The sequence below is a fragment of the Lepisosteus platostomus genome, chromosome 12 (genome assembly GCF_059453375.1).
Source record: "Lepisosteus platostomus isolate fLepPlt1 chromosome 12, fLepPlt1.hap1, whole genome shotgun sequence".
Taxonomy (NCBI): Eukaryota; Metazoa; Chordata; class Actinopteri; order Semionotiformes; family Lepisosteidae; genus Lepisosteus; species Lepisosteus platostomus.
The window spans coordinates 14,169,606-14,288,541 of record NC_142622.1 but is presented as its reverse complement, the minus strand read 5'-3'; the positions used below and the strand labels follow the sequence as shown (position 1 = coordinate 14,288,541).

The 118,936-nt window shown below is 34.0% G+C and overlaps 3 protein-coding genes across 7 annotated transcripts; 2 read left to right on the top strand and 1 right to left on the bottom strand.

Annotated features, from left to right (window-relative positions):
- The first annotated feature begins 11,868 nt into the window (after nt 1-11,868).
- On the top strand, nt 11,869-42,430 carry slc6a3 (solute carrier family 6 member 3). Of its 2 annotated transcripts, XM_088601035.1 has the most exons (15): nt 11,873-12,206; nt 13,280-13,645; nt 15,678-15,809; nt 19,230-19,452; nt 20,540-20,678; nt 21,124-21,258; nt 22,633-22,736; nt 24,868-24,992; nt 25,599-25,711; nt 26,024-26,152; nt 28,014-28,113; nt 33,830-33,930; nt 36,467-36,634; nt 38,695-38,766; nt 39,322-42,430. In XM_088601035.1, exons 2-15 carry the CDS (start codon nt 13,360-13,362, stop codon nt 39,343-39,345), a joined length of 1,851 nt encoding a protein of 616 aa, XP_088457161.1. In that variant the 5' UTR covers nt 11,873-12,206; nt 13,280-13,359; the 3' UTR covers nt 39,346-42,430. The 2 variants fall into 2 exon arrangements, with proteins under 2 accessions (XP_088457162.1, XP_088457161.1); XM_088601036.1 differs by lacking the exons at nt 36,467-36,634; nt 38,695-38,766; nt 39,322-42,430 and adding an exon at nt 35,154-35,335 and having other exon boundaries at nt 11,869-12,206.
- Nucleotides 42,431-46,425: 3,995 nt separating this feature from the next.
- Nucleotides 46,426-67,836, bottom strand: LOC148651128 (uncharacterized). Of its 3 annotated transcripts, none has more exons than XM_088601032.1 (8): nt 66,176-67,025; nt 64,359-64,414; nt 62,012-62,082; nt 60,562-60,671; nt 52,632-52,656; nt 52,261-52,368; nt 51,094-51,201; nt 46,426-47,230 (listed from the first exon to the last, which is right to left on the bottom strand). In XM_088601032.1, exons 1-8 carry the CDS (start codon nt 66,343-66,345, stop codon nt 47,180-47,182), a joined length of 699 nt encoding a protein of 232 aa, XP_088457158.1. In that variant the 5' UTR covers nt 66,346-67,025; the 3' UTR covers nt 46,426-47,179. The 3 variants fall into 3 exon arrangements, with proteins under 3 accessions (XP_088457158.1, XP_088457159.1, XP_088457160.1); XM_088601033.1 differs by having other exon boundaries at nt 64,365-64,414; XM_088601034.1 differs by lacking the exons at nt 64,359-64,414; nt 66,176-67,025 and adding an exon at nt 67,755-67,836.
- Nucleotides 67,837-71,919: 4,083 nt separating this feature from the next.
- Nucleotides 71,920-114,815, top strand: dcdc2 (doublecortin domain containing 2). 2 transcript variants are annotated; one of them, XM_088601030.1, is made up of 10 exons: nt 71,920-72,721; nt 74,242-74,296; nt 81,702-81,778; nt 81,885-82,019; nt 82,417-82,566; nt 82,977-83,031; nt 84,033-84,198; nt 101,383-101,471; nt 105,440-105,568; nt 111,512-114,815. In XM_088601030.1, the coding sequence occupies exons 1-10, from the start codon at nt 72,435-72,437 to the stop codon at nt 112,073-112,075; spliced, it is 1,707 nt and encodes a 568-aa protein (XP_088457156.1). In that variant the 5' UTR covers nt 71,920-72,434; the 3' UTR covers nt 112,076-114,815. The 2 variants fall into 2 exon arrangements, with proteins under 2 accessions (XP_088457156.1, XP_088457155.1); XM_088601029.1 differs by lacking the exon at nt 105,440-105,568 and having other exon boundaries at nt 111,512-114,812.
- Nucleotides 114,816-118,936: the final 4,121 nt, after the last annotated feature.

The following is a 118,936-nucleotide window of genomic DNA, read 5'->3' as shown; positions in this document are numbered from 1 at the left end:
TTTCAGGTTTTTAGCCTTTTAAGTTTGTGTACTGTCACATTAATGTCAGTTGGACATGATGCAACATTAAAATATGATAGAGATATAGTGGTTCTGAATTAGAAGGGGTGATTAGAAAATAGATGGATGACAGTGACACATCATTAACATCAGTGTTTATAAATGAACTACATATGTACATGTTTAAGAAAAAAAGACATTTCAAAAAACATTTAATAGAATTAAATTTGATTTCCATACAAAGGCTGGAATTTTAGTAAACTCTTGCAAAATATAAATGTAAAACCCCCTAAAAGGCACAGTAAGTCTTATTTTTTACTATTTACTGTTTTTATTATCTAGAGTATTGGAAATAATGGAAAAAGGGAAAAAAATATTTATTTATAGATCAGTAAAATACAAAGTGGGGACTTCTGCTTTGGAAAGGGTTGCTTGTTTTCAGGTTCCTGATTTTATTTGTGGAGGTGCAGTAAAGATGTTTCAAATACCCTGTAACATTACAATTTATCCGTGCTCCTTAGTTGTCATTTGCAATATTGATGTACTGTATCAACATTTGGCCTCCAATGTTTATATCAGGACTGTGTGCAAACCAGGGTATCTTTGTGTTCCATCAGCCACTTCACATTCTAATTTTTCACTGCATTGGCTGTACACTTGGGTCACCGTCATGATGACAGATCTGTCCCTGCCCTCTTTTTTCTGGGAAAGGCACGGTAGATCCGCAATCGTCGGACTCTCAATATATAAATTCTTGATGCACATGATTGAGGTGCATCGTCATGCTTCATTATTCACTGTGGTTGTTGTACTTGTCCCCTTAGACCATTTTGTGGTAAGATGTGCCCTGTACTTGCAGCAAGGTCTGTCACAAGGACTTGACATCATCTTTGGAGAGATAGTTTGTTGTTAAATCAAGAGTATGAGCATCATTATACTGGAACAAGTAATAGGTTTATTGCTCCAACATGCTCCAACGATCAGCTTGAGTTCTTCCTGCACCATTTTACCAACTTCCACCCGTCCCTCAAATATACGGTTAACATATCTTCCACTACTCTTCCGTTTCTAGACATCAACTTCTCTATCAACTACCCACAACTGTCCACTTCAGTTTATTACAAACCCACGGATTCACACAGCTACCTCCTGTACAGCTTATTTCACCCCAACAACACTAAAAACTCTCTTCCTTTTTCACAGTTCCTTAGGTTACGACGATTATGCAGCGACGACATCGACTTCGAGAACCAAGCCCTTGAAATGTACTCATTTTTCATCAACAGAGGATACCCCAGCAGTGTGATTGACAGGGCCCTTGCCCGAGCCAAAAACACCCCCCGGACCATCAACCCGATCAGGAACTCCCGCCGTAACAACCCCATTCCTTTGGTACTTCCTTACCACCCTAACACACTTCCTATCCCCAGAACCATTAACCACAACTTTTCCATCCTACAGGATGATCCCTCCATTGGGGCCCTCTTTTCTGATCGCCCTATGATCTCATATCGCCGACCACCTAATCTGCGTAACCTCCTTGTTCACAGTTCCCTTGACCATCCACACCAGGCACTTTCCCTTGCAACAGAGCTCGCTGTATCACCTGCAAGTACACAGCCACCACCAGACTCATTCAAGGCCCCTCAGGACAATTCCGGATCACCCAGACAGCATCTTGTACCTCCAGCAACCTTATTTACTGTATCTCTTGCAGTAAATGCCCAGCCATCTACATTGGAGAAACAGGAAGGAGACTCGGAGACCGCTTCAGAGAACACGTCAGGGCTGTGAAGATTAAAGATCTCTCCAAGCCCATTGTTTCTCATTTCACCTCTGACGGCCACGACCACTCTAATCTCTCCGTCTGTGTTCTCAAAGACGGTTTTCCGAACTCATAAATCAGAAAGACCACCGAAACTAAAATTATTCTGCAGCTAGGATCACACATTCTCCCTTCCCTTAACGACAGACTACTGTTCTTTTAAATTTTCTCCATTCATTGGAAGTTTCATTTCACACCTCTCTGTACCCATTCTGACTTCACACCTCTTGATTTGGTCTCTCTTTCTGTCCCCTGCTCCCGCCTCTCACTCCTCCTCCCTCCCAACCTTTGTTCTCCCGCTACTTTACCTTTGCCTACTGCCCTGTCTCTCTCACACCTGAAGAAGGCTCCACGGCCGAAACGTTGTGTTGTCTTTCTTCTTTTTTTTCAGCATGGAATAAACCTATTACTTGTTCCTTTGGAGCCTACGCATGCTGACGCAGCTACCCACCTATCATTATACTGTACACCACTGGGTGAAATGTGAAGTTGTGAATGTGAAGTTAATCTGTTATCTGTTGGTAGGAGTGGCCTTCGTCTGCTAAAACATTTATTGCTATTCACTTTTGATGTACAATTTCCTTGCTAGGAAACATTGTATTCATCAATCTACAATAGGTTGCTGCCTATACTTTAGTTTAGAATTCTTTATCAGTCTAGGTAAGGTGAGATGGTATATGTAAAAATGATAGGAGATGGATATGGATAGGTAAGGTGAAAAGAACATGATACACAAGTTTACCTTAGTATATCTAGGTACGTTGTAGGTTAATGTAATGGGTTGTCAGGAGCAGTACAGAAACACATAGTATCAGATGACATGAAGAGGAAGAGAAACAAACATCAGGCAAGCAGAGAAGAGAGAAGAGTCCGGAGGAGTTGGGACCTGAAGCTTGAACTAGGCAAGAGCCCCTACTTCATCATCCAAACCAAACCTGAGTGGAGCTAAGTATTTGAACCTTGATAAGAGAGAGCATGGTATTCTGTTTTAGGGACCTTGGGTTTCCTGGGTAAAAGATACCTCAGTTAGAAATGTCTTTCCTGCTTAAGGTGCATTTTTATGGATAGGGATATAGGCCCCAATTTATTTTGTGATTGCCAGGGTGCAGAGAGAGAGAGATTTAAATGCAGCTCATCTCTTATGTGGCCTCTGTAGGCATTATGAGTTTAATGCTTAGTAGCAGTCTGGGGTTTTCTGGGTGACCAGAATGTTAGGCCTCTGAAATGCCTTGTCTGTAAATACTGTACATAGTGTAACTTATGTGTTGTAGGTTTTGTTGTCTGTAGTGTTGTTTGTTTCCTGTGTAATTGTAATAAATATTTGTTTAACCAAGTATGCCTGGATTACTACTCCTCTCACCAAAGCTGTGCCAGAGAACAAAGAATCCATATTTCTCTAATTATACAGCACCAGCCGCAGAGGTATATTTCTAGAAATCACTTAAAAGTTGGGGGTTATGAATAATTATTTCACTTATTGACTAAACCACTCGGTCAAATCCTGATTTTCAGTTTTGTAACCCCTATTTGTAACACTATTATTAATTATACTATGTTTACAGCATTTCTAGTACTTGTATTATGATTGAGTGTTTTGAAACAGAACAGATTTTGACAAGGCAGAGATTGTGTGAAGTGAAGTAATTTCTTTGAGGAAGCACTGGCTGCTATAATATAGTAAATTATGTGTATTTTTTCCCACAAGAATTGCAAATTAAATCCTAAAATAATTTATATATATATATAATAAATATATTTTCTTTCTGTCAACTTAAGCAATACCTTACTTTTAACGTGGCAGCAAATGTTCGTTCGTAAAATGGCATGTGTGAAGAAACTTCAAACTGGTTAAGGAGAAAACAGGGTCCACTGTTTTTCCAGAACTGTACTGTATGCTAACCTTTCATACCGATCTCAAGACTGAACAGCATTGTTTGTTCTCCTTTCTACTTTGCACTTCATATGTTGTTTAAACCATTAATGCATTTCCTATCTCTTCAAAAAGAAAACAGTTTACTGTTTCTTTAGCGTTCTATTTTTAGAATTTTTTAGACCAATTTAAAAATTGTAGTGTCACTGCTTCATTGTAGCAAAAAATGAATTTGGAAATTATTAGGAATGGCTCTTTTCTGTTCCATTTTTTCTGCTTAGAAAAATACTGTTGTTTTTTTAACTTTAGTCACTATTATAGCATTCTGGTAACCACCATATGCACAGTGATGAATGAGTGGCCAATGTGAAAACAAAAGCAAAGCAGCCTACAATATGTTCTTTCACAAGCTTAAGTGGTTTTAACACTGGACCTAAATGCAGTTGCTTTGGATGTTGCCACAGACGGATGTTACCCTGTATATAGACTGACATGAACATTGTACAGGAGTAATTTGAAACTTTATTTTTTATGAAATTGAGAATTTCCAATAAATATTCACTTTGGTACAGATTCAACTGGTAGAAGGGTTAACAACCTGAACAAGTCTTGTGCATTCAGTGGTATGAGCTGTGAGACTGGAACAAATTGAGAATACTTGCTACGTGCAGTTTACCAGGTCTGTTGCTGAAGGGGCAATCTATCAACAGCTCTCTGAAATAATTCAGTTAGATCTGAGAATCATGCAACATTAGTTTCATTTCTGTTAGGTGTAGCATATCACATTATAATAGTCCTTATTATTAATGCTAACATAAGTTGTACAGTATATTGTATTGGGCATTGCAAAATGTAAAAGGTTTAATAATACTTAATAATAATACTTTAATACTTTCATAATAATATTGGTCCAGTTCCAAAAGTATATCAGGTGGGTAGCTGTGTCAGGATGCGTAGGCTGCAAAGAAACAAGTAATAGGTTTATTCAGGTGTGAGCTCACCTCAACAGGAAGGTTCTATGTTCAGATTTCAGGTCTTGATGTTGTAAAATAAAATGATGTTATCAGATACCTCAATCAAGATATTTTAGACATTCCTGGATAAAGAACAAATGTTTTATCCAAGTGGATTTGGATAACAGTCCAAGCCAAATACAGTAATAATAAGCAAAAATAGTAATGAACTGCAGAACCTGAATCCTTGTGTTAAAGGTACTGCATATTATTTATAGATCTGTTTTTTGAGTAATTGTCTTTCTGACTGGATGTTTGTCTCAGAAAACAAGATATTCTTTACATTATTTTTCTTTTGTAGTGTAAGAGACAAACATATTCTAGTTCCATCTTCTATTCCAGCCATCTACATTGGGGAAACAGGAAGGAGACTCGGAGACCGCTTCAGAGAACACGTCAGGGCTGTGAAGATTAAAGATCTCTCCAAGCCCATTGTTTCTCATTTCACCTCTGACGGCCACGACCACTCTAATCTCTCCGTCTGTGTTCTCAAAGACGGTTTTCCGAACTCATACATCAGAAAGACCACCGAAACTAAAATTATTTTGCAGCTAGGATCACACATTCTCCCTCCCCTTAACGACAGATTACTGTTCTTTTAAATTTTCTCCATTCATTGGAAGTTTCATTTCACACCTCTCTGCACCCATTCTGACTTCACACCTCTTGATTGGCCTCTCTTTCTGTCCCCTGCTCCCGCCTCTCACTCCTCCTCCCTCTCAACCTTTGTTCTCCCGCTACTTTACCTTTGCCTACTGCCCTGTCTCTCTCACACCTGAAGAAGGCTCCACGGCCGAAACGTTGTGTTCTCTTTCTTCTTTTTTTCAGCATGGAATAAACCTATTACTTGTTCCTTTGCAGCCTACGCATGCTGACGCAGCTACCCACCTGATATTCTAGTTATATTTGTGGTAATTTAGCTGAATACCTGGAAATGAAGTGATAATAATGGAAGACCATTACCTTCTGAATATATCATATGCATGCTTAGTATTCTTTCCTTACATTTGTAATGGTGAAGCCAGATGATTCTGTTTGTAAAATTAGAACCTCTTATTTAAAATATTGGACAATATTAACGTTATGAAGCAATAGATTAAGAAAACCTTAACAATGGTCTTTCAGTGTACTTTACATATCCCAGATCACTTATTTTTTCTTTGTAAATACTGAGCTTTGGTACTTTGGGATCTTGCCAAATGTAGAAGCTTTTGTATTGCTATTGACCTGACTCTTGTGTACTATATTTTTCGCTTGCTTAATGGCTCCACCTGCTGGGCTGTATGCTGTAAAGGATTTATTGAACTGTTTGGACCAGATATACAGTTGCTGGTAGTAATTAATGTCCAAAAGTATTTTGTGGCACAACGTGTGTGTAAGCTGAAATCATTTTAATAATAAGTTTAGTAATACCTTTCAATAGACTAAAGGAAATCTGTATTGAAAGCACGCAAATGTTCTTGAACGTCACAATGAAATTGACAGTCAATCTACACAACTTCCACTTTAAATAAACTTCCTATCCTTGTTTATAATTTAAATGATCCGTCATCAAGCCAACATTTAGGACTTTTTTACCTTTTCTTGTTTGTGACTCTTGACAATGCTATTGAAATTATGAAGAATATAATTATTGAAATACCACTAGGCATTATGAGTTAGATTAATATGATTTAAAAACCTGTTCTATTCTTGTCTTAGGAACGTACTGTATATTGTGTGAAAAATCAAAATATGTATGCTGTTTTTCTACCTAGAAAAAAAATCAAAAACACTTTGCATGGTTCATCCAGACATTTAATTTGTATCACAAACCTACTTCTTGAATTTCAAACAATAATGTTTAAGATAGATTTGCACTCTACCTCCTTCAATCGAACTGAACAAATACTGAACTTTGACTCTAAGTTCTTTAACTCTTTTGTTAAATTTATGTATTTGCCATATCCATAGTTTTAGGTTAAAAAAAAAACGAAATCTGAATTACAGTGCTCATTTTACTAAAAGAAATAATGAGGATTCAAATACTAAAATTCATTATCAGTCTAGGTAAGGTGAGATGGTATAGATAAAAAGGATAGGAGATGGATATGGATAGGTAAGGTGAAAAGAACATGATACACAAGTATCCACAATATCTGGTATTACCTAGTTTCACAAAAAAAGTTTCTCATGATCTCCCTTCTTTGCACCACCTAACCCTCCTGACATAGCCCTTCTATCACTGTATGCTAGGAACTCCTGATCTCAACTAGTGGAACATATGAATTTGAACTGGAAACCAACATTACAGGTTTTGTACTTGATGTCACAGATGTGGTTTCTTTTTTGTGTGTTTCATAAGTAACAATTGCTGTTCAGAAAATCATGAAAATGTACTCTAGATTTTGTTTTAAACAAAGTCAATCTCATCAGTTAAATAATTGAGTTTGAAACTCCTGATTTTGATTAAGTTACAGTACAGTACATCTATCTACAGTACAGTATTTCACCAGGAACTGTGTGTCTATTCAAAAGCATAAGCAGCTCATTCACTTTGCCAGCTATTATACATCTTTTAGCAGGTGTTTTTTTAGAATGCCAGGGCAATAAGAAACGTTGAGATACTGTAGGTTTCACAGAGCTGCTTTCATTAAGAACTTCATAAGAAGTCACACTTACAGTTTTCAACCAAACTACAGATGGCGCCCTACTCTTCTCAGATATCATTTTTAGTAGCACCATGAGAGAAATAACCTACCTGTATTAAGAGGAACCCACACTTATTGTATTAAAATATCCAAGAACAATTACTCTCGGAGTTCTGTTCTGCTAAAGGCGATATTTTCAAAACAAAATCCTGTACCCAGATTTAAACATCTGAATTTTTAAGAAATTACTGTGAAGAACTAGTTCTGATCCATATTCACTGTAGAGAGAATATAAATGTCATTACCTATTTTTTCTAAATGCCGAAATTACATATAAGATATTACTGTTTTAGAGCCACACTGAATTCAGTACACAGAAAAAAAAAATGTTTACTGAGCTGTTTTCATTGTCCAACAGAAGAGATAACCCATCTATTTGTGTGAAGTCAATTTTAGAATCTTGATTGTTGACCTTACAATGCTTGTAAAATTTCATATTTTCTAACTTGTCAAGAAATTTGAATTTCATATCATAGCAAACGTCTGGTCCAACAAATAATGGATAGTTGTAATTGGGTTTTTATTTTAATATGAAAACTGAAAGTCAGACTTCACTTTTACTTTGGCTTTTTATTGTTGGTAAGATATCCCAAGCCAGAGCCAAAACTAAACGGACAATGAAACAAAGCAGAGCAAATAGTGAAATAGCGATGTTTTATGAAACTTTTTTATGAAAAGGACAATGATTCAAGTTTATACTGTAGGTATAAAAATATGCAGCTTTCGTTCCAAGCTCTACTGGCATTGACATGGGGAAATACATCATAAAGTAATGAGCAATACCTCCAGACTAGTCGCTGCTTTATGTTTGCTGCCAGTCATTCTAAAAATACGTAATCATTTACCAGTTATGGATATTAAAGTACTTTTTTATCTCTTCCAGAATTAAAACATGAATACCTAATAACCTTCCAAAACAAGGGTTGTCTAATTGTGACTCACTTGAACTTTTCAAATTACTGTAAATACAGAATTACTTGCTCCGTTGTGTAAAAGTTTACGATCTTACCTACAAAGTTGTATATTAACTACCATGAGAAAAGTAATCTAGAAAACTGAATTCTTCACTCGTTTGAATCAAGTACTTCTGCAGTAAGTATAACTTTACCATCTTTATTTTTGCGGAAAAAAGTAAGGAATTAATTTTTCCTCAAAGTAACAACACCATACGGTGAACATGTCTCCACCACATGGTTGAGCAGACAGACAAAGGTTAAGTGTTTCTTGATTTTAAAGTCATTTACACAGAGCAGAACACATTGACACACTGCAGAGATATGCAGTACTTAAGAGGGTTTAAACCAGCGGTCTGGTCCTTGTTTTGGAAGAGAGTATTTGGAGAGGAGGGCACAGGTCAGTGAGAGGGTGACTTTTTAACCCACTAAGATGAAGAATGTGTTACTATATATCAAAGACTTATCAATCATCCCATTTGGTTATTTAGAATGTCTCATGAATATTTAAAGTTGAGCCCATTATTTCAAATAATTTAACAATACAGTTATTTTATATATATGTAGAACACCGAAATAGGCATTCTGCAGTATATCTGTCGCTATTACATTATTTAAAACTTCAATGTAGAACAACAAATGTTGTAAAACCATAATTTCATATCCTTGGTATTCATTAAGAACATTGCCATTTCATTCATGCGTTGCACACACATAAAGATGACTTGAGCATATTATGTGATATCAAGAATAAATCCTAGTAATTGGACACCTCTTTGTAGATGAAAAAGCTTTTTTAATAATAAGTTCAAAGCCTTTTTGTATGCTGTCTTTGTTTTTGATTAAACATTTCTTAATTCAGTGCTTCTGTCTTTTCTTGTACTTCTTCTAATTTTCATGCATGTGATGACTTGCTGCAGCCACTGGACTAGGTTTTCTTGTTTTACTCATGGATATTTGAAAAAAAACAAAACAATATAAAACAGTCTGCCATGTTCAAAAATGTAATTGGCTGTCAGGGTCCAGATATTCAATCACACCTATGTCGTTAGCTGAAGAGGTTCAAGTGGGGTGCCATGTCAGCATGCCAACTACAAAGGAAAAGGATTATCTGAATTCCATGGTGAAAAGTAGAAAAGCCTTCTTCAGAGGTGTGAACTGCTTTAAAGACCATGACCCTGAGCCTCTGGCAAAGTTGAATGTGGAGAAGGATTCCAGAGCTGAACTGCACTAAGGAAGATGGAAGCTTTATCAACTGATGCAAGAGTGGACAGATGTGGAGAGGATCTGTGTCCAGTTGCTCAACATTCATATTTCACCAGTCATATTTCCCCTTAATTTTTCACTTAAATGCAACACCTGGAAATATAACTCGGACAGAAAACTACCGAAAACTCTTCCAGCTGACAGCATGGAGTGTCTTACTATATGTGAAAGTTATCCTATTGTAATGGAGCACATCAGCTTTGGAAGTGAAAGTTTTATACTTTAAATAATTTAAAATCCCAGTTATATAAATTAAACACTATAACACATTTAAATAAAAAGTAGAATAATATAGTACACTGAGAGAGAGGCATTGAAAACACCAAATCTATTTTTCCAATATTAATTTGTTCTGTATTTGTTGCTACTGTGTTTTTGCATAATTATAAGAGGAGGCTGAGGCTTTCAATGTTCGATGCACAGCCTGTTTTGCATGTCATGGGAATGTTGTTGTTATTTTTCTAGTTCTTCATCTTTCATAAAGTTTAGTTTCCCAGCTTTTGTTTTTCTCTAAATGGAAAAAGTACAAGGAGAAGCAATCTCCCACCGATGGTGACTAGTTCTATAAATAATAAAATAAATCCAGATGTTCATAACAATGACTCAGCTGTAGTATCCGTAAAAGAAGATGATGATCCTTGTACTACAGAACTTCATAGTTTAAGGTTTCAGACAAGTAATGAATTAAAAATAAAAATTACTACTTGGGGTGCTGCATCACCCCTTGAATCTGGAGGAAGCCCTACTTGCTATAAGGGGAAAGTTCCTAATTCAGTGCTATTTCAAGGGTTTTCTAGTAACAACTGGCAAATGCAGTCTGTAGATGAACAAATAAATCGGAGGCTATAGAGCTTGTTGTGCATTACAGGTGAAGTGCTTTATTCAAGGAGCTCTCTGACCCTTCTGTCATTCATTATTTATTTAACTGAAATGCAAAGAAGCTGAACATTTTGAGTGAGGCACTTTGACTTCATTTTTCATATTTTATTGTTGCTGACAGAAAATAAAATGGTTTGGATTGCTGTTGAATGTGACATTTTGACATAATGGAAGCAGTGTATATTTCCTGTGCAGGTTTATGTGGTAACCACCTGTTAATAACCTTGCTGTGATCTTGTGTTTTATTTTTCATAAATCTCAATAGCAGTAATTGTGTAATTGCTGTCAGAAAATGGTAGAGATTTGAAACCACACCAATGTAATTTATTAGATTATGAGATCTGACCATTAAATGTAATGTGATTTCTCAAAAGGGCAGGTGAGAGTGAATATTTGCAAGACAAGGGCAGAGAATGTCACTGAAATGTTAGTAGCTATTGATGCAAAATGGGTTTTTATGCACTGAAATATATACGTGTGTGTTATTAAACTTCTGGTGCTTGTAGTACTGGAAAATAAACCCCATACAAATTTGGTATAGAAACTACACAACCTTATACAGTAGCAAATGACTATTTCAAAGTTATTTTTTACAGTACACATTCAGTTATTATTTACTGTAGGTTCAGCATGCTATGTTTCTTTTTTTCAACCAAAAGAGAACATGAGAATATAAACACTATTTTCACATACAAAATCACATTTTTGTTATGCTTCTTAACATACAAGAAACATAGGTGCACATATTATTTGATTTGCTGCTCTTCAATTCAACATTAGTGTATAACCTGAGTTTTGCAAAGATGGATTTTAACTAAATCTTTGTTTCAGCTTCAGTTGCAGCAATTTCCACTAAAAGCTAAAACAATAACCTTCTGTTTGATCTCTAATTGCCCGTGTTTTCCTCTTATGAAAATTCTGTTGACAATCATATTTGTATTCACCTATTTTGAGCTTTTCCAAGGACTGGAACATTTCTAAAAGCCACAATTCAATGCCATTCATTGCTGTTATGCTCAGTTTAGCTTGAATTATAAGTGCTTTGCTCACCTCACTAAAGCACATTTATTTTATAACCTTGTACACCTCTAGTCTTCTATTGCTCATAGGAAAATGGAGGCCAGACAAATGAAACAAATAGCGTAACTCTTTACTTTTGTTAACATGATCAGTTTCACAAAACCCTGAAGGTGGTCGGGATTGTTTCTAATGTTATTTTTTGCCATGGTTGTGAGAATATGTCATCCAATGTGTGTGTGAATATCTAACAGTTTGCAGATCCTAAGGGAGGGGGTAAAGGCAGAACTGGTGATTTGTGTGTGAGAGAGAGAGTGAGCGGAAGAGAGGGAGTGTTTATGTTTCTCTCATATTTCTAGTGTGGCACCTCAGATTTCTTCCACAGACCCACAGAGTTCAGTGGCCCCAACAGAACAGCCGCTAACTCAAGAGGGCTATTTTTTTTTTCAAATGAACTTTGCAATATCTCTTTGAAATTAAACTGATAATTAACAGTTTCTATGATACTCAGGTCCTGAAAGGCAACTTTGTTACACTCATAGAACCAAGGTTCGTCTAGATCTACCAAATATGGTTTCAGCTTTAGTTTAAAGGTTCAGTGCTACAATACAGTGGGACATCTGGGGAGAAGAAAAGACTGGAAAACCTGGAAATAAAACTTTCTCTGAATTAAAAAAAAATCCGAAAAAAAAGGTGAGACATTTAACTTATTTTTCAACATAACGCATTCCAATCATTAATTCATACATTTCAGTTCTTAATGAGGAGGCTTCCATGCTTTTTATTTTGATTCAACAAGCAGAATGTATTTTTCACTGTGTTGTTACAGTAATTAATCTTACATTAGTTTTAAGTTATATGTAAACAATTCTAACCTAAATCTTTATAATTTAATAACCTGCAGTTACTTAACGGCAAGACAATACCACAGTAGTTGGTATATTTTATATGTATTTAATAAATTAGACTGAATAAAATTCTATGAATAAACCTCATCACAGTCACTTCAGAATTAGTTTTGATGGAGGTGAAAATATTACTTAATTTAACGAAAGTAAAAGAAAGTAAGATTAATCCATAATAAAAGCAACAAGATTAGAAGTATATTTTAATAAAAATTAGAAAAATAATGTACAGTATAATTCAAAGAAAAAAGAAGGGAAACTTGTATTTTGTATTTTTCTTTAGTGTATTCCACTGTTATAATGTTCATGTTTTATGTTTCTTTAAAGGTAAATATTATGTATCTACTAGAACATGTTGATAGAACTACCCAATAATATGATGTTAATAACAACTCTACTATATTAAAACTACAAAAAAAGTTTATAAGCTTTTCTTACAAAATATTTTTTGCTTTTCTGTTTTCACATACCAACTGCATATTTACATACAATTAAGATTTATTTTTCTTTATTTAATTATTTATGACCAATTATATTAAAATAATTCACACATCAAATATTTGGAGCTAAGATGACTGTTAAAAAAATGCATCCATTAAAGGCAAGAACCAATGTCACTCACAGATATGTCGAAAATATGTATTCATGTTACAAAACTGATCTTCACGGTCAGTGAAAAATGGTAAAAAAAATACTGGAAACGGTTATGGTTGTAAGGCTATAAAATGGAATTCTCATTTTTTTCTTAATGGCTGGGTATCTAAAAATGTTAACTGTAAAACAGCAGTCAAGTCATTTGGACCTAGTACTGGAAAACAGAGAGTTGGGTTTTTGACCTTCCTGTTCTCTTTTTTTTTTCAGTTTGAGGTCCTACGTAGTTTGAAACTGTAGCTGTGGGTATTTGGCTTGGAAAATTCATCTTAGGGTGCTTGGACCTCCCCATGATCAAAGGCAGACTACCAGTCGCACAAATGTCTTCAGTTGTTGCTCCAGCCAAACAGTCAAATACCATGGGTCCCAAAGAAGTAGAGCTAATATTGGTGAAGGAGCAGAATGGAGTGCAATTCACAAATTCCACCTTGATCAACCCCACCCCGACCAGTCCTGGTAATGAAGAAAGGGAAACCTGGGGGAAGAAAATTGACTTTCTGCTCTCAGTCATTGGATTTGCAGTAGACCTGGCCAATGTCTGGAGGTTTCCTTATCTGTGCTACAAAAATGGAGGAGGTAAGGTGTTGAATCAAGCTTTATCTTTTCGAGCAGGTGTCAAGGCAAAGGCAGCAAAATGGATGGTGCTTGACAGAAATTAGATTGCATGTAGCCTTGGGTTTTGCAGCTTTGGCTATATTCCATCTCCACCGATTGACAGGGGCATGCGGCATCAATCACATTTTCAGCCTATATCTGCGAAGTATTTAACCTCCAATTACATCTTCTAACAATTCAACAGGAATTAATTGGGCAACACTGTTTGCAAGCAGACCTAGAGCTAGAGTGATCCACAGACATGGTTCTCTATTTGCTAATTTTATCATCATGTTATCATCAGGATAACTTTTTTGGTTGAAATCGACAATAGTATACAGTACATTTGGATAGTTTTCTATCCATGCATTTTCTAGTAGAAAACGTGCAGTTTCAATTTTAATAAGCAGTAGAAAACAACTCATCACAGATGATTTTATTACAGGCATACCGTAAAATTAGCTTAATCATCAGAATAGTGGCAGCACCACCACCAGCAACAATAATAATAGTAATTATAGTAATAACAACAACCTGTTCTATGATTATTATTTTTGATTGTATTATCAGAAAAAGAACAGTTAATATAACCCAATCAATGCAGGGAGCAACTGATTTTTTCTAGTCTAAGTCTTTGTAATTAGTCCACTTTAAAACATCCCCCCTATTCTATACACACACAAACAATCTCATAGATATTTCTTTTAGACTTAGCTACAGACAATGAAGAGATGATAACAATCATCCTTCATCACACTGAAGAACAGTGTTAAGTTTAGCAGTTTTTATTCTACAAATACTTAAATTGCAGGTGTATCTGTCAAATAAAGAAATTGATCAGATTTTGTTTTATGATAGTGTAGTGTATATTTAGTATACACTATATATAGTGTATAGTGACAAAACTTTTTATCTACTCCTACAGTACGTGTAATTAATTCAATTAATTCAACTTTATTAAGCCCCCAGCGTATTTTCCTTCTTCAATCTCTAGGGATAGAAATAAGTTTAGTGCATGGTACTTTTGAAGCCAAAATATCACTGTGGGTTGTGATCCTTTATGCTCTTGGCCCAGATTCTGTGAAGACTTAAAAGAGTTGACCTTTACTGTGTGCACATTATAAAGAGAAGATTCTAAGAGAATGCTAAGAATAGATTACTAACCATATGGTAATGTCATACTGTCATTTGGTTTCCCTTTTACACCGGATACTGAGGCACAGGGATTTGATGCTAGAAAACGCTCAGTGATTTTATCTTTTGATGTAGATCATCCGCTTGTCTCTACACACAGCACAAATCTCTAAAATTCCACATCTCCACAAGTTTATAATTATGATTGAATTCTCTGAGATGGGAGTTCCATTCCTCACTTACAATAAATATATATTTTTGATATGTGTTTTTGTTGGATTTTTACTCAACAGTGCCAGAAATCACTTTTTTAAAACCTGTTGTCATTGATAACACACATTTCTCCACTAACGGAATTTAAATATTAATATGACATGACAGATTTTGCACATCTCATTTGTTTTATGGTAACAGGTATTCAAACAATTACAGTGGAACACTGTATCACGGAAGACCTCTGACTTTCATCTCCCCCCCCTTTAATTGTTAATTAGTATACAGTATAGAACCTACAGTAGTACACTTTCTGTGAAAACAGCAAAATACCTTTAATTTGGTTCTATATATAATTAGTTTAAATAAAACGTCCTCGTATTACACTCAATTTGCATGACATGACAATACTGAGTTGGCTTGTCTTTCCATGGAAACATGGTGGAGTGCAATGAATTTGTAAAGCATTATTTGGTCTGATGTGTAGCACAACGTACATTAAAAAAACAAAACTAAACCATCTGAGGAAAGTATCTACTATGTACAGCATATAATGCAGCTATAATGAAATGTTGTACTTTTTAAAATGTCTGATTGCAACATTTACTGGTTCTGATTCAATCTGAATAATTTTTAATAAATTCTGTTGTTATTCTTTCTATCTCAGGAGCATTTCTTGTCCCTTATCTCTTCTTCATGGTTATTGCTGGAATGCCCCTTTTCTATATGGAACTGGCTTTGGGGCAGTACAACCGAGAAGGAGCAGCAGGTGTCTGGAAAATCTGCCCAATTTTCAAAGGTATTTACTTTGATTGTATAGAAAAATTAAATTGAATGTGAGTTTTCCATTGTACAATTTTATGAGCTTATTACAGAATTTAATATTTAATGTTTTGTGCATAACACTATGCATTGTTAATCCATGACTTTTCATAAGCATCAATTTCTAAATTAGTCTTTAGTTTTAGTTAGACTTTAGTTTTGGTGTATTTTCATAAAACATCCTTGAACTAATTATCACAAATTTCCTTAATTGAAAACAAATCATGAAATGAATGCGATTATCTATAGTCTAAATTTTCTACTTTCTTTTCAAATCAACAGAAACATTACAAGCATTTCGAAAGTGACCTTCCTTATTCAAAACAGAACATTTCCACAGGCTTTTAGGTTCAATATTTCTCTTTCTGATTGCTTCTGTTGTTCATATTTTCCACCTTCTTCATTTAGATTTATTTTTCAGGGTCCATAAAAACACATCAATGTGCTATAAATTTACTTCTCTTGAGGTGTTGTAAAAGTGCACTGAAATATTGTAACCTTTCCTGTCATTTCAAAACCATTATTTTACAAATTTCCAGATAAAGCACTATACTTTCAGAGCTATAATTTATGTGTTTATTTATAATTAAAGAGCAATAAAGAAAATACAATTAAAGCTGAAAATAAAATTACTATTATTTTTTATTATTAGGCATAGGACTGTTAGAGCCTTCACATCCCTTTATGTTTTAGCATAATATAAACTTTTCTGATTATATATTATACTTAAAATAACACTCACTGTTTTTGCTCTCTTGGCAAACTCTGGACTTAATAAAATGAAGTACATAAATGTATTTCTATGTAATGCATATTGTTTATACAGTATGCATGTGAGAGTAAAAGCTAAAGAATAGTGGATACCAACGAGCTTAAATATACAGTATATTTAGCTTAAATACTGTATAGAGAAATAATCATTTTTTGTAATTTTTTATAACTTTTATATTATATCCTCCAATTAAAATTTGTCTTGTTTTGGATTTGAATTAATTATTGTACAAGGGCTACAGGCCTGCTTACTTAGTTTAGAATGTAGCCTAACTTTGGTAAGGTAATGATTCGTGCCTGTTTTATGAAAGCTGAGCTCTGTAACTCACTCCTACTACACATACCATGACATTGTAGGTTTTAGCTTGTGCATTAGTTTTATATTACAAATCCTTTTGGTCTTTTGGTTATGATTTTTTTTTCTTTCAACCATCAGACTGATCACAGATAAATAAGCCATAAAACCATCGAAGTGATCACATAGAAAAAAAGAAACTTGTTTGGTACAACTTGACAATTGGGGAAGATTTATTATTTTTCTTTCAGAATTTCATAATTTGCTTTCACATGAGCTGGTGTCAGGACTAGTATTTGTCAATAATTTAACTTCTGTGCTACAAACACTCTCCGCTTTCCCCACATCACGATATCTTGCATAATATTTATATTCATCCTTACAAGTGTTACCAGCATGTATTACTACGTTGATCTCACCAGTCCTCAAATGTTAAACAAGTGGGGCCTTTTCAATACAGGGGTGGGCAACCTCTAAAAAAACCTAATAATTTGCTGCTGTAAGTGTTGGAGAATTAGCAGGTAGCATTCTTATCTACACCAGAATTTCAAAACCATGCTCCAGGGGTGGAACCAGGACACTGTCATGTATGAAGATTTCAGATGAGACATTGAAGTTCCTGACTACTTCATAATTGAAAGTCATAGGACTTTTTGTAAAAGTAAGAGTGCTTTCTAATCGCAGTATTGTATTTCAATTCCACCTCTTGGGCTTGTTGAAGTGATTTCTCACTTTTTGGAACGGATCTGATGCATAATGGTGTTACTGGCACATAATGGCTGCCACATGTCAATCAGGGGGGAACTGCATTTCAGTGGAGGATGGAGTGGGCCTCATCCTTTGTAAATGCAAGTAAATATTAATTAGAATTATTAATTATATTATAAATATGTGTTTGTATCAAACTCCCTAGGCACCTTATCGTGATGGAAAATGGCTAAATGTGTAAATTATGTTAGATAATTTTATAAACTATAATATTTATGTTAAAAACGCATTTGATGAGAAATACAGCACTTTCATCATATTTGGTGACAGCCACAGAAATGTTGTGGCTAATTAGCTATAACCACAACAGCTCATAATGTTACATACCGTAGTCAGTATTTCACAGACAACTGTTCAAAAAGATGTCCAGGTCATTAAAATGAATGCATCTGCAATGCTATTTCTTTTTTATGTTATATTTTTTGTAAATGTGTTTCATATTTGCTACCAACAAAGATGGCTCTGTGGCCAAACTTTTTAAGCCGATGAATAGTTAAAGAAAGAATGAACCAAATCACTGACATGACAATTATTGAGAAAGCCCATTGAGACATTAAAGATTTTGACATTTTAATCACAAGCCCAGCTTTTAGATTGGATGTCATTCAACAGGAAAATTACAGTAATTACACTGATAAACATGTTTTTTTCTTTGAGATCAATGCGTTGGATGGCTAAGAGAAAACACGTGTGGAGCCTTTTGGCAAAAATCATTAGCACAAGCACAATGAATTCACATTTCAAAGCTTAATATAATTTTTCTTTATGTGGGAATCACAGACTCACAACACCTGGACAGTAAAACAAATTCAATTATGTAGAAAAGTGATGCAGCATGTTGAGAACAGAAAGGCAAACTAGCTTATATATATTTTTCAATTATTTCAGTGTCTGAAATTGCGCATTGTTGTTACAGTAGTTACAAACTACTGCCGAAAAAGATTGTTGTATCATAGATTTTATGTGTAGTATTCTTTATATAAATTATAAGGACAGTTTTGAATGGCTAAAAAAACCCAACATTTATACTTTAAATAACAATGGGTGAACACACAAGAAATAGTAAAAATAAGACAGGATGGGTTAAAGAAATTACAGGGAAAAAACAAAGAATTTGGAGCACACCATGGCCGTCATTAGGTTAAGCACTCAGGTGCTGTAGTAGCTCACCTGTCACAATTCATGTAAGTTTACAGACATTTAGCAATAAAATTGAGCATATATTGAATTATGGGATATGATACAATAATGTAAAGGTCATGCTGAACACAGAAGTATGAAACTATTCCTTAGCTCTCTTTTGTTTAGTTGTTACATAGAGCCTAATTAAGTATAACATATCTTACAACTGCTAAGACAACAATTCAGTAAGTACATAACATTTAACAAAACTATTACATAAGCTTATCAGCTTTATATTTGTTTAAATTATATTTTACGTAAAATTGATTGACATTTTGTATTTACATTTTTATTTTATTTTTGAATCAGTTGAATCAGTTTTGAATCCAAATATGATGATTTTGACCATTTCAACAGAATGATTCTTTTCTTTTCTTGTAGGTGTTGGTTTTACTGTAATCATCATCTCCCTCTATGTGGGTTTCTACTACAATGTAATCATCGCTTGGGCTCTGTTCTACCTCTTCTCCTCCTTTACTGGCAAACTGCCCTGGGTGGACTGCAACAATACCTGGAACAGCGTGAACTGTTCTGATCTCTGGTCCTTTAACAGCTCAACTCTAAATGATACACACAAATCAACCCCAGCAGCAGAGTATTTTGAGTAAGTTAATTTTATGTCACCTAAACTGAACTTTAGGCAACTGAGGCACAAATCATAATTTTTCACATGTCAAAGAGATTTTTATTGATTATTTCTGTCACAATGAATATGTATTAAAAAAAAAAAACATCCTCATCACAAGGATTAATGCCGTATAACTGTATTTCACTGTCTGAAGTAGTCCTTTTTGTTTGGAAATGTCAATGGTCCTGAATGCCAAAATAATTTTGGGGAGTTTTATTTATATTAATTATTGAAGCATCAATAGAAACATGCATTCACTCTTCATGCCGAGGCTGCTGCACCTGCTACCTGATTTAAGGCAAATGATGGTTTGAGAGTTATTATGGATTGGAGTGTGGGTGCAGGTGGTAAAATGTAATGAATTTCAGATGTTTATGTACATACTTAATGTACTACATAAAAATAAAGATACAAATTTTATGGAAGCAAGAGATTACAAGCTTATGGTACATGTATAAAAATATAAAAAAGTAATAAAGACCAAATGATAATATATATCTGTGTTATGGATTATGTAGAAGAATAGCCAGTGTTAAGTGTTTAATGTGTATAGAAACCTAAAGCTTTAGAATTTCTTTCCTGTAGATGATTCTAAAGCCTTTGCAATTGGCCTTAAAAGTATTTCAAGGCGCTTTAGTGTTTAATGTAAGGAACATCATTTAAATAAGAATAGTTTGCTTCAGAAAGTGATGCTGTACAGTACATTGTAATCCATACTACGTGCTTCTTATTATAATATAGTCTGGCAGTTTTTTTCCACACTGCAAGCATATCACATAGACAGCAAAGAATATGCAGACTGCTAATGCAAAAGTAAAAAACTTTAATTCTTTAACAAAAGTAAAAGATAAATGCCCATTACAACAATTTCCATTAACATTAAAATATGGTTAAGAATTCACAATCTTTTTTCTAAATTCATATTGTATTCTAAAAATTGACTGGAAATAAAAAGATAAAATTATGTTTTTAGTTATTTGTCTGTGATATGTACTAGTTTGAAACAACATGCAGAATTAAAGCTTGTGTGGACATAATTGCCCATTGCTTTCTGTTCTTGTAGGCGAGGCGTGCTGCACGTTCATGAGAGTGAAGGAATAAATGACTTGGGGTTGCCCAGATGGCAGCTGACATCGTGCCTGGTTGTAGTTATTGTGATTCTCTACTTCAGCTTATGGAAAGGAGTCAAAACCTCAGGAAAGGTGCGGGGTGAAGCTGAAGATGATTATTAAATTAGAAAAATGTAAAGACTAAAAACTGTTATTTTATCAGTTACAAATCTATAGTTTTTTGTTTTATAAATATTTTTTAAACTACAATACTTTTTTACAAACTATTTTTGTTTCCGGGAGTATTTGAATAGAAATCATTGAGTTTGAACACATATGCAACTCTTAGCCAGCTCTGATTCTATATTATAGCTATCACTATTTTCTCCTATAGACATACCATACAATCGGATCATTTTATGTACAGGTAGGTATGATTGTCCCAAAACAAGCCCTTTCACCATTCATTCTGAATTTAATCTAACTTTGAATTAGAAAACAAATTAAACCCATTCTAAAATGTTAAATTTAACCATTCACTGCTTAAATGATGTGATCTTTAAGAGGTACAAATCTTGATGTGACTTCTGTATTTCAGGTTGTGTGGATCACTGCTACCATGCCATATGTTGTCTTGACTGTGTTACTGCTCCGTGGAGTTACCCTCCCTGGAGCCATTGATGGCATTAAAGCTTACTTGAGTGTCGATTTCCTCCGCCTTTGTGAAGCCTCCGTGAGTCTGTTCTGCTTTCACAGTTTCTCTTTTCAAAAAACCCAAGCCACTACGGAGGTAACATAATTACAGGAATTACAAAAGGCAAATCCCACTTAGTAAATTTTACAGGCCCACTTAAGTGGTGAGGCATAGTCCTGTGCCGCTTTCGTATCCAAAGAGGCTGGGATTGAACACTCTTAGCCAACTGAGGCACCTTTTGTAGCTGAACAAAATGAAAACATTGTGGTAGAAAGTACAGATTTCCTTAATTGCTCTCCATAAAGTATATGTACTTAGTTTGTCCCCTTATCCTGTTTACCCAGCTGCACAGTGTATAAGTGGCTTGGTACTGTAGTATGCTTTTTTATTCTTGAAATTGTCCATTCATCCTTCAGAGCTTTGTTTTTTGGTAATCCTTGAGGTCTGTATATTTAAATAAAATATGAGGTATAAATTAACTAATGTACAAATTATTTTTTATTTCCAGTTTCATTCTCTTTGTACTGTAAATGTTAATCCAAAACCAAACTTTTCACTATGTAACACCAACTACAGATACAAAACACATTATACTAAACTTTGAAGATCCAAATAATAGCAAAATCTGCTTTTTATGTTCCACCAATGAAACCAATTTAATTTCCTTTCAACGGTTATAAGAATTTGCCATTCAAATGAAAGAGGATATATCCCCTGGGTTTGAACTTCTCTTCTAGAAATAACACAGGATTCAACAATATAATATAACATGAAACTGGGCCACTTTTTAAAGTGAAACTATCCCAGATAAGGTGCTCACCCACTGTAACAACACAGTTATCTTATAAAGTAAAGGTGTAAAATGCTCAAGTAAAATGTGTCAAGTAAAACACTGTAATGTGGTATACATGTTCTGCTATAGCTCTATTCTACACTGACTAAAAAAATATGTTTTCACAAAGTTAAAAATAAACAATTATTGCCTTATACAGTAAATTTCTACTACCCTCAAATCCATGCAATGGTCTTCATTGTTTTTCTTCTACAAAATGGAGGCAACCAGGTTCAATGGTACACTTACTATAGCTATTATGCAGTGTAAAATATTTTCAAGTGGAGCTGGTTTTATTTCCATTAAATCCTTTTTCCCAACTGATGAAGTTGTACAAATATTGTATTTGCCATAAGTAAGGTTGAGATTCAATGCAATTTCCCTGAGCGCTCACTACTGATGACTCAAAGCAGCAATTCGGGAATTAGATTAGGCACATGCATGCAGCAGCAATTTGCAAAATTACCCTGTATTCAGAAGTGTCTTTCATCTTTGTGCTGAATGAGTTTCCTGCAATTATCTCTAATAACAGCTTTTTTTTCTCCTTCTTTTGTGTTGCCCCCTGGGCATTTGTTTTGCAGGTCTGGATAGATGCTGCCACTCAGATCTGCTTCTCTTTAGGAGTTGGGTTTGGTGTGCTAATAGCGTTTTCAAGCTATAACAAATTCAGTAACAACTGTTATAGGTAAGAAATAATCCCATTCTGGGATTTTAATTGGGTGGCCATCTCACAACCCGTTTAATTATAATATCTTTGAAGCCCTGCAGACACCTTGCTTGACACAACCTAGAATGCAAAAAATATGTTATGTATCTTGCCGTAAGTAACTTCGTAAAAGGATTGTGTAAATTATTGTTAGATGTAAAACATTTTCATTAATATTTTGTCTTTCATGTTTTAGATGAGTGTAGAAATAGTGTACGTAAGACAAAGTAGTAAGTACAGTTGGCCTCAGAGTGTCTGATTTTTTAAAGGGTATTATTATTAATTTTCCTAGTTCCACTGTCCACTTGTCTTGATATTTACAAGCATTAAATAAAATTTAAATTTAAATTCAATTCCATCTCAGATTGAAAGTAAGAAATTACTGTAGAAAAGACATTTGGGAGAAACTCCAGCTACAATATCAAAATGAAGATTGTTTTTTAATTTAAATAAAAAAAACATAAAATGTTACATAAAAGCAGTTTCTTTAACAGAATACGTTCCAATTATGATAGAACAATTCTATATTTGTAGATGTCACTATAAGAAATTCTTATGGGCATTTCAAAACTGCTTATTTAAAAAAAAATCTCAAAATTAGTGAAATGCTGACTGGTGGCATTTCGCCAAAGGTAATTAAAGGAGATCAGTTGCACACTCTTTGCTGTTTTTGCTTTGGATTAAATAAACAAACATTCCAAAAACTTTTATCATCTAGTGACATAATTATTCAATTATACTGTACATAAAGTATACACCACATATGACAAGGGCTCTCAGTCACTCTGTTGTGTCATTCTCAATATAAAGGATGTAGTTGGGACTGTTTTTTTATTTTATCTGATGAAGACAGTTCACTTTTGTAGTGAGTGAAAATGCATGTGAAAATGAGGACAGGATGCACTTCTTTACAACAAACTGTTGTGGGTGAGTGGAACAAGCTGTCACGGACGTCCAAAGGGACTAACCGTGGGGAGCAGGAGAGCGGAAAAAGACCCATATGCGTAGCGGCGAGACGGGAAAAAGGCCCGGGCTCATAGTGCAAAGAGTTCAGGAATGCCGTATAGAAACCTATGCCCTCAGGGAGCGGACGTGGGGCGCCCTGGTGCTAGGCGGGTCTCAGGACATCCGAACGTCAATGCTGAGCGAGGACAGAGTGCAAGACCCGGAAATATATAGCCCAAGGGAAAGAGGAAGGACAGCAGACCAGAAACTAGGGACAGGACAGAGAAGGAGCGCCCCCTGGCTGCAGAGGGCGTGACACAAGCTATGCAGCCATGTTGTTGAAGCCGATACTCTAGCTTCTTTCAGGGAACAGCCTGCTGTAATTCTTGGATTAGTTAAACATTATCTTTCAAACAGACTAGATGAGCAAAATGGCCTCCTCTCATATGTACCTTTTTATGTTCTTACAGTCTAATGAATCATCAATTACACAAGAATATTAAAGAGAGACGGTTAATATTTACTTTGTCAATGTAAAGCGAACAGAATACTGTATTATGAACTTTATCTTATATTAAAAATGTTTGTGAATGCCATAGAACTATATTGAAATTAACATATATTGTATATTTGTCAGTATGCCAGAATGTATCATGGTGTGGTTTTCATGCCCTGACACAGGCACCCTTTGTGCTGAAATGCTGGATTAATAAACCTCAAGCAAATAGAGCAAAGCCTTTAATTATCATCTGCAGTATACTGTGTGTATAAACAACAGATTTCAGCTATAATGTAAATTTACACATGTGTGTATAAATGCAGTGAATCAAGCTCTGGGCTGAAAATCATGTTGGAAAATAAGTTTCAGATGATGCTCACTGTATCATCATTAAATAGCAGTTTAGTCATTTTTATTGTATGTCAAACGTACATGGATACTTCTATTCATGGATATTTCCCATACTTTTTTGAGTTAATATTGAGACAATTCCAAAATGTTACCAACAAATATGATTTACATTAACACAGGGACAGAAATAAACCCCAAATCAATCAATAAAGGGACATAAACAAAATTGACAATGCTGTATTGCAACATTGTGTGTAAATATACAAAGGTAAGGAAACTAATCACACACATTTAATGCAAGTTATCTTTTCCCAGAGATGCCATCATTACCAGCTCCATCAACTCTCTGACAAGTTTTTTCTCTGGATTTGTCATCTTCTCTTTCCTGGGATACATGTCACAAAAACACAAAGTTGCTCTGGATGAGGTGGCAACAGATGGTAAGCTCTCAAAGTCAAGGATTTTCCAGGGAGACATTTTCTAGGGTGTCTGTGTCTCTGTGTGAGGGGCTCAGTGAACAATTACCTGACCACGTACTGTATAATTCCTAAAAAAGCACTTCTAAATGAAAAGGAAATTAAAAACGAACTAGTAAAGTACCTTGGGAATGCTCTGTATTAAAAGGAGCCACTTAAGAATGAAATTGATTGATCGATCTACAATATTCTTGTGCCTTATTTTCATGTTTGTACGAAAAATAATACTTCAATTGTAAAGTTATTATATTTTCTTAGAAATAAGAATAACTGAAATTAATTTGACTAAAAGCACTTTAATACTAAAGTAAATTGATCATTTTGAAAGCATATTCTTATAAAGGGTATTTTTTTATTTTTATGTTAGTCAATAACTTAATCTTTTAATCATTTGTAATTTCTGTTGTTTTGATAAAACAGTAGTTCACCCATGTACCAATTGTGTGCTCTAATTATTGTGCTCTGATTAATGAATTACTAAAAACTGACTGTTAAAATATCTATTTTATTAATAAAATATTTGATTTTATATTGTAACTTTTATACAGAAATCTTTGTTTTTTTTTATAGGACCGGGACTAGTGTTCATTATATATCCTGAAGCCATAGCTACATTACCAGGGTCATCAGTCTGGGCAGTAATCTTCTTCATAATGTTGTTGACCTTAGGTATTGACAGTGCTGTAAGTAAACATTTTACCAACTGCATGTATTTTAAAAAAATCTTAGTATATGGGTCTACATTAGTTTTTTTTAATTGAAAAATATATATATATATTTTTTTTGCTAATGAAGCAGTTACCTGTTTAATGTTTTTAATCCTTGCAATCAAAGTTTTTGGTTGAATACTAAATTAAATATTCCTAAATTGAATACAGAATAAAGAGAAGAGGATCCATTCTAAATTAAAAGATCTTTGGCTTCCCTTTGGATTAAATTTAGAATGATTTTAGGACTAAATCCAATTCTAAGTTCTTGTCTCCATTTTTTTTTAGATGGGTGGTATGGAGTCTGTTATCACAGGACTGATAGATGAGTTCAAGTTTCTGCATAAGCACCGAGAACTCTTCACGCTCTTCATAGTAGTCACCACCTTCCTAATCTCCCTGTTTTGTGTCACAAATGTAAGTTATGGATATACTCTATTTAACCTTGAAATCTTTGCTTCTACAGTATAAACAGAAAATTGTCTCCTCTTTAATGACATTGTGCAGATGTTATTGAGAAAGATGTCAACAGAAGTGTGATCGCAGCCCAGTGTGTTGTCCTGTGCAGCTACATATTTTTCCTACATCAAATTATTTTTTAATTATTTAAACACGATGTGTTTACTCTATATTGTGGCAATTCGGCCCCAGGACCCAATTCAGTAGTGGAAAAGCAACACAGATGAGACAGGCGGCAGGTACTGTATGCAGCTTCAAAAGGCATGGGGTTTCTTTGGTGTGCTGTTCACTTGAGGAGATAAGGACTGAGAGAACTAGGGATAGAGACATAAAGGGGGAGCAACGTCTCCAATAGCTTGTCATATTGTTGAAAGAGAAAGAATTATAGGGGTGTGCCCCTTCTATAGGATAGGGTAGGAGGATGAGAGGTTACCTGGGTGAAAGGGCAGAGAGTAACAGAACAGTCTAACACTGGGAGGTAGGGAGCAGAATACTACAATACTATCTACTGTACTTGACCTACAAATAACAGTTATGATTAAATTACTGAGGTAGAATGTTAAAGACTTGTGAAAGAAAATCATTGTAACACAGGGTGATTCATCAATTACAGAATAGGGTTTATTAGTGCAGTGTATCTAAGTCTCGATAGTTCTTGTTGCTGATTTGTCATCCATTTCAAAGGGAGTCAAAAGGTAACAGTGAATTCACTAAACAAGACTACACATTCGTATGATCCAACCTTAAAATTGTCCCAGGTGCTTCTATTACTGCATTATTAGGAAACAAAACAGCCAATTATATAGGCAGTTTACTGTTTGTGTACACATTGGTTAAAGATCTTTTTGAGGAACAAAGGCAATTTTCAAAATTACTCCCTATACATGTGAATATTCTAATAATAATAATATGACAATGTTGTGACACTGCATAACATTTTACTTTTTCTGAAGGTGGCATTACAATTTCATATCTATCTTGATCAAAGTGCGATTTCCACAGGCTATTTTCTATTTTGCATTAAAAGTAATCTAGTTGTAACTCTGAGAAAGTTGTATCTTGTCACGTTTAATTTTCAAAATTATAGGTTATGTAATCAAGAAAGCGTTAGATTTTCACTTTTACATTTCAATTTCGAATATCGAAATGAGCTTTAATCACACTGTATAAATGTGATTGGACTGATATTTATCATCAATATGTGTACACAAGTCTAATCTGTCTAAGAAATGAACATTATAGATGGATTATAGGGCTAGCTCAGTCAATTCACATTCTGTTTTAGGTTGATAATGTCAGGTGGTTAACTTCAATGAAGCAAACTTTGAACAGTTTTGCTACTCTGCAATGCTGGAAAGCTCAGTCATTATTATGGGCAAAGAGAATATTAATTAACATTAGCATACTTCTTATATGTCATTGCTTACTTTCAGAAAAAAAATGTTTCTAGCATTTTGAGCCACACTATTTGAGAAAAGCATTAATTAATAATTTGCACATTTCTTATTGATTAAAACTGTGCTCCAGAAGGTAAGAAAGAATGAAAAAGGATCTTGGAACAAATAGCAGGTTTGGATGTGAATACCAATATATTCATTTTTGCATAGTTGTCATAAAACCCTTCACAGGCCTGTTTCACTTGATAAATTGTCTAGTTTCCAAAGAAAAAGAAAAGAGTATAAAAAAAACATCAGTAATAAACTGAAATCAGATGTGACACTCCACTTCTATGGATTGCTGCTATGTTGGTAGAATAGCAGATGACTCATTGACCCTGCTGTATCATCAGCTCTATGTCAAATGCTCATTTCTTTTTCAGGGTGGTATTTATGTGTTTACTCTCCTGGACCATTTTGCGGCAGGAACATCAATTCTCTTTGGAGTGCTCATTGAGGCTATTGGTATTGCCTGGTTCTATGGTAAGGCAGTATTTCTTTTTCATGTACTGCAATGCTGATTTATTATTAATTTCAATATATCATATTGGCAGTATACGGTATAAGGTTTTCTATAGTTTTCCAAACAGTGGATGAGTTCCATTCAATATAAAGTAAAATAGCATTTGTGTGCAGCACTTAGCTTTTTCAGCCATGGAGCTCTTTTTTTACCTGGAACGAAATACTCAGAATTATGAAACAAGTAAATGTTAATTTTTTTACTAATGATAAAAGCAAGTACCTATTATGTTTTGAATTGTGGTTTTAGATATTTTACAGTAGGCATTTCATAACAAAACAACAACTATTTTTGAATAGTGTTCTATTTTTTTTTATTTTTTTTTGGTAAAGTACTGCTCAAAATATAGGATTCTATTGAGAGACTTATTATATCCCTCCATATAAAATTTTACTGTCTTGGAAATGAAATGATTCGCTCTATTCTTACAAATATAAGAATTTTTGCTACAAAAAGAGGTATCACTGCAGAGAGAGGTATCTCCTTTTTAGATTCATTGCGATTGATAAGCAAATATTTTTTGTACATGACTTTGTAGACAACTACTGTATGTCACCTATCAATTATAAAGGATGGTAGGATCCTTTTTCTCCTGCCAGGTTCTGCTTATCTCGTAGAATCACCAGTCCATTCACAGACCAACAGCAGACACTAGTTTTGTTTCAGTGCCCTTCTTATTTTCTAAAGATCTCAACATTGATCACTAGTCAGAAACACAACATATGTGATGCCAAAAGTAACTTGATTCCATAGAACGAGCAGTCCATTTGGGTAATGGGGAAAGAGCAGTAGAAAATCCTAATTTCCTTATTTCACTATGCAATGCAACATGATCATATCTATATATACAAAAAGAAAATATTCGTCTGCAGCAGTCTCTGTTGTGTTTTTGTGCATTGGAAGTCCTCCTGCAGGCTGCACTCTGTTCCATTCTGTCTGTTCAGTATCAGCTCTCCTGGCCTGTGTCTTTGTTCCTTGCCCCCAGAACAAAGAAGAGATCAAAGTCCCAACACTGTTAGTTAGTACTACTGCCAATGTCTCTCTTGGTCTGTGTTTCCTGGACCAATTGTTGCTCTCTCCTGTGGTCTTGCAGAAAATAGATTTCCTTGCCCTGTCCTCCTTGTGTCAAAGGGCTTGTGGGAGGAAGACTGATCATCCATCTGTTCAGGCTTAGATCTTTCTGTCCTTTTCATTAGCCAGTCCCCCTCAGAGGGGGGTTGTCACCCTCTCAGTAAGGGGCAGGTGTATGCAGTTGCTTACAGGAAAACACAAAACTCTATTCATTCCTTTTTTTATCAGGGGAAATTTATCTTTGGCTAGCTAATCACAAGATTTGCCATGGTATCTTAAACTGAATTTCAGTTTCCAGACAATGCTGGATGCTGTCACATGGTTATTCTTTGGCCAGGTATGGCATTAATAACAGAGACAGTAAGCAAAGTTTATGGCCTTACAATGTTTTTTTTTGGTTGGTTACAATACCTTTTAAAGTCCAGCACACATGTCTGGTGATTTGTTATGCCATCAGCAGGTGTAATGCCTTTCTCCACCTTGCAGGTTCTTATTGATTGGTCATCTTTTCAATAAATTATTGTGACCTGAAGCTAAGTAATCCTCCAAATGTGATGTGCTTTAAAGGTATCAAAATGAACTCCATTTTTTGAGGTCCTGGTTTGTGTTCTGTCACGGATGTCTGAAAACAGGACGAACAGTGGAGAGGCAGGAGAGCAAAAATGACCCTATGCGTAGCGGCGGAACGGGAAAAAGGCCCGGGCTCGTTAGTGCAAAGAGTTCAGGAGTGCCGTATAGAAACCTTTGCCCTCAGGTAGCGGACGTGGGGCGACCTGGTGCTAGGCGGTCTCAGGACATCCGAACATCAATGCTGAGCCTGGGCAGAGTGCAAGACCTGGAAATATATAGCCCCAGAGTGCGAGAAACACCAGAAGGACAGCAAATAACCAGAAATGAGAGACAGGACAGAGAAGGAGCACCCTCTGGCTACAGAGCGCGTGACAGTACAGAGAAGGAGCACCCTCTGGCTACAGAGGGCGTCACATGTTCTCTCTTGCCACATAGGCCAATGAGTACTTATACTTTTCATTTAGCTTTTAATACAAAGTTTATCTACACTTAAAAAAAAGAAATTAATGTCATAGTTACATCACATATTGTACATCTCTGAGCAAGTAACACTGCTTTTGTGCCTCTATACTCAATATTGATTAGGTGCACTACCACATTTTATCGACTGATCCAGCTTATGTATTAATAATGTGGCATTTTCAACATCATCCTTCAGTTTACTAAACAAATTGATTTGCTGTTATGGAAAATAAAGCCAATATATTATTTTTAGTGATTAGAGTGAGGCAATGTGGCAGCATGTGAGCTGTCTTAACTAAACAAGCAAAGCTCAAAATTCAAAGCTGAGAAGTAGGGAGAAGAAAAATACCTTAACAGTATTCCACTGTGGAGATATTGGTTTTTCTTTTTTTTCTTTTCAGCTCAAAATAACCTCTACTTTTGATATTACCTCAATATTTTGTTGTAATTGATACAAGGACAAATACAACAGATACAAGGACACTATACAGTATACTGCAGATGATAATTAAATGTTTTACAGGATATAGGGTCAGTGATTAAATGTAAAATTAAATGTGACTTCGTTAGTTGTATATGTATTAGTATGTATTAATTGTTTAATATGTATTTTTAAAAATATTATTATATCTTTAACCAAAAAAATAAAATTGGTATAACCTGTTTAAGACCTTAGGCTGAAAAGATCAGCACAAAAAATTAAATTAAAATTAAATTTTAAAAAATCAGTACTTCATTTAACTCAAAATTTGAAATCAATTGATGGAAATCCTATTGAGCCCTCTTGGCTTTCAGGTCAGTCTGTCACTTTGCTGCAGTCTTTCAGTAGAGTAAACAAAGCTGTGTGGTGTATACAGCATTACTGCAGGGCTTCACTGGCCTTTTGAAGACCTCAATCATAACTAAAAGAAACCTTAAGCACTTGCCCTTGAGTGACTTATTTGCTTATCTTAGTTAACAGTAATGGTATTCATAATCCATTCTTCTGAAATGTTTATTCTGGGGAAGAAGAAGATTTGGAAATATGCAACCAGGTGATCTTAATAAAGGAATACAATATGTAAACTAGGTTAAAACTGCATAGTCCCTCTGGTACTATATACAGAATACATTTCTGATTTGTAGCAGGATAAACATTTCATTAATAAAACACTTGATTCTTGATTTCTTAATACAATGTCCCAAAACCAAATAATTGTACACTTTTATACTGGGATTTTCCAAATACTGGCAACAATGTTCTATTAATTACACAATAGAGATGAACACATTTAATTAGATACACTAGAGAATCATCTCTTCAGGAGTAATTGATACAAACATGCATTTGACAAATAATACGATTTAATAAATGTAAAAATAATCAGCTAAAACCATATGCTTACAAGTGTATAGTACTGTATCATGGGATTTAAATGGTTCAGTAAGATTAAAAGCATCAAAGGTAGTTGGGCAGTCCAGTTGTGTCTATGGTGATGTGATTAAAGCTTCATCACACTTGTTCACCACCCACCACAAAACAATCACTTTTCCTTCATGTTGTACATGAAATTGATAATTGTTAACAAACAAAATGTGTAATTGTTTTTATTTAGGAGTTAAAAACTCTGGTTAGAAGGAAACTTCCCTCTGTATTTACATACATTCTTTATGGGAGATGGTTTTTATTTTAGTTTGAATTAGGTAACATTTTTCAGGAACATTAATTGAAAACAACCTGTATTTGGATTATAAATTGGTTAATAGACAGGAAACAGAGGATTCAGATAAGGGTGTAAATGCTAAAAATTAAGGTGAAGCAATTGGTGTGGTACCACATGAGTCTGTATCAGGACCACTGGTATTTCTGATTTATATCACAAATCTAGATTTTGGCATAGAAAGAAATCTAGTCTATTTTGCAGATAATACCAAACTAGTAGAATTAGAAAAGACTGCAAAGCTGCAAAATAAATCCAAAAGGCTTTAGATCAGCAACGGGCAGACAATGATAGTATTTCATATGTATCAAATGCAGAGAATTAAATGAAGATGACAGAAATATTGGCTACAAACATAAAATGGGAAACACTAAGCTTTAAAAAGCTACATACTGTATATAAAAGATTTAGGTTTTCATGCTGGTGTATAATTTTTAACTTTTAAGTAATGTAGGGAAGCAACAGAAAACAGCAAACAATTCTAGCATGTGTAAAATATGTATAGAAAGTGCTGAATTTAAATAAAGAAATGTTACGCTAAAAGTGTATAAAGAAAAAAGATTTGATAGCTCAGAGAAGAGCAACCAGATAAATTTGTGGGCATTCAACAGGAATGACCTGCACTGACAAGCTAAAATTACTGAACTTCACACATAGTCAGTCTAGAAATGAGAAATAGAATGAGGAGGTTGGATTCAAGTATTCAAAAATTTCAAAGGCATTGACAAAGTCAACCCAATGTACTTCTTCAGAATAAAAAATGAATACAAGTGAAAACTATGTGGAAGTTCACAAAAAAAGGAGGCACTTCTATACAAAAGGATTGTGGAATGCTGATGAAGCTTTCCTTCAACAAATAGCTGGATCCTTGGATCAGTTGACTGCTGAAAAAAACATTTAACCAAGAAGACCATCTCTTGTTTGTAAACATTTATGTGTTCTTATATCATAAACACAGTCATTTTTACTAACTTGTCTTTGCTGCTTTGCAATGGACTGAAGTGCCGTAATCACATTCTTCACATTTCTCTTACTTACTGGGAAAATACTTGTTATCCTGGCTAAACTAGGTATTATGAAGTGGATATTTTATTGTTCTTTTGTTGTATTTGAGGTTTTTAATTTTAATTTTGATATATATATATGAAAAATGTATTAAAACTTTGGAAACCACATACATACTGTATTTAAAACATGGAGGCAGCATAAAATAAGTAAAATAATAATAAAAATAAACTCTGATACCTGAATGTCAAAGATATACCCCAAAACGATGAATAATTTTGAGGCACATTCTAGTAGCTCTTTTTCTCTGGTACAGCACTGGTGGAAGTAATGATTTCAGTCAAAATTTGATCAGACAAATAGTTATTAACAGTGAATAGTAACACAGCAAAACAACACAAACATTGAACATACAACATTAAACTTTAACACCTGTAAAAAGTACACTGCATCTCAGAGGCCAGAGGATTCAAGGCCTCAGGACAGCAAGCTCTGTATCACATGGTTCATATTACTTAGTCAGAATCTTGGTCTACTTTTCAGAACAAGATCTCCCATTGCACAAGTTAAGAGGAAGAGAAGCATGAGGGTGTTTCTTCTTTTTTTATCTGTCTCCTTTCTATTATATCCTTTTTAGTCCTACCATTTATGCTGTGATTCTCTGTGTTGTAACTTCTAATCAAGAGAAAACTAGAGGAAACCCCTTGATTCTCTTTGATCATCTGTCTCTCAGCACACTGACAGCTACTGTATGTAAACATCTTGAATTCTACCCAGTGTTCCCAGGCTCTCTGTTTAGGCTTAGATACCAGACTTTGAAAACAGTAGTTTGTAACAGTATTTAATACACAAGTCTTTGTTTTTATTTAAGGAGTTGATCGGTTTAGTGATGATATAAAGGAAATGATAGGTCATCGACCTGGCTTGTACTGGAGACTGTGCTGGAAGTTTGTAAGTCCTTGCTTCCTATTGGTAAGTCAATATTTTGATTTGTTTTCATTTAATTGAACTACGAAAGCTTAAAGTCCAAACACATAGAAGGTGATAAATATATTCTTTGTAATGTGATATAAAACATTTAATGCAGTATCCTTTAATTTGGTAGAATATACAGTACTGTATTTTAGGATCAGATCACTCAGGAGGATAATTCATACAGTATATCACAGCACTGATGTCACAATATATGTCAAAATAAATGCCAAAAATATCAAAAATGTAATTGCTGCTTCAACATACTGCACTATTGTAAAAACTAATTCTTAAATAAAAATTCTCAATAATCGAAAGTTTACAGTGCATGTCTACAGTGAGCAGCCACAAGAAACATTCCACATCTATTAAAAATAAATAACCTTTTCCTGTGACTTACACTATGGAACACTGAAGCACATACATGCCCGTTCACCTAATCTAATGACATAGACAAAATCATCACACCACTGATTATTGTTGAGAAACTTGCACTTATTTACAGCTTCAGTTACAAATAAAGATAATTAATTTGCCACAAGACTGCATTTCCACAAGAATGTATTAAGAATTAGTACTCTAATACAGCATTACCATTCAATTCAATATTATACTTATGCAAAACATTACATATTTTGCCCATACAAAAAATAAATTATAAAAGATCTAGCCTAAAACAGTTCATATAGCTATAGAACAAAAATTGTTTCTGAACTTAATAGTAATTATGTTATTAGATAGCATTTACAGGATGGAAGAAGAAAAAAAAAGGTATGGTGGGAGATATTTATCTGCAGCAATAGATGTGACACAGTCTGGCAAGAGATGGTGGATACAGTTTATGATCTAAGATTCTTATGTCTAGTTAACACTTACATTAAAATGTCTTAACTTTCCAAGCTAAAAAATGTTGTGTTGGCTTGACTCACATTTACCACTTTTGAGATTTTCTTACAATATTTATTTTGTTGTCTTGAGATTGCTGGAGATCATTTAACCAGGATTCTAGTAAGAATCAGCAATTTTAAATACTGCCCCCTGGTGCTAAGAGATTTTTATTGGTCAAGCATACATTTCTCCAAAGGCATGCTTGGATTTTTATTTTATAGAACTGTGTCAATATTTCAAAGACATAGTTAATTAGACAGAAAACATTTTTTTTCTATTTTCTGCTTCTATAAGTAGCACATTCTGACTGGTTTTAATTTTTTTTGGAATTTTAGTTCTGGTCACAATCACAAACCTCTGGACTTTCATGAGACCTCTGAGTGAATAACTGGTAACAGAAACTTGCCACTTTCTTTGAGCTAGAATCATCATTTTATCTTTTATCTTTTATCTTTTTATTTTTGACAATCTAAATCAGCTCTGTTTCTGTACTTAGTAGAAGAAAGAGGGATTTGCACCAAATATTATTATACTCTGTCAATTTTAAGACATATTTATTGATCCTTATAATACCAAGTTTCATCAGTTTCATTTTTCTCAAGATGATGAGAAAATCAAGCAAGAGAAAATCATTCACATCATCAAGCAAGATTATGTGAATTATCACATAAATTGACGATTATGCATCTAATCATTTTTTAGATTAAGTTGAATATATAAAGGTTTTAGAGATACTCTGTTATTAAATAGAATGTCCTATATTTTATTATGGCAGCCTACTGGATTGCATGGGAAAATATCTACAGATCAGTGAGACTTCCCTTTGTTCATTTGACCCTTTTTGTCTGCCAGAAGCCAACTGGTAAATGTCTTTTTTGCATCTGTTGTTGGTAGAACCTTCTCATGTGAGGCAACAATTTGATGGAACTGATTCCCCAAATGTACTGGAGACTCTGAGACTAGTTTCACTAAATCAATTTGCTATTTATTTTTATTTCATTTTCTATTTGCTTCTGTTGTATATTATTTGTGCTACTGTACAGCATTTTGAGTTTTTTGAAAATGCTCATAATCAAATTGTATCATTATTATTATTAATCATCACTGTGCAAACACTGAGGTTCACGGGAATAAATAATAAATATGTTATAAAAGCACCCACAGATATTCAGTAGGCAGCTGCAGTTCTGAGGGGGCACATTCTGAGGAAAGAAGAACTTGAGAACATCATCATTACTGGAAGAACAGCAGGGAAAAAGAGCAGGCGGAGACCAACAGAAATCTGCTTGAAAAGCATAAACAAGAACATGAGCATCATGCCAAATGAAGTCCAGTGGAAGACCATGATCGCCAACTTCCTGGAAGGAGATGGTACCTGAATGATGAGATATTGAGTAGTGGTGATCTTAGGGTTAGTTTAAGGGTTAGGGTTAAGATTGCAGTTAGGGTTAGCACGAACACTACTGTATATCTATAGGTGCTATGAATTAATGTCTATTACACCTTTATCTATACAACTTAATCTAAAACATTCCAAAAGTCACAATATACATTTTGAATTACGCTTTCTGATTTGCAACATTTATTTTTCTTTTGTTCTTTAAATTGTAGTCATCTTTGAATGATGTTCTTTTGTTTTATCTTTTAGTTTATGGTGGTTGTCAGCTTTGCAACATTTAACCCTCCATATTATGGAACATATGTGTTTCCAGTTTGGGCAAACATGATTGGCTGGTGTGTAGCCATATCCTCTATGACAATGGTACCCATATATGCCATCTACAAATTCTGTGTCCTACCAGGAACATTTCGAGACGTAAGTATAAACATTTTCCAGGAAACATTCATAAAGAACAGATTTTCTTAACAAAGGTAGACTTTCATAAATTTAAGGATATCTTTAGAAACAATTATTTATTTGTGGTACCTACTGTACTTATGGTATTAAAACTGATTATACAGTATTTACAATAGAGCAGGCCATATACTGGCCATGTACAGGCCATGTACTGTAAATAAAACCCTTACCTCCATGCTAAATTAACATGCTTTTTTCACTTAAAATAAAATAAGACTAAATAAATTGGAAAGTGAAATTAATATTTTTAGTATTCTAATTTAACAGTTGCTTAACATAATTGAAGTAGTTCAGGTGGGTAGCTGCGTCAGCATGTGTAGGCTGCAAAGGAACAAGTAATAGGTGTATTCCATGCTGAAAAAAGAAGTAAGAAAACACAACGTTTCAGCCGTGGAGCCTTCTTCAGGTGTGAACCTGAAGAAGGCTCCACGGCCAAACTTTGTGTTTTCTTTCTTGTTTTTTCAGCATGGAATAAACATAATTAAATGTTTTTCCTTTTGTTGAGTAATATTAGGAGTTTGTATTTTCTTTTCCAAAAAATGGGTAGGAAAAGTTATGTATATGTACAGTATATATATTTATGCGTATGGCATAATTAAATATACAGTAACTATGACCTGTTACAACTTATAACGTATTGAACACCTCTCTTCTTCTGCAAAATGTGTCACACCTAAAATACATGCCATGTCTGTGCAAAGCCATTCTGGGTAAATCCCCATCATACAGTATATCTAGTCTTTTTTAAACTATTATGCAGCTTATAAGACTTAAAGTTCATACACAGTTTAGGAAAAAAGTTCTTCCTGTGAATCACGATCTGTGAATAAACTCTGAAAATCATTAAATTAAGTAAATTTACTTATTCCAGTTATTCAAGGTTTGTATTTATTTATTTGTATTCTCATTTTATTTAATATTTTTAACATGCCTGAGAATAACAATATTAACTGTATTTACTGCTTAATTATGTGTGTGTGATTTTTAATCTCAAGTAACAGCCTGGTAAAATTATCATTATATTAAACAAGATGAAAAAAAAATACTATCTAAATTCTACAAGATTATTGTTTCTTAAAATATATATTAGAAAAAAAAGTTTGTTTATATTATATAAAGCTTTTTGTGATTTCAAGGGCATGGATATTCCTAACCACATCAAACTAATGTCCATGAAGTTTTACTGAGATGATTCAGATCAGATCTATTTATCTTACATATAACTTGCAAATCCTCAAGATTTTAGGATGTGCTGTTATGTATCAAAACCCTTATTTGCAAAAGACTGGTCAGTGAGTTTAAGATTTAAAATTTCAACTCCACCTGGAAGTAGTATGTAAGTACAGTAGTATGTCCTACGTAAAGCATTGTTGTATGGATTTGTTGTATTAATTTCTGTATTTGTAAAGACAAATACGCTAAATTTCTGCCTTTATAAACTAATTTTGGAACACAAGAGTTTAAAAGATTCTAGGTACTAGTTTTCTCAATGACAGAGGTGGCAAACATAAATTCTACACGTGTTTCCTACCACCAATGAGCCAGAAAAGTGATTAACAGTAGAAGGCACCAGAACATTCTTTTTGCTATAGGTCTTGGTTAATTTCTGTACTTAAAAGTTTGGCTTATGTTCTCAATAAACATAACATAAACATATCATAAACAGTACTTATGAGCACTAAGCTAACTAAGCTTAAAGAAAGCAATTATGACAGTAGTACACAGTAAAGTGCCTTTCCAGCTTCAGTCATACTCAGGCAGTCCTAATGGCATGCAAACATAGTGTAAAACCAAGCTATCATGCAAAGATACTCTGACTCAGGTTAACTAATTTTTTGGCTTTACCAAGAATGTTTGGTATACACTGATCTGTGAAGTACCAGAATGCACTATGATGATGTACAGAAATTACCACCAAAAAAAGCACATACTTCTTATGCTATACATCTTTTATTTATATGTATTGCAGAAACTTTGTTATGCAATAAATTAATGAAACATCTGGCTTTTTGTTTCAGAAATTAGCATATGCAATTACCCCAGAGAAAGAGCATCACTTAGTGGAAAATGGCGAAGTTCGACAGTTCACAGTATGTTTTGTCAGTTACTTTACCTAAGCCTTTAGTTTTTCATTCTATAAAAATGTAAAATAATTGTGATTGACAAATCTTTGTTATGTTTTATCAATTATCCTTTACCATGTAAATTCACCTCAAATGCATTTACATATATTGAAGAAAAACAGGATCTGTATACTAAGGACTTACTGTAGCTGCCATTTTAAGACTTTGTCCAAAAACTATGGCTTAAGTATTACAGAGTCAAGTACTGCAAGAATATGTGGATTTTACATGACTGTCAATGCTTTTTTAATTCATTTATATTTCTGATAGTGTTGTCAGAACTTGCTTTAGAGTGTTGCAGTCAATTTATGTTAGCATGTAACACAAAATTGTAACACTTCCAGTATAGGTTTAAGATGGTTTAATTACTGTTTAACATGTTTGCGTCTTAATTTTATTTTCCTAAGACAGTCAAAGATGAAGCCAAAATGTTTTATGCATCTGGTCCTACAGTAGATCCTTTGAATTGTCAATCAAATGTGATGTACTTTTGTTTTCTGTATTTCTTAAATATTTCCACAGCTTCATCACTGGCTGATGGTCTGAGTTTCACAAGGAAGAAAGGAAGTCTCATTATTTAATTATGTACTGTACAGGAGGTGAATAAGGAATTCTCTGTGACTGAAGACGGTGACTTCCTGGATGTGTCAATGAAACAGTAAAAATAGTTTATGTTTTATCTGTAATTGGAAATGTAGCTGTAAAGTGACTTTGATCACAATGTTTTTGACGTATGTCAATATCAATCTTAATTCTATATACAATGACTGTTACAGTGGGTTATGTCACAACCCAGTATTTTATTGTGATCCGAGTTTAAACTGAGCCTATAGATGCATACTGATCTTGATAAAAATGCATAAAGGAAATTTCATGAGGAAACATTGGTAAAGTTAACATTTGTTTGTATTTTGTTTTTATATACTTTGAACCATATAATGGCATATCAAAGAAAAAAGTTAGGACATTTAAGGAAAAATTTATTTGTACCTTCTTAATATTCAATATAAACATTAGCTAATTATTAAAGATCATGTTTTATTTTATAATCATATTTTATAATCTAGACATAATATTTCTTTACATACTTAGTGTCTTAAAGATTTTATTAGACTACCAATAGTGGTTAAATACAGTACATCTATTTAGGTTTTGCTGTTTAGTTTTATTTCTGCATTATTATGCATAGTACAGTGGCTAATATATAAGGTCAACATTAGATCTAAAAAATATTTTTCACTCTGCAATTAACACTAAACATGAAGAACAGGGAATAATCATGGAAATGGACCAAATAAAGAAGCCTCCATATGCTGTATGGGAATATCTAACAATTTTAAGTCTGCCGTTTTGAGTAACTGCCAGGTAAGATATCAATACTGTTTTTTCTTTTGCTGCTGTTCTTACAGTATGTAAATGAGGATCTTATTTAAATATGCTGCTGCTGCCAAACAGCAGAATGGAAGAGCTTAGCTGAAGTTCGGGAGCAATGAAAATAACCAAGGCTTTTGCCCTGTTCTAATTCATAATCATTTCCAAGCTCATTTCTCAAAACTATATACAGAATATATATATATACTGTACACATAATAAGCAGCTAATGCCCTTCTTTTCACATTTTGCTGCAAGCATCCCTCTTCCACCACATCTTTGCAGCTGCCCCTTGGTTAACTCCTCGCTCTGCATGGGGGTCCTTGCCTTGGACTAGTCGACTGGCCCTAAATCAAATGGAATAAGTCTAATTTCACAATACCTTAATTCTTAATAAACATCCTCAATCACATTATTCATTGGGGTGTTGTTCTTCATGAAATTAGTTCAGGAAATCACTCAAGGTTATGTGCTACTTCTTCATGTTTGATTATTGCAATTGGTTCTGTTTTTTCTAAATCTATCACTATTTTATTTTTCCAGCTTTCTAGTTTTGTATAAAGCATACAGTATACTTTACGATTTTCCGTATTTGCCAAGATAATGATAATTGTATACTACTTGTACTTGGACAAAATAATCAAATACTTGTTCACAGCACTGTCTAAGTCTGTTTGTCTATATATATATTTAGATGATTTTTGAATAGTTTGTACAAACACAGATAATGTCCATAAAACTACAGACACAAATGAAAGACAATCTGACAGCACCATTCTAAATGAAGGCGTATTGGCAGAGCAGTTTCATGTGACATGTGACTATTACTGACTTTAACTCTATAACCTATAAAAAAGCCTTCAGAAACGACCTTTTTTCTCAATACACAGCTGTACTTTATGTAAAAAGAAAACATTTTTCTTTCTTTTCAACAGTAACAAATGCTTTGTGATTATAAAGCTGACAAACTGCTAATTAGTGTATGGTCTGGACTTTTGCTCTAAAGGGGGGCATAGGGTTAATTAAACACCCTGTTGATTCTTATGTCCAAAACTAATACTAAATCAGCACTCTATCCGATTATTTTTGTTTTGCATAAACTTAACCAACATTGTAACTAACTCACTTTAGTTACATACAGATCTCCTCTATTTGTCAAAGCTAATGGGATTTAAATTATTGCTCCATTCAGGAGAATAGTAGCTTGATCACCTTTGATTTTGAGTCTAACCAAAAGAAAAAATATCCTTAAACTTAAGCAGGAAGGAAGATAAAATCATTTGTAGCTCAATTTTGTTTATCAAGTGTGGATGTACTGCTACGTCTGTTCATAATAAGTGGATATTTTTTGCCTGTTATCAGCACCAAAGGTTAGGGCAACATACTTTGTTTTGGAGACTATATTAAACAAAAGTGCTCATTTATCACTTCCCAGAAAGTCTTATTAAGTAGCCAAGGATATATAGAATGTTTGTATGATTTGGAACAAAGGGGAACATTTATTTTTGTAATATTCTGCATACAGCACCACCTATTGTATTGTATTGTATTTTATTCTGTAAAAAATGTTTATATGGTATTTTTTCTTTGATATTGTGCTCTAAACAATCATGTGAGTGATTATTTTTTTACTAAAATATCCCCGTATTGACTCAGTACACTATCTCATCAAAATTAGTCTATAAAAAAAGCCATGAAACACAAACTGAAAGTTTATCCTCAATCTTATAGTAGCATACAGTACATATTTTCACAACAGATTCATCAAAATTATATAAAAAGAAATATAATAAACTTTAATTTTAAAAATCTCCACTTTTAAAAGCCACTTAAATTAAATACTAAAAATATTATGCTTAAGGGTAAAATGAAAATGTTTTAATTGAAGGAATGCTGCTGTTTTAGAATGATGTTTCAGAACTAATGTATTGATTTCTCAGTATGATAGTCACTCCCTTGATTAATGTTTAACTACAATGTAATAGTAAATCCACATTACTTGTTGTGTGTACACAACTAAGTGCAATTTTCTAGGTAATTGTAACATTTCAATATTTTCATCTCTGTTGTGAGCTGTGATAGTCAGATGACATATACTGTAAATGTCTTCATTGTTTGTATGTACTGAGTAAATGTCAAGTTGTTTTAAAGTAGCTGACTGTGTGTTAAACTGATTTTTAACTAAATGTTTTGTATGATGTATAACAACTTGTTAACACACAAATGATGGCTAAATAAATAAAAATAAAAATACAATTTATGTAACTGATTCTTTATCATGCTTCTACAGTATCTCAACTATACCTACTGTACAGTACATCCTTCAGTAATAATATATTCATTAAAACCTATTAAAATGAAACTAAAGGGAACTGAAGCAACTTCTTCTGGGTGGAGCGCTGGATCTGCGGCTGTGGCTGGAAAGTTGCTAGTTCAAATCCCGCAGCCGGCAGAGGAATCCTATTCCGTTGGGCCCCTGAGCAAGGCCTTTAACCCCAACTGCTCCAGGGACACTGTACAATGGCTGACCCTGCGCTCTGATCCCAAGCTTCTCTCTCCCCATCTGTGTGTCTGATGGAGAGCAAGCTGGGGTATGGGAAAAGACAAATTCCTATTGCGAGAGATTTTATATGGCTAATAAAGTGATCTTATCTTATCTTATTTATAGGCTGCTATACTGAAATGATATACAGAATATTATATTAATGACCATACAAAATAAATACCTAATGCCTATGAAAAATAGAAAATCAATACAGATATATGCATTGTATGTTATGTTCCAGCAAAATTAATAATTGTGCTTCTCCAGAACTGCACATTGATCTTTTGTTTGTATGGCATTAAATTAGTTCACTTATTAAAGTTCACTTATTAATAATACATTTGTATTTTTAAATAAATACCTTTTAAAATACTGGAAGGTAATATTTGCAAACTACACATGCCAAGATAATCAGACACGATATATATATACAATATATATAAATATCATGAGAGAGAGAACAAAGGCTTAATATTAAAAAAATTCTGAGTAGTAGAAAACTTGAAGTTAGAATAGCAGGCATACTAGAAGTACTTAGTGTGCATCAACTATTTTATAACCTACATGATTACAGAACAAAAGAAGCCATTTCATCCAACTAATGTGTTTACTTGCTGGTTGTTTAATGATATAAAAATAACATCATACTGCTTCTTAATGGAGTCAGAGAACCACATACTGTTGTCATTTCTATCCTGTAAGTTCCTAAATGCAAAGTTTAATATTCCTTAGCTAATTCTTCAGCTTTTAAATTCAGCTCTGAGTGCTAATAAAGATCCTTCAGAATTTACTCTGATTAAACACGTTTTTGGAGTACTTAGAGTGTACAGCCCACATCATGTTATGAATTCTGTTATTAGTTCCAGCATTTGTTTTATAGCAACAGCACAAAGCTCCTTAGGCGGTCATGAGAAAATGTCAGAGTGAAGACTCTAATAGACCTACAGTATGTCAGCATTTTGGTTGTTTAACCTATTAAATCGAGCAGACAAAAAACAGACACAATAACATAGATACTACTGTAGATGCCAATTCTTCACTGAGCAAATGTTTGGCCCAAGGCATTAAATTCTGGTTTGTGAAATCTCTATCTATTTATGTTGGATACTGAAAATCTCAGCACATAATAAAAGTTGAGAGACGTAATAAAAAATAAAATTATAAAAAGTAAGGCAAAGTCACTTACAGTATGTGGCATTAACAAAAATGTTTATAGAATGAAAACAGTATGAAACAAAAATCAAATATAGACTACAGTTCAAAGGATATTGAATCATTTTATAATAACTATATTCCAAAGCATTTTTATAATGCCACATTACACAGTACCTATCGTAAAAAAAATTCTTCTCAGAGCAGTCTCCAGAGGCTAAAGATGCCTCTGCTGTGGAACATACTATACAGAGATGGGGTAAAACTTACATCATTCCATTAGGTAGCAATATTTTGAATTCACAGCTAAGATTCATCTGTCCCTAATTCATTAAATACTGTATAGTTTACATTTACCTAGAGAGGTGCATATACTTTAAATACAGTATGGGAATCATAATGAAAAAATACTTACAAATGACTAAAACAAAATGTCAGTGTGATTACTGATACAGATATGCTGGATGAAACCTTTGAATAGATTAAACGTATATTTAAGTACAGTAACTGTCTAATATGTCTTTACAAAATGGCGCATGCTCATTCAGGATTAGGAAGATTATTTGCTTTTGCTTTAGGCACTATATCATCTTTTCTTCCAGCAATATACAGTTTAAAGTTTAAGTTAAATGTATGGCTTAAGATTTAGTCATTTCAGCCTGATGCTTCCCATGTTCTTGCCAGCATTATTAACATTATTTATTTTTAAGTGAAATACAGTATAAACAAGAACTGAGTCTCAGCCCCACATACTGAATATTTAAATATTTTATCTGGAGTTTGAGAGGCCTGATGTTTATCAAGGGTTGCCAACCAATCATGCATGCTTAAACATTTCAGTATACAAAGGTTTCATTCAACATAGGGAAATTAGGATATTCTGTATTACATCTTTTTTATTGTGAAAACACAAATACTGTAATGTATGTTTCATAGAAACTATTCATCTTTAAAATGCTAAGCACAGTTTCTAAACAATCTACTTTTCATTTGTGTGGATGTGGTAAATCCATCCATCCCTATTCTAACAGTTGTATTCAATATAGTGTTGTGAGTGAGCTAGAGCTCATCCTGGCAAGCTATGGGTGCAAAGCAGGGTACAACCTGCATGGGACTCCAGACCATCACAGGGCACACACAGATACAAACGGTCACACCTGTATGTCTTTAGACTGTGAAAAGAAACCACAGCACCTGGAGGAAACCAATGTGGACACAGGGAGAACATAATGAAAAAAATTGTTGTAAGCACTGTTTGCATTCTAATGTGGGACAAGATCACCTTTTGTGGTACTTCTGAGCCATGAACAGTACTGTATAGTGTGCCGCCTAAATTAAGCTTTTGCGTTGGTACACTGCCCAAAGCTGATGTTTCCACACAGACCTTTCAGCATATTAATTGATCTTGCATTGAGCTTGTGCAGAACTAATCAGTACAAGGCATCTTGGTAAAGAAGACATCTTCCATAACATAGAAGGTTGTTCTGAGAAATACTGACTGACATTAGGAATTGACAGTGCAGCATTACAGACACATTTTGGATCATAAAATTATTATACTGTAGAATGACCTGATATATTATGACATGCAGTTTCTTATAGTGTTGAATGATTTGTTTCACACTGCAGGTACCCTTGTAAGTAGTGCTTTTCATACAATGTTTAATGTTCTGTCTACTGTATATTAAAAACCTGTCAATTGGTGTTTTTGGTACAAGAGTTACAAAAAAAAACAGGTGGTTTATTGCAATCTTTGCATAAATTTGATGCATATAATTTGCATAAACATAAGGAAAAACAGAAGTGTGGAATTCATATATTATGCAAATACAAACTAAAATATATTTAATATAGAAACAAGTAATAGGTTTATTCCATGCTGAAAAGAGAAGAAAGAAAACACAACATTTGCTGAAAAGAAAGAGCCTTCTTCAGGTGTGAGTCTCCACGGCCGAAACTTTGTGTTTTCTTTCTTATCTTTTCAGCATGGAATAAACCTATTACTTGTTCCTTTGCAGCCTATGCATGCTGACACAGCTACCCACCTGAACTATATGTAATATATACTGTATAAGTGATTGTGTCAGCACCAATGGCCATCAAACTAAACTACTGGAGGCTTTACTGCAGAGTCCCTTCAATTTTTATAACAAAAAAAACCTAAATCCTCTTCAGGTTTTCAGTCTGGTTCTTCCCCACCCTTTTTAAATTCTACACACCACTAAATAAATAAGCAATTTAATCAATAATTTAATTAACTGACAAACTGAAATACAGTGAGCCAATTTATAGGAGTTACAGGCATTTTGTCATCTTCAAGTGGCAGCTCAGCTGGAAATGCAGGCAATTTTTGTGTTGCCTGCTACAATAATGATTATAAAATCATTCCAAACAATACCCGAGCAAGTTACAGTGGAAGCTTTCCTTAAGATAAATATTTAATATACTAAAACTATGGCACAGTACTAAAACTTAAAGTATAGATAATAGTGCAACATAGTTATGAATAATTAAATCCAAAGGTATTACAATTTTTGTATTGTTATTAAAACAATATATTTTTATTATTGTGTTTAAAAAAATGTTCACAAATACAAATATTAATGTTGTAACAACTGAAATTATAATTTGTCAGTGCTTTTAAAAATATATAAAAACACACGTTTTTAAAAATATACACATTCTTTATGGAATTAAATTATAACTCAGTTATGTTTGTATGCCATTCTGTTTTAAAATGTGCAGGGATTATGTGGACTTATACAGTATACAATCTTATCTGAAAGCTTATGTCTGAAGATGTGCTTTTTTCTAAAGAAGATATAGTTCCTTCAGAATAATAAATTTATTGTTTAACACAAGTATGGTATCTGAAAAATAAAAAACTATTAAACCTTTAAAAACTTAAACATTTTAATTACAAAAAAGGGATGTCCCAAAGATGTCAGAGACATTCAGAAATCATATGGTTTCACATTTATAATTACAAACTTCAGTTTTGTATGCCCAGAAATTCAATTATCAATAAGACAATTAGACTCTTTTTTTTCTTATAAGTATCAGTTGTCAGGTGTACTAAGCATCCTATGCAAAAATATTACTTTTCTGTAATGCTCGTCATCTTCTGATTCATACAGTATATTTCCTTTGCATTTTCTTTCAGCTCAAAATATTTGTCAGCTTTGAGGTTGGCCTTATTTTTTTTGTTCACACTTTCTTCCACTTGGAAATCTATGTTTGTCTTCTTTACCTTCAGAGAAGTGCTTTTTCTCTTTTCTCTTGTATGCAAAACAGTGTTTGAAGACTTGTCATTCATTTGCATTGAAAAGTCTTTCTGCCGCTTTCCATGTATTTCATGTAAAGCTAAAAAATAAAGAACAATGTTAAATATGCATTTATAAAATAATTGTTTTTTTACAACGATAAAATATTGTCCATATTTAATGTTTTATGGATTCATAAATAGTTTGTGATTGTTTAGATGTAATATCATTGTGTTCAATATTCTAGTTAAACTGCTTAATGCACGCAAACACATGTTCCATAGAAAAATGAACTGCCTACTTCTAATTACAGTAGCTAGACCCTGTGATAAGTTTTTGGAAATATGGTAATTAGTTTCAATAAAGAATTAAAATATTACAAAATACAGTAACATAAGATCTGTTTTCTCCTAATTACCCTGTTTTCTCCTAATCTATTAATGTTTTCTGCTTTAAATCCAGTACCATAGGAAATGCTCTTTTATCTAGTGTGTTGTTACTATACTTTTCTTGAATTATTACTGTTTGCTGTACTTAACAGCAAAAACACTGTACTTTGTCAAAGAATGAAAAGCATCTTTTACCAGTGAGGAATATTTACAGTGTTCAAGTACAGTATTTAGTTTACCAGGTGCCAAGAATCCTGAACCAAAACTTTGAAACCTGAATCTATATATTTTTAATTCTATCCACCATCACCTTAGGGCTTATAATACCATTGAACACAGTGTTTTTCTACCTTCTTTCCAAAAGCAAACATTTCTCAGTCCAGTGTTGTAAACAATGAATACAAAAGAATGGAAGACATACAAATCTAATGTTCATTGTGCAAACAGTCTGGTAATCTCAAGAGGTATTCATCATTTTAAGACATGTTGCTTGCTACACTAAAAAACAATTTTATCTTTTTAACAATTGAACATCTATTTATTTGATCACATTCAACAAATATGTATAGATTGACCCTGAGAAATAATTTGAATTCTTGGGAACCTGTGGCTGTGCAAACAATGTATTGATAAATGTAACAAAGCAAGATAATAAAGTGCAAAAGGGCAACATTAGAAAACCTGTTGCTTTTCCCATTATGTGGGTTAAGAAAGCAAGCTTTTTAATCCTAAATTGATTTTTGCTGCAAAAGACCAGGGAATATAAATGTCTCATGACATAAATATAAACAAGCGTCCTTAGATTTTAAAACAAATCCCTACATAATTAATCTGAACTGATGTTGAATTTTCAGGATAACATCATACAGGCAAATGTTTGATTATAAGCTCATGATCTCCATAATAGTAAACTGTGAATATTAATTATATTGTTGTCTCTCTCATATATAATACACATGCAGTACACAGTTTATATAAAGTACTATAGTTAACCTGTTTTTTCAGGTTACCCCTGGGGCCTAACCCTTTTATAAATAATTAAAGGAAATAAAGTTACCTTCTGTTCCCAACAAATTGGTTTACTACGTATTATATCACTGCAGACAGCTTCATCCTACAGTACTTTACTCAATTTTAAAAGAGAATTGTACAGTATACAATATCTTTACCCTTCTATAGTAATTTAAAATAAATATTTACACCTTGTGTCTAAAAGTAGTCTGTGTCTAAAACTTTACCAGAATTGTACCACTTGCTTTAATGGATAAGTGCTCAAAAGACTTAGACGTTAAAAGGATTCATTGCAATATCTTCCTTAAGAGGATGTCACAGCAGTTGTACAGTACAGTATGTCTCACAACAAATGTTGAAAGGAAATGCATTATTATTTTGGTTTACAGTAGTTTTTTTATTTAATCTTGTTTTCAAATCACCACTGTTTAGGAGAGATTTTTTTTACAGTAATATAAGTAAAGAACACAAAGAGTGATACTAATTATGTAGCTTTTTGACAATTCTACACAGTGGTAAATGGAGAAAGCATAGCACATCATCTAATAAAATGCTTTGCATCAATGATCACACCAGGCATAACTAACAAACACGCAGTGTACTTTTACCTATGGAGTTTCTTTTATTTTTACTTGGAGGCATATAGTGGAGGGTTATGTAATTTAAGAAGGGATTTAGGCAGATTGGAATTTTTAATCTAAATTAAATTAAATCATGGTACCAGAATCATAACCTTTTTCTAAAAACAAGTGCCAAAGAGCCTTTAATTTCCACAGAAATGACAGGAATAGTTTAACATAGTTAACACACAGAGGTCAACTACAGTACCTTTGTTGTCCTATTGGAGCACTGAATTAGGTTTCTGATCCAAATTTTATAATTTGTTCAGCAGTTATACCAACAACAATTCCAGCTAAATTCATATTTCTAACTCCAGTTAACCTTACAAATGAAATAGTATGTAAGAGGTGGCTTACACAAGGTTTAAAAGACTACATAAAACCCTCAATGTGCAACAGACATTAGGAGAGCTTGCAAAAATAGCTAAAATAACAATAGTGAAAGGAGTACTATACTGAGTAATCCAAGAAGACAAAAACAAGATAGACACATACTGGGTGTTAAGCCCAAAGCCCTGAATCAATTATAAGTAAACAAAACAAAATTGAGATTTTCAGTATTCCTGTGTCCTGAGAATTGTTTTCACCAGAGTGTTAAATATAAGGATTAATTACAGTAATAAGGCATTAAGGAATGAACCAGAAGTTAAAAGTTGCTACAATGAACCAGAAGTTAAAAGTTGCTACATCTGTTGTGCAAAAACACATCTCATATCAGTGGAATCAAATACTGTAGGTCAGAATACAGGAAAAATTGTATTTTATTTACTTGTTTAAGAATGTATATAAGTAAACAAAAACAGGCCTAACAAAAAAATATACTGTATATTCCTGGTATCTAAACTAGAAGTTGCAATCTTGTAACTCAGTATTATATTCAGGGCTACTTAATGCCATTTTCTGTCTGTGGCCAGGAATTTTCAAACAGTTGAGTCCAGATCTGAAAGGACTTATAAGTTAAAAAGCTTTTTCTCAGCCTGCCACTCAACTCTAATATACACAGCTTACCTGATTCCTGTGAGTTCATAGTGCTATTATTAAGAGTGGCTGTCAGTCTACAGTCTGATGATCAGCTTTGTTGCATGCATTGTGGCCTTGCATTTTGATAAACAAGCAGCTGATTACATCACAATTGTGGAGGCTGTCTGTGTTTATCGTACAGTATGTCTGATTCAAAGTGTTTATAGTGAAATGAGCTCATTCACATTGATTATTCCTAGGATATTGAAGGATGCCGTAAACTAAGTTGGGAATTTTCTACACCTTTAACTTAGTCAAACAGGTTGTACATGTTTTCTAAATATAAAAATGTACAGTACATACTGTACAGTACCAATAGGTTGGTATAATTTTTTTCATAAAAAGCTGAAATATATTGGAAATACAATTATCTGTTCTAAGAATGAAATACCCTTTTAACATATCCTGAAACCTGTCAAGAAAATGTTTTGCTGTTTTTTTCATTAAATGCAACTGTTTCTAATTATGAACAATTTAAAACAAATAAAATATCAAAGCTATTTCATCCTAATCCTTTCAGCCTTTCAGAAGCCTGAACCATCATACAGAGACATCACCGCACGTTTAGATAGCTCTCGGTAAATGCATATTTAAATAAAAAATATCGGTTTTCTGCAGAAACAACAACAATCTTCCAGTAATGACATATAATGATGATAAGTACTGGTTTCTGCAGCAGGAGTTAAAATGCTCCAATTGAGCACTGTTTGTGATTTTAACCTTTCATTTATTCTCTAGGAAATGACTGAAGTTTTTTATTAATTTTCTTGAAATAGGTGTTATAGAATTCTTTTTTAACTCTCTGTTCACTACTAATAGAAACCAACTACCACATGACTGTGACACTTCCAATCCTTACCCCAATCTCTATTTGACAGAAGTGCAGTTGTAAAGTCATAGATATCAGAATAAAAGACAGTTACCTGAGCTTTTAGATTTAACAACTGGATGATTCTGTTTTCTCTGCAAATAAACTGCATGGTTAAATCATTTATTTTGGGTGCCATGACATCTGTCTTGTATGTGCTCCTCTGAAAAATATATTTATGAAAACAAAAGATTGAATCCTTTGACAAACAAAACAGCATGAATTTTCTTTCCCTAGTTTAGTAGCCTTACCTTGTACCCGTGGCTTCTTTATGTAAAGCTATATTTACTGTAAGCTTCAAGGAAATATGAATTACAGAAACAACATTTTTTCTAACATTGCAATTGATATTGGTTTATTCATCATGTATTGCTTCTATATTCAGGCACTTCCAATACCTATGCCTTTTGGTACACATAATGCTACTACATTTGTGCTGTAGCTCATCTCCTAAATTCCTTTCTAGCTCAATAACATGAGATGGATAAAATATGACATGTACAGTAGTAGAAATAGATACATTATTCTGAGTATGGAAATTGATAGATGCCTGACTTTGAACAGAGCACCACATGTTTGCATACACAGTACCTGTAACCTAATACCCAGAAAACACTTTAGCGTTCAATCTACAGTACTATACTGATGTTTCATTTTGTATTTCTATAGGCTGAGGGCTTAAGGAAGTATCTTTTCTTCACTTATTATAAATATTTGACACCATTTATTATGATCAAATTATAAGTATGTGTAGTATTGAAGTCTTTGACTAAATACTTTTAGCCTAAGAAAGTGGCATACAGTATATGAAACACAATTGGTTTTGATTGTACTGTATGTTTTCATTTTCAGTTTGGTTTTCAGCTAGAGCAGTAGCTACTTTAAAAATGACTTGTCATGCTTGATTCTGTAATTCTCTGTACAATCATTTAAAATACTCCCAAGGCATGCCTTATAGACAGCTTAGAAGAGCCCTTATCTAGTTATTTGTATAGGTCACCTTTAACCACCTATTATTTAAAGATTAGGTACACTTGTTTAAGCAATTGGTCAATTAAGCAAGACTCTTGTCTTTGAAATCTGAAGGATATTGATTATTTATATTTCAAATGATCATAAGATAATTTAATTTAATAAGTACACTATTTATTTAATTGATTAAATATTAAATTGTTCTAGGCCTTTAAAAATGGCTGATAATAAAGATGAAATTTGTTATTACCTGTTTTCTAACTTCAGTTGTTTTGGGAACATCTGATGACATCTGGGATTTCCACCTAACACAGTTCTTGTGTGGAGTACTGGCATGAACTCTAGAGCTATCTTTTCTCTAAATGACAAAACAATTTATTATTGGTTAATTAATAAATTTTCAGTACATGTAAATTATAGTTTAGGCATTGCATTAGCAATATTTATCAATAGCTTACTACTAATCTTTTCATTTTTAAAATGAAGAAATGGCTTTTACAAAAGAGTAAATCATATTTTGACAGGTAACAAAATTGTCTGAATAAAAAAAACACTTCACCTAAGCTAGATTTCAAACATTATATCTTTTCTGTAAAATGGAAATTAACTGAGTAAATTTACCAGATTTAAAGCGTAGGGTCCATGTCTGGAAGGTGCAGAAAAAGAATGACGGAAAGAATCAGATCACCTATTTTTCTTCACCATCACATCAGCAGTTCTTGCTGAAAGCTCAGTAACAGAAAGTGGGTGTTCATTCCGGCAGACCTTCCTGTAAATGTGCAAAATATATTAAAGTATATGAATATACACTGTATATATATGTCAATTAAACATAATTAAATATTTCTAAGCCTTTAATGTTCAAATTTATTTATACCCTGTTAATATGCTTAAAATAAATGCTAGAACTTTAATCTTATAATGTTTTTATAATATAATAATTTCTGTAGTTTCGAAAATCAACAGAATACTTATAGAAAAGCACCTTGATGGTAACTAGTAATTAATGGAGACTGAACACAGCAAATACACCAAGTCACCAAGCTGAAGCTAGACATCTACCTCAATAACTTAAGAGACTGCAATAAAATAAACCATTTGACATTCAACAATCATTTGTGGTGTCTATCATAAACACATACAAGGATAATTGGATGGTTGCTACCCAATTAAGAAGAGGAAGTAAGAAAGTTTTACCGAACATGCAGCCAGAAAAATGGTTTGGTAAACTAACCCACACCAGAGGGCAAGCATTGAGAATCTTCAAAAAAACATCATCGGGATACAATGTATCCTAGACTACCATCTGATATTCACCTCATGAATCTGTTGTCTTTGGCATAGTTCAATGGCAACAGAAAAATACCTGAATCTGCCAAATAGCAACAAATATCTTCCACATCAAAGGGGCCCACATTATGTAGTTCAGCACAAAACAAATTGAGTTTCTGGACAGTCTTATCAATATCAGGATTAACACAGAGTTGAAACATGAGACAAATGTCCTGTGGGATAAACCACAAATGGATTTGTTTACAGTGCTATTTAACATTCTAAGGTTCTGGTGTCCTGATTGGAACTAGAAGATACATTAATTCAAAAATATGTCAGGGTATTTTAGACAATTAAAGGATCCTGTTTTTTCAAGCTTGGTAACAAATGAACTATGTAACTATCTACTGTACCCTCAACAAACCTTAATGATCAAAACAGAGCTTATTAAAACCTAGTGCTCTTAATTGGTCATCAGAAACACTAGTAGCGCATATACAGTACATGTATAGTAGAAGTCAAAGAAAGAGCACTTGGAGGAGTGGTCAAATATCATTAATGATTAGTTTAAGAATGTATTAAAAGATTACAGAAGTGTTATACTTGGCACTATAAATGCCAAAGGTTAGGTCACAAAATACTAATTGACCCTTTGGCCTAAGAGAGACATTTTCTCTAGAGGGCAGCAGCTGTTACTTTGTGTTTGTTGCAATTGAGAACAGGTTTAGTATGGTGCTGCGGACTAAGCACAGCACCAATGTTTGTTGCAATTGGTCTTAAGGTGGAGCACAAGTTTAAACCGCAGCTGTGTACTAAGCACGGGTTGAACTCCTGTTAGTACGGTACTTTCAGTTTGTTGCAATTGACCCACAATGGCAGCAAAGGGAAAATGTACACAACGCTAGTGTGGATACAGGTCTTGAGAAGAAAACAGGGGTAAACATCAACCAACCAAGTACAATTTCTTAAAAAAACACTATTTACATAGCTAAGGTTAGCTAGCACTCAGCCTGTGGGCCCTAAGACCATCTCCCGACAGTTTTTCCCAGCCTGCACCATGGTGCATACTGATTATCCGGGTATGCTTCCTCCAAGACACCAGGCAAGGGCTCTACAATAATAAATAAATACTACAGTAAATTTAGGACTTTACCTTGAAAAAAAGTTCACTACCTGAAATTTTATCACCAGCACGCCTCTTACGATTCTTGTCACCTTGTCCAATCATGTTTACAGCAATGCAGAAGACTTAGTGAAAATAGCATGAAAATTGAGGAGCTGCTCCCAATTAGCACTTCCAAAACAAAGCACGTGGGACAACTGAGCATCATGTGTATTACTCCGCGGACCGCCGCGTTCAGTTGTGTTAATCCACCATGCAAAACGAAAACATGTCGGGGATGAAATCTCGTATAAGCCAACATAAGTTTCGCATTATACAGACATCTGTCAACTATTTACCAATCATGTATGAGCCAATTCACGTTTTGGAAACTTGTGTAATAGCAGAGATCAGTGTAGTGATCTATTATTCTTTTAGTGGTCTTTTAAACTTCATTGGTATGAAAGAAAACAAAACCGCAGTAGCACTTATAAAGAGATGAGCATCCACACATACAGAACCTCTAATTTTAAAGGTTTATTTTCCAAAACTGAAAAAAAAAACATGAGATATGAGATGACGCTGAGATTTTGTTTTCCCGATATTCTAATTTGGTGACAAAGAACAAGAGAACAGGTGAAACAGCCTGTAGCAGTGAATGAACTCAGAGCAGCTTACAAAGGACCAGAGGTTTCATTCTAACATTACTGTATATTAACTGATAATTTATAAGAGAACAAATATTTTACAACTTGTTCCCACTGTAAACATTTAGTGTTTATTCAAATGCAAATGAACCTTGTGTTAATTTTGTGGGGATGGGGGAAGAGTTGGATAGGCATCATGATAGAAAGAAAGCACATCTGTGTGAAACACTAGAAAATATCTGAAATTCAGGAAAAAATATCCTGAAGTTTTATAATTAAAAGCTAAAATGTTTATATATTTTTGTGTGTGTAGCTGCCCTTTTTTTTCTTTACTTGGAGTAATTGGGTAAGTGGAGTAGAGGCAGGTATTGGAACAGATTGATCACTCATTGACGTTGTATGAGCTCAGGACCTCCGATTCCCACAAAACACACTGGGCAACTTCCTGGCATCTACTGAGAAAAAAATAAAAGTTTAAAAGTATAGAAGACTCTGGTGAATTAGAGCAAGTCAAAATCAGCATTGCATATAATGTTAAAAATGTCACATATTGTACATTCTGATGCTTGGGACTAGACAAGATCAGAATCACTTACTGTATAGAAATGTATCCAATTAATTTATGATTTTAGTCAAAGTGAATAAAAATACCACCAAACCTACTCAGAAGCAGAAATGGTCCTGTAACTCCCACACAGTACAGTATGTGAACATTTCATCAAAAGAAAATGTCATATTCTGTGTGATTCTGGAGATTGACATGTTATTTTTTACAAAACATGTTAACAAGACATAACCATTTTTCTGGACACATAGATTTACAACACTTAACACCCAAATTTAGAGCAATGAGGCTGGAGTCTTAAATTTCAATACAGCATCTTATTTTAATGACAGTCATACTACTATATCAGTGAGGTGTTTTCTCCTTGGTTGATACTGTATGTGTTACTGTGTGCATTTCCAAATCCATTAATGAAACAATCTACAGTTTCTTGTTCTTTTTTTGCCTTTTCCACAAAATTTACTTCATGCAGGTGAAAAAACCTAAAATGTTTTGATCAATTGTTGTGAATACAGGCGCAAGACGTTAACTGTTGGCTCCTGTACAGAGTGAGTTGTTATGAACACGTGGGTGTGTGGATCACAATACCAACATGACCCTGTATTGGATAAAACAATTAGAAAATGGATGGATGGATTATTAGAGACACCTTGCGCTTCAGCTAGTCAGTTTTTGACAGAAATATTTTGTTTGTATTTGCAGACATAAGCAGGAACAGGAAGTGTAGCAGTTGGGACACGGCCTCAGTGGTCTATTGTCACTGGCGCACATGCAGAAGGAATTCACAAGGGACCCCCCATTTGAAAGGTTTTTATTTTTACTAATAATTTAATATTATCATACTGTGATAAATAAAATTAATAAAAATGTTAATATAGTATACACATTTTATTTGTATTATTGGAGACAGATTATCCCCACAGACAGGCACATTGGCCAGGATTTGAACCCTGGTGTTTCATGTGACATTCATCCACTAAACAGCCAATGCTTCACACTGACAAGGTTAAAATATGTGACTGTACTTCTCTGAGTCATTCAGAACTACTAACCTCTTTTGCTTTTAAATGCAATATTTTTTTATAGCCACTATGTATATTTTGCCATTTAAAAAAATGATCTTTTCTAATTACTATTTATACACAAATTCCATTAATTGTGTATACTTTATTAATGAAAAAAAATTATGTTAGTGTTACTGTACAGTATGACTATCTCAGAAAAGCACTAATGGTTTAATACTTTACTGTACAGTATGTTAGATACATGGCACGTTAAGCGTTCACTGCGCCTCCTGGCAGTGCAGTTCTGCATCAGATTATTGGAAAAATAAAAAGGTGTTGGGCGTCACCTTGCAGTGTAACGTTGCATGTTCTTTAAGTCATTCCACATTAAACCTTGAGCATTCTGACTAGCATTTCATTTTGTGTATAAGTGAGCATGTCTGGGAGAAATCATATTTACATTTTATTATTATTATTATTATTATTATTATTATTATTATTATTATTATTATTATTATTATTATTATTATTATTATCATTATTGCAGGATTAACACAAATATATTTGCCTTAGGCTAACAGAAATTTTAAAAAAATGAAATAGATAACATGTCCAAGAACATGTTCCTTCATAGAAGAAAGAACAATCTATTCACAATGTAACAGTTTATTTATTATTCTATTCTTCTTACTGTATTTTTGTGGTTTTATGAATGCCAGAACTGTACACTAAATATCTCAACTAAACACCGAAGGATCATAACGGTGCTCAGTAATTCTCAGTCAAATTGGTCATCATGTTTAGGCAACTCTAGAGTTGTTCAATAAGTGTTACCAATATTTTACCATCACATCTCATTCTGGCAATAATAAAGCTAAAGAAGACAATGGCAGGGCTTTTTCCTCTGAATTTTGAAATATCAAAGTGAAAAACAGAAGTACTATTCCATGTTATGATGACCTTTTCTTTCAGAACAGATGCATTTGTCAGAAAACCTGTAATACAAGATGTCTATTCTGTTTACTTGTCAGATGTGAACGTTGTTTCAGTCATTGATATGCAGCAAAAAGAAATAAATGGATTTGCACTTAAAGATCATTGTGGCATACTAAACATGTGGTTAGTGGTGGTTTCTAAATCATTGCATAGCAGAGATTGGAAACATTGATTTACGTACCACACAACAAGGAAATGACCCAAGTTGTCACATTTGGCATTTATTTTAAATACATCAAACAGTACTGAGAAAATTAAAAACAAGTCTTGTGACAGTACAATTCCAAAGTTTGTGTATTTAACATTTAATATTTTACCTTTTACAATAGGGCACTGACAATAGTACACTCATCTTTCCAGTGCAAAATGTTTTTTTTTTAATTCAGATTTAAGTAGTAAGATTAGTAAGACGTTAATGCATGAAATCTTTATTAATACATTCTCTTCTGGAAAAAACAATTAAATAGATTAATTTAATCAAATAAACAGAGAACATTACTTTTTTACTCCTACTTTCAAATCGCTAGATATTAAACGACTTTATAGACTTGTCACTGCATTCCATTCCAACCTTAGCTGGTTTCATACAGTGAACCCACCGAGCTTTTCAGACTGATTTTATTAAATAAACAAAAGAGCTAAATCTAGTATTAACTTGTGCCTGTTCAAAGACAGTTTTACAATATGCGAAATCAAACTCCTCAATCCTTGTGGGGCTAAAGCAGCATTGCAATGCCACAGCAATATCCTGGCTACAAAGTTTGGATTTAACTATAAGGCCTGAACTCTGGGTGGTATTTAATTCAGGAGATGCTTAAGAGACTGTAAATTAATTAAATAGCATGAAAATTAGCTCACGTCTACGTATGAAAATTTCCACATAACGGTAAATGAAGAGTATAACTATGAAGCAATGTGTATATGAAATCACCATATCATACAAAATGTTTAAAATTGGCAGTGATAACTTTAAATCACTTGCAACAGCTGCAAAAACACTTCTTCATTTGTTAAGTGTGTAATTTGTAATGCTTCTACCATTTTAAAAGGCAAATTACATTTATTCTTTAAAACAAAGTCATGGTGCACATTCAGGTATATTGAACACCTGAAACTTAAACAACATTTGAAAGAGTCTTTTTAAAGCACTGTCTCAAATGCACTTCAGTAACCCAAAACATCCTCTAATATAAAGCCTAAACCATTTAGGGGTATAATTACAAGAGGCTGAGATTACAGAATGGGGATTTAGCTCAGAGCATATTTAGATTTCATAAAGAATCAGTCTGAATACTTGTATTTTTTTAAAACATCACATCCGTATGTGATAAAAATGGACTAAATGTAACAACAATAACTAAAAATATTGATTACATACTTCCATTCTATATTCTCCAGGTTTGTAATTCTGACTCCAACTTTTATATTAGTTTTAAAAAGCTGTAACAATTTTGCTTCCAACAAAACTAATTTTGCTCAGCTGTAAAAATAAGTACTTAAGAGGCCATTTAATCAATGGAAAAGGAAAGATAGCAGGTGCATTGCAAGGAGTAATTGGCTTGTTCTTTTCAAGATAGGTAGCATGAGTCTGAATCGACACATTTCATTATGAGACCAGGAAAATATGGAACACCAGAGAATGCCATAAAGAGTATACCATTACAAATGTAACAGTTCAAAGTGGATTTAAAATTGACACCTGAGCACACTTAACAAATATATACAGTATAAGTACACAAAAATATTTAGTTTAAAAAGCTAGATCATTTTTACAATTTTTTTACATTAATGTGGTGATTTCCGCTTTTTTTCTCACCTTTTTATGTCATTTGTCATCCATCTCTTCAATCAGCTATACGCATACTGTATATAAACTTTAAAATATATCTGTAAAGCCCCAATATATAAGAACTAGTGTTCCAAAAGGAAAAAGCTTATCCAAAATATAGTGTTTTTCTAATAAGCTTTTTTTAAAGCTAAAATAGTTCCTTTATAACTTTAGCAACTTAAATAAGATTAAGATTAAGGTTTGAGTAAGTTTTAGTAAGTACAGAAAGTACTAACCTATTCAACATCAAAAATTGGTTGAATTTTAAACAAACAAATCACAGTTATTTGGGTTTCTAGTCCATTTCAAAATTCACAGAGGAATAGCCAAGACAAAACTACTGAAACTATATGGTGTTTTAAATCCAGTGGGCACCAATTAAGCTATTAAAATTAACTTATATTAATAACTCCAGAAAACCCCATTTCTTCCAAGGTGAGTTTTATTTTGTTACCGAACCTCTTCATTCTTCTTCATGGAAATACAAATATCTCAATTTAAAAGTTAAATATCTTGAGTCATCAGACTATGAGATTTGATCAAAGTTTCTTCATGAACATTTTGACGCACTACACTTTACAGTAGTTTTTTATATACAGTAAGTAAATGGAATGACTTTTATTTTTATCTTTTTATCCCCCTGGTCCCATGTGGGACATACTAGTACGGTTGTAACAATATTTTGCCATTGACCCCTATGTTTTGCACAGCTTGTACAGTATCTCACCCCATGTAAACCTCAGTGCTTCCAGTTAAATTATTACAGTTCATGTTGTTTTTGGCATTCCCAGATGGTTTCCATCTTGGCTAATGTTCTTGTTTTAATAAAACATATCCAAACATATTCAAGTTCTAAAATTTCTCAATTGTCACTGTAATGTTATTCTAACATTTTTTACTGTGACTTTTGCACTTTGTGTTGTCTTTGTGTTTCTCTATATCTACAGTATATCTATAATATCTTTGTGTTGCACAATCTGGAAATAATGTCTACAATAAAATTCAAGGTTGTGTTACTGGCATAATTTTTCAAGATTGAATTGAATAAATAAATTTAAAGATGCAAAAGATCTAAGGCTGTGTATAACATAGGAGAAATATCTTTAAAAACATTGTTTTACTCTGTCTATACAGTACCTTTCCTCTAGCTTCAGTGTTGACAGGTGTTGAAACAGGTCTTGCACCTTTGAATCTTCCTTTCTCAATGCCTGTGTTGTCAGGGATGCCCAATTATGTAGCACTTTGGGCTCCAGAAGAACAGAAAGTAAAAGCAGTCATTACTATAACCAATAAACAACAGCAATTATATATAATTTCATGTCTTGAGACAAAAGTAGAGCCTAAAAGCATACACTGAAAAGTAGGAAGATCTTTTTTAAAGCAAGCAATGATTCTTTCTTGTAAGGATGTTCCATGTTACGATATTTATTGCTCATAAAATATGTGATTCTTTAAATATTTTGTTAATATAGCAAACTCCAGAGAGTGGTTTTGAAGTGTACTGTAGGTACAGCTCTGTACCAAACTATACTAGTTCCTTGTCACAACTAAATGTATATACATCAACATAATTCAAAAGATTAGGGCATATAGTCTTCATTTGACCTATTATGAAAGGTCTCTTTCACTATCTTGTCTTAGACTATTATTTACCATGATAGGTAGGAAATACATATACTGAAAGAATTACTCAAGCTATCTGTAGTAAAGTGTACTGGTGTGGTAAATTAATGTTATACTTTATAGGTCTAATCTCAGCATCTTGGGATTCACAATGCGCTTTTCTTGTTCTAAAGCACTAACTGGTAAGATGCTGTTTTAGTGACAGGTTATACATGATGTCCTTTGGGACTTGAAATCTGGTGCTTACAAGAGTCAGTGTCCTGCCATTTTGCTTGGAAAATAACATTCACAGAACAAACAAAATACCTTTGAAATTAAAAATATTTTTAAATTGGAATTTTGTACTTGCATCAGAGAGACAATGTCTGAATCATATCATTAAAAAGCCCATGAGACTGTTGAATGGCTTAACCAATAGCTTACCCTCAAATGCCATAATCTGCCATAAGGTATAAATTAACTTTACCTTCATAATTGCTATTCACAAAAGGTTAGGCTTTGTACAAAATAGGGAGCAGAAAATGAACAAAAGTATTCCTTAAGATGTTATATTTTCACATATTTATTTAACATAAGAGACCTCCACCTAGTCCTAATAGTAGATAGGACTATCTGCATTTGACTAAGAAAACACAAAAAGTCTGCTCTATTATTATTTATTTAAAAAATCAGTCTGCATGCAATATAACAACATTGCTGAGTGGCATAGGTTTTCAAAGCAGAACCTGAATTAAAAACAAGACTCCTGGAACAATGTGCTTGGGACAAATGAGCCTAAAGTGGAGTTGTTTTGCCATAATACAAAACGTGATATCAGTCCAATACCAATACCACGGCCTTTGACCAGAAGAACCTCATATCAACCATCAAACATGGTGTTAGTTGGGTAATGGTTTGGGCTTCTTTTGCTACCTTAGGACCTGGATGCCTTGCTATTGTTGAATCTACTGAAGGGGTCCAGTACCTGTATTAGTACACACAAATATTTTCTCTTGCTTTCATCTTCTTCAACTGTCACATTAGTTGGTGCCGCACCTATAGATAAGGAATGAATTTGAAAGAAAATGCAATCTTACAAAATCATCTTAGAAAGTCTTAATGCTATTGGAAATGCTCTGTGGTTTTCAAGTCATCACTCTTTCTGACTTATCCGCCATCCTAACATCATTTTTAAATTCTTCAGAATTCACATACCCATTCACTAAAAGTCCAGATATAAAAATATACACTTATTACCTTGGTGAGAAGTAAAAGGACCAATTCTGTAAATTGGCAATTCTAAAAAAAGCTTTCAAACTTACAGATTTAGACCTTTTAAAATTATGTCTAATATGTGTATTGTCACAGAATGTATATTGAATATCAGCACTGGCTGTTATTCTTTATGTATTTGTGAGAAAGAAGAAGTGATATATTCATAAAACATTATACAGTACTTCTTCCCAGTTCTTCAGAGACACAAGTAAACTACATTTCTGCTTCCAATGACAACGTAAACTAGGATACTTAGTGACTGCACAGTACAGCCCAGTTTCCAATAAGTCAAGAAAGCCCTGTTCTATTTATTCTACAGGTTTAGATATACAGTGCCTTGCGAAAGTATTCGGCCCCCTTGAACTTTTCAACCTTTTGCCACATTTCAGGCTTCAAACATAAAGATATAAATTTTTTATTTTATGTGAAGAATCACCAACAAGTGGGACACAATTGTGAAGTGGAACGAAATCTATTGGATTTTTGAAACTTTTTTAACTAATAAAAAAATGAAAAGTGGGGCGTGCAAAATTATTCGGCCCCTTTACTTTCAGTGCAGCAAACTCACTCCAGAAGTTCAGCGAGGATCTCTGAATGATCCAATGTTGTCCTAAATGACTGATGGTGATAAATAGAATCCACCTGTGTGTAATCAAGTCTCTGTATAAATGCACCTGCTCTGTGATAGTCTCAAGGTTCTGTTGAAAGTGCAGAGAGCATCATGAAGACCAAGGAACACACCAGGCAGGTCCGTAATACTGTTGTGGAGAAGTTTAAAGCCGGATTTGGATACAAAAAGATTTCCCAAGCTTCAAACATCCCAAGGAGCACTGTGCAAGCGATCATCTTGAAATGGAAGGAGTATCAGACCACTGCAAATCTACCAAGACCTGGCCGTCCCTCTAAACTTTCAGCTCAGACAAGGAGAAGACTGATCAGAGATGCAGCCAAGAGGCCCATGATCACTCTGGATGAACTGCAGAGAACTACAGCTGAGGTGGGAGAGTCTGTCCATAGGACAACAATCAGTCTTACACTGCACAAATCTGGCCTTTATGGAAGAGTGGCAAGAAGAAAGCCATTTCTCAAAGATATCCATAAAAAGTCTCGTCTAAAGTTTGCCACAAGCCACCTGGGAGACACCCCAAACATGTGGAAGAAGGTGCTCTGGTCAGATGAAACCAAAATCGAACTTTTTGGCCACAATGCAAAACGATATGTTTGGCGTAAAAAAAACACAGCTCATCACCCTCAACACACCATCCCCACTGTCAAACATGGTGGTGGCAGCATCATGGTTTGGGCCTGCTTTTCTTCAGCAGGGACAGGGAAGATGGTTAAAATTGAGGGGAAGATGGATGCAGCCAAATACAGGACCATTCTGGATGAAAACCTGTTGGAGTCTGCAAAAGACCTGAAACTGGGACGGAGATTTATCTTCCAACAAGACAATGATCCCAAACATACAGCAAAATCTACAAAGGAATGGTTCACAAATAAACGTATCCAGGTGTTTGAATGGCCAAGTCAAAGTCCAGACCTGAATCCAATCGAGAATCTGTGGAAAGAGCTGAAAACTGCTGTTCACAAACGCTCTCCATCCAACCTCACTGAGCTCGAGCTGTTTTGCAAGGAAGAATGGGCAAGAATTTCAGTCTCTCGATGTGCAAAACTGATAGAGACATACCCCAAGCGACTTGCAGCTGTAATCGCAGCAAAAGGTGGCTCTACAAAGTATTAACGCAAGGGGGCCGAATAATTTTGCACGCCCCACTTTTCATTTTTTTATTAGTTAAAAAAGTTTCAAAAATCCAATAGATTTCGTTCCACTTCACAATTGTGTCCCACTTGTTGGTGATTCTTCACATAAAATAAAAAATTTATATCTTTATGTTTGAAGCCTGAAATGTGGCAAAAGGTTGAAAAGTTCAAGGGGGCCGAATACTTTCGCAAGGCACTGTAACCCTATTTATTGCGAGATGTCTGTTTATTATGTGTATAGACTTCTTTACTAGATAATATTTTTCTTTTGTCATTTAACTCTAAATTATACTCACAATTACCTATTATTCTACCAACACGTGCAGCAGCAACACCATCTCCCCACCAAGCCCTAGAACATGATATAAAACTATATTACTTTCTGGTTAGGAAAATTCAAGGTTTTTATCATAGTATTCTCTGCCATAAGAAACGATATCTGTTCTAGTTGCCAGATCAAAGTGTAACCTGTTCTGTTCTTAGGCTGCATATACTGTAGTATGCTATAGGGCACACAATTTAAGATGCTTTAAGAATTTAAGGTGTTTCATGTTTTAGTATTGTAAATTGTATTTCAGAGTTTGTTCTATAAAGTTTCTTTCTGTAAGATAATATAACCCACTTTACTGATTGACACAAAACTGTCAATATTGTCTGTCTGGGTGACCAGACACACAATAATCATTTGCAACTAATTCATAAAACCTGCATCACCTGCATCTTTATGTTTTTCATCCTGCATTTTATTGTGCCCTCTAGTGGAAAGCACAAATAATATCACTTGCATAGATGACAAAATAGAAACGTTGCATTCGAAAAGTTAATAAAATTACCGCTCACAAGCATTCAAAGAGACAATGAAACAGAATTCATGCTTAACCCTTGATACCCAAGGAAAACAATGATTTGCATGGAGTGGAATTCAATCCTGCCTGTTATTTAAATAATCAGGAAACCAAGGTGCAGTTCCACCTCCTGTATTAAAGTGGACCCATCCAACACTGTTAAAAAACATAACCTTTAGAGGTCAGAATGTCTGATTTTTAATGCTTTTTCCCCAAAAGTGTGACTATTATTCAGTTGTGTTTGGTATGTTTAATTTAACTTGTGTGAGGATTTTTCTTTTTCACCATTAATGGATTATGTAGTTCAGGTGGGTAGCTGTGTCAGCATGCGCAGGCTGCAAAGGAACAAGTAATAGGTTTATTCCATGCTGAAAAAAAAGAAGAAAGAGAACACAATGTTTCGGCCTTTAATGGATTATTGTATCTTTTGAGTTTTCACTAAACTTACATATGTCCAGTATTTGAATGTAATAGATCTAGATAAGATTTTTGTGGGGGGTGAGACCTTCTTAGTAAGTGAATTTTGTACTAAAATACTCCTTTTACACTGTTGTATACTGTACAGTATATGTCTTATTGAATAAGTTTATTATCAACTTCTATAATATTTAAACTGATACTTAATGGTCAGCTGTCTACCATCTTGTATGATTTTCTTTCAGGCCACTGATTTCAAGGTATATAGACCATGCCTGGTGTAAACTTTCTGAAGGCAAAATCCCGCATTGTATAGTCTTAATATACAACACTGATGGGAGAGTACAATATGTCTTCCACAGCATCCTCTCCCTTCTGTAGCATTTAACAGGAGCATTCATGAGGTTGATGTGATATTAAGATAGCCTTGCTGATCCTCTGTTTCACTTTTAGCTTACTGTAATACAGTATGTGAATATACAGTATTCCTCCATACTTAAATGACAAAATTATTGAATCAAGACAAAGAAAAAATGTAATTATTATTAAAAAGTAATTAACCCAATTTTTAAAACAGGAAATGTGCTCTACATCTTTAAATATTATGGAAAAGTCTCATATTACACTCAGCAATATGGAGTAAGGGTTAGGCTTTTGACTAGTGAAGGATTAAAACTTAACATGCAGGGTTAGGATATATTTGTTGTACTGTACATGCTTTAATAACATACCAATCTGTACACACTGATACAAAAGTTGAAGAGAAATCAAATAACATAAGTCATAGGCTGGTCTAAAAAAACATAAGAAAATGACTCAAAATGAATCGCTGAAATTATTACATTACCTACTTTCTCACTAGCCTTTTAAGAGAGGCAAGCTGGCTTCTGACATAGTGGGTTTCTGCTTTGCTGTTCTGTAGTGCTTTGTGGAGTCTCACCACGTTTGGTGTCAGATCCATTACCTCAAACTTGCAGTACTCACTGACTTGCTCGATAGAACTCAAATGACTTGTACACATTTTCTAAATAAAAACTGAAGTTAAATATGTTTTCTATAATGAACACCATAGCTTTAATCAGCAATCACATCCTTTATAGTAGTTTTGGAAAACAGGACAAAGGACAGCATTGTGATGGTGTTACCCATTTGCAACAGTGACTTCATATAAATATGGTAGCATTACTTACTGAACTGTATGGCTCTATCTCTATCTGTTGGTTTAGCGACAAGTATAATTACTTCTCCTTGTGTTTGGACTGGGGCTCCTACCCCTCAGTTATCAATTGTTTTGAAACAAAGAAAAAATGATGAGAAGTAAGCACCCAAAGAGTCAACACAATAGTCAAAATGTGACCATAGCTCGCTATTATGTATAAGATAACTTTATGTGTCCCTAGGAGTGTGATTATTTTGTACTGACACTATGGATTGTCTTACTGCACAAATAAAATGGGATTCTAATTTTTAAAAACATGTACATGTTTATATTACTGTATACATTTTTTTTATTTAAATACATGTCCAGCTTTTCCAAAATATTACACTCTAAATAACTGTCCCAATTAATGTAAGATTAATATATATTTTTATGAATTATACAATTTAAAAGGTCATAATACTTCAAATATGTTCTTAATACTTAAAGCAATTAAAAGCAGTTAGGGGAAGGCATACGTAATACAATAACTAATTTTTTACCTTAAAGCTAGGAATACAGAATAATAGCACGACACACTTGAAGTAGTCTTGGTACTGTATATTTATGGTAATATGTACTGCAAAGAGGAAATTATTTTCATCGAAGTACTTCATTTTCTGAACTAAAATAGTAAAATAGCCAAGCTTGCAATCTATGATAAAACACTGAAGCCATGCAGCAGATACTGTAATTACAAGTAATGACAAGTGTTTTAATACATGGATTACGTAATTTCCAACTTAAAATAATTTGAGTGTTGTTTGGATATTGACACCGGTTACATGATATGCAAATGACGACAGATGCTTTCTATTGAATTTATACCACAACCTCTGCTTTGTTTACGGCCGTGTGGCTTTCCGATTAAATATATCATGGTCGGAAAGATAAATTGTAAAATATAGAAAATATTTTGATTTTGGAAATGATTGGGAAAGTTGCTATGTGCAAACACTACTCCCTGTGTTTACTTAAAGATTGGTGCAAGCTCCAATATATTTCTAATAATATAGACGTTTGGTGCACGTTGTTCAGACTTCTTTAAGCTCTTTTTACTGGTTAAATTATACTATGCTTGCACCTTTCGTGAGTATTTAACCTTTCTTATTTAAATATACAGTATAGACGCTACGAATTCTCGCCAAACTAGTTCGTGAACAGATATGATCCTTCTTTCTGTTTATGTCCCAATAATGTATTTGTAACACTCCAGAAATCCGCTTACTTACCCTCAATCATGAATACAAGGATTTTTTTTCCTTAAATGACGTATGAGGTCCCGCATTTTCATGTTGTGATCTTATTAGTGTCATGTCACGTGCTTCGTAACTATTGTTGCCAGGTTAATAAGTTTTATATTGTTGGAATGTTAAGTAATTTGGTTGTGTGAGTGTAGGAGTGGGAGGATTTACAGTACACGGAACCAGCTTTTGTTTTCCTTGTTTTTTCAATCTGTTTTAAAGTAATTTATGCACAGAAAGAATCGTTTTATTTCCTTATAATTTTGACAGCTCTTCCCATTTGCAATGTTACAACAATGAACTCTTGTTCCAGACTTTTCTCTTTTGAGTATACATTTTTAATTCTGGCCATAATTTCTAGTTGTATCGGGGAAGAAACCTTTTAATTTCATCACTTACATTATACTGTACCAGTTACAGTATATGTTTAATGACTACATGGCACAATGAAAAAAAAACAACGACGTTTTTTTTAATTTGCCATTAAAAGTTGCTGTAACATAGAAAAATGTGTATTCTCAAACTTGAAGTTACACTGAAGAGTAATAATGTAAGACAATTTGTACTTTAAATAATTAGTACTATGTACTGTATATGAAACAACACATGACTCACAAAAGCTATCTGAATTCAGTACTAATACAACATAAACATCCATTCTCTCATTTTATTTTAAGTGCTTCATTTAATTCAGGGTCGCAGCTGAGTCTGAGCCTATCCCAGCAAACAACATGCGCATGATCCTGGACCCCACACTTGCACCAGGGACAATTTTCCCAGAAACCAATTAACCTATCGGTATGTTTTTGGAATGTGGAAGGAAACCAGAGCACCTGGAGAAAACTCACATGAACACAAGAGAACATAAAACTCCACACAGCTAGCACCCCAACTCCTTAATTAAACCCTGGGCCCCAACACTGTGAGGCAGCAGTGTTAAAATAGTTTTTCAACAAAAGATGTGGTATTTAGTATTGTGAGGATAGTCATGGTTAGAGGTCTAAGGATGTTTAAACTTTTAAATGGCATTTCCTTTTTTTATCAGTAAATTTGTGATGTTTGTTTTTCTTTTCATTGTGTTCAAGTGAAGGTTTGCTTTGAAAACATTATTAATTTTATTAGGGGGTGGGGGATCATTCAGAAACATTGTCAAAATGCAAAATAATCAAATGCATATTGAACATTTTTTTACCTTTTTTAAAAGATAAAGAAAAAAATACAGTTTTAACAATGTTTTTATTGTCTGTACGATAACCTGTTATAAACTGTAGGGTCAAACATATAATGATAATAATACTACTACTAATAATAATAATAATAAATAATTTCTTACACTTCTATAGCACTTTTCTGGACACTCCACTCAAAGCGCTTTACAGGTAATGGGGACTCCCCTCCACCACCACCAATGTGCAGCATCCACCTGGATGATGTGACGGCAGCCATAGTGCGCCAGAACACTCACCAAACACCAGCTATCAGTGGGGAGGAGAGCAGAGTAATGAAGCCAATTCATAGATGGGGATTATTAGGAGGCTGTGATTGGTAAGGGCATATGCAGTACTATAAATGAACATCACACACAAGGTTTCTGTGCACAGTCACAACAATTCATGCTGTTTTCCCAATGTACAATATATTTTATTTGCATTGTATGATACAATGGAGGACTGCTGGATTCAAGTTGAACGGCTTTCTCAACAAACCACTGCAGCCCTCTAGTGATCAAATCAAGATAATGCAGCATCAGAAAATAGGTGTGGTGGGAGATAGTGGGCAATAGCATCATTAAAAATAATGCTGTGCTCAGCACTAGACTACATATCTAGTCAAAACTGTGCAGCCATCTATTAATCAAAATCAGACACTGTTATTGAGATCGGTACTGCCTTCTACTGATCTTAGCTAGACACTTAAAAAGGGTTTCCCTTCGTTGATAAAATACAAGAAAGGTTTCAAAGGCCATTTGGTCTTGTTTGGTTGCCAGCAGCTAATCTGAGGATTTTATCTTACAGTTTCTTTTACATTTTTTTCATAATGTAGATGATGAAAGATATCAATCGAATTCTGACAGTTCACTGCCTAAATGTGAATGCTAATTCTCCTAACATCTAGTGCTGCTGGGGGTACTGTAGGTGCTAACTGGAAGCTCCAGCACAGGGGTAGGCAACAATGGTTCTTGAACACCATGTTTGTTTCTGGGTTTCATTCTATCTCAGACCTCAGTGATGTAAATGAACCAATTATGTGGATAAGAATTCAAGTCACCTGTGTTTTCTAAGTGTTAATCAGGTGCTAATTGAAGGTTGCCTCCAAAACCTGCAGTGACACTTGAGAACCAGGGTTGTCTACCCAACTCCAGTGTAATGGCACCAGTATAACAGCTGCAGAAGAGATTGGTCCTAGGGGATCCCTGTCATTTGGTTATTCCAGGATAGGTCTTAATCCCAAATTAATTCATTCAATTTTCACTTTTAAAACATTTTTTAAATCTACCTTTCACTCTTAAAAAAGCTGAGTGGGATCAGTATTCTTATCAACACTGAACAAGTTTTAATTTGCTGAAATATATACAGTATATATATAAAAGTATGTAAAATATAATTAATTGAAGGTCTGCAATGGGAAAATAAAAACTTTGTGTGATTTATTCAATGCACTGTCTTTCTCAGTCTGTCTAATTGATCACTTATGATTTTTTCAGACAGAAATACGAAAGGCTCCTTTTAAGCTAAGAAAACATTGCATAAAGTTCTGTATTGACGTAGGGAGCAATATGCCTGAAGTATGCTATTTTTATAAATACATAGACAGAAACAGGTAAACATAGTCTAAACAAGCAAGTAGATCAATCTGGCATTCATTACCATAGATGATCCAGAGCTCATTTAGTATCAAACAAGAATATGGATCATGCTAATTATCAATTCAAACGCCAAATATCTAGGGTTTACCAAATTCCCCAGTGGAATACTTGAAGGACATCAGGTTGAGTAGCCCTAAATTTAGATAATCTTTGGCTTCTGTATAATAAGAAATCTGAATACAGCTTGTCATAAGTCATTAGTAAGTTAACTGTGTTTCTCAAACATACTGTACTATCCTACACTTCTACCACAAGATATTTTAAAGCACGTTATTAAAAAAGATGTGGGTGCTGTACTCGTCCTGATACAAGCCTTTATTGAACATTTCTGCAATGAGTTAGGATGATATATGGTATCTAATGTCTTAGTCCAGTGATGAAGACACTGCTTATCCAGGCTATATGAAAAGAATGGGTCAGAATCACAAGAAAGCATTTGAAACCTGGTGCACACCATGCATCACAAATACACAGCTTACTGTAAATTGCTTCCCATGATTGCCACGTACTGTACAACTACTAGCCTGCGACTAACCTTGATCAGACCTGTTGGTTACAAATGTGAATCAATATAATGCTTACCTACTGTATATCATGTCACTTCAACAAAATGTTAGTGCTTATGCTACAAAAAATACTTTTTTTTAAATTTAAAAAAAACTTTGAATTTGTCGTGCTTATAAGTGATGCTCCTTCTGATGCTCTGTATATAAAACAATAATTATAATCACTGATACCAGTATTGAAACAGCCTGAATCCCTTATTTTTATGTCGAAATGCAAGTTATTGGAATAATGACCGTTGGTTAAATAGAAAATGTTGTTTGCTATAGCTTTTTGTTTAATGGCAGTTTATTTACCGATGAACCCTGGCTGTTATATAATGCAAACAAACATGTTTTCATTTTCAGACACAGTCTTATCTATCGGGTAGCAACAGATCACCAGTGTGACTGCCTTTCGGTCCCCAGCTATTTAATTAAAACGCCGACTGTGACTGTAATGAGAGTTTTCAAACTTTTACGAAGAGCAGTACCGATTTCGAAGACTTACAGCAACACTCCGCATAAGAGGCATCTTACATACTAAATACCGTTTAAGCATCATTGTTAAGGACGAGTGTTGCAGAACCGAAAAGGAACCTAAAAAACAAATGAGGGAAAATCTTAATGGATCGGTTAATCAAACACATTCTGCATGCGTCTCAAGGATTGCTTGAGTCGTTTCTATAGAAACGGCTGAAAATAGCACAAAAGTTTCCCAGGATACTCTCGGGCTACAGCATGTAGAGCGCTAGGTCCTACTGTATGTACACTGCCATTAGAACTCACATAGGCGCATTTGGAACAGGGTTTCCACTCTAAGGAAACCCTTTCCTTCACTAAAGCACAAATTCATTCTGAAAGAGATTTTGCAAAACAGGGCAGTTCAAAGGGGACGACAGAGCTGCATTGGTGCTGTTACTATCTGTGAATTTTTACTGTACTGTATATGGATTTTATTTTGCTATTAATTTTGCACATCTGCACGTTTGCGTTAACTTGCTAGCGGCGTTATGTGTTCACTTTTTGTTGCGTTTTTTCCTTCCTTAAGCACAAGGGTTAGGGCTTTTTATCCTACATAATATACGTACAGAAGCTTCTTTTTCCTGATGGAATTTTGCTAAATCCGATTCTAATCACATTTTCTTTGTTCATTCAGAAATAACAAAATAGTTATAAAATATTAAAACTTTTACGTTTAATTGAATTAAGATATTATTATAACTATAAATCTTGAAACAAATATTTTCTTGAATAACCATGAGTTCAGACAAACACAGTTTTCTCTCTCAGCCTGTGGTGAAGAACGTAGTTATGTATCGAAATGGAGACCCGTATTTTGAAGGTAGACGTCTGGTGATAAACGAGAAAAGAGTGTCCACTTTCGAGACATTTTTGAAAGAAGTGACAGGAGGGGTTCAAGCTCCTTTCGGGGCTGTCAGGAACATTTACACCCCGAAAGGAGGACACCGGCTGACCTCTTTGGAACACCTGCAGAGCGGACAGCAGTATGTAGCAGCTGGAAGAGAAAAGTTCAAGAAAATTGAGTAAGTAACACTTATTAATTGTACTTTTCGTCAATAATGGTATTCCAAAAGGGCTATAGAAGTCTTACCAACTGTTATTAGTAATAGATTATAATTTTGTAGTTTTACTATAGCTCTTAAAGATTTTTTTTACAAACGAGATTAATTATTTATGATTATAACTTTCCTGGTTATAAATTCTAGATTGTAAGATTGTCTTACAATTAGTTATTTATTTGTAACAAGATCCAACTGCAGTACATCTTCAAATTTAATGTGCTCTCTAAAGTATTTTTGTCCTTTTCAGCTTTCCAGTTTTGTGATTATGAATGGCATTTCTTAATCAGTGATGTAGACTATAACATTTTTCTTAGTGAAAATAATATTTGTGATATTTTGAAAGTTCCCAATACACAGAACGTTGACTGATTACTTTATTTTTATGTTCTGCAATGCAACAACATTTCTAATGAACAGAAAATAAAACATTATAATGCTTTGCAATTATATGACAATTTTAATCCCAAAAGATCTCATAGTGTTTCACATATAGGAACAGGCACACTTCATCCACCTGCTGAAGTATAGTACCCATCTGGGACACTCCATTGTAGTCCAGCAGCCACACTATACACTGTACATTAGATCAGGAAGAAAAACTCCTTTGCTACAGTACTTTGCCTTGAGTTAAAGGGGGAATTTAGGCAGGCCAGATTGTGCAAGCCCAAATCTGAATATAACCAGGACACTGTAGTTAAAACCCCCTACTCATAATATCCAGGGCCAAAAGGGATCTTTAATGACCAGTTAGTCAATACCTTGGTATAATGTCTCATCTGAAGGACAGCACCATATCCCTTGTCAGCATTCTTCAGAATTAGTTTGGAAATTGTTGCTCCACCAAGACCACTTAAAGCCACCTCATCTTTCACCATTTTTTTGCCTGGGTGTTATGACGATGACTCTTCATCAAAATTAACACTGGTCCTATGTAAACAATCGTCCTTTAGCATAGAGCCACAAGAATCTTGATTTTGGAGAAATTTACATTTCCTTTGGAGACCATTAATTCTGATCACCTTGGAACACTGTATTTTTAGCCTAGCCTTTCCCAGCAAAAGTTGGTAGCATGCAAAAAGTTAATTTTAATCACTCACCAAGCAGCACATATATTTTAAAAAAAGTGTATAATTGATTTCATATTAAGAACACCACTGAAACACAAAGGATGCTTTTGTTATATGTTATAAATATATGTATTCATATTCAAATATGAATAAACTATGCATTTATTTTGCTGTTAAAGGTTGTGAATATACAGTACAGTATTTATAACTGGGTCTTCACATAGAAAGCAAGCAACTCTATATAAGTCACCATCAGCTTCTCTCTAAAATGTGATCAAATTAAGCAACAACTGGCTTACACAATTGTGTTGGAATTGTTTGTATGTGCTGCAGCAGCACACCACATTTTACTTAACCTTCCTTTACAGTATACTTGTTTTATTCATTGAATATTTCCCCTTTTACAATTTTCAGTTATTTGCAGATTGGAGCCAAAAAGAAAAAAAATCTTCAAAATACAGCAGCACTGGTAAGGCAAAGTAGTCTCCATGTTATAACATTGCTATTACCACCAATATAAAAAATAGTTATGAGTTTAAGTGTATTAAATTCAGTATTTCTAGTTTTATCATTCAAGCAAATGTATTCATTTTCTTGCTACTTATCCAATTAAATGTACTGCATCCTGCAATAGTTTGTGTTAATATCATGCTTGAATTTATATTTTGCTATGTTAATTATTACGAAATCTTTTTTATAGAATACTATGAAGAACTTAGGAATTGTTAGTGTTGCACAAGCCACATAATAAACTTCTTCTATAGCTGACCTCAGCCCTGCCCTGTGCAGTGTACATACTGTATGTACTGTTTATCTGAAATAAATATTATATCTCTCTATTGCTACTGTAATACTCTATCAGTATTTAATTAAGATAAAGTATTCAGTTTTGTACAAAAGGAAATAGCTGTTTAGATTTATCTCTATTTAATATTTTTATATCAAACTTTAACCAGAATAAGGTATTTCCTTATGCTACACAAGTGAGATGCTACACAAGTCAATAATAGCCTGATCAATAAGCTGATCAATGTGTCAAGCCTAATCAATATGCTTTACTGAAATTAAATGTGGAGGTGTACTACTTTCAGTGAAATATAACTGAGATTCCTATTGGCTGAAATAGCTCCCCTGTGCTATATTAACCTAAAAAATGGAAGGGAACACTGACTTTTTCCAAGAAAGTAATTCGGATATGTGACTGAATAATTAACTTTACATGTTAGAACTGAAGTACAAAGATGAAATTAAAGATTTGTACAGTAGGAAAGAAGAATGGTCAAACAGTTGGTAGACTGAGCTGCTACTGTATTAATCAAACAAACTCTTAAAAAAGAATAATATGCTTATCATAACAAAAACGTATTCATCATTACCAAGCAATTGTAAAAAAAATATGTACAGAGGGCACTGATTTTTTCCTTCCATCCATTTAAAAAAAATCTTAGTCCAATACAGGGTTGTGGTTTGCCAGTGACTGAACTGGCAGAGAATGTGTGAAAAGCATACACTCTGGAAGGGACACCACACACATACACATATATTGACTTGCACTGCATTAGTGGAACAATTTAGAGAATCTGCTTAACCTAGACAGCATGTCTTTGGACTGTTGGAGGAAGCCATAGCACCTGTAGAAAACTTTTGTGGCTAAGAAGAAGACATGATGACTTTAAAGATGCCCCAGGTCAGCACCAAACCCTGGAACCAAAAGCTGAAAGACAGCAGAGCTACCCACCACTTCATGTTTTCAACTGAAATTAAATTGAACAAAAGTGACAATGGTTAATTCATTATACTGATTAACATTTGATAATCAACAGTGTCAATCAATTGGTTATTTAATATGAAAGTCATAGGCCAGCTGTGTCCAACCACTTCTGGGCATTACCAAAGATGGATGGGGGCACTGACAGACTGAAGAAAACAACAAATGTTGATAAACAACACAATATTGAGTGTGAGGTTATACAGTAAATCCTGTCATGTGGAATTCTGTCCCATTCCTCTCATAGAGCCAGGATGAGCATTCACAAGTCACTAGTTAGCTCTAGATGTCTCATAATGTACATTCCAAATCATACTTATCAATACCAATGTTCAATTGGGCCCAAGTGTAGCGAGAAAATATCCAAAAGATCGCTATCATATTCTCATCACGCATCACTCCCATAGCATTGATGTATTATATTGTCTGTTATATCTTACCAGGTTAATAAATACTGGTTGTGAATACTCTGAAGAGTAAGTGACACTTCACTGATGTACTGTAGTTCAACATCCAACATACGGATGGCACAAAGACATTGTTCTCTTGATAAATGGAGCCTGTTTGTTCCTATCTGTGTTTTGCATTCTTGACTTTCACCAGACTTGTCATTCAACAGGCTAAATCACCTCATTGATTGTGCCCAATCTGCATTCTGACTAATGAGGTGATATAGTTCTTGACTTGATACACTCATCAGCAATGATCAATTAAACAACATGATGCCAAAACATTTAATTTAACTCAAAGTCCACATATTTTATTTTTCTTAGAGACATGCATTCACATACATAGTGAAGCTCACTATTCATTGTTCTGTGTTTTCACAGAATATCGTATTCAGCTGCTTGACTGACAGCGAGCAATCAGCAGCATTTAAGCAAAAGAAGCAGTGTAAACAGAAGGGAGACATAACCTGAATGGCTTATGACTGATGTACTGTACCACCTTTTAAAATTATGTTAATTTGTAATTGGCAGTTTGACACTGAATCCCTCAGACTGAGTTTGGATAGTGAAAAATTAAAAGAGACATACTCTAAGGCATGTGACATTAGGCATGTAGTACATTATGTTATTATTTGCTCTCAAATAGAAATAGAAAAATGTTTGTAACATCCAGAGAATGAACACCGTACACACAGTGACATACCCTGGCCAGCCACTGGGAAAGCAATCACTACCTAGTTCCTGTATGTCCAGGTTGGACTGCCCAATCTCCTGTTTGGCATGGAAATGTTTGCTGTGGTTGAGCACAAGATTGAGGGGCATAATTCAGTGTTGTTGAACATATACTCTTACAGTAGATAAAATCTTTGGGATTGTACATATGAATTCAATAGGGTCAAAGAAATAAAATAAATGTGGGGAATATAGATATTAAATAGTTAAGAAAGCACAATAGCTGAATTTCACTGGGTCTTAAGAGTTTATAAAAAACAGTTTTGTTAAAAATGTTCGCGCTGAAACTCTGACCTGAGGTGCACTTGATCTGGGAATTTATACTGTGTGTTTGGTAGTAAGTATCCTAGAAACCCTGTAAGTGAAGAGGTACTACTGAGATGAAGGAGGGATTTTAAAGGCTAATTAACACACTGAAGCAAAGATTCTATAAATATTACTTTTGACAGCATAAAAAAATAACATTGAATTAAAATACTTTTTGCATGTTGTCTTAAGTTAAAAACCATTAGATAAAATATACAAAAACACATACAGTATATAAAGAGAGTAAGTAAAGCAGTACTTATCTACAATATCAGATTCAGTAGAAGACTGAGCTTGATTAGGCAAAGCTGATTTATTTAGCTTTGCTCTCATTTTATAATGAAAGTTTAGGAGGAGAACAGGCCCCAGCTCTCACCAATCACTGGTTGTACGGTAAAAATATGGACCTCTAAACACTTGACAGACTAGCACCCCTCCATCATACACAGGTGCACAGGTGGAATAATCTCTTGGGACATTGGGGAGCACTGACTTAATTGTCCATTGGTCAAGTGATCATCCCTCAAATACAAGCACATTAAAACCAAAATATAATTTATAATAATTCCTTACACTTATACAGTATAATGCTTTTCTGGACACTCCACTCAAAGAGCTTTACAGGTAATAGAGATTCCCCTTCCACCACCACCAGTGTGCAGCACCCTAATGCAACAACAGCCATAGTGCTACAGTATGCTCACCCCACACCAGCTGTCAGTAGGGAGGAGAACACAGTGATGAATGGGGATGGGGAACACCCCTGTTCTATTCTGCTGCTGGAAGAGGTGTTAGTGGGGCCAGCACGGGGCGCCCACCCTGCAGTCCATATGGGTCCTAATGCCCCAGTATAGTGACGGGGACACTATACTGTAAACAGGCGCCGTCCTTCGGATGAGACGTAAAACCGAGGTCCTGACTCTCGGTGGTCATTAAAAATCCCAGGACGTTTCTCAAAAAGAGTAGTGGTATAACCCCGGCATCCTGGCCAAATTTCCCATTGGCCCTTACCAATCATGGCCTCCTAATAATCCCCCTCTATGAATTGGCTTCATTACTCTGCTCTCCTCCCCACTGATATATGATGTGTGGTGAGTGTTCTGGCGCACTATGGCTGCCGTCGCATCATCCAGGTGGATGCTACACATTGGTGGTGGTGGAGGGGAGTCCCCATTACCTGTAAAGCGCTTTGAGTGGAGTGTCCAGAAAAGCGCTATATAAGTGTAAGCAATTATTATTATTATTATTATTATTATTATTATTATTATTCAAGAAGCACCCTAGGATTTTTAATGACCACAGAGAGTCAGGACCTCAGTTTTATGTCTCATCTGAAGGACAGAGCCTTTTTGCAGTATAGCATCACTGGCACAGACTGAAGAGTGATCACCCCCTACTGGCCCAACTAACCTTCTTCCAGCAGACACCTTAGCTTTCCCAGGAGGCCTCCCATCCAGATACTGGCCAGGCTTACACCTGCTTAGCTTCAGTGGGTTGCCAGTTGTGAGTTGCTTATATACAGGACGACTATTCGTCTTACATAAACCTACTGGTATGAGGTTGACTTGGATTTTACTTAGTGTGTCAATATAAAACAAATTATATTGAAATTACATAAATTATATTAAAAATGATATATAATTGAATTGAAAAATCATATATAAATTATAATAAATTAAATTGAAAATTTTGTTCATTCAGAGTGGGTACACACAATCTATTTCTGCTTTTCTTAAATGTTAAAATTTCAGTTACGTTAAGATTTCCAGGAAAGGCTATAAAAATGAACAAAACAGGTGGTGTGTTACATCAAGCTTTCTCATATGTCATAAAAAAACAAGAGATGCCGAGTTAAGCAAGGTGTAATGTTTAGCTGAAATAGAAGTCGTTTTCTCTTGTCTTAGGAGGATCACCTTGTTGGCAGCACATGCAAGAATATGAATTATTCAGATGCAACCCATAATCTCCTTGATCACATAGGCATATTTCACTGAAGAGTACACTTTCATGCCCACACCACTCCTGTTGACTGGAGCATTATTTTAATGCTCTTGCTAAGGTTGAGTGCATTAAAAATAACATAAATCAAACAAAAATAAGTTTAAAAAAATCAGACAGCATTAAGAAAACCAATACTAAATTAATGTACAGTATTACGTTCTAAAAGAAGTCTTGAGCAACATGCCAAAAGTTTTATTATCTTTCTAAAATATAAATTGGTAAGCACATATCCCAGGTCATGGTTTCCTGGGTAATTGGCTTGGATTTATTTCTTACCAATGAAGCATTAACAAGCAATCTATTTATGAGGACTGTTTTCTGTTTCACATCCTCTTGTACAGTATATGTTGATTGGTTCAGTTAGAGAAGCCCTTGAAATTTTGTCTCTAGAATTCTTTACTCTGACCTGTGGGCTCACTGTCTGTTTCAGTAGAGGTTGCTAGGATATACAGCTGGCTTTATGAGGAGGTGATGCCATACTGTAGATGTGACTTCCCAACTGTTATTTTTTACAGAAAAGACCAAACCTTTCCTCAGTTAAAGAATTGTTCTGTAGCCTCTTACTTCTGACTCATACCTTTCACATGGTTTGTTTCATGTTTGAATAAAAGAAAGAACTGATTTTGTAATTAGAAGTATTATGCACAAGGGGGTTGGGAAGGTGTGGATTACTGTTTTTTTTTCTTGATTTGTCACTGAGTATATAACAATCTCCTGGGTTAAACTATCTATTCCCCTGAAGTTTTTTGTAAATCTAGATCTAATCTCTTCTCAGGCTCCTTTGTTTTACACTAAAGAGTTTTAGTTCCCTTAAACTGTCCATATAGGATGTCCCCTGGACACACATTTACTGTAGCTATATATCTAAGCATTCTGCTTTTAGTTAATGGCTTTCCCACATCAATTCTGTGAGGACATAGAAGAAGCTTACATAAATACCCAGATGCCTTTCCTGTTAATTTTCCTGTGGCTCAAAAGCATTCATGTGTTATGCATGCAATATGTACTCCCTAGTGTGCTTATGCACACTAGGGTCTATAGGTCTTATCCATGAATTCCCCACTACCACTACCTCCTTCCTATTGGGGTGGGCTCCTGGATGCCCTGTGGCCCATCAGGCCTCACTGTTTCCTCCAGGCTGTAAGTGTCCAGATCCGGTCTTCGCTAAGACCTAGAAGTGGTTGAAGATGTGATGTTCTTCCCTGCAGCTTCTCTCTGTCTACACCTATCTCGTTCCCTGGTGTGAAGGCTCTTGTCCCCAAAGCTTGTAGAATCCACACAATCTCCCTATAGGGCATTCCAATTTATTTCAGCAACTCCACTAAATCTGAGTTGCAGTAGGTAAGCAAGGTGGGTCTCAAGCCCAAGGATCTTGAACTTTAGGTGCTCAACCAGCTGGCAGTGTTCACCGATTAACTCTCCATAGACATCTCTGTCCTGAAAGCCAATAATCCTGCAAACCGCACGCTGCAATTGTTTCATATTGCAATTGTTTCTTTTTCTGTTTATTAAATACACATAAAATAGTGAAGATTTTTAGCCCAGAGCAAAGAAAGGGGATTAAGTATTTAGTTAAAGTTAACTAATTTTTTTAGCAGAGATTGTGGAAAATGTGAGAGAATTGAATAATTTACATCTTATGCTGATTTATTAGTTTAACCATACAGTATTACAGTAATATTAGAGAAAATAAAAAGAAATACTTCTGACTGCCTACCTGCTTACACAAATTGTGGCTCCTGAGGAGGCAAAAAAGGAAGAAAATCCACTTCAGTCTACTAAGGACAAACAGGCATAAATTCCAGGATCAACAGCTGATTTATTTATACTTAAAATTGAGAAAACATACAAAATTTAACAGATTAAAAATATCCAACAAACAACAGCAAGTTATACTCCTTTAATCACATACTCCTGTGAATCTCATCTGTGTACACCAATGTTATTCACGGTAATCTCAATTTTCAGCAATAAACTGATTTCAGCCTTGTTGGTGGGAAAAAAGGGAACATAAATTATCATAGATACAGTACCTAATGTACCTTTCGCTAATAGTTATATGCTCATATACTGTACAGTAAATAAATTAATCCAGGCTGTATTCAGATGATGACTCTAAACTGTTTATGTTTGAAAATAAAACAAATTACTAGAAAAATAGCTATAAATGTATTAAAAAATAAAAAAGCATTATATGATTAATTGTCCTTTCAGCAATTTTCTATACAAATACAATTAGTAAAAAGAAATCAATGGAATTCCTTTTTGTGGAAGCCAATAGCTTTCTGCTCTATCAATGGTAATGATATTAGACAACAAAAAAAATGAATCTCCTATTTGAAATAAACCATCAATATCATGAATATCTACTAAATGAAAATTTGATTTACTATTAGAAAGGTTAATATAAATGTATTTTAACCCAGTAATATGCTTACCAACATTTCTGTAATTTTAGCTATAATAACACAGTAATCTGTATCATTTTAAAAACAGTTATTTTCATATTTTTCTATTTTTGAAAATTATTTAGTGAGGAAGATTATAATGTAAATCGTTCTAATTCTATAATTTTATCTTCTGTAACTTTTTGTCTGCACCCTCTGATATATTCACAGATAAAACCAGTGGCCCATAGTAGGATAATTGTATCTGCAAGATTTCTGAAACCTATTAAAGAGCCATGTGCAATTTTGTAAGTATTTAAGTAAGGCCTATATTTTATATATAAGTGTGTTTAAAGAGTGCAATATTAAATATATACAGTAGCTATAGCTGACATTTCTAAAATATTATTTCAGTGTGGTTGCCAATGGAGATGTGTTAAATCCAGCTGTCAGGCTTTTAATACCTCGTCGAGTACTGGGACAATTTGATCACGTGCTTGAGATGATCACAGAGAAAATGGGTTTGCGAATTCTAGGAGGTGTGCGCAGGTATAGCATTTTGAGATTTCTTTTAATACTGTACTGCAAGGTCTTAGTTATACCATATTTATAGTAATATATAATTATAACATGCAATAAAATTCTAATGTACTATTATAGTAATACAGTATAATATATTTATCAAGTTTAATCTGATAAAGCATCAATCAGTTAACAAATAATTCCCACAACTGTTTTAGGATTACGTCCTCACCAGAGAAAGAGAGGAGGAAACTACAGTAACAGTTACAGTAAAAGCACAGTTTTACAGTCCATCTCTGAATTCTTTGACAGTATGACTAAGTGCAGTGAATAGTAAATTATGCACAATTATAGAAAAACATCAAGAAAACTTAATGAACTTTTTAGAATGACAAGAAAAATGTATTCTACATTTCTTTGTCAGCCTGTACACTTTGGATGGGGGACTCATCAGTGATGGAAAGGAACTAGAAAATGGACAGTTTTATGTCGCAGTTGGGCGTGAAAGGCTTAAAAAACTTCCCTACAGTGAACTTATTTTCACAAAACCAGTGGCAATGAGAAGATTTATCGGGTAAGTGTTATTCACACAGATTCAGCCTTAATCCGAAAGAAAGTAGCAACTTAAACAAAATATTGCCACTGAACTATATGGATCAGATGAGCAATCTGCTGTTAAAATCAGATCTTATATTCTGTAGTGCTATTGAAAAACCTAATTAGCATTCTCAAGTGAATTAATAAGTGTGAATTTGTATTTGACAGAACAGAGTGAAACACTCTATATATTGGGTCTAGAAAGAGAGCACTGTTCTTGAAAAAAAGTGTCATACTTTGCCTGCAAAACTAAAGATTTTCTTTACAGACATTTCATGCATATAGAGAATCATTGCTTGTGAGACTTACAGTACGTAAATGTGAATTTATTATTATTAGTGGCATGACTGTATAGAGGCAAATTGTAACTGGTTCTTTAACTTTTAGGTCCAAAGCAGCTTCACTTCCCCCCATTTTCCGATTTAGGAAGCATAATGAAAATGTAAGTAGTATATATAATAAATAACAATACAAAATGATTTTTGATAGCTGTTAGAATTAACAAAACCTTATGTTTCATATGAATTTAAGCATTTTCTTAACATCAAACAACTACAAATATTCTGTATATTATTCTTGATCAGCAAATTTGAGTGCACTTGGTTAGCAAACCAGAAATGGGGGTACAAAGAAACGCATTCTTTGTATTTAGACTTTTCTTTTTACTTTTCAACATGAACTTTTACCTTTGCTTGTTGCTTTGCAGCTCTCATACTGATGTAACTCTTCACCTTATCCCCATCACTAGAAACAGACAGAAAGTCCAGATCTCAACACATACACCTACCAGGGACAGACATAGTGTATTGAAATAAATTAACCAAAAGAACAGTTTCTGAAGAGATCCTTGTTTTATAAAACTGTTGATTTCAGCTATACATTTATCCTGAATTGTCTTATTAGTAGTTTCTTTAAAAATATTTATACTCTATGTCATTGTTGAAAATGGAAGTGTAGTGTCCTCTAATTGCCAAATTTAATCTGGATAACGTTTGTGTAGTAATATTGTTTATAAGATTCTGCAGACAAAAATCCTTGGTGGACAATTTGCAAGGAAACCTGGAGAATATTATTGGAAAACTCATAAGAAAAGAAGACTCAGCATGAACTGTCAAGTTGTATGAGAGCTCTGCCACTGCTGACATTGAGGATTGGTTTGAAACATTTGTTGTAAAACACCAGCAGAGCAAGTACAGCTTTGCATTTTCATAATTGTGAAATATAGTTGATACATTTTCCAGCACAAATTTACTTTTAATTCTCCCTTTTGTATCTTAATTCATTAATTATTCAGATTTCTTTAGCTTTATTTAGATCATTTATATATTTTTATTGTTAAATATTCATTCAGGTGTGTTGAAAATGTTCTTGCAGGACTTGTTATTCTTTGAATTTCTCATCCCTGACCCAATTTATCTGATCAGTGACAAATCTCCTTACCAGGGTGGTGAACATCAGGATAAATCAGCTGCTGGTTGCAGTGACACAGGGGATGCTCTGACTTCTCCACCGGCCAGAGCAAACAAGGAGCAGTTCTCTCAAGGGAAAGGCATGAAGCTCAGACGAAAAAAGAATGGCCTCATCATGTCACTGAGTTCCCAGGACAATGGTAAGAAAGCCAGGTGTACTGTATCTCTTCTGTCCATTTAGAATTGCTAACATCTTTCTTCTATTATTATAATAAATAATAAATAATAATAAAACTATTACAGGAGAAATCTGAACATTCTGTACCTTGCTGGGATCTTAGAAAAGTCTCATTATTTGGTACTGTATGTGTTATGATTAAGAAGTCATTGTTAACCATATTAACTCTTAATTAAATTACTTAATTAACAATTATTGAGAGTCATTGTAAAGACCACAAAATGTCAAAACATGTATTGGTGTTTTTGGCAAAAGGCAGTTGTTTATTTTTGTGAGATTGGCAACAATATAAAGTTAACAGTTGACAGCTGAACATGTCCTTAAAAAACTAGAAAAGTTTTGCAGCCTGCTGCATAACACGAACATGTATCACCCCTCTGACACGGACTCCCACATTTTGACATATGCAGCTTATGAAAACACTCCATTACAGCAGGTGCAACATATTGACAATCAGTTCATCATCATATGTCTCACACACAGCATTACTGACGTACAGTACCAGACCTCCTCAAATGTGACCAGATCTTTCAAATGTTTTAATAACTGACAGAAAATGGCATGTCAGAAATGTGTTAGTGATTGTAGAAAAGAAAGACTAAGTGACATCCCGAGCATCTGATGAAATGAATGCAAATTTGAGATTTAGCTTTTTATATAAAAGCATAAGTCATCTACTGTACATTTGATTATGTATTAAATGTGTTACAGAAGAAAAAATTCAGACTAGAATGGTTTATCATTTAAACAAGAGAAGCTTTAATGATTCACATCATTCTCAAAAAGTCCAAGGTTTGAATATCTCCTATTCTTTTATAAAAAAATCCTAAAAACTTGTTTTTTTTAAAAGGATTATGTGTTCATAATATGTTGGAAATCGTTTAAAATAGGAAATTAGCTTTAAATTCTTGATTGTGACTTACAGTATTCTTCGTTGATTGATTCTATGAACACTGGAAATCAGGTTTGAAGTAGTAGATACTGCCCTGGTAAAAAACATTTGGGAAACAAAACAAGTTAAAGCAGTCATGTGTTCTGAGAGATGTAATATTGTTCTCAAGTACTTGTCTGCTACTCTAAAGGTCCAGTGTAGGCTATAAAATTTTCATCTCTTTATTATGTGCATTTTTCTGTTTATAAACAATGCACACTACACATGATTCGTGCAATGCTTTTATCAGCATTAATGACCTTTAATGTTCAAAACAATTTAAACATGCAATAAAGCCTTCTAAAGTTCATCTGTAAATAAAGATTTATAGTTTCCGAACCAGTCTAATGGTTTCAGAAGGTCTGTCTGTGGATATCTTAGTAGGACTAAGATAGCTTAGCATATCTTGATAGCTTACCTTATCAGTTAAGGTAGTCTTTTTTGTTTCTATAGCTTTACTTGGGCATTAGATACATCCAACATTGCTTTCTTATATGTAAAATGGAAGTATTGATCACATCACCACATCATCCATGAAAATTGTTAATGTTTCAATTTGTTTAACTTTCTGTACCAAAGGAGCATGACCAATTAATTTGATCCTGAATTTGCTGCAGTAAATGTAATTTGGTAGTTCCACCTCCCTTTCCCCTTTGTTGTCTTTTGGATGTGCATGACCGTCATTGCTCTTCTACACACTGCATGTTCCTGTATGTTAATTTAAGAAGCCTACTGTATGATGTAATGCAGGAAAACGTACATAATATAGTATTTCATTTGACCACAAGATGGTAGTATTAGCCTACGTAACAGGAAACAGGGAAATCACTTTGGCTAATTAGTAAGCCATAAAGCAATCAGATGCCCATGTTAATTGGTATAGCTGAATGTGCTTAGGCATTCCTATAAAATAGACCACCAAAGAGAATGGTAAATTGTATCTGAGCTCATTCAGTGCCATTTTCACAAAATCATTTAAACATTTGGAGAACATTTTCCTTATATGAAGAAAGGCATCAGTTCACATGTTATTCTATCAATATGCAGCAGGCACAGGAAGCACCCAGGTGGCTGATAGAGAGATACTAATTTCCCTTGGTGGTGGAATATATCTAGGCTCATACTTTCTCTGATCAAACATTTAGCACCACTGCTTATATTCTGTAATTAATTATTGCTGACTTGAGATTGTGCTATGTACTGTGTATTTTTAATTGACCAAGATTTGCATATATATGTATGTAAATTAATACTGAATGCTCTTTTATAGTCCCATATTAACCATGCCTTAAATACAGAATTTTATACGCAAAGCAAAAATAAAAGGAAAGGTCAACGGAAAATGAACCGTCTTCCTACAATAGTCATATAAGTAAGAAAGAGTCCAAACCTTAAATGCTATAGGGCTAATTTCCAGGTTCAGTATATGCAACTATACCTTAGATCCCCATCACGCAAAGTGATTTTTCACATTTGCATCGGTGAATAAACAATTAGTTGAGTTTGCAACTTCCTTCTCTTGGTGTTGTGAGATTGATTTTATACACATGTACAAAAACAAAATGCACTATACAAACAGAGTTATTAACACTTAGGTTGCCATTAATAAATGTGTAAAAATAACACATTCCTGATTTATAACCATAAAATTTATGATTAGCACAGGTCAATAACTACTATGTTATTAACACCATATTAATGTTTACTTCTTGTGTTTTGGTTCTAAGAGTTTTAGAAAAGACTTTGCAGACCCTGTAGTAAAGAATTTCCACCAGTACAAATAATACCTTGAAATCTTTGATCGGCTCACTTGCCTTTCTTAAGTGTGCTCCGTTGCATGCTTTGTGCTTGGAAGGTACAAAGAAATTATTAAGACAAAAGCTACTCTTTAATGATACAACGATAAATGAATTGAGTTAAACAATGTTATATTTTCTCTCATTTTCCTTTAATTTTTTGTGACCACTATCATAATAGTATATATAAAATAGAATGAATCTTAAAACATGTTTTAAGAAGGTAATGTATTTTATGTACTAGGGTATTATTGAGTAAGTCCTAAAATTTAAATGAGTGCTAGAGTATATGCTGTTTAAACCACCCAAAACCTGTTCTCCAGAGGTTTTTTGCATCTGATGAGTAGCATAACAGGAAGTAATGAATTCAGAATTTATAAAGAAATGACCCAGCGAGATTTATTTAAATTATTCTTCCAGCGGGTATCAGTTGGTATTATGGGCTGCAGAAGAAATCTTCTGTCTTGTCTGTTATTGTGACCTTGGTAAAAACCAAAATGTGTAACATAAAATAAACAATACTATTAGGAACATAGAGAGTGATTGCCTGTCATCCCGTAAATGCAAAAGACAGTCTCATCTAGTGTTAACAAGAGCTAAGCAGGAGAGAACTGGCAGCTAAAATGGACATCTGCAAAATTCATTTACATTTGTTGGCCTCGTTTTTTTCTTAGCAGGATAGAATTTCCAGCTATTTACATGCATCAGAAATGTTAACTAAGTGTAGCAAATCTTTCCCTCATGCAATAAAAGGGATTAAGGTGTTGTGCATGTTAACCAAATGAAAATCTAGAAGATAATCTAAGTTACGTTTTCAAATGCTATGCAGAAAAGGGAGGGGGTATCCAAAAAACTGATGTCCTGCACCGTTGAGATAAAACCCTTAAAAGATCTAAGTTACAAGACAGATGCAGGACGTATGAAACCAGTGTTGACGGTTTTTACACACTGCAAAATTCTTCCTTGTGGCTATCAGTAATTCTATAATAATGTTTAAATAGCCTATTGAAGGCCTTTCTCAGCCGTGTTTCACAAATCAGACCTTTCTCCATGTCAAGAGAGCAACATCCTTATTTTACTGTATGTCTTCAAAAAGATTGAGCTCTGATAAGTGTTAAACCACAGTTTCTTTTTAATAATAGTGCTCTGTATAACTCAAAAGGTCTCCTAATTAATATGTAAGCTAAATGATCAAACAGATTAAACAGTGTAAAAATTCAGTGTGAACAACTCAAAATTTCGCAAAAAGAAGGCGTTATCAAGAAATTTTCCACAATAACCACACAGCTTGGTTTGGTGGCTTTGGGTTGACAAAGTATCACGAACTCAGTTTAATATGCAACAGTTACAGCTGTGATTTGCAGAGTAGTTTTGAGCTTGCAGTGTTGTCATTTCTTTAGTTAATGTGAATGCTCCTGTGAACTCTGAAATTCTCTTGACACAGATTTGATGGACAGAATATACATACTTTATTCCACATTTAGTGGTAGGGTATTTTTGTGTTTAATGTGATAATTTATATTTTATATTTAATTAATTGCCTTTTTTCATTTACAGTGGCTTGCAAAAGTATTCAGACCCTCGCATTTGTTTTACATTTTGTTGCTTTAAAATTTTCAGTCATCACAATTTGAAGTAATATGTTTTTTATATACACAAGTTACTCCCTACATTAAAAGAAAAAAAGAAAAAGAAACAAGTAAATAGATAATATGAAAGAAAATTTGAAAGTCATGATAGCATGAGTATTCAAACCCTTTGCTGTGGCAAACCTAAATAAATCGAGGTGCACAAAACTACTGTATCTTGATGAGTCTGTTACGTTCGTGTGTGTGGTCCATGTGTGTTTTGTTGCTATGTTCCACACTTCCTGACCTCGATTGTTCTCCCTCCCCCATTGGTCCATCATTACATAATTGTTTCCCTGTGACGTCATCATCAATCAGCTTCTCAGCCAATCAGAGTGCATCTTATTTAGTCTATAAGTTGAAGGTTTTCAGAAGGAAGGGGCCTTTTGTTTGACTTTGGTCCTGCTCTGCCCAGCTTCGGTTTGGCTTCGCTTTGTTCGTCTGAGTTTTTGTATAGCTTCGGTTTTGTTGTTTCGTTGATTTGTGTTCATCTCTTTGTACTTTCGTTTGTTTGTGTTATCCTTTATTTAGCCATTACCTTGTTCAAACGTATTGTATCAACCTCTGTGTTCTTTTGTACCCTGTTACCTGTCTACTCTTGTTTGTATTCGAAGCTCACTTGTATAATTGTGTGAACTTTTGTGTATAGTGTTAGTTTAGGTTGTTGGGTACATTCCACACACATTGTTGATTTTTGTATTAGTCACACTAGTTTAGTATGGGTGAGTGCCGTTTGTCTTGTATGGTTTTGGGTATTCAGTGAAGGTTAGCTAGGGTGTTTGAAGACGCTGAAGACCGTGTGTTTTGGGTTTTTATTTTGTAGTTAGGCCAGCTTCCCTCACTTTCTTAGCCAGTTCCATTTTGTTTATTTTCTTTTCTTTGGCACCACTCTAGTTCCTTTTCATTGTGTGTTCTTGTGTCCTATTATGTGCCAGTCACTTATTCACCTTAAAATAATCACTTTTGCACCAACACTTGTTATCACTCTTCCTACTGTAGTTCCCTCGCCAGAACCCACCTGCATCCAAAAACTATCCTAAATGTTACACCACTTTACCCCTAGACACTTGGAGTCGTAACAGAGTCACACAGTTGAGTGCCCTCTGTGTGCAATAACAGTGGTTGTCATCGTTTTGGAATAAAAACACCATTCTTGGTGGGGTTCTTTTGTCAAGTAGTGAATTTCTAGAAAAAGTCTGACAACAAGATCTTAGGAAATAACCGAAAAGCACATATAAAGAGCAGGGCACAAAAATACTGAAGTCTATAAATATCCCTTTGAGCACAATCATTGAAATATGGAAGGTGTATTGTTCCTCCCAAACACTGCCTGGATCAGGCTGTCCCTCTAAACAAAGGAGCCGGACAAGAAGGAAAAATAGGGAAGTGTGAGGCCAAAGAAAATTTTCAAAGAGCTCCATACAGTAGTTCAATGGCTGAAATAGGTGAAAATGTGCATCAGTCAACAATATCCAAAATGCTTTGCAAAACTTAGAGTGGCAAGAAAGAAGCCATTACTAGAAAGTAATTCATGTCATATCCCACATAGAGTTTGCAACAAAGCACCTCAGTGGTTTTGGAAAAATGTGTGAAAAGCGATATGGATAGATGAGACAACACTGTCACATTTTGTTCTTAATGCCAAGTACTATGTTTGGCTCAGACCCAACACAGCTCATCTTCCAATCAACACCATCCCTACAGTCAAGCATGGTGATAACAGCATCATGCTGTGGAGATTCTCCTCAGGATAGACTGGAAAGCTTGTTAGAATTAAATAAATTGGACGGAGCAAAGTACAAACAAATACTAGAGGAAAACTTGTATTGAGAATCTGTGGAAAAACTTCAAAACAACTGTCAATCACAAGCAACTTAATCTGTCGAGAACAATGGGCAAAAAATTGAACTTCTCAGGTGTACTGTATAAAGTTGGTAGTTATCCAAAGAGACATGCACCTTTAAATGGTGCTGTAACCTCTCTTACCTTTAGAGGTGTTTGGTTTGAACATTCAGATTTTTATACCGTGTTGCATTACAATAGATTATTGATGAATCTATTGATTATTACATTTGATACTCACATTTTATGAATGAGTAATGTGGGTAAAAATACATTTGTTAAGATTTCAGATGTATTAGACTATGTTCATTTGAACTGTTTAAATTTACAAAAGCCCTTTTGATTAAAATTACAGCTTTTTATTATAGACCTTTGAGGCAGAAAACCTAAGTACCTATTAAAATTTAAGGAATTTATCAAACCATTATTTTTTTTAACTGATACATCTTATTCATGGTCAGGGGAGCTGGAGGCAAGCAATGAGTGCACATCAGGGTAGGCAGGGTATACCCTGGACGCCAGTCCATCTCGGGGCACACACAGACACAGACATGTACACACTCACACCAGGACAGTTTTCCCAGAAGCCAATTTACCTACCAGTATGTCTTTGGACTGTGGGAAACCATATAAAACTCTTTGCCGATAGCACCCCAGGTCCAACATTAAACGCAGAGCCCCAGTGCTCAGATTCAGTGAAGTTAACCCATGCACCATGTAAACAATTTAAATAAGAAAAATATATCATAATTAGCCTTAGTAGTGTTCTTGATAAAATGTTTAGCTTCTAGATAACCAAACCTTTTGTGGACAAACAGGATAAAAATAACTTTTTTCTGTTACAACAAATGTTGCATCATTAAAACTAAATAGAAAGTAACACTGACATGATGCAACAGTCACAAAAGACAGATTAGTTCTCCTTTCAGGCTATCTATTAAGGTTTAAAATGTATGAAAATCCAGACAGGACACATTTGTCATTGCTTGGTTTCGCCTCTGAGGATGCCACCCCAGTTCAGAGCAGACTGAAGACTTCCTTATGATGCCTTACTAGGTCCCAGAGAGTGAGTGTACATAAACGTACTGTATAGCAGTTCTATAATGTCTGCTAAGACGAATAACACATCAAATCCAGTAAAAACAGCTTTGGTTTGCCATTTTCATTTTCTCACTACAACATACTGTATTGAGAAAGAAACATCAAAGTCTCAGGCAGAATGGTGTGTTTAGGGAATATTTTCTGTCATCTATCTTAAATATTTCTTTTAATTTTATTCCTTGACTTTCTAGACACTTGCAGTTCTGTTTTTTTTCATTGCAGCTGTTACACTTCTCCTAATCTTTAATGCAATTAATATCTGTCAAAAGAAAGTAAATTGCTCCCTTCATGAAACCTGATGTGCTTCACCACTGCTGTTTAAATTTTGTACAATTAAGCATTATAAATATATATTGCATACTGTACCGTAGGTGCTGTTCACAGTGGTTGCTTCACATTGAAAGCTGAACATGTTACATAAATTTCAATGCCAGAACACTCTTTTTCAGTGTGCTCATTTTTACACAGATGAACTGTAACAAAATATTTATTTTAATTGCACACATTAACTGTTGTATGCATATTTAAAAAGTAAAGCACAAAGGCATTTTTTAATTTTACTGAAAAATCTTAATCAATATTTTTCATTTGTTATTTGTCATTAAGTAACAGTTTGCAGGGTTGCAAATTGTATACCTTAGAGCAAACAATAACCAAAACATATTTCCTGTGTTAGGATATGTATAATGAAATCTACAGTACATGCACAAAACTGTAAGGAATTTCAATTGTAAATGTAAAGAATGAAAGTTTTCCATAATAATTTCAAATATATATATATATGTTTAAAAACAGTATTTAATATACTTTACCCAATGACAAAAGCTTCCTGGCCCTGAGCTTATTTCTTTCTTATTTGTATTATTCCTTACTCCGGAGCAAGGATGCACATTAATTTGCTAGGATGAACCAAAATCCTCTTAGAACTAGAGCTCACTCTATTTCCTGTAGCATTAAGTCAACTGAGAGTACAGGACTTCTTCTGTAAGAGATGCTAGTCCATCCTAAGCAAAACCCAACAGAATCTTGCTCCCTACTATATTTATATAGGTGGATTTACTCATGGATACATTGTGGATTTGGATGTTTTGAAAGATGAGTTCAGAGTTTTAATGACTCATCAATTGTGTTAAATCAAGCTGTTGTCTTTTGTATCTCATTTCAATAAATCCTGCATTATATAGATTTTTGTTTTATAATGTATTTTATGAAAAAATGTTTAATCTTGCTTTTACCAAAAACTTGAAAAAAAGTAAATAAATTGGACAATCAGTTATGAAATGTTATTAATAATTTATGAAATGCAACAAATACATTGGTTTCATAGACTGAAAAAAATGGTGACTGAAATCAGTGTGGTAGAAAGTAATAACCGGTAGTGCTGTTTAACTGCATTTTGAATTGGTCTTTTTTATGCTTTGACAGCTAGTAAAGAATAGAATTATGAATCTTTGATCTTGCCAGTTCTGTAAGGCCTTTCTCAACAACAAAGTAACATTTTGTTGTTTGCCAGTTTCCCCATGTGTTCAATTCCCTGTGTTGCTTTTGCAAAACATGTACTTTTGGGTACTATGTTGAATGAAAAATATGCAAATGTGTCTGTCTCACCTGACACTTAAGCATCATCACTACAAAGAGATATCCTTAGAGCATTACTGCTGCTCTTCCGTAAGGTTTTCACTAGCACAATTTGGACAGTTCTTCATGAAGCACTGGCAGGACAAAGAAACAAAACCATCATGCACATTTCCATAAATTATAAGTAACATATTAACTATTTAATCAAAATAATGATTTGAAAAGTGAAAAGAAAACTGAATTTGAATAGGACAATCATACAAATATATAGTTGTGTTCATTTAAGGATTGTTGTACTTTGTTTTCTGGATTTGTTTAATTATTACAGAGGTTTGCATTGTTAACATGTGCAATTTATATACTTGAAGGCTTAACATTATTTAAATTTGTAGGGAAATAACTCTGAAATAGCAATAAGAAAAATAAAATAGTGATGTACAGTATATCCCCTCAAGCAGCAAGACCCAAGACTGGAGTCATTATATAAATATCAAATGATTGTTCTAAAATCTCATTAGTGTATTACAGAAATAACGTCAGAGTGCTACAGTGAATCCTGTCATTAATTTACTTCCTAAGGATAATTCAGTTAACATCATTGTGAAGTTTGATAATAAGTGTGTTTTTTTTATTTTTTTAAGCATTCTTAATTGCATAGTACTGTACTGGATAGCTCCTCCTACTTTTTGAGTTTGGTGTGGAATATTACATCTAAATAATGGACATTTTCTGCTAGTACTATTACTTAAATACTACTAATAAATAACAATAACAAAAAATATAATCTGATTTCTAACTACTACCATCAGTAATCACCAATGATATGTAATTTTGAGGGCTTTATTTATAATGAAATAAAATAAATCAATATATTAAAAGAGTTGTTTCCTGTATGTTCATTCATTAAACAGTTCTTTGTATTTGTTTAATGCACAGTAATGTTCATTTGTAATTGCTGCTGGAAATAAAATAGCATTACAAAATTTGTCACAGTGTACAAAGATTCAGCAGCTCTAAAGACATCAATCTTTTTAAAAAGACTTTGAATCATGAAACATAATAGAAAAAAAAAATTCTACCTCATTGTGACACAGTAAATTGCAAAAGCAGTATATAATAATACTGGTAGGCTTGTTCATCAAGGATTTGTTTTAATGTTAGGTGAAAAAAAATAATTATCATCGCATCAGTTTCATTATTTACAATATTTACCAATATTTTACTTTAGATGTTTGAGTAAATTTAGTATTAGAAGTTGGTATAAATGTGAAAATCACTGAAAGTTATATATTTTTGTGGTGTTAAAAACCTTATAATAGCAATCCCTAAAGTATGTTCAAGTCAGTCCTAATTTTTTTACAGATACTTTACACATACATGCCTTTGAAATGGTTAAGATTTTTATTTGCTAATGTATGGGTATGGGACTGAAAGGCAGTGATTAATGTCCCAACAGTTAATCTTTCTATCAGTAAGGTGAAAGCCAGTTTTATAAGGAAATGAGAAGATTAAATGACACTCTTGCTTCTCATAAAAGAAGATGTTGCCTTTGGGAATTTGATAATCAGCATGTCTCCATTATGATTCCTGTGGTGTAAAATAGCAAAACTAAAACACACACAAACAGATAATTGGAACTTTTTTGGTAGACCTATAGGAGGATGTGGTTTCTAAAAAAGCAACACAAATGTGTGTTTCACTTATTCTTATATTTATGTTTCTGTATTTCCCAGTGTGTGTTTTGTTTTCATATGAAGATGGCTTATTGGATTAAAAGGGTGCTTGCTAAGAGCTGTATCTTCAGTGAATACATTTGAAATCCCTCTGTGAATAGTAAAAGCATATCTAGTTGTACTGTATGTGTGCAAATTATGACAATTTTCTCTCTTAATGCACTTGAATAGGGTGAGGTAATGAGAGCACTGAAGGCTGAAACTCTATATGACCAGAGCACAATTAAGAAGATTGTTGGAGTGATGGGTCTGATTACTAAAGTGGCATTGTCACCTCATCAGAGCTCCGGACTATGGAGAAGGTTGGCTTTGAAACTGAAGTGGCAATTCAAGCACTTCACTTTAGTTTGGAGTCCAGCAATCTTTCAATCCAAGTGTGCTAATGGAATCAGAATTTTGGGCTCTTTTGCTGTGGTCAACTCACATTAACACGAAGGACCTAATTAATTACATTGTATTAATTGCAATACAGGAATATATAAACACTCTTACTGTGTGAAATTGTTGGCCATGCAGTGTATGGCCTTTGAGCAAAATGTGACATTATAAGAAACATAATCGTTTTATTGTGTGACTAAATTTTATTTAAGTTAATATACTGTAATCTGTGCTTGAATGATTACTTCAGTAGTCCATGGAAGTTTCCTTTTCCAACACAAAAAAAAGGATATATATACAGTTATATTATACTAATGCAGAAAATGCATTATATAGCAGGCACATTAGCCACAAAAGCACACTAAGATATTAAAATGAAATAATGTTCAGTGTGATTAGGGATGTAAACAAGCTTTCGACACATACAACATTTTAGATTTACAATACGTTGGCTTCAATGCCATTCTACATTCAGTATGCTGATTTTTCTGAATGCTTACATTGTGACACAAAGTGTCAAACCGTTATGTGAAAAATCAGAGCAGCATTTCCAGAAGAAACTTTAACAGAATAACTTACAGAGTATGAGTGACCTGATAAGAACACTTGATTCAATGTTTCCAATCAAACAAAATCACTAAGTATAGAATTTTATCATTGCTACAGCATAGTATAGCATTTATCTCACATTACGTACCTTTTCTTCAGTGTGGAGTTTATATTGAAATTTAAGTTATCAAATGATATACTGAATTTCCCTGTTCTCCGAATTATCCCTGTACTCAAAAGTAATCAGTAAAATCCTAAAAGAAGTAGAAGTACTGTATACTACCTTTCCCAATAACACAAATTCAAATAGAAAATGTGAATCACAGTTTTAAAAGAAATATATCAGTAAATAAAGGATACATAGCTCAGATATTTTTTTTCATGTTAAATCCAACTAATCCGTAATGAGTATTCTTAAGGTGAAATATATATTTTTTTCTGATAAATCCAAAGGACTTTTTGGATCCATGTTAAATTTGAATGTTGGTAATACTGTAAGGCATGGAAAGGGTTTCCAATATTTTATATTTAAACAGATGACATCAGATTCAATAAAACATTTTCATATAAGTTACAGAAAGTAGCTGGAATATAAAAATGCAGATCTTATTGTAATGTAATTCTTCATCTTACTGTGTAAAATGAACACAATAAACAGATATCAAGAAAAGAGTTAGTGCTGCAATATCAAACTGATATTGTATGCAACATTAATATGTCTCTCTGTCACAGTCTGCTGGTCTGAATGAGCAAATTTTTGCTTTTGTGCCGACATTGTTTAATAATGTTGTAGATGAAGCAATATATAGGTGACAGGAGATTTCCATTAAGGTTCAAAATATTATCTAAAGGTATTTCTGAACTGGAATATGGCTATTTATCATTGTTTTGACAAAAGGTATAGTACCTTGGCATTTCTAAGTATTCATTTCACTCTTTTTACTAAGAGATCAAGAGGCATTGAAGTGTTTACCTTTTAATTTTGTCCAGTCTAAAAAAAATGGACTCCATAGGAAGCGTCCAAAAACTTTTGCAAGGCATTGTAATTGTTTATTATTTTAAAAGTAGAACTGTGTAGCAGATTACAGTAGTTTTTGTAAAAAGCATAATGGGAGTTCGGAAAGGAAAAAATGTATAATGAAATATAAACCCTACATTTAAAGCTGTTCAACATTGACTCCAGATGCAGCTCAGAAATTCAGTGGTACCAAACAATTTGTTCCGGTACTCGTTTGAGAGCTTAAAGATTCATCTTACATGAAACTTTGTCTATGACAATAAATTGAGCCGTGAAATCTGTAAACACTGGGAACACATTTATATATCCTGTATGAATTAGTACTAAAGTCTGCTTTAGTGTTTTTCACCATTGGAAAGTATGAAGTTAAAAAGCAATGGAAAGCATGAAGTAACTCTTTGGTTGTTGTATTTAATGCACCAATTTCTATTTACATATAAAAAAATAATGACAGAATAAAATAATTTAGATGATTCTATAAATAGAGAACTGATGCTGAATAGAAAATATCTATTCCATTTATTTTACACAACAACTGTAAAAAAGAAAGTTATTGTGTTATGGTTTCACAGTTAGAAAAACGAAAACTATAGTCCAGACAAAACTGACTTAGCAGATGACATTTAGTAGAATGTGGAAACAAATGAGTCTGGAGCTGTTAATTTATTAAACCAGATGGTGATGTCTTTTGACACTTTAAAGAAAAGACATCCAGTAAACTACCAGGATAAAATATTATTTCTGAAGTCTGAAGTAAAAGTCTCAAAATATTAAAAGCGTAATGTCTGATGCCAGACCAGCATGTTTAATACCAAGCATGTGTACATCTCCAGCGATTTTCATGGGCAACTGACATATAAAAGATATTGCATTTCTACTGAACAGATAATGACTTTGCAATGTAAATGGGACATTCTATGACAACACAGACATCAGTGTCTTTGGAAATTGTGTTTTAGAGAAGCAGGCACAAAGTACCCAGTCATCTTCAATGCCTAGAGTAATCTGTTGGATTTAATGAGCTAAAGATTTTTAAATTTTGTGTTTAATTTGATTTAGCATTTTTATGAGGCAGGCTCTGTGGTAAATCACATTAAAAATGTTTATAGTCGCATTAACTTTCTTGCTTACACACAGTGCTTTGGACTACAGTTAATAAATGCAACCGATTTCCATAAAATATTCAAAGAAGGCCATTATTGCCATGGTTTTTCATCTCTGCTGCTAAACTTCAATCAGTTTTGCATTTGAAATGCATTAAATGCCTTGGTAAAATGTTATAATCTGTGCTGCAATAATTTTTTTATAGTTAATATTGAAGGAAAGAGAACTTATGTGAGACACATTAATTCCTCTGGTTAATTATTTAAAATGTATTGATTTCTCACTTGTTATTTGAATTTATAACTCATTAACTATTTAAAGCATTCATGTAATTTTCTTGTTTATCAGAGCATACAATAGGATTTTGATGATAAAACTAAAATACTGACATTGCTAAAGCCTGTCTTGTCATAGAATGTATATTAACTGTCTATTTTATTTGTAGCCTTTTTATTTAAGTGTAGGAAATATTTAAGAAGACTGTCAACATTAAAAAGGTTTTGAACAGGGCTATTGCTTGAAATCTTTAGTATCATTTAAACTGTGAGATGGAGGTTGCATTTTCCTTTCTTATTTTAGCAGCTGATGAAACTGCACTTACCATAATGGCTTCAAACTAAATGCGTGAAATTAAAGTTTAGTTTCAGGGAATATTATAAAATATTTCTTCTTCTGGCTCAATCTGGACAAATAGTATGGACCATGAGATACTGCTGTACATACAGTTTTCAGACCACAATGAAAATGTGTTGTTTAAAAGGGGCTTTGCATTGATGATTTTCATTATTTTAAACAATTACTTAAGTTGAGGAAACACTGTGAGTGTATTTACATTTTTGTGTTGCTGAAGTCTTTTAAAATATTTTGTTACACATTTACTGTCGACATATATTTTTGTTTAACCCCTCATGCAAAAACAAGGATGCTGGAATTGCCAATTATGTGTTTTTCACACTACAAACAATGCACCCCAAAACAGGAAAGAATGATGAAGTATACAGTAGGCAGACTCCTCTTTGAGCCATTTATCGGTTAACACATCACAGACAACACCCCTTAGTCCTAAAGGCTCAGTGCCAATGGGAGGAGAGGCCATACAGACCTGACCACAAGCTACAGGCACTCGAGAGGCCAGAATTGTCACTTTGAATGAGCGAACTGCATGACTAATCCCACCCTGCTTTCAGCAGCACTCAGTCAATTATATACCTGCAACACTTGAAAAATCCCAGTCACAGTCAGCTAGTGGCATGACCTGGACTCATAGCTTAACCTATCCACGATTGAGTGTCATTACTGGAGGAACCATTTAGAAGGCCAATGAAGTTGTGTCTTCTGCATAAAATGCTACATTTTCTTCATTACCCACTTCTTTATACCTGATTTAGAATTGCTTGTTATGAAATACTTCTTATATACAGGAAATGGACAAGAATTGGAAACTCCTTGCTAAATGAAGGACACCAAGTGTATTGAAAGCAAATGCTTCCAAACAATGGCTCATGCAAAAATCAAGCAAATAACATCAAAGCATGCTAAGGGCCATGTATAAAAGATGCTGGACAGGTCAAGTTACCTATAATTACTATGGCTGCAAGAGGAGACCTCAGTGACTGAGAGAGGGGTGATTGTTGGCACGAGTTTGGAAGCACTTCACTGGGCTTTAAAAAGCTCAACTTGCTGATGTTTCATGAGTAATGGTTAATAAAGTGATGTCAGCATGGAACTCTAAGGAAGAGACATTATTAGCAAAGGGCAACAGTGGGTAGAAGAACATACTCTAGTATTTATCCCGATATTAATTCACAGTGCAAGACAACTGCAGATAAATTGACTTCAAATTTCAACCTCGGGCACAAGCATCCAGTTTAATCAAAAACTGTCTGCTAAGAACTCCACAGAGAGGAATAGCATATTGTGATTGCAGTGCACAAACTGTTTATCACACCTGCCTACGCACATTTGTGAGTCTGATGGTGAAAAGGGTGCACAGGGAATGAACTACTGAGCTATGGAGAAATGTAATATGGTCAGAAAAACATTCTTCAACATGACAAATGTATGAGTGCATGTGCAAAGCCAACCAAATAGAACTTTACAGTCCTAAGTGCTTGCGTCCAACAGTGAAAGTGTTACAATGCAGTTTAGGACCCTGTGCAGACGGTATAATCCGGAAGTGACTGGAAAGGGGGCTATGGGAAAACACTGTTAGGAGAGGAATGGAAGGGATGGCGAACAGAGGGTGGTGCCGACAGGAAATCCAGGTGCAAGGGGGGGAACGCTGACAAAGAAGTCCAAGGAAGTCCAAAAGGGAAACTGGGGCGCAGTCTATAATCCAAAGCTGGGAGGTCCATCCAAGACAAGGACGATTAAGACGATTAAAATCCTTGGGAAGGGGAAACTCGAACAGGAACACGGAGGTTAAAAATGGAGTGACGAGGCAAGGCGCTCCGAGCCCCAGACTGAGCTTGGTAGGGTCGCCGATCGGAAGCCTATGCCTTCAAGCCGCGGACTTGGGTGACTTGAAGCTAGGCGGGCCTCCGGGTGTCAATCTTCCAATGTAGAGCACCGGGTTTAAATAAAGGACGGAACAGGGGGCAGGTGAACGTGATAATGAAAAACACAAAAGGGTCAGAGCGCCCTCTAGAGGAGGGATGACGATCATGAGAGAAAGGTTCTGGTAATGTTCTGTAATGTTGTAGGACATCGTTTCCTGGCATGTTTTGCAACCATTTTCTTAGAAGGCAAGGTCAATGCCAGGTCCTACTTAATGGTACTGAGTGATCATTTCACCCCATTTTACAGCAGTTCCATCCTGGCTGATGGCGTGTCTGCCAGGATGACAATGCACCCATCCATAGAGCCCATGCAAACACGGGGAGAACATACAGCCTCCAAACAGATAGCACCCCAGGTCTGGAATGGAACCCAGTGTTCCAGCTCTCCAAGGCAGCAATGCTAGGCATTACACCGCTATGTTGCATACTATGTTTTATGACAATATATCATTTTCCATCATAGGCAGTGCACAATGGCAATGCTGATTGATATTCACAAACTTAATTATAAGTACTAAAGGGAATAGTAAAGTATTTCCTTTGTGCGTTTACTATAGAAATCAAATAAGCCAACTGTGGATGTACAGTACAGCTAAAGCACATATGCATAGGTATGCATAAAGATATGTGCAAGCAAACAGTGATCGCAAACCAATCTTTAGAGTATTAATGTGAATATGTAATGAACTGCATGTTATATGATAAAATGTAATGACCTGTTTAACAGCTCTCTCTTTCTGTATATAGATTGTATAACACTTCATGGATTTGTTAGGTTCATATTCTTCTCATTCCCTCAAAAGGTTTGTAACTGTGTGTGTTTTAAGTGCATTTCTTTATTAGGCTTTTGGCAGTCTTCCACATGTCCACCACACAGTGTCAGTATTACTCTGCTATATGTAATATGTTTTTCTTTGTTGTCCTGTGCAGAAGATGGAGAGCTGAAGACTTGGGGAGACAACAGAGAAGATTTAGAACTTGAAGATGATGGTTTAAAAACAGAGTTACCCCTTGAGCAGGTTGGCTTTATTCATTACAAAGTCTTATATTCCTTCAAATATTTCTTATTGAATGTCATATATACAGTATATTGCATAATACAAACAGGAGAAAGCATATGGTAAAGAAATATTTGTTGCTAAAAGTTGGTAATACTTTAACGGTATATACATTTTTTGTACTTTTGCTGCTAGACTTCAATTACAGAATAATTCATACAATATTATATAGTATCTACCAGCCTAACATTTTCTGTTTATAGCTACTAATCCTTTGAGTAATTGAAAATGAAAGTATCATGTAAAAGAATACTGTATATGTCGAAAAAGAAGTAAAACTCAAGTATTCTAACTCCACCATAAAAAAAATCTTCTCAAGCACAATATAATGTTACTACCATTTCTATGTCCTTAATTAAGAGACATACTACAGTATTTATTTAAAAGACACGTTTTTTCCATGTTTAGAGTTGATTGGCTAAACAGATGCAGTTTGGGAAGTATTTTGATATATTTTGGTTTGTTGACTGAGCCCATTACTGCAGCTATAGCTGATTTGTAAACTTGATTTTAATTTTGTTGAAAAAGATTTGAAATCTTTTCTGGAAAACAATTATGCTAAGTTTCTAATTTTGTTTAGACAAAAGCATTTTTTTTATAAAGTAGAATTCTGTTATCCCAGGAACGTCAAATTTAGAGTTGTTTGTCTCAAGCATTTTCAAAAAGAAGCAGTTTGAAATTTGGAAAGAAAAAAAGGACAGTTACAATTCATATTACCCTCTATCCAATGGTTTGGAAGCATAAAAACTCTAGGTTGTAAATACTATGCTGATTCTAATATTGTAGGTAACAATACTGTATTACTATAATAATCATGCAAACCCAGGCTCACACTCCCATGTTACTACAGCAACCAGCTGCATCTCCAAGCAGATTAAAATACCTACCCATGGTATGGGCATTTATCTGTACCACCTGTTCCTAATTAAAAGGTACTTACAATACCTTGTTAACATCAGGTATTTTAGTCGTCAGGTTTTTTTGCTTGTGTCCCTTGCTTATTCCTAGCTGTACTTGGTTGTTTTCTTATTCTCTAGTTTGCTTCCTAGCTTTGCTTCATTGTACACAGACCCATGCTTGCACTCACAACCTTGCTCCGCGATTCTTCTCATTCCATGTCTACTTGGCTTCGGGGCTGCTTGCTCTTTTGACTACATCTCCTGGATTTACCTTTTGTTATGGACTGATTTCCACCTTGCCTCGACTCTCAGTGCAGTACTTTCAGTTTTGCAGTAGCTTTTCTGCGACTGATGCACTCCTCAGGACAGTGTAGCATCATTACAGTGACTTAATACAGAACATTCACCTGACACATATTTAAATTATTCTGTTTTTTTAGTTTATTTTTCTTCAGACTTGTCAGGCTTAGACAAGCACTGTGATTAAAACTGACCAGCAGCAATGGTCCTGATTTTCTTACATTGCAGTCAGTTAACAAAAGAGTAACATTTAATGGTAAATAAATATACCTTTATTAATAATTGAGCTTTATAACTTAAAGGTCTTGTGACTTTTTGTGAGGTAACGTGAAAATGAAAACATTTTAATAAAAAATAATAAAGATAGAATGAATGTTTTAAAATAGTAATACTGCTTTTAGAAAAGTAAAAGAATATATTCAGTATAGGTTTAATCTGAAGAAAACTTCACAGCCAAAACATCTTTCATTTCAGCATAGAATAAACATTTACTTGTTTCATAATAAAATGTTTACATTATATGAATGACCAAATTGATTAAAAATAAATAAATTCAGTGCCCTCCAAGTATTGAGACAGTAAGCAAGTTCGAGCAATTCTTATTTATGATATTGAGATTAATCTGAAAGATATGTATAATGCGATTTAATCAATTAAATTGGGGTTGATTCATCCATAAATGTGATAAAATCAGAATAAAAAACATCATGTTCAACCCTGTAAGTTCAAGCCAGCATACATTTTGGGACACATTGATTTTAAGCAAAATTTAGAGTGTTAAGGTTTGTATTTGGTTACATATCCCTTTGAGGCATTAACTGAATAAGCTCCCATTGAGCTCCCCAAACTCTTTGTGTAGCTATTTGAGATGCTTTCCCAAAAAGCCATTTTAAGATCTTGACTATTCTTGCAGTGCTCTGAATTATTTTTTTTCTTCAGCATGTAAACTGCATTCTCAATTATATTTAAATCTAAAGATTGATTTGATAATTTTAAATGTTTCCATTATTTTCTTCTGGAGAGTGTCTTGATCATTGTATTCATTGTATTTGCCACATGTTTTGGCTTCTTGTTACCGTATGCCTCATGGTGAAGTACTGCACCACACAAAAAGAACAGAAACATTTTCTTCTACATAAGCAGCCAAAGTGTTTCTATAAATGTTAGAATTCATTCTACTCTTAATTACATTATCAATAAAGGGAGCTCCAGATCCAGCTACAGTATATGTGACATTACCTCCACCATATTTCACATGTGACATGGTTTTCTTTGGAGCTTTTACAGTTCTCTTCTTTCTCCACACTTTAAGCTGTGTACCTTTTCTCTTGATAAAGGTGTATATTGTCCTCTTCTGTCCATAAAACTCTCCATAGTTATACCTTAGAGCAACTCCTTATTTGGATTTTTCATTCATGGCGCTTATTAGAGGATTACATTTTGGAATTAAGATATTGTAATTCTACTGCTGTAAACAGTGGATTTTGAAAACATCACTTGGAGGTCATCAGTGATTTTGCTGGCAGTTTTTTTTTTTGTGTAGGGAACATTTTTATGAGAAATTGAGTGAAAATGATGGTTTAGGCTGTCCCAATACATTTGGATCGCACTTTATCTTTAATAACCTTAAGTAACCTAATTAAAAAATATATATATATTTATGGTGAGTACATCAAAATGCACACACAAGCATAGTAAGCAATATTTCTTGCTATTTGTGCAGTCTCTTCACAGGTCTTATAATTCATTTTATTACGAAATTTAAGTTGGGCATTTTAAAGGTGAATAATATTGTAGCACGTAACAAGTCAACTTGTTCACTGTAGTAAAACTAAATCACTTATTACCATAAAGTGGTGTGTGTGTTCAAGCTCACGATTGCTTTCAGATGTAACAGCTTTTATTTATACTAATCAAATAGTCTATAATGTAGAATAATACAAAATACAGTGATAAAAATATGAACAGTTATAGTTAAAAGTTAGTTTTACTGTAGATTTCTAAATCTAGTTAAACCAAAATGAGAAATTAATTACCTGTATTTCCTTGTGATTTCATTTATTCTTAAACACATCAATTTTGTGTTATACTTGATGTTACTTCTTGCACTAATTATTTTGAAAAACAACAGCTTTAGAAAAACATGTCAGAAGGAATTGAACGGTTCACATTGTCTATAGTATGCTACTCTGCAAAAGTCTTAGACATAGTAAACACATACAGGTATTACAGTGTATTTATATTATAGTGCATCTACCATTTACTTTTATACCCCCAATAGAGCTTTTATTATTATCTATTATTATAACCACTTAGAATTTTCACTGAAAACATAAAAGCATCTCATCTAGTAAAGTTTATTTTACACAGATACAAATCACCACAAACTTAATAAAAACAGCCCAAAATTAATTATTCAGGTAAAAAATTTAATGGGTGGAACAAGGAAGGAAACTCTGAGGTAGGGGAGACAAAATTACAAAAAAGCAGAGGGAGGAATTAATGCATTGAAGCAGAGCCTTATCAATGGCTTGTTTTCTGAAGAATCCATAACATTTTTTCCCTTGTCTATTGTTGGCATGTATAACTACATAAATGACATTCAACAGTTCAGAAGTTTGATGATATTACAGCTTTACTAGTTTGGGAGAAAGCTATAGATATCTGATCACTCTCCCCTGCATTTCCTTTTCTCTGAGGTGTTATTTTTTCTGTTTTTTTCCCTGAGAGATGTACTGTAGAGATGTCTACTTCACTGGACTTTCCTTCCAGTCCACTGGAATGAAAAGGGCATCACAGTACTTAACAGTACTTCACAGGTGTAGACAAGGCTTGACAGGACTTGGTGGGTCCTTGTGGGTGTGTATGACCTACTCTTTCCATTTATCCCTCCTCCATCTCTCTATTTGACTATCCATCTTCTGTCTCTCTTGCTTTTTAGATAACATTGAAATATAATTAAATAGTACCATTGTGTTCTCTCTTGTTTTCTATTTAACTATCTTTGAGGAAAAAAATATACCCTCATACACGTTTTAATCTTTTACAAAGTAGATCACATCCAAGTTTGAACTGTCCAGAAATAAACAACAACATTCAAATTCTATTTGCAAAATGGATAGTGAAATGTATTGAAATTGGATACACCAATGTTTTAAAACTTAAGAAAATAAAATCAATAAATTACACACTATTTAAAATTAAATACGATCTGCACTTCACTCCTTTTCCACCTCTGTTGTCATCTCCATCTCTATTGCAAAATGGTCAATGACCTGATTATATCAGCAAGGGCTTGTTTCCAGGAAAGTTTCTTGTGTGAGAGAACTTCCAGGTTTTTAATTATGTTCTTTAATACTTTTTAAACTTTAGCCTCTTAATGCACAGGAACGTCTATACTAGATGATTGAATGACTCTGATGTTGCACAATTAAGCACATCATCTTATACAGTTAGTACATGGTGTTTGGTCAAGACTGTAAGATTTGAAGTAATACAGTAAAACTAAAACTTTTGCCACCATACAGTATATATAAATAGAAGAAATCTTCTATCTGATTTTATTACAGTCTGATTTAAAGGAATGTGCATACCCCCATGTTAAGCAATGGATTGCTTCCTCCAGAAATGTATAGTTCATTGCTATAAAGATGATTGAATTTAGTAGCTCACTTAATTGCCAGCTATCCAGGTTTGTGTATCAGCGAGTAGTCTAAAGAACTGGATTGTCCAAAATTGAAAAATACTGTGCCTTGTATTTTCCCACTTCATTGACATAGCAAACAATGATAATTACAGCTAGCATCAGTAGTCTCAACAGCCCTCCAAGAGATAGAGTGGACTGTTTTGTTATTTCGTTTTTTAGTTCTCCCAGCGCTTTGGTTGAAATGGTAGAAATCTAGTTGTTCCAAATCATTTCAGACATTCCTGTAAACACAATAGACTCTTAAATGTCTGTGACCAGCATCTCATCATAATACTCAGCTACCTTTGTGAGCTCCCGACTTTCACCTTTGCAGAACTTTTTGTTTCATTGTAGCTTTTGGAACTGAACACTTGTCAACCCAGAAAAGATGCTACTGTATATCAATGAGCCATCTTTGAATAACCCTATTTCTCCTTACTGATTATTGTCCATTGTCTGTATCCATGACCATTCATTGAGTATGTCTTCATTTTGGCCCAGTATTGGCGATTTTGATACAGTATTTTCATTTTTACTTCAGCATTCACATAATCTTTTAACTTAACATGTTGTTGCAAAGCATGATTTTTGTTTTAAAAATCACTGAAGATGCTCTTTATCTGTGCGAATAATGAACTTACACTGAAAATAATAAAAATCTAAATGAATTTTTAGCAGTCAATCTACAGTACAACACAAGTTTCTGTTCCCCTAGTAATGACAACACAGCTGTCTTGATAGTACTCAAAATAAGGTAATTTTCTAGATTTAAACATTTAGCAACTAGAATAAAATTGAAGATTTTTCTATTGAAATACTGTAAATCCAGAACTCTTTCTTTTCAGCTATGTGTCTAAATGTATAAATCTCAGCATTAATTATAACCTCTAACAAACATAGAAATCTCCAAAACTGGCATCTTTCATCCTCTCAGTCACTCAGTTGTGGACATGTGGAAGGTACGTTCTAATCGAGGCAGACTGAAGCCTGAAAAAAAATTAAAAATGTGATTCATCCAATAAAAAGCCATTTTAACACCACATGTACGGGAAGTGGAGGCCGTCTGAAATGTATAAATAGAAGGTAGACTGGTGCTGCCATTTAGCAATGTCTCCCATTTATTTTCACTCTTAATATAGTTAAGTTATATAGTTTATATAGTTTTCAAAGTGAAAATTGTCCTTTCTTCTACCTTCCCTATGAAACTGTGACTGGTATGAATACATAATTCACATAAGTAGCACTGCATGAACAAAGAAATAAAGGTAAGCACTGATTTGAAATGTATACAGGAGGTCATTCATTTTTAAGTTAAAGACAAATAATTGATGAGTATTTGTCTGGAGACGTAAACTTGTCATACAATTGTTCTGGAGTTTTATGTTCATAAAAGCAAGTCTCACAGGTAATTTTCTTTAATCAGCTGACAGCATTTGCTGAATTTTTAATTGATTCATGTATTTTGCCTTATTTTCTGTGATGGTAATAATTATCTAGAAACAGAACAGTCTTCCAGGGTACACATGTATAAATTAAAGTACTATGTAGAACCTTTTGATTGCTCGATCGTAAAGTAAGACATGTACATGTACCCTCAAAGTATCTATCTGAAGTGCTTTGGTTTTCTTTCATAAAGAAATATAAGTGGATAAAGACTATAGCTTGACAGACCCAATGCTCCTGAACATGAAACAAGTATAAGTGTAATTATGGTATGTCTCCATGGAATGGAGAAATTGTGATTGCTGTATTTGTTAATAATACAGTACAGTATTACTTTAAAAGAGGTCTGTTTTACTGTTGATCTAGCATAAAAACCACAAAACATCTAAGTATTTAAAGTCAGTCATAAAATATCACTAACATTTTGTGGGGAAAAATGTATTTAGTCATTTCACATGTTTTTTGAACAGTGTTATTCATTCTCTTATATAATTTGAATTGGAACATTATATGTAATTGTTAGCTAGCATTTATGATAACATACTGTACACTTCACAAGGAAAAAAAACTAATATGTTTCCATACATTAGGCCTTTTACTCAATTTAGGTTCTCCAGAGCGTCAAAACACTTGTGTTTTCTTGTGGGACAAGAAATCTGCAAAACAGATTTAAAGATCTTTCGATAACTATCATAAAAATGTCTCAGGGATGCTCGACTGTCTTTTGGCAAATGAGTGCAAACTGTACACTTCCTGCTGGTAAATTATAATTATCTGCGTCTAATTAAAGTATGCTACAATGAAGCACACACTGTGAATGTCTGTAGTTAACAACTGCAAAACAGTGGACTTTAAAAATAAACCTGAAACCAAATTTGTAAGAGACATTAGTCTGAACTCCTGTAGAAATATTCAGAAATGACTTTCAGTCATGAATATTTTTCATTTTCATTCTTTAGTATTTTTATTCTGTTTTATTTGAAATGCATTGCGATACTGAACCTACAGTATGTGGCGTAGTTATATTCTCAAAAGTTTTGTGTTCCCTATTTTTAATATCCCTATTGACCTTTGTAAAAAAAATACAAAATTACTGATTACTGTAACAGAATTACTGTTCTGAAAGATCTCTAAATATACAAGTGTCTCAAACAGTGTAGGTGCTAAGAATGCTATTTGAATTCTTTAGCCCTGATTTGCTGGTTTAATCTACAGAGTGCAGCTGCTGTGTTTTTAATTGATTTATCTGTGCTGTTGAAGCAGATATGCAGTAATATTCTGCATCTTAAGTCATTAGCCAAATGTGACCAGGATTCCTTAAATGATGGAACATGTGTGTCCAAGCCCCACTGGGGGTGGGTAGTTATGAGTTAGTAGGGGTTCTTCTCAACATGTGGTGCAACAATGACACCTGGGACCTCTCAGGGGTTTGTGAGCTTGCTGTGACGTCAATAACAGACTGCACTAGGCTGCTGCACTAGTCAATGCCAAGTCTCCTGTAAGATACTGTCGAGCTCCCAGTACAGTATGTTACAGTATGTACATCCCAAATCAGTTCAGTATAATAAATATGTGAATAAATAATATGTTTTAAGTACTACACTCAAATTTACATAGTTGCAGTAATCTGCATATTTATAATTAAAATGTCCATTTTCCTTCAATAGTACTAATGTGTTAAATGGTGATATTAATAAGTTCTTCACCCTATTGAAATGCCTATTAAATTATAAAGACTCATTCACACAGATGAGGAGCAGGTGGTATTGGCAATTTCTTTTATTGCCAATTGTCTATCTGAAGAAATTTACTGTTTCATAATGAACATTGTGTTGCATCATCATCAAAAAGATGTTCTTACACATAAGTCTATCACTACAATTGACATTGAAGAAATTGAAATTGATTGTTGAAGTTTCTAAGTTCTGCAACAACATCGAAAGACGTTTACCCCATTATTCCCATTGCCTTTCAATGTAAACTCATAGAACCTGCTTCATTCTCCTGTATGAATACACTCTTATTCTGCATCAGTATGGGCTGACAAATTGTTCCAGAATGTATAATTTTCTAGGGATCATAAGAAATGTTAAATTGTGAGCCCAATAAATAAGATACCGTTTCACCTTTTTTGCTTCTAGCTGAGTATGTGCTATTCTTTATCTTTTAACAAAATACAGTACATATGGCAAAGGTCCAATCTGTAACTAAACCTGATGTATAAAAGCAGTCTGTTTACAGTCTCACCCCTGAAATGAACTTCAACAATTATTTTGTTTGATGACTCAGTAATATAATTCTGTAGTTCCTTTGACATGTAACTACTGCCAAGTGTTTCTATCAAGCTAAAGTAAGAATTTTAATTAAAAAAGGACTTATTTTGTTGTTTGCATGAATGCTTATACTGTGCAATGAAAATTATTTCCTTTGGTACATTGTTATTCTCTGGCCTTGGTTTTTTATTCAAAAATGTTTTATGTTTACCTCCTGTCAGCCTGTGTTGTGAAAATTATTTATTGAATCAGAAGCACTGAGCTTTCACGTTGTGTATGCTGGTGTAAATAGGACTTTAGTTATTTTGACAATCACAGCTGTTAGTATACATAATGTTAACTATCTTATCACATTTCTCTTACAAAATAAGTAAGACCAAGTATTACATCTAAAACGCTAGTAAGTTTCATTGAAACTGATTATCATCAAAATGTATGATTATAGATCATTTGCTAATTTAAATATGCTTTGCAGGTCTTTTAAGTTATTGCAGCTCAACATCCTCTTTTCTCTGAATTTGAACCTAAAGAAACAAAACCATTTACAAATATATCCACTTGTCTTATCATTTTTCACAGCAAATGCTTAATTATAGACTGTCAAGTACTCTTCTTTCATTATTTTGTAGGCCAGTGTTCTCAATTTGTTATTACTGATAAAGAATTCCATTGCTGTCTTTGACAGGCTGGTTATACTTTGTATGGGAGACATACCAACTTTAGAATATGTGATTTACTGTATGTTTGAAAACAGATCTTAAATAAGGGTTTGAATAATGGTTGAGTTGAAGAAGGGTTTCCCATTTCCTACTCTTAGTAAATGTTAAAAGTGCAATTTTTAATTATTCTATGTTATTTGAATACAGTTAATACAGTTTTCAAAACTATATTTTTTATATTTGTTACTTTTTATTTGATATCAAATGTGAAATACCAAAAAATGCATTGTACTACTCTCATACAGTAGTTTTCTTTTACTGTACTTTCTTCAAAAACCTAAAATCTATTAAATACTGTAAATACAGTATACAGTATTTACTGTATCTGACATTATAGTGTGTATTTAGTAAATAACTAAAGTCCTTCAGGTCTTCATGATTTTCAACATTTTTAATGCATACTGTACACACAAATAAATAATATATTTTACTGTAAATAACAATGAAGGAGGTGACAACAAATATTAATATACTAAGAAAATCTTTTCTTGACCTTAATTATAAATGAAAATGTTGATTGTTTACTTCTGAGTTATTTCTGAGTGGTGAGACATTGTTTACTTCTCAGAACCATTAAGAAACATGCAGGCCAAAATAGTTTAAAATACAGCAAAACTTTAGAAATCTGTGAAAACAAAAGCAAAATTAAAAACAGATGTCATTTTTTTTCTTATACGAGCAGGCAGAAGCAGTGGATGAAGAAGACTCTCATAAGGTGGAATCTACAGAAGACTTATCTAATAGTGGAGAAGATGCAGCTGAAAATCTAATAGAAGATTCAACCACTGAACGAACCAACAACAATACTGATCCTGCAAATGAAGAGATCAGCACGGAATCAGAGGAATCACAAGAAGTAACAGAGGAGCCTTCTCATGGAGAGGATGGAAAGGAGGAGGAGGAGACCAGAAAAGAGGAAGAAAATGATACAGAAACTGAGGTGACACCAGCTGAGAATGGGGAAGATGAGGAAGAAGAGAACGATGAACCCCAAGCCAAGGAAGAACTTAGTAAAGAAGAATCACAAAATGAAGAAGAGGTGGAAGAAAACCAGAAAGCAGATGAACCAGAGGAACAGCCAGAGGCAAACACAGCAGAAGGGGAGGAACCAAAACAAGAAGAAGAGCCAGGACCACCTCACGATGACAATGGAGGAATGGAGGAAGAAGAAAAGAAAAGTCTGATGGAGTCAGTGGATAAACTAGAAGGAGGGAATGAGGAAGGGGAGGAGAAAAATGATGAATAAAGAGGCAGTGCATAAGAAGAATGTACTTAGAACATAAGAAAGATTACAAATTAGATTCAATTTTATCCCATCTAGCTTATTTGGTTGCTAGTACAGTAGCTAAGTGATACAAAGGATCTCATCACGCTACTTATTGAAAGAAGCTACATTATAATAGCTAGGTAGTATCTTCCAGTCTCCTACCTTGTGTAAAAAGTGCCTTTTGTTCTCAGTCTTAAATTCACTTTTGTTTTGTTTCCACTTGTGTCCTCTGATGCATGTTTTAGCTTAGGCTTTGAAGAAGTGCAATATATTGACTTTGTCAGTACCCTTGATAATTTTGAATACTTGAATCATGTTCCTTGTAGTCTTCTCTGTTGAAAACTAAATAGATTCAGTTCTTTGTATGTAAAAGTTCACTTTTTTTCTGGAGGACAATATCTTTCATAATGGTGAGAAAATATTATATTGGTGCAAGTATACAAAAATATTTACCACAGTAAATATTACCACACAATACCACAGTATATATGACAATATTTGTATCTGATGTTACATTAGTGAATCAATTATAACATAAAAATCCCAGATTTAAATTAAACTATTTTAACTTTATATCTGGACATTCTCTAAGTATTGTTTTTTGTTATTTCACATTAGCTACAAGACAAACATCATTTCAAAATAATTATATGAAAGAAACCTAAGCTTTAAACACAGACAGCTTCTTGAAACTAATCATTTCCTATATTAATTTATATTTTCCTTTTGCTACCTGTATCTAATGCTCTGCACTTGAATTTCCTGTGTAGCTTCTACAAAGTGTTTGCTTATCCTAAATTGGGTATATTCTGTGAGCTTGCTTAGTTTGCTAGGTATGCCAGAATCTGGATTACAGATATAAATTAGGAGGAGCAGTGATCCTAATACAGATCTCTGTGGTACTCTACTAATTCAATCACCTCCATTAGAGTTTTCACCCTTAATGAAAGGTCATATGGAAGAAACCATGAAAGTACAGACATGTTTCATAAAGAGTGCATACATACACAGATGTTTGAGTAAGTTTTAGATTCATTACAGAAAAACAAAATCTGAAAGCATTAAAAAATTTGCTGAAAAATTAGAGTATGTTAATAAAAGGATAACGACAAACTGCATAGTGGATATTCTATTTAAGTACAAAGATTTTGTTGTGCTTTAAAGACATTACTATATGTTAGAATATATGTACTCAGAGAAATGAAAATACCAGCTGCATTTGAACTCAGAAGCTCTATTAAGCTTAATTATTTATCACAATTAGAACCTAAGAAAAATGATTTTGTATAATTATAATATGCACTACAGTACCTTTACATTTTAAGATAAATATTGGTAAGTAGAAATATAATTTTCAATTCCCTTTAATAATCTTTGAAAAATATTTGAAAAATTGTCTAGGCAAAGGCATACATTGTGCTGCTGTTTTGAAATATTATATTTTTGACATTAAGATGTTAATAATTTTAAACTAATTGTAGAAAAATAGAGTAATAAAGTATTTTTGAACTCAATGTTATTTTGTTATTCCCTTTTAATTATTTGTATTAATGTGCAAAACTATTATGAAACTTTTGTGTGATGGTGGTGAACTGGTCACCAATGCAGATATCAGGTTAATTTTAGTATGTTTTTTTTACTGAATATCTTATCTTTTCAACATGCAATACAATGTAGAAATACTCTTTTCAGTTAATGTATTTATAGAACAGTTATCTAATTTTTTTTGTCATTTACTAGTTATAATTATTGAAATATAACCGGGCAGCTGTTTTTTGCTTGTAGTCTAGCCTAAAAAAACCTGCTACTAGAGATGTTTAGAAATAAATTCAGAGAATGTCTAGTTCATTTCTGTGTTTTCTGTTCATGGACATGGGTAATATGCACTGCAAATACATCGGTGACAACTTTCCTGCAGAGTAATTGAAATACTCTACCTGCATATAATCCAGAATCCAGATATAAAAACATAAATATTTGTGAGTTTATACAACTTGCAGTTGTTTTTAGCAAATGTTCTTTGTTAATCAGAGTTTAAAATAACAGAAAGTGTAAGTCATTGGAATAGAGAGACAGAAATCAAGCCACAAACACTGACTGGGTTATTGGCACTAATGTATGAACAGCTACAGTACCTGTAGACTATCTGTAAAGTACTGTATCCAAATCTTGTTAGCCCTTTTTTTACATGGATTCAGCCTTACAAACTGCAAAGCCTGTTGCAAGACATGCTTTTGGAGATATTTTAAATTATCAGCTGAACATCTAATTCTGGCTAGGGAGCTACTTTTTGTAATTGTGTGTTCACTTTAATTGCACAGTTTTCTTCAAACTGTATTATTTTGTTATAGGTCATAGATACAGAATATATCCTAAAGGGAAACCTGCATGCATTTCAATTTTGCTAACCTAGGAATAAATATGTTAATATTCTATTTTGATAGTTTGCTCAAAATTATTACTGAATGTTAACTGTGTGAAATGTGGCAACATTATTTAATAAAATAGGAATGATAAAATGCAGATTTCCATTGCTTTAAACTCTCATTGTTTTGTAATTACAAGACAAATACTGTATGCAACAACAATGAATGTATAAGCTACATACAGTATATAATACTTATAATACATATACATAAAGAAGTGAATAAATAGTGATTTAGCAAATAAAATGCTTATAATAAAACACTGGTGGATGAGTTGTTTTGTCATGGGTTTTTATTTAATTCAAATTTAATAAACAACAATTCTTAATATTCACCAATTTGTGCCCTTGAGGGAGACAGCCTCACTGTTATACTTCAGTGGTAATCATTTGTCCACTATAAAACCTCCATCCACTCATTTTGTAACTGCTTCAGCCAATTCAGGGGAGAGCTAGGGTCTGTCCCAGCAAGCAATGGGTGTAAGTTAGGTTATATCCTTGACTGGACACCCGTCAGTCGGAGGGCAGACATTCACATGCAAACACAGACACACATACTCTCACCCCTAAGGCCAGTTTTACCTGCCCGTGTGTTTTGGACTGTGTGAGGAAACCAGCACACCCAGAGACAACCCATGTGAACATGGGGAAACATACAAATTCCACACAGATAGGACCATTACCTTTTTGAGCTTAGGACAGGATTTTCTATTTCTTTGAGCTGGTTGAAAACAAAGCGCAAAAATGTATAAACAAACATACTGTATAAGTGTAATTTATATAACAATCTACAGGAATATTTTTATTAATAATTTATTAAATAAGTGTCACCCAAATATTCTTTGTCTACAGCATCTTGAAATGCACTTCATCTTATTATAGTTTGAGATCTATGACTCACTCTAGCACAGCTTCTGAGTAAGTTAAATGCGGTAAATAAAAACTCAAGTTATTTTGAGATACATTTAGACTGAGTCATATTTTACATCACTGACACCTCATATCTCCATAGATTGCTTTTCTACTGTATGTTCAGGGTAGGTCCCTAAAGCGAGTATTAGTATGAGGAAGGATAGAGTGGGCAGAGCTGGAGCCAGGCAAGGAGCCTATGAAGAAAAGCAAATGTCTGAAGTTCGTGGGAGATCAGTCGACTGCTTTTAAAGGGGAAAGGGAAGGAAGCTGCAGGAAAAGGAAGAGGAGAAGACTGGAGATATTGCTTGCACCAGAGGCCTGGTGGGTGAGCTGACTGACATTGAGGAAGGGATGCAAAAGAGAAATTAGGTGATGGGGTTAAGGTCCAATATGGCAAAGGGAAGAGATGAGAAAACGGGTGGTATTGTTGGGGTCAAATGCATGGTAGGTAGAATGTCCAATTTTGAGAAAGTGTTAGAAAGCATAAGGTAGAAAGGTAGGAAGGTTGGGAGGAAGCATGTCAGGTGCTGATAGCACATCGTGTGTGATGCACTTGGGAAGGAGCAGAATGGAAGGAGACCTACTGTACTGTATTACAGCTGTTGCCTGGGACTGCAATGTCATAAGAAATAACACAATGTGAGTGGCAAGGACTGCAACAACGAGTACCAATACCAATACCAATTCTCCATGAATCTAAATAGTGGTGTGTTATGTTATGGGGTCCACTTTTTACCTAAATAAAATTACATTTAAACACATTTATTAATTGTTCATATTGTTACAGTAAATGTGAACAGATGCGTTTAGCAACATTGATAGCTCCCAGCTAATTTACCTTATGGTGAAGGTTTCAGGAAAAGTGTTTTGCTTGATTTACAGAGATGTCACTGGGTCTTTAAAGAAAGAACTACTAAAGAAAATAGAGATGATCAAAATAAGTCCTAATAATTTACTCAAACTAAACAAAGTCACTGTTAAATCATTAAATCAACCATATTAAAAGACATATTCAATAGTAGTTCAAGGAGGTAGCTGTGTCAGCATGCGTAGACTGCAAAGGAACAGGTAACAGATTTATTCCATGCTGAAAAAAAAGAAAGGAAACTGTCACGCCTTCTACAGCTAGAGGGCGCTCCTATTCTGTCCTGTCCCTAGTTTCCTGTGCTTTGCTTGTCCTTCCGGTGTGTCTCTGTTTGGGGCTATATATTTCCAGGTCACGCTTTCCTCCTCGCTCAGCATTGAGGTTTGGATGTCCTGAGACCAGCCTAGCACCAGGTCACCCCACATCTGTGGAATGAGGGTATAGGTTTCTATACAGCATTTCCTGAACAGCTGAGTCAAGGCTAACCCCCGTCCTGCTGCTATGCATAGGGTCTTTTTTCGCTCTCCTGCCATTCCACGGTTCGTCCCTTCCAACATACGTGACAGAAACACAAGCTGCCTCCATAGGAATGGACCACAGCATAAACACAGGAAGAAGGAATCAGCATCATCTATCATCTTCTCTGTTGTCAAAAATGTAAGTGCCTTTTGGAAATTAGATTTGAAACCAGTCCAATTCCTGTTAATCTGGATGCCAAAAGAATTCCAGACTGTTCTTTATTATATAAGAGATCTTACTAACTTATATATTTAGGAATTGAGATTTCATTTATTATGGAATCTACAGGATTAAACCACACATTCTACTTTAGCAATACCTTTGTTTAGAAAAGAGAAATTGGTTCCGTTCATTGGTGAGCCTTCTGCTTAGTAAGGAAAATTTAGTCCTGGCTAAGATCCGTTTCAGTTTTTCTCTACGGATTATTAGATTGTTGTTTTTTAAAAATTTTAGATTACAAAAGTGGAATTCTAGATTTTCTACGTCTATAGAAGGTAGGGCTCTGAAGGGTATTGAATTGCAAACATCTGTGCATTGTGTGACTATTGTATATTGTATAATGTTTTGGGTTATTTATTATTATTTATAAAATATAAATAATACATCTCTTTTCTAATTTTAGGACTGAGCTTTCTGTTATGTAACACTTTTAAATAACTGACCAAAATCTTTATTATTTGTTTACCTAGCACGTTGGTATCAGTATTGTTATTGTTAACAAGTATTGTTACAGTTCTCAATTTTGTATATATTAACATTTGCATCTCTTTGTTGTGGTGCTCATCTGTTACTTTCCTTATCAATACGTTCCTGATATCTGGTCTTGTACCTGTAGTCTTCAAATCTGCTTTGAACAACCTTGTCCTTTCTCCTTCAAAAGACAAACTGGCCTGGCTCCTCAAATACTTGGCAACTACTATCCTATTTGCAAATTGCCTCTTATCACTACAATTCTGGAATGGGTAGTGGCAACTCAATTACAATCTCTCCTTGCATCTAATGAAGTCTGTGAACATATCCAGTTTGGGTTTAAACAAAGACACAGTGCTGTGATAGCACTTGTTAAGGTTGTGATTTGTTGATGTTTTCTAACCCCAGATCACTTAATATTGTCTTTTTTTCTGGGCTTACGTGTAATGTTTGATGCTGTCAATTAGCATTCCTCTGATGTATCTAGGAATAGGCACTGGTACTATCACAGGTACTTCTCTTAGTTACACTAGTTCCTACAGTATGTGGTTACCAGAAGCCATTTAATCAATGCTTTCTTTTTAAATCAGGTGATGTTCATCTTACTCATTATGTTCTGTGACTTTAACTGTTTATTATTTACATATTGCTACAGTACATGTTTATTCGATACTATTTGATCAATAGTTTGATTTTCTCTTCTATGGTGATTACACAGATATTTACTTGTAGACCAAATAGGGTTTCTCACTTTATACAGTAGGTGCCTGTCTCATATTAAGATATACTGTAAATACAACAAAACTTTCTTAAACTAAACTTTGACAAGACAGGGAATTGTGTTCAAAGTCTCCTTTTATGAGCTTTGCAAAATTAGGCTCTTCAGTGCTGCTATTCATGGTACTGCAGTTAAACCCTGGACAGAAGCTTAAACACTGGTGTTACTTTTGACACTCTATTATCTTTCAAAACTCTGTTAGGAATTTCATAAGGGTGTCCTTTACCATTTGCATAGCGCTAATAATGTTAACAATGAAGATCCTTTCACTGATGATGTAATATCAATATACTGTATGCCTTTATTTAATCAGAATTTGTCTGTTGAAATGCCTTGATTATTAGAACATCTTATAAGCTACTAACTGGCTTCAGTATGCCCATAATTCTGTAGCTCTTGTGTTGGCTAAAACTAAGATACATCAGCACCTCACTTACATCCTGTGTAAATTACATTGGGTCCCAATGAATTTTAGAGTGGTGTTTAAGGATCTCCTATTTACCTATGATACGATATTGTATGCATACAGTTTGTTTTAAAGACTTATTGCATGGGTAATGTCCAAGACTTATTCTGAGGTACTAAAATCCATACATTGTCACTATACCAAAAACAAGGCACTACACATTTAAAGGCAATATATTGTACTCT

Bases quoted from the DNA above. Each gene is read 5' to 3' on its own strand.
- slc6a3 (XM_088601035.1), top strand. From the start codon at position 13,360: ATGATCAAAGGCAGACTACCAGTCGCACAAATGTCTTCAGTTGTTGCT. The intron at 19,453-20,539 runs GTAAGTTAATTT...CTGTTCTTGTAG, and splicing joins CCAGCAGCAGAGTATTTTGA to GCGAGGCGTGCTGCACGTTC. The intron at 38,767-39,321 runs GTATGTTTTGTC...ATATTTCCACAG, and splicing joins GCGAAGTTCGACAGTTCACA to CTTCATCACTGGCTGATGGT.
- LOC148651128 (XM_088601032.1), bottom strand. From the start codon at position 66,345: ATGTGTACAAGTCATTTGAGTTCTATCGAGCAAGTCAGTGAGTACTGC. The intron at 60,672-62,011 runs GTACTGGACCCC...GTTCTTCTGGAG, and splicing joins ATTTGTGTGTACTAATACAG to CCCAAAGTGCTACATAATTG. The intron at 52,657-60,561 runs GTACTGTATAGA...TGCACCTTCCAG, and splicing joins ACACTGAAGCTAGAGGAAAG to ACATGGACCCTACGCTTTAA.
- dcdc2 (XM_088601030.1), top strand. From the start codon at position 72,435: ATGAGTTCAGACAAACACAGTTTTCTCTCTCAGCCTGTGGTGAAGAAC. The intron at 72,722-74,241 runs GTAAGTAACACT...TACAATTTTCAG, and splicing joins GAAAAGTTCAAGAAAATTGA to TTATTTGCAGATTGGAGCCA. The intron at 82,020-82,416 runs GTATAGCATTTT...TTTCTTTGTCAG, and splicing joins ATTCTAGGAGGTGTGCGCAG to CCTGTACACTTTGGATGGGG.